General features: G+C 41.5%; 3 protein-coding genes and 1 pseudogene across 9 annotated transcripts; 2 read left to right on the plus strand and 2 right to left on the minus strand.

Annotated features, from left to right (window-relative positions):
• Nucleotides 1-4,602: 4,602 nt before the first annotated feature.
• Nucleotides 4,603-68,341, minus strand: CYLD (CYLD lysine 63 deubiquitinase). 6 transcript variants are annotated; one of them, XM_063109176.1, is made up of 18 exons: nucleotides 68,294-68,341; nucleotides 61,046-61,700; nucleotides 59,167-59,469; nucleotides 56,967-57,072; nucleotides 32,826-32,924; nucleotides 31,180-31,296; nucleotides 25,893-25,961; nucleotides 23,914-24,293; nucleotides 22,872-23,037; nucleotides 21,723-21,864; nucleotides 20,115-20,237; nucleotides 17,887-17,978; nucleotides 16,979-17,045; nucleotides 12,828-12,960; nucleotides 11,470-11,578; nucleotides 10,553-10,671; nucleotides 10,052-10,268; nucleotides 4,603-8,423 (listed from the first exon to the last, which is right to left on the minus strand). In XM_063109176.1, exons 2-18 carry the CDS (start codon nucleotides 61,547-61,549, stop codon nucleotides 8,239-8,241), a joined length of 2,931 nt encoding a protein of 976 aa, XP_062965246.1. In that variant the 5' UTR covers nucleotides 61,550-61,700; nucleotides 68,294-68,341; the 3' UTR covers nucleotides 4,603-8,238. The 6 variants fall into 6 exon arrangements, with proteins under 6 accessions (XP_062965246.1, XP_062965247.1, XP_062965244.1 ...); XM_063109177.1 differs by lacking the exon at nucleotides 68,294-68,341 and adding an exon at nucleotides 68,202-68,287 and having other exon boundaries at nucleotides 61,046-61,673; XM_063109174.1 differs by lacking the exon at nucleotides 68,294-68,341 and adding an exon at nucleotides 68,202-68,287.
• An 8,660-nt stretch (nucleotides 68,342-77,001) lies between these two features.
• Nucleotides 77,002-110,358, minus strand: NOD2 (nucleotide binding oligomerization domain containing 2). Its single transcript, XM_063111524.1, has 12 exons — nucleotides 110,344-110,358; nucleotides 103,446-103,912; nucleotides 96,777-96,882; nucleotides 92,381-94,196; nucleotides 88,255-88,338; nucleotides 87,950-88,033; nucleotides 85,707-85,790; nucleotides 83,685-83,768; nucleotides 83,112-83,195; nucleotides 80,929-81,012; nucleotides 78,568-78,651; nucleotides 77,002-77,103 (listed from the first exon to the last, which is right to left on the minus strand). The coding sequence occupies exons 2-12, from the start codon at nucleotides 103,902-103,904 to the stop codon at nucleotides 77,031-77,033; spliced, it is 3,042 nt and encodes a 1,013-aa protein (XP_062967594.1). The 5' UTR covers nucleotides 103,905-103,912; nucleotides 110,344-110,358; the 3' UTR covers nucleotides 77,002-77,030.
• Nucleotides 110,359-119,667: 9,309 nt separating this feature from the next.
• Nucleotides 119,668-120,216, plus strand: LOC134387455 (mitochondrial import inner membrane translocase subunit TIM16-like; annotated as a pseudogene).
• Nucleotides 120,217-130,113: 9,897 nt separating this feature from the next.
• SNX20 (sorting nexin 20) lies at nucleotides 130,114-138,103 on the plus strand. 2 transcript variants are annotated; one of them, XM_063113240.1, is made up of 3 exons: nucleotides 130,114-130,243; nucleotides 131,698-131,849; nucleotides 138,077-138,103. In XM_063113240.1, exons 1-3 carry the CDS (start codon nucleotides 130,114-130,116, stop codon nucleotides 138,101-138,103), a joined length of 309 nt encoding a protein of 102 aa, XP_062969310.1. The 2 variants fall into 2 exon arrangements, with proteins under 2 accessions (XP_062969310.1, XP_062969309.1); XM_063113239.1 differs by lacking the exon at nucleotides 138,077-138,103 and adding an exon at nucleotides 133,000-133,668.
• Nucleotides 138,104-144,179: the final 6,076 nt, after the last annotated feature.

Raw genomic sequence — 144,179 nt, forward strand, 5'->3', positions numbered from 1 at the left:
CACCTCTTTACATTTTATAATTACCTATACTGGGTAAGCAAACTTTTCCTGTAAAGAGCCAGGTAGTAATTATTTTAGGCTGTGTAAGCAATATAGTTTCTGTCACAACCACTCAACCCTGCCAATTGCAGTGCAAAAGCAGCCATAGACAATACTTATACGAATGGGCATGACTATGTTCCAATAAGATGCTATTTACAAAAACTGCTGGTGGGCTGGGTTTGGCACATGGGCCGCAGTTTGCCCACCCCCAGTCTGTGTTCAGGTATTTACGTATATCATACATTTGCAGTGGAATGCTGTGTACTTGTGTTATAATCCTACTATGCACCTCTTCCCTACTCCGTCTTCAGAGATCTCACTTTGGTAGCCTGTAATTGGCCATGGCGGGAGTATTGGCCAAAATCAGCAAAGCCTACAAATTAGGGCTTCCCGCACCTTACCATTTTAGTAGCACACACCGGCTAATGTGGTCTGTGAAAGCCTCTTTGAGGAGCTGACTTTGAACAGGAACCAGAAACTGCACTCAGTCTTTTAGTCCTGCAGTGGCCCATCCCGCCCACAATGGGCCACCTACAGGGCAGTTTGGAAATACATCAGAACAAAACAGTCTAAAATTTGCAAAGATGGCCAGAAACAGTAAAGCACATGTTTCTTTAAAATATATATATTCCAGTGTCATAAACCCACCACACAGCACCCATTGAGGGGCTTGCCTCTCTGTAGCCAATTGGAACACACAGCTAAGAAGCCACGCGTCATGGCCCAAGGCCTGACTGCATTTATTCTATAGGCTGATGATACCCCTGCTTGCCACCAAATAGAACCCACAAGGGTAGATCTCAAAGGTCACTTTCAGCGTCTCACAAAACCGGGTAGGGACGTAGGGCAGGGACTCAGGAAGACATCCCTAGCAAAGTCAATGTCCTCACCAACTCTGCAAACCCTAGTGCAACCTTAAACTACTTTCTTTGGAAAAGGCAATATTTAAAACAGATTTGGGTGTTTGTAAGGTGGTGATTTGACACATGAATTTAAGAGCTTTTATAAAATCCTAGAAAAGCAGTGGACACAACTTGCAAATTGCAGCTGTGCTTCTGTGGTAAGGGTCACTTTGCTGGGTGAACTGCCCTATTTTTATGATGTCCAGTTCAGTCTCTTCTCAATTAATTCCTCTAATTAGACCTCAGAAAAAAACCCTCTCCCCCATAAAATTCAGCACTGCACAACAGTCTCCTACAGTTGGCAACCCACACAGACCCAATTGTCCACAATTCAGTGCAAGGAGGGGCTTGAAAGGCTGCCAAAGCAGCAGCCCCTTCCCGAGAACTCTTCTACCTTCTTTCTTAATCAACCTGGTGGGTTTGTTTTCTTTAGGATGTCTAAAGTTTATACACACTTTGAAATATTTCCTGAGCAAAAGAACAGCAACTTCATCGTGCCCCTTTAAGGATATCTATAAAGCCAGACATGAGTGCACGCTGGACTAATGTAAAGAGCTTTGACAAGTGCCTGATCCCATGTTTAGGGATTCCAATGGGTCTGGAGTGGTCACAGGCACTGCATCTTTAAAGTCTCCCTATGTGAATTCAGTGTGCGGCGAGAGTTGAGAGCCACTGCTCTAGGCAGCACGTTCTTCAGGTTATGATGAGGGTCAGTGTGCCACAGCGAGTCAGGAAGAGTAGCAAGCCAGGCCCCAGGGAGGGCAGCTTAGGGGAGGGCCAGTGTGTCCCCTTTCAGCCAGGTCAGCTCTCATCCAACAAGGACTCGCTCCCACTTGGTTGTCCAGATCTGCAGATGGGCACAGTATGAGTACTATAACTGTCATAGTAGTATACCCCCAAAGAGTCAGGAAATCTGTAAAAAAGTACACCAACCCTTGAATCTGACAAGGAAAATCAGAGTGATGTTAAAATGGCACCGTTTTGATATCGGCATGCTCACTCGGCCATGGGTTTCTCAAACCCAAATGTTCATGAATGTATATGACCAGCTCAGACCATTATAGTTTTCCTACTTCGGCACAGTAAGTGACTCAAACTGCAAGTAAATTCTGAGCTACATTTACTGTATCTGTTACCTAAAAGATAAAAAGTAAAAATTCCAGGCCATATAGCATCATCTGACCCTTCCTCTGGATTTTAGAAAAATAAAGCATTTAATTTCCTTCTTGGCAGCCGAGGCCAACCAGAACACACTGCTCTATGGGACAGCTTCACGCCATGTTCATGGATGATAAAATGAAGCACAGGAGGAGAGCTTCTGGTTGAAGTGGCTTAGACACTGGAGAAACTGCGTTTTTATTAGGATCAGAGCTTGGAAACGCTAAGCCACACTGAGAAACCACACAGAATCATGATGCCACTGGCCCTTCTCCCAGAACATGGTGAGTGTGTGAGGTTTTCTAAACAATCGGAATGATGGCAGAGGCTTGACAAGGAACCAGCGATGTGCCCAGGTACGGCATTGTGCCAAAGGAGCCTCCTTTCCTGGTGCTACAATAAAAACTTACAAAGTTGTAGAGACCTGATTTCAGTTTTCCCATAACCCAAGACACTTCCCCAAAGAAATCAAGGGAAAAGAACCATAAAAATTTGATTTTAATGATACAGAAATAGTATATAGTACATTTCTTTCCACAGCAGCACTTCATTCATCTCTAAAAAATTTAACAAAATTAAGGCTAAATCAGAGCAATCTGATAGTAGAGGGATATTTTATGTGGTATTATTGTTAAAGAATGCTTTCATAAACATAGGACATTCTTCAGGCAAAAAAATGAAAAATGTTGAACAAGATAACAGAAAAGGGGAATGTAGTACAAAACGCACTCCTTTATACCACCTTAATAACCACAGCTTCCCTGGGAAGTTTCAAATGAGATTTTTTTTCTTTTAATCTACATAAATGTTTATAATATGATGCTAAGACTTTCTGGAGTTAAAATTCCACAGTACTGGGCCATTTTATAAAATAAAACCATGGACAATTGAGCTTTTCCTGTTATAACCCCTCTGGAATAAATAAAAAGTGAAAGTGGACAGTTTTAAAAGTACAAGAGAATTATATCTGAAGTCGTGGTGCTTGAAAGGATAATCTCCCTGTAACTGGCCCTTCTCCCTGACTTATGTTATAAAAAGAAGTGAAGCCTTTAAAATATGGTGACACGAAAATGTCATCACTGCCAAGACAAAGGACCAGGAAATCAAATGGGGTTCTTGAGAAACTTAGCTACAGATACTGATGTTTGCTATGATCGAGAAGGAAGAATATATTTCTTTCCTACTTATTCACTATCCATGGCCACATTTGCTGATTAATTTTTTACCACTGCTTTTGACTCAAGAGAAGCCCTTCAGCTGCTCCAGGAATTAGAATCAGATGAAGCGTCTTCTACCCACTTCCTGCTCTTCCCCGCAATAGGACACCTGAAAGGAGAACGCACACACGTCCAATGCTAATTCCCTGCAGGAAGGCTCATTCTCTAAATTCCTAGTCCCAGACAAGAGGGACAATGCCCTGAGGCCCATAGAAACCCTGCCTTCATGTGGCCCCACACACATCCGCGTTAAGGGGTTTTACCTTCTCTCCTCCTCCACCCCCTGGTTTGCACACTAGTTCCCACTTGAACATGCCCTTCTCCTACACCACCCGCTACTGCATTGAGGAATTCAAGTATTATTTTCACTGACAGAGAACTGTGAGAGAATTATATTATTCTTATCACCACCTCCTAGAAAAAGTGGTCTTATTTTTAATGACAGGCTTTATGTCCTGCCTACTTTGACAAGAACATCTTACTTTATGATAAGAAACAACTTGTTACCTGAGAAAACTCGGTACCCCAGAGAAAACTCTTCCCATGTAATTTTAAAATTTTCATCATAAGGTAGCAGATAGTAAGAAATAATTTAATATTTTTCTTTAGTTTTGCATGAGAATTTTGTTTTACTATTTCTTTAGCCACCAGAGCCTCAATTTCCCCTGGAACCAACCTAAATGTCCATTGATGGATGACTGGATAAGGGAACTGTGGTATATATACACTATGGAATACTACTCTGCCATAAAAAAGAATAAAATGCTCCCATTTGCAACAACATGGATGAGCCTGGAGAAACTTATGTTAAGTGAAACAAGCAAAGCACACAGGGATAAATACTGCATGTGCTCACTCATATGTGGGAGCTAAGAGAGAAAGAGTGAAGGAAAGAAAGACCACAGTGGTGTGCTGGACTTGCAGAGGGAGAGAACATACCTTGGGCTACAAAGTGGAGTCGGGGGGAAAGGAGGAGGGAGAGGGAGGTTGGGGGTAATTGGGTGGGAGACACAAGGTAAAAATGCAATTTGTGGTAATGGGTATGCTTACCAGTATGAATCTGGCCCTCACATCATGGGCACGAGGGGTGACAATCAGCTTATATTCATAACCAATAAAAAAAAAAAAGAAAATGTCCAGGTAAATACCATCAAATATTCTCTTAAGACTTGTGTTCCAAAGATTGCTAAAACATTTAGGAGACAGCTGGTTGAGGTACATAAACTAAAATGAATTATTTATATAAGTTCATATGTAAACAGAAGTAAACAACATAATAAACATCCAATTACCCCCATTTATGTAGAATAATTAATACAATAACATTATATGATCACATAATCACAAAAAGAGAAGGTACCATTGAGATATTCCAGTTCAGTGGATTTCAAACCTGGCTGGTCATCAGTTTCACCTACTAAGCTTTATACTAACAGACTACCTAGGCCCCCTTCATGAAGTCAGATACAGCATGTGTGGCCTGGAACCCAGGAATTTGTCATTTTTTTCCCTATAAAATTCAATAATCTAACCCCTTCATTATGCAGAGAAGGAACTAAAGCCCAAGAAGTCAAGATGTCTAAGATTACAGAGCAAGTGACAGAGAAAGGGCTAGAACCCAGGTCTCTTGTCCCCTGGTCCACTACTCTTCCTGTTACACCACACTGTTTCCCAAAGCTTCCCCAGACCTGTCACCCTCACACTTAAGCTAAGCAACCATTAATAGATATTCTGTTGTTAAGTTAGGTGGTAAGCTGTTTGAGGGCAGAGACCATATTTCATATTCCCTCTGACCTATGCACCTAATAAATGTCTGATAAATACTTCTTGGTTGGCAGTCACTCAGCTAAGGCCTAATACTGTATTCTCTACTCACATTACAGACTACAATCATCCAAGTAGACATAAATTATCTAGCTAGATATCAAGATCCAGCTGAAGAGGGTAGTAATTCCTGAATTTATAAAGATAACATGTTCAAACAACCAGGAATGTGGGTGACAACACAAGTGCCATAAGGTTAATTACTATGTCTTCCCCTTGCTCTTATGTGAAAAAATAAATGAATCCAAGGGATGGGAAGAACCTAGCCACTTACCCACAGTATTTGGCGAATGTGAATTATAAAAATTCTAAACTATTTTAAGGATAAAATCCTTAGCAACTTAACAACTATATTATACTAATTTTTGCTACTGTTTCTCTTGGTTTTCAGTGTGTTTTCCCAGTCTTATAAAACATTCTTTTATGGATGGAGTCAAACTCCTTTATAAAGCTGATAGTGAAGGACTAGACACATTTAGCCTTGATATTATAACATGGTTGCTCTTTCACTCTCTCTCTCTCCCTCTCTCTCTCCCCCTTTTCTTCTCCCCCATATATAAACACACACACACACACACACACACACATACACACACACACGTTAATGTGTATTTATTTGGGGGGGTGGGGGAGGGGGAATATGACTTCTTATATTTTGTATTTGTAGCTATGTATCATGAATCATGCTATAAATAAGATAATTCTACCATATTATTATCTTGATTGTAGATATGATAAGGAAAACGGGATAACCAAAACACTTAGAAAGCCAACAGGAGAACATTAAAAAAAATTTAAGGCTAAAAGTTAAATAAATCAACAGGCACATTGGCCACCTGCACCATATGGCCCAGCCCTGATTATGCCCCACTTGACAAACCAGGCTCTTCTGGAACAAGGAACAGGAAGGGACTACCCAGAGGGAACCAAAAGGGACAGGTAGGGGAAGAAGGCTTTCCGGCTGGCCTGCTAGAACTCAGGAATGAGGCAAGGACCCAGGCCTCCCCAAGAACCACCAGAGCCAGGCCCTGGCATCCCTTCACTGAGTGCTCCCTCCCCCAAGTAACATTAAAAAAACATAAAGCTCCACTTGAAGAAAACGGCATCAGAAATCATGGATGAGGCCCCGCCCACTCAAAAGAGCCTCCACACCCCAAGCTTTGAAACCATGCATGCATCTAAACAAGTCTTCTTCCAGTCTTCTACCATGAGAACCTGGGCAGCACAGATCCTTCTCAACTCCTACTTGGTTTTAATTTCTACAAAAAAGGAATTGCCTTCTTTTTCTTTTTTTTTCTTTTTTTTATTTTTAAACCAGTCTTACCTATATAGAGAGTCCTAATTATTCCTCCAGTTGATCTTTTAAAATCACATGACAATCTCATTCATCCATTTCTTCATTGAACACATAATTATTACATGGTAACTGGACTTGTGGATGGTCACAGCTAGAAGAGACCTTGGACGTCCTGCATCCCACATCCCTCATTTGACCCAAGGGTGATGGAGGCAGGGCCAGCCCTACAGCCCAGTGCTCCTCAGCCTCAACCTCTGATAGAGTAATCATCTTACCACCCCAACCTAAGCACTCAGCAGTACAAAACCTCATGAAAAATGGATGTACTTTTTCATTTTAAAAATGAAAAAATAATAAGACGAAAGAGTTTTTGTACCTTATTATCATTTATGATTTATAAAGCTAATAAATATTAGCAAAATGAAATGATAAAACCAAAAGGTAAAAGTGCCTTTAAAAAAAATAATTGTAGGGCTTGTAAAGATTCTTTCCACTTTTTTTCACATTAAAGTCATATGCTATATACATATGACACCTTTTCTGTCTTTCTGCATGGTTAGGAAGTCATTCCAGAATGACAACAATACCACAAAACAACACTCAGAGAATATACATTCCACGGCACTGACATTTATAATCTACGGTTCTAGTCTACAACATCCATGGTGGTCTCTACACATATGATGGATATTACCTAAGAAAACAGACATTTTCTACTTATTTAATCAGAAGGAGGATAAAGCTGCTATTAACATTTCGATAAAATATCTGATACATAACTGTCATTTCTCATGTGAAGTCAAACTAAATTTAGTGAGAATACCCACCTGATTGATCAAACTTAAGTTCTGGACAGTCTTACTTAAAATAATAGAGGTTTAAATGTCCAATTCATCTCTTCAGGGGAAGTTTAATGAGTAATTCTATATATCAAATTTATTTTTTTATGGGCTGTATATTTGTATAGGAATATATATTTATTTATAACTCCAATCGTTTCATAAAATTTACTAAGACCCATTCCATAAAATAGTTAGAGAGCCTTATTAAAAAAAAAAAAAACCTGTTAGTTGACAGTTACTACTATCAATGAAGAGCTTCAATTGCTGAATATCCTAATCCTCCAGAAAAGTTACATCAAAAATGGACACTTTATGACAGAATCACTCATTTATCTCAAAACCAGAACAAATAGAAAACAACACCATTAAATGAACTTAAGTATTTTTCTGACCACTATTGCAGAAACACAGAAACTCAGCAGATTGCAGACATGCAAGAATCAGCACTATATAGGAAAGAATTAACAAATCAAACTCAGTACACCTTTAACAATTGGATTGAAAGTAGACTTAATAAAACCAAATTACTTCTTCCTCCAGGCAACCGTTAGCTACAAAGGAAAAATGATTTCATATCGTTGGTCCATAAAGAAGACACATTTATTTACATTTTCAATGGACTAAATGAGGTTTTAAACTTTCACAATTAAAATTTTATGCTTCCAAAAATATCATATGATCAATGCACTTAACTTAAAGCTTCAGGTATTAATAACTTCATTTAGACTTCTTAAAAAACCAACACAAACATACTTTCTAGAGTGCAAAATGCTTCTTATTAAATACTTCAGTAACACAAAAGCAATTTGTTTTTAAACACAGGAATCTTTTTCTGAAGGGTCATCACCACAAAGACATCCATTGCCGGCAACGGATGGTGCACAAAACTGCCAGCTCGAGTAAAATGCAACATTAAAATTTTGCTTTCAGTATCTTCACCTCTCAGATGACCCCAGCTATTTGTACAAACTCATTGTTGGACTCTGGTACATGCACATATATGCATCACAGAGAAGTCTTCGTGCACAGCCTTGGATTCTTCTAGAGTCCAAGGAATGCAGGTCTTCCAAAGACATCTTCAAGTATTCTCCTACTTCCGGGCATGGGGTAACTTGAGGAATGTTGAAGCCATTCTGACCACCTATGAAAAAGGAGAAGAACTCTTTTTAGGGCAGTAAAGTTCTAAATCCTTTTGCTACCCTGCCCCACCAAAACAATTTTATGATCCAATAATTTAGTAAAGGCTAATTTCTAGGATCTGAAAGACTCATTTTACTTCTGATTACTAGAAGTTAAAGCCTTTTTAACTATCGACCATTTTCTCATTTCTTGGTTTCTGAAAGGATTTTGGGGCCAACTGTGAATAAAATTGGTAAAAGAACATATACCTTGAGGAAAGCCCAAAACCTACTCTCCAGGCTTCTCTCTGTACTCAATTAAGAAGTAATGTTATACACATTTGCACACAACATTCAGTTCTTCACATTTCTATATCCCCTCAAAGGCACAAGCACCCCAGTACACTTCACCATGAACATGACCAATTTAGAGCAGATATAGTAAAATGAACACTATTATATTTCCCTAAATTTGAAAAATGTTATTTGCACAACTCCAGCCCAGTTTGTTTTACATATCATCAGACTATGAATGAGGATGCTCTGGAGTGTGGTTTTAAAGATTCCAGGAAAGGCCTTTCTGGTTTAGCTCTCTCGATGGCTTTTCCAAATGTCTGAAATTCTTATGTTTTTGAGTTATGCTGTTATATGCAAATGTCAACTGGGTTAGAGCCACATTTACAGATGGGGCTGGGCTGCATCCAGCAAGTATCTGAGACCTGAAAAAGGTTGAGAACTCTTAGCCTAGAGCTTGGGCCTCTGGCCAAAAGGCTGCCACAGGGGGTGTCTCAGGAAGATGATGGAGACTAGAGCTTGAGAGAGTGGCTAACGGGAAAATGGGGTATAAGAAAAAAAGAGGAACATGGAAGTCATACCTCCCAACCTTGCCTAGGGCTGGTCCTCACCTGTACACTCCATATAGGTAAGAATGTAGCTTTTTTGATAACCATTTCATTCCCGAAACTTACTAGAGCCCAGGGCACTCATTATTTATAAATAAAGACTAAGTATCCTAGAAAATGGCCCAGAAAGTTTAATACATTCCCTATTCCAGGAAGAAACACATTAAATGCAGAATAGGCTTACTTTTCCAAACAGCACATTTAACTTCTGTTCTTAGCTTTGGTCATTTGGAAGACAACAGGGTTTAATATAAAATATATATATAACTAAAATCAGAAAGACTGAGATAAGTAAACTAAGGCACCTTAAACCTGAGCTTTAATAACAGAAAAATAGTAACAACTTCCATTTTGCAAGGATTTAGGTTAAATAACTTAACATACTCCCAGAGAGTCTGGCATTTAGGTACTCAATAAATAACTAGTACAGCTTATGTGAAAATGAGAGAAACCTGAAAATAAAAGACAATGAAGCTAAAAATAAAATCTCTCAGCATGAAAATAAGAATTTTAGGATTCTTCTTTTTAACAAAGAGCATACGCATGTCAAAATATCACAACAATATTATCCCTTAGGTTAGGTATCAGGATTGTTAATGCATTTCTAAATTTATGACTGTGTCACAAAGATATTTCTGAAATGATTTTCTCACAAAATATCTTATTACTCAGAGCAAACAATCCCCCTATGAACTATCCCACTACAAACTAAAACACTGCCACATGCAGAGGAAAAGATTTTAAAATACCATCCCGATCAGCCATGCTGTCAAAGAAGAGCCAGGCAGAGTCATCCTTCCCATACTTCACAAAAGCAACATAGTGGCTGGTTTCTATGCAGAGAACAGCAAATAACTCCATCTTCTGGCAGGGGATGCAGCCATGTCTCCAGTCCCAGTCAGGTAAATCTTTGGGAAGCGACACTGGGTTATATTTATGATTCAACCTCTTGGGATGAAGGTGAACCTAAAACAGAACATGAAGAGAATGACATTAATGAGCTAAACTCAATGTTTCAAGTGAATGGACTCCACTTACTGTTACTGAATACATCCCTTATAAATAACAAACGAGTCTTGCACACATGTCTATTAAGTAAATAGTCAGAAGAGGCATAAATAATACCCTTTTATTATGAATTTTTTAAAGTTAATTATGATTTTAAAGACTTCAAAACCTAAAATTTGTTTTCAGCTATGAATAACTTACTGTTCAACAAGAGATCATCCATTAAGTGAAGGCAAACTTACTTGAGTGTTGCAGGTTTTACAAAATTGCTTGATTTTTCCAGCTGAGATGTCCGGCTCATCGTAGCATTCTCTGCACTCATACATGGCAAGCCCTCCACATATCCGGCACTGCCTGGGAGCTGAAATGACGGGAGTGGAGATAAGGAGCCTTTAAAAAAATGCATTCTATCACTAAAAAGATTTTCTAAAAAGTTATTCTTAAAATAAGTCTACCCCTCTTCTATCCTCTTAAACTTTGGACTCAGAATATCTTTAAAGAGATTTTCTCTGACCAAACGACAATTATTTTAGATAACATATTCTCGGGTGTTTTCCACCCTGAATATAAAATGTCCATTGACGAAAATTCGAAAATACAAGAAAGTGTAAAGAAAAAAACTGAAAGCATCACAATTTCAGTTAGCAGGAAAGAAACAGTCAATAATATGAATTTTTTCTAATAATTTTCTATCTGTGTATGTGTGTGTATAACTGTGTGTATGTTCACATATATACATATATATATTAAGCTCCTCTTACAGAAAATATGTACTTTTCACTTAATATTACATCATAACCATTTTCATATACACTGGCCTTCAAAAATATGTATTTTAATGGCAGTAGTTTCATTGTACAGATACACAACTCATTTAACTAACTCCTCACCTGTTAACATTTAGGTTGTTCCTAACATCTTAATCAGATGACAATAAGCATATTGCATACAAAATATTTATTTTCACCTCTGATTATTTTCTCAGAATAAATTACTAGAACTAAAATTACTGGCTTTATATTTCAAGGCTTATCAGATAATGAATTGCCTTTTAGAAGTATGGTATACAGTTAGACCCTTGCTTGCAACTAATGAGAATGACTTGACACACTACTTCTTAAAAAAACAAATAAAACAAACTAAAAAACATTATACTTACTATCTTCAAGTAAATCTGTTATATTTAATTCCAGAGAAGGAAAAATTTTTTTAAATAGTTTAAAGTCTTTTCCAAATCGGGGCATCTGAATAATCAGACATGACGGTGCCTAATAAAAAGATATATATTTTTAAATCAAAGTGCTAAAACAAATTTTTCCCTATAAATTGAAATAGTCATGGCTGTCAAACCAAGCAGTGATTTCCTCTATAATGCTGGTGGCCTGTGAGACAGGATCCACCCGTGGTTGTGGAGTGTCAATGCAGGGCACCCACAAGCCACAAGTCCTCAAGTAGTCCATGATCGCATGCACACATCAATACCTAGAGGCCAGGTAGTTTAATAACCTTGGGTCTCAAATAATATAATGACTCTATAAAGTGGCATTCTCATTAGAGTTTATATTTCATAAAGGTTTTGGAGAAACTGTTTTTGCAAATATAATCAGAAACTGTCATCAAGGAAGGATACTATTCCTTATACTCATATTTCAACCATGGCTGTATTTTACCAAAGGTTTTATCAAAACATTCCTTCAGAAATGAAAACATTAAAAACAAACCACAAGTATGTACCACTAAAATCATCAAGATACGCAGTAAAAGAAAAACAATTTATATCACTTGTTCATTAGCAAACCAAGATGAAGGAATTTACAGTTAGCCCTCTGTATCCATGGGTTCTGTATCTGGGGATTAAACCTACCCCTGATCAAAAATTTTAAAAAAATAAAAATAAAAATAATAATGTGACACTAAAAAATAACATAAATTAAAAAACAATCTGTATAACAACTATTTACATAGTATTTATATTGTATTAGGTATTACAACTAATCTAAAGATGATTTTAGTACCCAGGAGGATGTGTGTATGTTATATGCAAATACTATGCCATTTTATATCAGCGACTTAAGCATCGCAGAATATTATCCACAGGGGATCCTGGAACCAATCTCCCATGGATATCGAGGGATAACTATATTGACATTTTGTCTCTTAATGAAGAAAGAAATGTAAACATTCTCTTTTTATATATTTGGATAATAATGTGTGGGTAAAATGACAATTTAAAAAAAACACAAGTCTTCCTTTTGCTTTAAACTACTTAAAAGTTTCAAGCTACAAATTAGCTTTGTGTTTTTCTTTGGCACCAAAAATCCAAAAAGTTCAATCTTAATCCTAAAGTATTTAAGTACAAAGTTGAAATACTGCATTTTTTTTTTAATTTGTGTTTTCTTAACAGTTTGTGTTTCAAACTGTTCTCAGCTGGTTAAAATCCATAGATATTGAACCTACTAGTAGTCTTAATAATCCTAAGAACTTTCATACAAAATATAATAAGTGAGTATCACTAACCTCTGCAAATTTCAGGTTACTGTTGATAAATGACCATTCTAACAACTGCTGAATTGTAGGTACTCCAACTTTCTCGTTTTTTTCCATAAAAATTTGATAGAAGTAACAATCCTGTACTTTTTGACCTGCTGATCTGAAGACATAGAGGGAAAAACACATATAACTTATTTATTAAATGCTTAAATCAAAATGTGAAGTTGTTCTAGCAGTAGTGAGAACAGAAAAACTATGAAATTGATGGTGCAGCTTTGGATAGTCAGAACAACAGGAAGAAAAGTCAATAATTTAGATGAAATAATTAAATGTTCTTACGTACAAGAACATATAAATGATTTCTTGTTTTAGTTTTTATATTGATAAGTTCTCTTAATGATCAGGAGAAAAATAATGGAATAATAGCCCCAGTCAAGAAGCACTATGTGAACAAAAACCAAAAGCTAAAATCACTAAGTTCAACTTCATCGTCCAAATCTGGAAAATGGCAAAAAATTTAATGCTTGAAACAGGAAGATAAATTCTTACATGCCTGAATGAGACAGACCCTTATTAGACCTTAGAGACCAAACTTTTCATTTCTACAATGAAGGCCCTGAGATGTAAGGAAGGACAATGACTTCTTAGCAAGTCAAAAGCAGAGCCAAGTACAGAAGCCAGGGGTCCGAACAACTGCTTAACTATTCTTTCTGCTAAAGTATGCTGTCTCCTTAGATGATCACTCATTTCTTCAATAAATACCAAGTATGCGCCTACTACATGCTAATCACAATGTTACCCTTCTTAATATTTTACTATTGAATGCCATTAATCTTTAAGACTAACTTTACCAAAAGGATTAATAATTTTTAAGTGTACTATTTACTTTTTAGCAGAATTTCTGGGTATAAAGTCATACTTTACATCATGACATATCTAGATTTCAAGATTTTTAGGGAAAAATATTAACATAGTTTTCATATGAAAATCTCAGCTATTCAGAATCCAGCCTGCAGAAATCCTTAGCTTCCCAAAGCAACTTATACCCCAAAATAAACAAAATGTACTATATGAAAAGTATCTAATTTTACAATATCTAATCTAATCTAACTGCAATTTAAATTGTAGTTTTCCACTATGGAAAATCTAAGGGCAAAAAGGTACAAATGTGTTAATGTTAAAAGAAAATGGACATCTACAGATAAGACAGAAACATTCATGGATCTGTATAATTGTGGTCAACCTCCGTGACACAGACCATAATAGGGAGCCACTAAAATTCTTTACGGATTGAGTTACCCAGCAGTATGAAATATAATACAGGTATGATATATCTATGTAATAAGAATACCCAGACCACATTCTATAATGAGAGGTACTCAGTAATACAATCTGAAACTTTCCCTGTATTTTTGCTGCTTTTGGGGGGGCAGCTAGCCAGTTCTGGCAACCGTAAATCCTTGACCTTGGTGTTAGAAGACTGCACTCTAATCAACTAAGCTAAATGACCAACCCTATTTCGCCTCTTTATTGCTGATGTTATTCATTATTTTTCTTGAAATACTTTGCCTCAAATCGCTATGCTCTCTTGTTAGTGGCAATGACATTAGTTTCACCTTATCTTTAACAGTGCACACACGATTAGATACTATTACCATCATTGTTACTGTTTTTTAAATGTGAAGACTTAATTTACCCACTTCTTTGTTGTTTGAGTCTTCTTTGTTTCTTGCATCCTATGCCTTTATTCTAAATTCATTTTTGTTTTACTCAAGTACATCCTATAATAAGTCTCGGAGTGATCATTTAGTCTTGGTTTTTCATACTCAGGAATTCTATACATCTTTTCTTCTTAGAATTTAAGTTTTTTTAAAATACTGAAAATTCTTCAATTATTTCCTATTGAAACATTGCTTCTTTTCTATTCTCAGTAGTGTCCCCTTCTGGAACTCCAATTAGAATCCACCCTCTATGTCTCTTATCCTTTCTTGCTTGTTTTCCAACTCTTTAACCCCCTGGGCTGTGATCAATTTTCTCTTCAGCTGTGCATTCCACAGCCAGTGAGGTGTCCCCTCCCACCCATGATACATTTTTCTGTTTCTGGAAATTCTGTTTTCATTTATTTGATTTTGTTTGTTATCAAATCTGTTTTTATCTTTCACTGGTATCTAGTCCTTCTTCTGCCTCATCAATCATTTGAGAATATCTTATAGTCTTTTTAGACTGTTTTGTTAGTTCAGATATTTAAGGTATTCAGCCTCCTATTTGTTTCATCAGCTGACTCTCCCTCCGTCAGAAGGAAAGGCTAGGAGTAGAGGGCAAGAATGACACCTGAAAAATGGACTAACTTAAAATATCTTTTTATAATCTTTAAACAGTCATGCTCTACATGGAGAGGTTACTTGGGGGCGGAGTGGACAGTGTACCCATCAGGGGTGTAAGAACTTTCCAGGGCTCTTTTCAAGCTCCACAAGGCCTTTAGACTGTGATGTATTCATGTATTTCAAGATGTGCCTGCTCCCTCTCTACCCCGTCTGAGCATCACTGCAGTATTCAACCTATGTTATTACTGGGAGTGTACTACATCCCTTATGCGTGTCAGGCAAGGAAAATAAAAAAGGATGAAAACAACTGTTTTAAGCATCTGGAATTTATTTCTTTAAAATGAGAAACAAAATTGACTTTTTTCTCCCAAACTGTCTGCTAGATTTCTACATCATGTATTAAGTATATCTTTCTTTCCCCATTCATGTTTGAAGGCTGACTTACAAGATACTAAAATACTACATTTAGTTAATTCTATTTCTGAGCTTTCTATTTAATTCTATTGATTCATATTTCTAATTATATACTATTATCACAAACTATTTTAATGTCTATTGCTTTGCCTTTATTGCTTAGAATAGAACTCCTTTTTTTAAGGAATTCTTCAGTATTTTCACCCACTTCATTTTGTAGATAACTCTAAAATCACTTTCCTGAGCTCCAAAAAAAATACATTAAGATCTTGCTCATGTGCAAATTATTCTGTAAAAACTTAACATCTTTAAGCTATTTAATCTCCCTACCAAGAATGCACTCTTTCTCACTATCAATCAAATCACCTTTTAGCTCTAAAAAATCTTTTTAAAAATCTATCTTTTCCAAAATGTATATCAATAAAATTGATTTCTTGGTATTTTACAAATTCATGAAGTATGAAATTATTCCTCTTTCATATTTGCTTAAAGAAATACAGAATTGCTATTGATTTTTCCATGGTTATTTTTTACATGGTTAAATTACAGATTCTTTTGTTAATTCTAATAGTTTCTAGACAATTATCTAGGCTTTTCTAGGTATACCTGTGACTACTGCCACCTTTGAATACATATGTACTCTTGATGTTCATACATTGTGCTCTGTTTCATTAGTTATAACTTCCCAGATAATATCCAACCATACTTGTGACACTGTCCACCCTTCCTGCCTTCTTCTCACCCATCAGTTCAACACTCGCACCAAACAACATCACCTGAGACACAGAGACGAGTAAAAGGACTTGTCTATGATTAGCTTTTAAGGAAGTGTACAGCACATTAGCAAAATTTTCAACAGAGAAACCCAGCCTACAATGTAAAAAGGTCCATTCTTGACAGTATGAACATTCAAGCCATTTGGAAAGTTCAGCCATTTAAAACATCTCGCTAAGGACGTTACTACATTAGATTCAAGTCTTTCATTCAACACGGAGGGAAAAAAAGACCAAGTTACAAAACTGAGAACAAGAGAGCTGACTGATTCATGTTTAAATTAATTCTTTGAGTGATGAGTAGTCAAAAACAGTGTTCTCACAGTGTTAGATTAGGTTAGAATAAGATTCTCTTAAAAGGTTCATTAATGTAAATTACAAAAATATTTACATACAGTTTCATAAGAAATGATTTCTAATGATATTTATTACTGGGGTTCAAATTAATAGTACAGATTTACATTGATTTATTCCTCAAGTTAAGTATGGCACTATGGAGAGGACAATGATCAAAATTAATTTTCATTTATAATCAACTAGCATATTAAGAGTCCTAAACAAACACAATATCAAGTTCTCATTAAGTAACCTATTATTTATACTGAATAATGACAGTGAATATAAGGATTGTCTATTTTTTCAATGCTTCTTAACAATTAAAAGTTACCTTATTTTTAACAATGGTTCTACTCTTAAAATATGATGAAACAGGATATTTAAGAATTCTTCAGGATCTAGGAGAAAATAAAAAATCAAATAAGTCACATGCAAAATGTTTAAACCATTTTTTATTTATGTCTTATTTCTATACTGAATTGAATTTTATTCATTCAATATTATTTAAATTAAAAGCACAGTTTTCATGTGTTCTTGACAAATTAAAAATACAAAGGATATTTAAAGATTATAATAAAGTATTATGTTTCAATTCTGTTATAACTTTATTGCTTTTGAAAGGATATAATAATTCAGTTACAGTGAAATAATTTTAATTTCTTTTGGGGGTGTTTAAAATAAGTGGAATAAAACCTGAAGTCTGCCCTGCTTTTTACTGGTAATTATCAAGCCTTTAAACATTACAGTTGGTTGCAGTATGCTGCTAACAAGTTCAAAGTCAGGAATTGAATCTTTGAGTAAATCCGGTAGCTATGAATGGATATAGATTAAAACACTGTTTTTGGACAATAAACTTAATACTAATCAGCTGTTTTGTAACTCCCTTTCATAACAAGGAAAACTAAGTGGGAAAATGCAGATGACTGAATGCAACCTTTCATCATGTAAAGAGAAACAACTCAGAATATCATTGCTGGAAAGAAAGGAAAGAATTTTCTATTTACTCATTTAATATACTAGAACCAGCCAGCTCCTTAAAAGGGTTTATTATTCCACATCATCATTCACTTTTAGAAAAGAGGAAGAATTTGCAAAAAGGGGAGAAAATACCACAACACAGAGAAAGAATTTAAAATAAAAACCCAAAACTACGCAGGCACACATTTCATCTAATAATTTAGCATATGAATATGTTTTCAAGTTGTTTTTAATATATATACTATAAATTAAGACAGTCACCTTTTTCTTCAGAGGTAAATCCTGATGCAGCCTCAACTTTTTCAAGTATTTTCCTCAGTTTCATAATTTTTGTGGCACACACATATCCATATCTATGTTAGTAGAAAACAATTGATGCTGGTATATACATTAAATTATATCACGCATCTTAATAATCACACATTTCTTATACAATTCCAACATGTCATAAGTCAATAGGCTAGACAATTCTTTTGAAGAACAATTATAGGCTTCTTCTTGAAATTTGAAACATAAAAGAATTATCCCAGACACTATTAACACTATTATACAACTACAAAATAACTGTCATATACTAATACAAGAAAAAATGTATTTTAAAAAGTTTGTGGTGACTGATATTTTAAAATAATATTTGCTTAAGAAATTAAAGCATTTACTTTATAAAACAGAATATACAATTTTGAAAGAGAAAGTCCTTCTAATACTAATGGGTGAAATAGCCACCAAAGGAAATGGGAAAGGAAATTGATAAGAAATTGAAAATCTAAAATCTGTAATCAAACTAATCAGCATAATTATGACACGTTCTCTCATCTTTTTCTGAATACAGGACGCGTTCAGTAAGTTTAATGTCAATCCCTGACAAAATTCTAAGTCTAAAAATGGCTCAGAAGACCTCAGTGGCCACCATGGCCTTAGTACGGGCCAGTCAGAACTAACTAATCTTAAATCTATGTTTAATACTGACTATTCATTCACTCATTAGCTGTCTGCAACCAACAGATACTGAGCATCTACCACTGACATAGTAATCTAACCTGTTAGCCACTGGGAATATAAGATGAGTAAGGTGGAAAAGACAGAGTCTCTGCCTTTGAGAAGCTTGCAATGAAGAAAGCAGAGGTTTCAGTACCAAATAAAACCAGTCAACTATAATACAGAGGGAAAGCTGCAGACACAGGTACTCTTGATCACATCAGGGCATCTGACAAGTTTCTTACTGCAGGCAAGGTGACAACGTGTGATTAACTATGATTCTTAACTGGTTGGACACATTATACAAAGAATGTTTATGAATGGACTTGTGATGTTCCGGAAGGAAGGAAGGAAGTGGTCACATGGCTTAGAGTTTTGGATTTGACCTCTTTTGTTCTAATATCAATCACTTGGGGAAAAAAAATTGGGAGTATGTTTAAAAATTCTTGTGACAAAATAATTGATGTGAAAATCAAGACTTAAAATTATCTTAAAGGGTAAGATAATTATAGAATTCATTATAGAGTTTGAGGAAAACAAAAGACGTAAGTACGGAAATTCATTCTAATTTACTTTCCTAGTAAATATAATAGGTCATTCAGAATGCTCATTATATTTCAGTATCCTGCTTTTATTGGTCAAAATCTTATATCAAACTATTTTTTATTTTAATTAAGAAAAGTATGTCACAAAATTTAAATTTATCGTAATATAAACTTTAAATTACATAGTTTGCTCTTCATATTCCTGAGTGAACAAATTTATTTTATGATGTATGCTCCTACTTCTTCATAGTTTAAATTTTATAATATGACATTATTATACATTACTACTACCACTTGTCGAAAGTTTTTACTAGATATCTCCTGTCACTTGTGCTTGTACCATTACAAATGGCTTCCTGTGGCCAAAAAAAAAGACATAGTTATAATTCCTAAACTAGGAAATGGAAGAAGAATCATATTTTTAAGGGAGGTGGAGGGAGGCCTAAATATATTGCTTAACCAAGAATGTGTTACTAAAACACATCTCCTCTGTTCCTAGTGCAAAAGTATTAAATACTATATACTGTATAAATAAAAAGTTTCCTTTGTTACTTTTCTTTCAGGGAAAATTAAGTTTAAGAAGCCAGACTATACCAATCTGACTAGTGAACATGATTATTGTTAGGGGTAGTGTTAGAATAAACTATTTCAAAAGATAAGAATCTCAAGTACCATACAAGAGTTTTTCTAAATCTACTGCAATTGCTAAATTGTAGTATACTCTACCCAAAATGGTTTAAATCATTTCATGGAATACACTATGTTCTGCACCTTGGCCAGATTTTAAAAATTAAAAAAGTAAAGGAAGCCCAGGGACCAAAGGTTAAAAAAATTAATACATCATCAAGATAACTAATCTTTGCTCATCTCTTATTATATGAGAACAGGGCATAAATTATTGTGCCAGGAAACAGCTTCTAATAAGACACCATCTAAAGGCAAAATAATTATATATCTCCTACTTACATTCTCAGAGGATTAACAATTTCTGTCCTCAGTAGCTCTTGAGTTTCACTGTAATATTCTACATCATTCTTTTCTTTGGGTCTAAGTAATACAGTGTCCAGAACAGAACTAAAAGCAAATAAGCTGCAAAATAAAAATAATATTTTTCCTCATGCTGTAAATATATCATTTTTTGAAAACAGATTCCAAAAAGAATCAGAAGAGGAAAAAAAGCAAAGTCTAGAGAACAAATAACACAAAAATTTCTGGTTTTCATTAACTCAGGTACCCAAGAGCCCTGTGAAGATTTCCATGGTTCAATCTCCTGGGCCCAGAGATCCGTCCAGGTTGAGAATAATAATAACGAGAAGGCAAACTATAGACTAACAGTGTTAAAAGGATAAAAATATGCCTACAATATATTAAGAAAGTAAACTTCTTTGCAAAAGTTGAAAGAGGGCCTACAATCTGAGCCAAATTCCAAATGAATAAAAGAGGAGGAAGTCTGAGAACTACTTTCCAAGGCAAGCACTACTCAATAACATACTTCTCTCTCCACATGCCCCTTTGCAAAGATTTACATTTCTTTAAATGCAAAAATCACTTGTTGAATGACTAACAGCAGAAACTTGCTGTTATCAAAGAAAAAGAAAATTTGGTTAATATAGATTTTTATCAGAAAATCTAAAAAATATCATATCAACTCTATTAGGCTTGTTTTTGTCAACACATCTGAGAGACCAGAAGTACTCTGCAAACAAAATGGCCTGCTTTTATTCTTCTCCCTACTATTATTAACTGCCTGATTCTCACGACATGGCTGCACAGAGCTGGCAGATTATACTCAGTTCCACTGGCAATGTACAATCCTCAGAGCCTAAAAATTCTTGGCTCAATCTTCCGTGCCTAAAGAATCTTGCCATGTTAAGTTATTCCAAATTGGAAAAACTACATACACAAGGGCAACAATTCTTCTACTGAAAATATTTTTTTTAAAAAAAAGTAGTTTTAGGGCCAGCCTCGTGGCTCACTTGGGAGAGTGTGGCGTTGGTAGCGCTGAGGCCACGGGTTCGTATCCCATATAGGGATGGCCGGTGCACTCACTGGCTGAGCGTGGTGCAGACTCCACCATGCCAAAGGTTGCGATCCCCTTACCGGTCAAATAAAAAAAAAAAGTAGTTTTATGATTGCCTCTACCTACTGAAACAAACACAGCACACATAAGCCAATGGCTCACTGCAAGTCATGTTATTTGATAAGTGCACAGAGAAACTGTACTGATCCTCTTCATTAATATGATTTCCTAGGTACCCTCAGTATATCTGTTCCACTTATAACACTATCACTCACTACTTATTCATTATTTACTGTATTACTTTTTATACTAATTTTTTCGATACAGGAACATAAGATAACACTCAATAGCTCCCAAAGAGTATATTATAAAAAGCAAATCTCCTTTTCCTCCCTGATCCCTAGCTACCCAGTCTCTCTACTCAGAGGCCGTTGGCAGTTTCTTTCATGTGTATACATAAACACATACACATACACACACACGTACTCAGACACACATATATGTCCCTGCCCCCATGGCACTATCTATACCTACTGCATTAATTTTAAACTTACCAGAATAAGGTCGAGTCTAAGTAACAAGAATTGTAATGACCCTGGATACCTTTCTTCTTTCCAATCATTATGTCCAAACCTTCTTTTTCCATTTTTGGTGGAGTATTTTCTTCTACTACTTCACTTAAGTAGCCTCCAAATGCTGAAAAGATAAAAAATTAAAATGAAAATAATCCTTTGAAACTATTACAATATGTATTCCCATATATATTTCTTCATTTTAAAATATATTCTGGTATTTTGATGCAAAATTTGTTTCTCAACTTTAAGTTAAAGGTAGGCTTTGGTTAACTGTTATTCGACTTGGCTTGTAAAAAATGCTATTGTTTAGGTCGGGTAAATGGCATAAAGAAAAATCATGATTTGTAATAATGAAAATGCTAATAATAAATAATAAAAAATTTTTTTAAATGCTATTGTTCATTTCCAATCTAACTTCCTCCACAATTTAAAAAACATTTTAGTGTATTAAGTGATGAATAAAAAGCATCTGTCAAGTAAAATATTGTTTCCCAAATACTTTATTATTTATCTGAAGATGCTTTATTTTCAAGTTTGAAAAGAAAACAAAAAATTCCAAAGTACTATTTCAATGAAAAATGCTTTTCATAAAGATGCCTTTCTTATTTACACCTGCTTAGCCCTCAAGATGCTTCACTACTAATATCCAAAACTGGAAAGAGAGGGCGTCAGGAAACTGCCACCTGCTACAAGTGATGAGAAAATCTGTTCTCCATCAATCAATCAAAAACTACTTCTTAGACTAATGCTGATTTCCTGATAAGATATGCTTACTTATAGACTTAAACAATACATGGAGAGTGAAGTCAGTGCCACAAAGGCCACATTTCAATTTCTTCCTCCTGTATTACTGGAAATTAAATTTCTATAACCAACACGAAGAGAAAACAAATCCCACTATTTTTCACTTTTTAAGTCACACTTTTGACTAATACTTTTTTTAAATGTTTCATCTTAGGATAACTATTTTCTTATACACCAAGGCACAATTTTTACAGATTTAAAAATTTGGTGAATATTGGCAAGAAAAATATTTAAAACATTGTCACTGTCACCTAATGCAAAATGGTATGAGATTAGAACTAGGGTCATTGAGATTAGAAAATAAATGAAAAAGCATCTAAATACCTAAAGAGTTGCAGCGTTCAATCTGATTGGAAACCGGCTGCAGTGATGCAAACCTGGAGTCGGGCCTGCAGCTCTTCAGTTTAACAAACAGCGCCTTCTTCAGGGCACAGGTGAAATACCGAGTGCCCCTAAAGGTTCCATCTGTACAGCCTGCACATTCATCCTCCTGAAAAAGAAATGCTTCCATATGTGTCATGCCGTGCCTTGCAAATACAGCACACAAAGAAGTGAGGTTTCTAAGACTTGTTTCTAGTTTACCTTTTCTCAGAATTCCCTCTCACACCTATAGTTTTGAGAAATATATCAAAAAAAAAGAGGCTGACTAATCAGTGCTTCAGCTCACAGCTAACAATTTAAGAAATTAATTCTTGAATCCAGCATGAAGTCCCCCTCAATGTATTTCCTTTGAGAATATTTGCTTAAACCTTCCCTGATTAATTGACTTTCCTGTACCATTTCCACAAGTATTAAAACCTGGCAGAACTCTCCCCTCCTCCCCAAAATAGTATTCACTAGCATAGAAACAAACATGTAGAAAAACAAGAAATATATTTAAATAAAAGCTAAATGTACTCAAATTCTCCTCTCCTGATAATCAAATGTCAAATAATATGTTTTCCTGATCTCCAAAGAGAAAATCTTTCCCTCTACCAAAGATCTCAAAAATCTCTAAAAATGGTGATTAATTTTAAAGCTAATTAACTACTAGAACTGATTGGGAGAAGAAGGCTGAGGAGGAAAAGAAAAGCTAATAACAGATTTGCTTTCCTTACTGCATTCTGTTTAACATAAGGAACCTAAATAAATTAGCCTAAAAGTCAATTTTCATTCATTAAACAGATAAACAAACATTGGAAACAAACGGGTCAGAAACCTAATGTGTGGCAAAGGAAAGTCAGGCAACAAGGTAATAAAATTTTTCTTATGATGGCTTTTTTGACAAATATAACATTTTGCCAAAAAATAACCCATATAACAGGGGAAAATCTGCACAAAACCCCGTATAGAAAAGAATTACAATTTTTAGGTAAAAATAAATTACCAGTTCCAGTCCAGCTAGTACTTCACTGACTCCTGGTGGCTGACCAATCCAACGGATTACCCCATAGAAAGGAGGATTCTCTTTAACTTCAGCCAGTGAGCCTACTTCTAGGCCATGTGAGTTACCAGAAGATATGGGCAAGGGTGGACTCTCCTGGACAGGTGCACTGTTTAGCTCTCCAATCACAGATTGAACTGACAGAGAAAGTGGACTGTGGCCAATACTTCCATTGGTATTGGGCATCTTTGTCAGACTAAATGGTAAAGAGTGAAATCTGTTCTCATTGGATAATGAATTCACAGGAGGAGGCTGCAGTGGTGGTGAAGAATGTCCAAAGTCTGGAGGTATCTCTGTAAGTGATTTTGCAGGGTCTTCTGCAACTATAAAAAATTATTCTTAATTAGAGAAATTTATTCAAGAATATATATATGTCTTACATCTCTAAGAATTAGTATACAGATCTAATCCAACTGCCTGCTTTACCTCTCTCCTAGTATTTTCATGGGCATCATGAACTTCATATCTCCAAAACAGTCTTCTTGCTTCTACTCCCCACCTCCAAATGTTTCTACCTCAGTAAATGGCACCCAAGTGTTCAAACCAAAAAAAAAATTTACTACTGATAGGTATCATATGGGATATATTCTTTATCCATAATACAATTAAATTAGAAATCAGTACAAAAAGATAGCAAAAGATTTTTTTTTCAGTTTCTAAATAACTTACAGATCAAAGAAGATATGATAATACAAATTTTAAAAATAAAAAGAGAGAGAGAAGGAGAGAGAGAGGGAAAAAAAGAACAAAAGAAAGAAATAATGCTTGTGGAACACAGATAAAGTAATACTTACAAAGGAAATGCATAAATTTAATAGTTTATTTTAGAAAAAAAGAAAAGCTAAATATTAATAAACTCAGTATGCAACTTAGGAAGTTAAAAGAACAGAATAGCCCCCAAAAAGTACAAAAATAAACAAAAGAACAGAAATTAATGAAAGAGAAAACAAACATAAACTAAAAAGGCTCAAAGCCAGAACACAAAAAAAGAAAACAATTTAAGAGAAAACAAACATGCAGTAAACAGAACCACAGTCAAAAGCTGTTTCCTTAAAATAACTAACAAGCTAAGAAGCAGGCTCTGCAGACAAGTGGGGAAAGGATGAATTTCTTACTAAATGGTGTTGAGAACATTGGTTATCCATATGTTTAAAAAAAATTAAACTGGAATCCTACTTATACTGTACACAAAAAACACTCCTAGATGGCATAAAAACAAATGAGACAGGCAAAACTATAAAGGCAATATAGAAGAATGTTCTTTATGACTTCAGGGTAGAGAGAAATTTATTAACTATAAGTACACAAATCATAAATAAACATGACCACATTAAAATTAAGAACTTGTTCATTAAAAGATATCATAGGAGAATGAAAATTTGAGCCACAAACAAGGAGGAAATATTTGCAATACATATAGTTGACAAAGGATTAGAACTTGAAAAAGGTCTATAAATCAGTAAGAAAAAGATAAGAAAACTAGAAAAAAATAGACAAAAGACTAGAAAAGGCAATTTACAAAAGAAGAAACCCCAATCACCAACAAATCAATGAAAAGTTTCTTACCCTCATTAGTAAATTGATAAATGAAAACCAAAATCACATGAGATATCATTTCGAAAGTGAAAGGTCTTAGAATATTAACTGTTGGTTGGTAAGAATGAGGAGCAGTTGATACCCTTACACAATGAATGCTACTAGGAGAGTGCTATACACTGCATGTCTGTGCCACACAAAATTCAGCTGTTGAAACCTAAACCCCAATGTGAGGGTATTTGGAGATAAGGCCTTTAAGAGGTGTTTAGGTCAGGAAGGCAGAACCCTCATGAATGGGATTAGTGCCCTTATAAAAGGGACCCCAGAGAACTCCCTTGCCCCCTCCACCATGAGAGGACACAGCAAAAAGATGGTCATCTACGAACCAGGAAGCAGGCCGTCACCAGACACCAAATCTGCAGGCTCCTTGATCTTGGACTTCCCAGCCTCCAGAACTGTGAGAAATAAGTTTCTGTTGTTTATAACCACCTGGTCTATGGTATTCTGTTATAGCACTTGAAATGGACTAAGACAGAGTGTAAATTGGTATAACTACTTTGGGAAACAGTTTGGCATTATTTAGTAAAGGAAAGATGTACCTATCCCATGATCTAATAATACCATTCCTAGCTAGACATATATGTGTAAGAATGTTAATAGCAGATCTGTTAACAATAGCAGGAAAAGAAAAACAATTCAAATGTCCATCAATGGTCAAGTGGTTAATTAAATTGTGGTATATTCATACCACGGAATACTATATACCAATGAAAATGAATAAATTACAATTACATACTGCAACTTGGATGAATCTTAGGAACATAATGTGAGGGGCAGGGAAGATTACGCAGCAATACATATTATCTGATTCCCTGTATATAAAGTTCAAAAAAATGAAGAACTAACAGCATACTATTTAGATATACACACTTAAGTGGCAAAACTATAATGAAAAGCAAGAGAATGATAAAACATTAAAGTAAAGATGATGGTAGCTCATAGGAGAGAGTAAAAAGAATGGGACTAGCAAGAGGCACCCAGGGACTTTCAAAGGTAATGATAATGGTCTTTTATTAAAGTGCATAGTGACAACATGGGTATTCATTGTCCTTTACACCTATTGTTCATTATACCTTAAACATTAATATTCTTCAGTATTAATACTTAATCTAAAATTTTAAAAAGGTATTCTTTTCTTTCCCAAACTCTCAACCCCCAGGCCCAACACCTGAATCTATAAAGCAAGTTCTGTTGGTTCTCTCTGAAATTCATCCATTTCTCTTAACCTCTACCATCATCTCCTTAATCCAAGCCACCATCATCTTTCACCCTGTAATCAGATTCTTACCAGGTCTCTCTGTTTCCCTTCTTGCCCTTCTACAATCTATTTGTCATACAACAACTAGTGAAATTTTTTTTTAATTTAAAGATCTTAGGTGATCACATGTCATTCCCCAGTTTAAAACCTTCCAAAGGCTTTCTAATATTCTTAGAATAAGTACTAAATTTCTTACCTACACCCACAAGGTCCTAGATGATCCAGCTCCTACCTGCCTTCCAAATTCATTTCATACAAACCTTTTCATTGCTTACTCTACTGCAGCCACTCTGGCCTCCTTCCTGTTTCTCAAATACGCTTTCTCACCTCTGGACCTTTGCCCTTACTATTTCCTCTGCCTGGAATGCTCTTGCCAAGTTCCTTCTCTGGCAGGTTCATTCTCAACGTCCATATCTCAACCCAAATATCCTTTCCTCAAAGAGTTCTCTCCAAACCACCCTACGGTAGCCAGCTTCCCACCAGCTGCTATCACCTCGTTCATTTCCTTAACTGCTCATGTTATGACTGACTACTACGTTGTTTGTTTATACACTTACTGTTCTATCACACAAACTTCAAAACCAGAACACAAGCTTTGTCAGAACAGCAATTTCATTAGTCTTTTTTATGGTTGAATCCACAGCACTTAGTATAGCCACTAACACAAGAAAATAAAATACTTGTAAAAAAAAAAGTGAGTAAATGAATCAAATGTTTAGGGAAAAGCTTTCTAAATGTGTAAGTAAAATTAACTACAGAAATAATGTTCTTTCTCAACTAAATTACTTCTTTTCTAATTTAAAGATGAAGGGCTACTCCATACAAATTTCATTACTTCATATGTTCCATAGAGTTTTTTAGGACTAATTTTATTTCATTAAAGTATTATACAACATTAGAACAGATTCTAGGAGAATCAAGAAGTTAAGAACATTCTTTTACAATACAGAATCTGAATAAAGGATAAGAGAGATAACATTATAGCATAAACTTGAAGAATTGATGTTATCTAGATTATGAAAAACCTATAGCTATACTAAGTTTCCTTTCCTTAGAAAGAAATCACCATATAGGAGAAGCATTAGTAAATCTGCCACTAACAACAGTGCAAGAAGGTGGGGCTGCCTCATAAACACCTGGACAGGCCCTGTACACATCTAGATGTCAGCAGGGCTGTGATTTACCAAAGAACTCTACCAGGCCCTTGGTGTTTTGGCACTTTCCAGTAGGTTTTTACAGAGTTGATAATTGCTCACATACAGGCCAAATCTTAACAAAAATACTCTATCAGGAGACAGGATCTCCTGGGGAAGCATCCTTTAAATAAGCCTCCTGCTCTGTGCCTAGGAAGATCTTGGGAATTAAAGGCCCTGATTGCCTATCTTCACAATACCCTACCCAGAGTAGGAATGAAGGCATGGAAAAGACATAATCAAAGATCGCTCACTCAGGTCATTTCCCATGTGAGTATCTAACCCCAATTTATGTAACAGCAGATTTATACTGTTACACTGGTGGATGTGTTTTAGCTTATGATACAACTGAATCCATATGATAGCTAAGAAGTCATTATAGAGTTCTAAGGTACTTTTACATTCTTATTTTTATTTAGTTTGCACATAGTTATTAAATCTAGTGGATGCCAAGTCCTGTTCCAAGCACTAGGAACTCACAGTCCGGGAGAGGAGATAGCCAAGTAAACAAAACCTTTATGATGGTATATAACCTAACCTAGGAGAAGCGGGAGAGGAAAGGAAAGGCATTCTGAATAAACGAGTAAGCTGAGATTTAAGAGATGAATAGAAGTAAACCAGACCATGAAAGTGAAGGAACAGGAAGAAGGATTTCCAGGCAGCAGGAGCAACATGCACACAGAAAAAGAAAACCTGGCACATCCCAAAAATGGCCCCAGTCCAGTATGGCTGGAGCAGGGGGTGCAGGGAAGTGACAGAGATGGGTAAGAGGTCACACCACAAAGAGTCCAACATGCCAAAGTAAGGGATCTGGATTTTTATCTTCAAGGGCCGGGGAAACATTAACAGATATTAAGGAAAAGAGAGAAATGAGTAGATATATCTTCAGAAAAACCATTCAGATAGAAATGTGAAGAGAAACATAGAATAATGATTAAAAGCATGAGTGCTAGTGTCAAACAGATCTGGGTTGGAATACTGGCTCCACTACTACTAGCTGTGTGGCCATCAGCAAGTTATTTAACCACGGTAACAAAGAGTATGCAAAAAATCTACCTCATAAAGTTAAGAGGATGAAATAAAATAATGTGTACAAAGTTTTTAGCACAACACCTGGCATGTAGTAAGTGGTCAAGAAATGTCAACTGCAGTGAAGATGAGAGTAACAAAGATGAAGATGATAATGATGGTTACTGCTGTTCAGAATTCATTTAAAAGGAACAAGAGTGAAGCAGGCAAAGCAATTAGAAGGCCACTATATTAATCAGGAGCAAAGAAAGAAAGAAAAATCCGAACTAAGGCTGTGGTTGCGGGAATGAAGAAGCGGGGAAAGATTCTAGTGATATTGAAGAGGAGAAAATCCAAAGGACTTGGTGACAACTGGATATGACTAATGAGACAGACAGAGGAAGTCTGTCCCAAACTTCTATTCTAGGCAACTGGACTCATATCTCCATTTCCTCACTCCACACCCTCGGCATACTCTGGCCTCTGATGAAATTCCTCCACAAAAACAAAACTCAATAAGGTCATCAATGACTTCTGGGTGGCTAAATCCAATGAGTGTTGTGTGGTCTTCATCTTACTTGCCCTCTCAAGAGCATGCATGCAATATGCTGTCCATTCGTTCGTTGGTTTCTTGACCCAACAGTCTCTTGGTTTTCCCCCACATCCCTCTGGCCACTTTTTCTGTCTCCTTTCATGACTTATCTTCCTCCCACCCCAACCATTAAGTTCCTCAGGTTCAGTCTTAACCCATGCCCTCCATCCCTACTCTATCCTTAGGTGATATTATTCATAGGAGTTTAATCACCACAATATGTGAAGCCCACCTACAAATTTATTTCTCCAGCTCTTTCCTCCCTTCTAAGCTCCAGACCTGTACATCCAACTGCCTACGTGACAAATCACCCCTAGGAAGTTTTAAAAGCCCCTCATACTCAACATATTCAAAATCAAATTCATCGCCTCCTCCATCACCATGTAAGTATACAAGCTAGAAAAACAGGAGTCTTGACATCTCTTTCTTCCTCAACTCTCATTTGCAATCTACTAGTAAGTTCCGTCAATTAACCTCCTAAATATTTCTTATATCTGTGCACTTCTCCCCATCTATTCCCCAAGTCTAGTCCCAGTTACTATGGCCAATTATTGGGACCTGCAACAGCCTTTAATGGTGTCCTTGCATTTACACAGTCCCTGCTTCAATTCACTGTCTGCCCTGCGGCCAGAATGATCTTTCCAAAAGGCAAACTTGGTCATGCCATCCCTTGCTGAAAATCCTCCAGTGACTCCCCATCTCATTTTAATAGGGCACAGCAGGCTCCACATGGCCTGGCCCTGTTTGCCATTCCATTCTCATCTCATAAATGTTATGCCTCTCTATATATATCCTAGTCCTTGGCAAACATCAGGATCCATTCTTCCATGAGGCCTTTACATAAGCTATTCCCTCTGCCTAAAAGGTGCTTCTGTCCTCTTTCCCTTAGTTATTTACCAGTCCTCTTGTAAACCTAAAAGGCACGTGTCACTTCCTCAGAGAAACATCACTGGGTCCCTAAGTAAAATCCTCTTTCATATACTCTCACAGCATCACGTGCCTTCACTGCACTCATAACCATTACAATTATTTGTCTGTTTCTGTGATTGTTTGATGAATTTCTATCTTAACAACTGAACTATCAATTCAAAAAGGGCTGAGCCCATGTCTACTTTTATCACCACTGTAACTTCGGTGCCTAGAAGAATGTCTGGCACATAATAAGCACTCAATAAATATTTGTTGAACAGATGAACAAAGAAAATAAACTGGAAGAAAACTATGTCCCAGAACCAAGGTGAGGTAGAGTTTTAAAAAGGAAATGCTTTAATGAAGTCAAGAAAGACCCAGAGAAAAAAATCTTTAAATGATTTGACTGATTCTAAAGATCTTCTACCCTAAACACATCAGTTAAGAGAACAAGCTACTAATACATTTTATAAATGTTTTATTAATCTTAACAGAGGTGCAGTTCAAATTATGTACAATACTTTAGCTCAGCAATATTAATACAGAATGATTTATTCATTCTGTTTCCAAAGAATATTGATGAAAAAGCCATTTGCCTCTGAGTTAAAAGGAGGGAGAGGATCATTATAAAGAACACTGAAATAATTGATTACCTTCATCAATGTACCATGTATTTTTTGATTTGGACTGTGGTTGTGAGTCAACAGAAGACCCATTTAAGGTATAAAATAATTCAGATCTGTTTCTGTTTCCAGGGTCTGAGGTAGATCCTATGGAACAAGAAAAGTTCCTTTTTAAAAAAAAAAAAGGTCAATATGGTGTCAAAGTTTTTTTTAATAAGAGAAATTAACATGAATATGGTGTTAACAACTGTTCACACAACCAAGAGACATAAACAAACACAATATACTTTATTACTGTCTTCAGCTTTTCAAAATTTGGTAACCATTTTGGCAATGCTAAAAGATTCTTCAGCACAGGAGTCAATATATAGGACGGGAACAGAGTTAAGTTAAAGCCCACTCATTTAAAAAAGAAAAAAAAAATCTATCTATTTTAAGAAATATAATCCAAATGTCAAAATCACCATTCCCCAATTTCACTGGATGAACCCGTTGGCTCACAAATTTAACCTATTATCTTAAGACAGTTCCTTTCAGAAGAAGGTAATCTTCAAATGCTGTATATAAACCAATGCACAAATTAGGTATAAAAAGATTCAAGGTTTAAATATACTGGAATTGGTGGTCATTGAATTTCTTGCTTAATTTCTTCATGCCTGAAAAAGTGAAGCACTATTATTTCTTATATATTAAATTTGCTAAATGTAAGAAAGAGTTAGTGTAGCTATGTAACAGACATTTCAAAACAGCCTCCTGCCCAGTATGAACTAAGAGGACATGCCGCAGTGGACAGCAGTGTGTCTCCAGAACCCATACAAAAACTGATTTATTTTTTTCAATTTAAAGCAGGTAAATACCTTTACCTTTAACTAAGATCTACCACAACACAATTAACATGCCATTTCTTTAAAAAATCTTAGGCTATTTATATTTAAGTGACAGTAGCAAGTTTGAGCAATCCTATATATAGATCTATAGGTTAACATAAAAAATACTATTACCTATATATCCTGCAATTAATTCTAAGTCTCCCAGAGCCTGATGTCACATGAAATATTTCTTAAAGTACACTTTCCTTTCAAATGAGCCAAAATAGTTCTGTTCACTAGATAATTGAGGGAAAAATATTCTTCTCCTAACCCACACCAGAGATAACAAAAATTCTTACAACTTTTTAAATGAGCTGTTTGGTTTGTATAACTACCACCCTATAAATCTATAAAGTTGTAGACGCTAATGAAAAAAGAGCTGTGAATCCCACATGTATTGTGAGGGAGGCTCTGGAAAAGAGACAAAATTTTTGCTTAGCAGTTTGGAATTTAATTTCTGCCATGTCTGGTTAGTAAAATCCACATAATTTCTAGTATACTTTATCCTATATAACATTATCCATATATGATTATTTTATGCAGTTTGAATTCTAAACTGTATATCCAAATGTTACAAGTAGGGGGTTCCAAAAACCAGCCAATTATGGGCCATCAAAATACATAGGACCTCAAGGGAAACTCTTGCTTAAGTAATAGCATCTACTATAAAATATTTAGTTTCCTAAAAATGTTTGAAAGAAGAAAGTCTACATATACGTTAAGGAGTAATAGCTTACAACCTTTTCAGTGCTAAGGCAAATCAGATATCATATAAATTACTAAAGATTGTATCTTATTAATCCATACCTGTAGCCTTTGGTTTGTTATGACTGGATGAGCCTTTGTCCCCAACGCCTCTTGACATAAAGGGAAGTTTGGGAGGCCTCCTTTCCTGTGTCATGCTATCTGAAACAGTAAACACATTTTTTTAAAGATAAAAGCAAATTCTTATAGAAGAGAAACAAGCAAACAATGACAATAACAACAAAAAAAACCCTCTTTCCAACAAAAAAGCAGAAGTTTTAAGTTTTACAATATTTTTTAAAGACCATTAAAAGTATTGAAAGCAATAGATAATACATGGGGAAAAAAATCAATGATGTACTTCAAAATGTAATTTCTAAACGAAAATACACTCCCAAAATACAATTCAGCTAAATACTCTTGAAAATTTAATCACTTGTAGTCAATTTTATTTGATGTACTAAAATACTACAAAGAAAACCTTGCACATAGTTTCTGCAGCATTCTCCAAATCATAGAACACCTCTGTGTATTATGAAGTGTTCTACACCCAAATATTTCTAGAAGATGCTCAGATAAAAAAAGATAAACAATTTCCTTACTGCATAAAACCAGAACTTTTAATATGCTAATGTGTATTATGAATCTCTCAAGGAGGGAAATATTAAACGTATCTGAGAACATTTTTTATGCTACTCCACTTAGTATCTCATATTAATATACGAAGGCACTTCAAAAAGTCTGTGGAAAAATACAATTAAAAAATAATATGAATCTTTCCATGAGCTGTTTGAAGTACCCTCATATTTCATGAAACACAGCTTGAAAAAGGACTGGTTAGGAATACGTATCATGGTTAGGAACATACTGTTTAGAAATATGTATAAGTTTTTAAAAACAAATGTGTTAAGAATAACACAGATGTGTATATAAACACTCATACATATAAACAGGAAAAACATAGAGAATTATAGACGTATTAATAATGCAGAAAGCCAGAGACATTCAACAATAATATTTTTGAAGTAAACACAACTTCTTTTTGAGATATAGGTGTAATAAATTTGGCAAACCTGTTTTTGATACAAAGACCACTCTAAACCTTAAAGCCCAGTCATGTTCATAAAATATTCATAAATACTGATGAAGTAAATGTAGAAGAATCAGTGTAGAAAGTTTTTCCCTTGAAAAGTTCAATGACACAGCCATGGAGTCCAACATGACACTTAGGAGTCATACCTGATAAAGCTGTGTATCAGCAAAAGCGATATCACCCACAGTGGATTTTTGAGGACAGAAAGAAAAAAATAGGAAAATTTTTACATTTTAAACACAAGGAAAAAGACCATTTTTTTAAAAAAAAGAAAATCATACTGAATTAATTATATGTAAATGATGCCTGGTAACTTTTTTCCATGGTTGGAAGAGAAGGGGAATGTATTATTAAACTATATTTTAAACATCTCAGAATATGACCATAGAAATAATGAAATATTATTTTAATTCAAAAATGATACTGATTAACCATGATTTTAACCAAATGGTATAGTTTTTTAAAAAGTTATTGAGTAATACTTGTATGATGTTACCATTCAGATACCTTTGTATATCACCTATGACAGCTTCTGTGGAAGGAAAATCTTCTTAGTCACTGGGAAAAGTTCCCAAATTACAACATATAAATTGGCTAAAGAAAAAAAAATTCCCACTATTAGCTGTAATTAACTGCATATAACTCCATTTTAAAAAGGATATCCACATATATACCATAATATATATACATTATATAATGCAGCAAATGGTCTTCCCATTGTTAGGCTGGGGCCAAATAAACGAGGTGGTGGTGACAGCTCTTCTGGTGACAGTTCTGCTGGTGATGCTAGGGGCAGGCTCCAAGGGTTAGGAGGGCACTGGAGTTAGAAACTGTGTTTATCTTCTGTCAAAGACTTTGTCTGACAGGGTGTCGAATATCAGCTTTGAGGAATAGGACATTCCAACAGAATTCAATGCAGATAAAGATAAATGTTAGATGTCTCACATACCACATCTAACTTGCCCTCCAGCAATTATATACCAAACATTTCTTGTTACTTTGTCACAACTATGTTCATGATCCAAAATCACTTGGGTCAGGAAGGAAAACCTTCTAACTTTAATGAATTTTAAGAAATTACTAACTCAGGAAAAGGTAAGTATGGGATAGTAAACAAAGTAAGGAATAAATTCAGCAGACAATTTTGTAAGATTAAAACAATCCTGATTAAAGATATTAAAGAGATAGCAAGATATGTCCACCAAACACCATGTACAAATGTACACAGCAGCCCTATTCATAATAACCAAAAGCTAGAAACAATCCATTCTACAGAAGAATGGATGAGCAAATTGTGGTCTATTCATACAATGGAATATGACATAGCAATAAAAAAGAATAAACTGCTAATATACACAGCAACATGGATACTGTGTTGAACAAAAGAAACCAGACCAAAAGTATCCGTTATATATACACAGTAGGAATGCATTCAAAATGATCAAATTAGCAGTTTATCCATCACTGTTACTGATGTCATCAAAGAAAGAAAAATCCCTTGGAGAATCTTGGGCCAGAAATTATAATAATAAACTAGCGAACAAGTTACTGTTCAAACCATAAGAAATGTCTGTGAATTTCAATGACCTTTTAAATTGAGAGAAATTGCTTAATTGATGTACTGCTTAACATCATCAGCCACAAGAGCATAATTCAGAGCCAAATGAGAATTTAACATTCACAGAGAAATCTTGTGAAGAAAATAAAGTTTACTTCAGTAAAATGAGGTACTATAAAACCTGATACCAAACATACATAAGCAACTATCCAAAAATCTTTATAAGGTTGGATTACTGATCAGAATACTTTCATTATATTTTGGATATCTGTATATAAAAAAATTGTTCAGGAAATGCTGGAAAGTCCCATATACACAATATCAGAGTTGCATACTGAGCTCCAGTGCTTCAAAATATCGTTCCCCAGGGCTCTAACTGTTTCACACGACCAGGAGTCCTGCCTATACAGACAACAGTCAGGGTGATTCAGACTGACAATCAATCTCTCTGTAAGGCTACTTATCATTATCCATTAAAATGTGAAATGCACAGACCCTTTGATGCAGCCATTCTATTCTTAGGAATTTATCTTTTAGCTGTTTTGGCACACATGCAAACTGATACATATCCAAGTATATAAAATTATTCACTGAAGCACTGTTTATAATAACAAAATATTGAAAAAACCCTAAATGCTCATCAATAGGGGACTGGTTAAAAATGTAAATAAACAAAAGATTAAGTATGCAATTTATGTACTAATATGAAATGATTTCTAACACCTATTGTTAACTTAAAAAGGAAGGTGAAACTTCCACCTCTGAGAAGATGAAGTAGACATGCTTTTCCCTATTCCTTCTGCTAAGTACAACTAAAAACTGTAAACATAATATATAAAACAAATATTAGAAGACTCTGAAAGGTAGAGAGGAGAAGATAGACCAGCTAGGGACCTCACAACCTACAAAATGACATAGTGGAGATTTCCCTAAGTTTTCTTCTTGCCTGATATATGCCATACTTAGAGCTGAAGAAACCAGCAACCCAAAAGTATCAATGGGCACAGACAAAAGAAAGCTCCAATAAAAGTCTGCTCTCTCTAGCCAAAGGACATCAATTCTCCCCCAAAGTTATATACAGGTTTAATGAAATTCGCATCAAAATCTCAACAAGATTTTGTGTAGATGTACTCAAGATTATTCTAAAATGCATACAGAGAGGCAAAAGATCTAAAATAGCTAAAATAATTTTGCAGAACAAGAATAAACTAGGAGGAATCAGTTTACCCAATTACTATAAGACTTACTATTTAGCCACAGTAATCAAGACTGAGTGGTATAGGCAGTGGGACAGACACACAAATCAACAGAATAGAATAGACAGCTAAGACATGGACCCACACAAATATGCCCAACTGATTTTTGACGAATGAGCAAAAGCAATTCAATGGAAAAAAGATAGCCTTTTTGAAAATGGTGCTGGAGCAATTAGATATCCATAGGTTTCTTTAAAAAAAGAAAAAAGAATGCCATTTAAGTCTCATACCATATAAAAAATTAACTCAAAATGGACCATGAACTTAAATGTAAAACTATAAAACTTTTGGGAAAAAAATAAGAGAACAAAAATGCAAAGAAATCAGAACCCTCATACATTGCTGGTGGGAAAGTAAAATAGTGCAGCCTCTTTGGAAAACAGTCTGGCAGTTCCACAAATGACTAAATAGAGTTATCATATGACCCAGCAATTCCACTCTATGTGTATACCCATGAAAACTAAAAACATGTCCACAGAAAAACTTGTGCATGAATATTCATAGCAGCATATTTTATAATAGTCAAAAACTAGAAACAATCCAAATGTCTATCTACTGATGAACTGATAAACAAAATATGGTATATCTATTCATAAAAATATTATTCAGCCACAAAAAATGGAGTTTGATTCATGCTACAACATAGACTAATCTTGAAAAGATTATGCTTAAGTGAAAGAAGCCAGACACAAAAGGCCACATTTTTAATGCCATTTATAACAAATGTCCAGAACAGGCAAATCCATAGAGACAGAAAGTAGATTAGTGGTTGCCAGGGGCAGGTGGCGGAGGCAATGGGGAGTGACTGCTTAACGAGTATAGGGTTTCCATTCGGGATGATAAAAAGTCCTGGAACTTGATAGTGATGATGGTTGCACATTATAAATGTACTTAATGTCACTGAATTGTACACTTTAAAGGAATAAATATAATAGTATGTGAATTATATTTCAATTTTTAAAAACTTAGAAATTCTTTATCTAGAGCTAGGTAAAAGTCATTGGACTTGACACCAAAATTGTAATCCATAAAAGGAAAATTTTATAAATCGGACTTTATAAAAATCAAATCGTTTGCTATATGAAAGATCCTGTTAAGAGGATGAAAAGACAATCTACAGACTAGGGAAAAAGATAGCAAGCCATATATCCAACAAAGAACTAGTATCTAGAATATATAAAGAATTCTCAAAAATCAACAGTAACAAAGCAAATGATCCAATTAGAACTCAGGCAAAAGAGATGAAGACTCATTTTACTTAAGAAGATATATAGATTGCAATAAGCACATGAAAAGATGTTCAACATCATTAGACATCAGGGAAACTCAAATTAAAACCACAATGAGGTATCACTGCACATCTCTCATAATGGCTAAAATTAAAAACAGTGACAACAAATGCTGGTGAAGATGTAGAGAAACTGGATCACTCATATACTGCCAGTGGTAATGTACAATAGTACATTCACTCTGGAAAACAGTTCAGCAGTTTCTTAAGAAACAAAACATGCAAATATCATATGACCATCAACTACACACCTGGACATCTATGTCAGATAAATGAAGATTTATGTTCACCAAAAACCTGTATACAAACATTTATAAAATCATTATTCGTATTAGCCCAAAACTGGAAACAAACCAGATGACCTCCAATGGGTAAATGGTTAAACAAATAGTGATACATCCATGACATGGAATATTACTCAGCAATGAAAAGAAACAAATCATTGATACACACGACAACATGGATGAATCACTAGAGAATTATACTGAGTGAAAAAAGCCGATCTCAAAAGGTTACAAACTGTATAATTACATTTATGTAACATTCTTGAAATGACAAAATTACAGAAATGAAGAACAGATTAGTGGTTGTCAGAGGTTAAAGGAGGAAAGTCCCATGGCAATAAAAGGGCAACATAAAGGATCCGGTGGTGATGGGAATGTTCTGTACCTTGAGCTATCAATGTCAATATCCAGATTGTGATACTGTATTACAGTTTTACAACATGGTATCATTGGGACAAACTGGCTAAAGGGCACATAGGATCTCTCTCTTATGTGAATCTATAATAACCTCAAATATTCACAGATCAAATATCTGATAAAGGGCTTGTATTCGGAATTTATAAATAATTCTCAAAACTCAATAATAAAAAAATTAAAAATTGACAGAAGATTTACACAGATACTACACTAAGGCAGATATACAAATGACAAGCACATGAAAAGATGTTTGACATCATTGGTCATCATAGAAATGCAAATTAAAACCACAATTAGAAGCCACTATACACCTATTACAATAGCTAAAATTTAAAAGATTGACCATACCAAGAGTTGGCAGGGACATGGAAGAAATGAAACTCTCATATACTGCTGCTGGGAATGTAATAAATATAGTGCAACTACTTTGGAAAGACAGCTTGGCAGGTTTGAGTTTTTTTAAGTTAAACTATCACCTACAATAATACCAGCCATTCCACATCTAGGTATGCACCCAAAAGAAATGAAACTGTAGGTTCATACAAAGATTTGTACACAAATTTTCATAGCAGAATTATTCATAATAGCTGCTATGGAAACTGGAAATAACCCAAATGTCCATCAACAAGTAAACAAATAAAGAAACTGGTATATCCATAGAATGGAATATGTCTCAGCAGTAAAAAGGATGATATGAATGAATCAAAAAATAACTACATTGAATGAAACAAAAACACATCCCAAGTTATTCCATTTACATAAAATTCTGGAAAATGTAAACAAATGTATAGTGACAGAAAGATCAGCAGTTGCCTGAATTTGCTGGATCACAGGAAGGGGGTTGGGGCAGGCAGAGGAGGGGATCCCAAAGGGCATACTTCAGGGTGATGGATATGGTCACTATCTTTATTGTAGTGATGGTCTCATAGGTGTACACATACGTCAAAACTTATCAAAGTGTACACTTTAAATATGTGCAGTTTATTACATGTCAGTCATATCTCAATAAAGCCATCAAAAATTTTTCAAAGAAGGTACATGAAGCATATAAGATATGCAAACAATGAATAACACAAAGAAAAAAACTGATCAAGAATGATACAAAAGGAAATTTGACAGTTGGGATCAGTGTTAGGAGAGAAAGTTCTCACTAGATACCTTTCATAAATTTTGTGTAAGTGAAGGTACTGCAGATTCTAGAAAAAAAAAAAAAAAGGAAAATAGCATTACACTCCTAACCCCCACCACTAGAAAAGAAGACACAGACTGAACTGGAAACGCAGAAATGTATAATTTAAGGGTGGCAATAATTGATATGCTTCCTCACAACAACTTCAAGAACCTAAACATAATGTCAAATTAGATATGTTAGCATTTTTAACCACTTGAAGCAGAAATGAAGAGAGGAAAAATTGTATAACAGGTTTAAGATTCCCTCATCTTTTAGTCAAAGGTATCCTTCAGAAGCCAGCGCTCATAAGCAGTCGACTGGGAAGAATTCATTCCTAATCTCAGCAGCTGTTCAACTGCTCCAAAAAGAATGCTTTTAAATGCTGGAAATATTAATTTTGTCCTACAAATGAAGGTAATTGGGCAAGAAAAAGAAACTAAGGAACTAAAGGAGACAGCATGACTCTTTTTTTCTTCTCAAGAAAAGAGTGTTAATGATGACATGAAATATAGATGAAGACTCATTCAAATAAACTAAATTAATTTTCATTTAAACAAATTTAGTTTTTAAAATCTATTTGCAAGCTTTATTTTGTTGGCAAATAAGTGTAATTTATGTATATAAAAGCTGATATCATTCTTAATTATCTCCTATTCAGGGTTTATGAAAATCAAGCTTTAAAAGAGAAAAAAATAGCATTCTTCTCCTTTGTCTTCACTGCTCTGAGCCAGCAATGATGACAGTAACTACTGATCTAGAAGATCAAAGTGCACCTGACAAGTGATTCCCAAGAGATTCATGTAACTAATTTTTACTATTTTAGTCCCACACCAATATTTAAATAAAATATAATTGTAAATTTTTTAAAGATAAATACTACTAAAGAAGAATTCCTTCTCGGGTTATATTCGATTCCATCACAGGAAAAACAGAAACGGTAGCTTTTTTTCATTTCTTTTTAAGTTCTACTGCAGGACCCAAGAAAATTTACATTTCAAACCAAATTGAGATGTGGAAAAAATATACAGAAGGAAATAAAGCTCTAGAGGGTGGAGGGGGGCGGGGGAAGCACTTCAAGTCTTTCTTCTACAGCAGACTGAGAAAAACACAATCAATTATACATAAGCCATATCATAACTATCAGATACCTAATAGTTCTGGTACCACTGTCTTTCTTAAATAATAATACTAAACTAATGATTTCCCTAGTCTCCCAACTTACTCAGTATAATGAATTATATTCCATTGTAAAATGTAAAATTCAAAGAAATGCAATTAAGGTAGGTGAAAAGGATAGCTACAATCAATCTAAAATACCATAAGGTTATGAGCTTCCAAAAGCTCTTTGAAAATTTTAAAAAAAAAAAAAAATTAGAAAGGAAACACACAAACATATTTGATTTAGTAAGACAAGTAAAATTACATTTATCCATATGATTTTGGAAAAACAATATTAGCACAGAATTGGTTACCCCTGCAAGAATATGTAAATAATGAAAGAAAATTTATGTTACAAGGGATTCCCCCTTATCCATCCAGCAAGTTATCATCATAATATTAGCCAAACTCCCAGAATTTGCTTAGAACAGGATGTCTCAACCTCAGCTCTACTGACATTTTGGGCCAGATAATTTTTGTTGCATGGGATTGCCCTGTACAGTGTAGGATATTTAGCAGCATCTCTGGCCTCTCTATCCACTAGATGCCAGTAGTATCCCCATCTCAGATGTGACAATCAAAATGTCCCCAACCATTGCCAAGTGTCCCCTGGGGGCAAAATCATCAAAGGTTGAGAACTACTGGCTTAGATCTAAAAGGACTTTTGTATGAAAGTTTTGTGCTAATGTTCAAAAAGAAAACATTACTTAAAAACTCAATAGTTACACAGTGAAGATAATACCATATTTCAACCAAAAAAAAACTGTAAAGATAAAATCTAATCATAAACACCATCATACCTCCTCAGGGAAATCCCTCCTTTTTCTTGAATAAATGTCTCTATATCCCAAATGTATATTTAAAAATAAGACCATTATAATGGAGTAAGTTCCTATCAGACCATTTCTCCTATAGACAACAGATATAAACTTTGACAAAAAACTATCAGCAGACACTGGAAAGTAAACAAACAAACAAAAAAAAAACAGGCAGATTATGAGGACACTCCAAATTTGGAAAAAGGGAACAGAACAAAGATACAATCCAAAATTTCTCAACATACCAAAAAAAAGGAAACTTTCCATTCTTAAAAGACAAAAAAAAAACGCAATGGATACCAATCCATAGATGATGCAGATGCTGGAATTAGCAGACAAGAATTTTAAAGCAGCAATTATAGCTATGTTCAAGAAAATAAATGAAAATATGCTGACAGTGAAGGAGAGAAAGGAAATCTCATCAGAGAAATAAAAACTATTTAATCAATCAAACCAACAAAAGACCCAGATAGAACATCTTTGAAAAACTTAAAATAAAATATCTGAAAAAATTATTCACTCAATGGACTACATAACACAATAAGGATAAAGAGGGAAAAGCCAATAAAACTGAAGATACAACAGTAAAAATTATCTGAAGAACAGAGAAAAAAAAAGTTTGAAAAAAATTAACAGAGCCTCAAGTACTTGAGGGACAACATCAAAAATTCTAAAATATATCTAATTGAAGTCACAAAATGAGAGAAGATTGAATGAGAAAGAAAAAGTATTTAAAGAAACAATGGTTAAAAATTTTCCAACTTTGTTAAAAGATATAAATTTACAAATCCAGAAAATTTAGCAAACTACAAGGAAGATAAATATGAAGAAAAATATGCTAGGCACATCATAGTTCAACTGTTATGAACAGAATATAAACAGAAAATCTTGAGGAGGTTTCAAGATGGCGGTGGCTGCAGCAGTTAGCACGGAGTAGCTGAGGTGGAAAAGGCGGCCACTGGGCCTCAGGCAGCTGGGAAACTTGTGGACCTTCCTCTCGCCATCTCTTAAGGAAGGACCACTGCTGGTGGCCGGACGTGGGGGCTGACCGCCACTTTGCCCTCGGCAGGAGAGGCTGCCTCATTTACAGGCAACAGCTTTGAAGTGTGGAGCAGGAGAAGAACTGTTTCGTAGCTGCAAAAGCGAGTCTCTAAACAGGGAACATGGCGCCAGGGCTGCTGTGGATGCAGACAGGATCCCGGAGGCCGGGGCCGCGCTGAAGGCGGCCAGCTGCCCTATTCATGATTTGAGGTTTCAGGCCGGCATAAAAGAAGATTCCTGGGAGTGCCCGAGCCACGCCGCGGGACCGAGCAAGCAGCCCGAGGCGGCGGGAACTGAGAACGGGGAAGGCGACAAACCAGAGGCAGAGAGTGAGCGCCCGACCTGGCACAGCCCTGTGAGTGACCCCTGGCCCAGCCCTGCTCAGGGGGCTGACGCTCACCCGGCTTCCGCCTGCATCACCAGGCCACTCACCGCCCCGGGGCTGCCTCCATTTTCTCAGGTGGTGGCAGCTCCGGCCTGGCTCGACTCCTCACTGAGCCTTCCCACTTGCTTGCCCCGGCGCGGGGCTTCCCAGGGCCTGCGGGCTGGCCTCCCCTCCCACTCCCTCCGCGGTTCTCTGGCGGGGCTGGTGGCGTGGGGCGTCCCCGGCCAGTGTCGGGAGGGCAAGGAAGTACGGGTGGGGCAGACTGCCACTCCACCACACCCTGGACTCCGGCCTCCAGTAAACTTCGTGTTACTGGGAGGCAGATACCATCTCTACGGCCACCAGTTCGGAAAAACGCCTAACCAATTTCTGGTTGGGAATAGTGTGGTAGGAGAGTTCCCAAGTCCGCTTAAACCTCCCGGAGAGCTGTCTGCAGGCGGGCACCGGACTCGTCCGGGCCGGGGGGATACAAAGGTGAACCGTGTGCTGCAGGCTCCTCCCCCGAGGAGCTCACACTCTGGTGTGGGAGATAAGACAAGTACACAAATAACCGCGATACCAGGAGGAAGGTGATAAGTCCCGAGAAAGATCTACACAGTGCTACAAAGGCACCCAGAGCGACCGGTTGTCTGTGCCTAGCAGAAACCAGGTAGACTTCCTGGATGAGACAGTGCTGAGCAGGGTCTTGAAGGCCCAGCTGATAGACGAGGGTTCCAGGAGACACGTCCCAGCCCAGCCCAGTGCGCACAGAGCGGGGAGACGTGTGGCCAGGGAGGCGGAGACTCGACAGAAACCACACACCCTGTTGGGTCACCACTGCACGATCCAACAGCCCAGGCCAGAGCACACGGAACAGGGAGAAGTCCTGCATGGGAAGTGAAAGCTCAACAGAGATCACACACCCTGTGGTACGTGATCCAGCAACCCAGCAGAGTCCAAGCTGACCAGAAAGGTGGCTCCCCGGAGAGGCCCAAGACCCAAGGCAACCATACACACAAGGCACTAAAGGCCAACTGAGCAGTCACGGAGGTAGCCATACCAAATTGGCAACCACAGCAACATCTTAGTTAGTCAATAGTCTCAAACCGGTGGACTGTGAAACCCCCTGCCACAATGAATAAACATCAAAAAAAAGATCTCAACAAGACTCTAGACCAATTGGAATTGGCAGATATCTACAGAACATTCCATCCAACAACCTCAGAATATTCATTCTTCTCATCAGCACATGGATCATTCTCCAGGATAGATCACATATTAGGTCACAAATCAAGTCTCAATAAATTCAAAAAAATTGGAATTATCCCATGTATCTTCTCAGACCACAATGAGAAATTAATAACAAATGAAACTCTGGAAACTATACAAACACATGGAAATTAAACAGCATTCTACTTAATGACATATGGGTCCAAGAAGAAATCAAGCAGGAAATCAAAAAATTTATTGAACCTAATGAAAACAATGATACATCATACCAAAACCTGTGGGATACTGCAAAAGCAGTATTAAGGGGGAAATTTATTGCATTAAATGCTCACCTCAGAAGAATGGAAAGATGGCAAGTGAACAACCTAACACTTCACCTTAAAGAACTAGAAAAACAAGAACAATCCAAACCTAAAGTTAGCAGACGGAAAGAAATCATTAAGATCAGAGCAGAACTGAATGAAACTGAAAACCAAAAAACAATTCAAAAGATCAACGAATCAAAAAGTTGGTGTTTTGAAAAGATAAATAAAATTGACAAACCATTAGCATGGCTAACAAAAAAAAGAAGAGAGAAGACTCAAATAACAAAAATTAGAAATGAAAAAGGCAATATTACAACTGAGTCATCTGAAATACAAGGAATCATTCGAGACTACTATAAACAACTATACGCCAATAAATTTGAAAATCTGGAGGACATGGATAAATTTCTGGACACACACAAGCTCCCAAAACTGAACCATGAAGACGTAGAAAATTTGAACAGACCAATAACAATAAAGGAGATTGAAGCTGTTATCAGAAGGCTCCCAACAAAGAAAAGCCCAGGACCAGATGGATTCACAGGAGAATTTTACCAAACATTCAAACAGGAATTGACACCGATTCTTTATTCCAAAAGATTGAAACAGACGCAAATCTCCCAAACTCATTCTAGGAAGCAAACATCATCCTGATACCAAAACCAGGTAAAGATATAACCAAAAAAGAAAACTACAGGCCGATATCCTTGATGAATATAGATGCAAAAATCCTCACTAAAATACTAGCAAACAGAATACAGCAACACATACGTAAAATTATTCACCATGATCAAGTGGGATTCATCCCAGGGATGCAAGGTTGGTTCAACATATGCAAATCAATAAATGTGATACACCATATTAATAAAATCAAACACAAGGACCATATGATCATCTCTATAGATGCTGAAAAAGCATTGGATAAAGTTCAGCACTCATTCATGACAAAGACCCTCTATAAGTTAGGTATAGAGGGAAAGTATCTCAACATAATTAAAGCCATATATGACAAACCCACTGCCAATATCATCCTGAATGGGGAAAAGATGAAAGCTTTTCCTTTAAGAACAGGAACTAGACAAGGATGCCCACTCTCACCACTCCTATTCAACATAGTGTTGGAAGTATTAGCCAGAGCAATCAGAGAAGAGAAGGAAATAAAGGGCATCCAGATTGGAAAAGATGAAGTCAAACTGTCCCTGTTTGCAGATGACATGATCCTATATATCGAACAGCCTAAAACCTCTACAAAAAAACTCTTGGAATTGATAAATGATCTCAGCACAGTAGCAGGATACAAAATCAACACACAAAAATCAGTAGCATTTCTTTTCTCCAATAGTGAACATGCAGAAGGAGAAATCAAGAAAGCCTGCCCATTTACAATAGCCACCAAAAAAATAAAATACTTAGGAATTGAGTTAACCAAGGAGGTGAAAAATCTCTATAATGAGAACTACAAACCACTGCTGAGAGAAATTAGAGAGGATACAAGAAGATGGAAAGATATTCCATGCTCTTGGATTGGAAGAATCAACATAGTGAAAATGTCCATACTACCCAAAGTGATATACAAATTCAATGCAATCCCCATCAAAATTCCAAAGACATTTTTCTCAGAAATGGAAAAAACTATCCAGACATTTATATGGAACAATAAAAGACCACACATAGCCAAAGCAATGCTGAGCAAAAAAAATAAAGCTGGAGGCATAACACTACCTGACTTTAAGCTATACTACAAAGCTATAATAACCAAAACTGTATGGTACTGGCATAAAAACAGACACACTGATCAATGGAATAGAATAGAGAATCCAGAAATCAACCCACACACTTACTGCCATCTGATCTTTGACAAAGGCACCAAGCTTATTCACTGGGGAAGGGACTGCCTCTTCAGCAAATGGTGCTGGGATAACTGGATATCCATATGCAGGAGAATGAAACTAGATCCATACCTCTCACCGTATACTAAAATCAACTCAAAATGGATTAAGGATTTAAATATACACCCTGAAACAATAAAACTTCTCAAAGAAACCATAGGAGAAACACTTCAGGAAATAGGACTGGGCACAGACTTCATGAATACGACCCCAAAAGCACGGGCAACCAAAGGAAAAATAAACAAATGGGATTATATCAAACTAAAAAGCTTCTGCACAGCAAAAGAAACAATTAACAGAGTTAAAAGACAACCAACAGAGTGGGAGAAAATATTTGCAAAATATACATCTGACAAAGGATTAATATCCAGAATATATAAGGAACTCAAACAACTTTACAAGAAGAAAACAAGCAACCCAATTAAAAAATGGGCAAAAGAGCTAAGTAGGCATTTCTCTAAGGAAGATATACAAATGGCCAACAGACATATGAAAAAATGCTCAACATCACTCAGCATCCAGGAAATGCAAATCAAAACCACACTGAGATACCATCTAACCCCAGTTAGGATGGCCAAAATCCAAAAGACTCTGAACGATAAATGCTGGCGAGGTTGCGGAGAAAAAGGAACTCTCATACATTGTTGATGGGACTGCAAAATGGTGCAGCCTCTATGGCAAATGGTATGGAGGTTCCTCAAACAATTGCAGATAGATCTACCATACGACCCAGCTATCCCACTGTTGGGAATATACCCAGAGGAATAGAAATTATCAAGTCGAAGGTATACCTGTTCCCCTATGTTCATCGCAGCACTCTTTACAATAGCCAAGAGTTGGAACCAGCCCAAATGTCCACCATCAGATGAGTGGATACGGAAAATGTGGTACATCTACACAATGGAATACTACTCAGCTATAAAAACGAATGAAATACTGCCATTTGCAACAACATGGATGGACCCTGAGAGAATTATATTAAGTGAAACAAGTCAGGCACAGAAAGAGAAATACCACATGTTCTCACTTATTGGTGGGAGCTAAAAATTAATATATAATTCACACACACACACACAAAAAAAAAAAAAACCGGGGGGGGGGAGAAGATATAACAACCACAATTACTTGAAGTTGATATGACAAGCAAACAGAAAGGACACTGTTGGGGGGTGGGGGGGAGGGAGGAGGGAGGGAGGTTTTGGTGATGGGCAACAATAATCAGCCACAATGTACATCGACATGATAAAATTTTTTTTAAAATAAAATAAATAAATAAATAAAACTGGATGATCAAGGAAAAAAAAAAAAAAAAACAGAAAATCGTCGGCACATCCCGAGAGAAACAATGTATTACATGACATTCAGGGGAAGGATGATTCAAATTCCTGCTGTCTTCTTATCAGAAACTGTGAAAGCCAGAAGATAGCAGAAAATCATCTTTAAAGCAGAAAGAAAAAAATTGCCAACCCTGAATTCAATATGCATTCAAAACATCCTTCAAATATGAAGACAAAATAAATACATTTTCAGATAAAAGAAAATTAAGAGAAACCCAATTAAGAAAAATTCATTTCTAGTAGTCCTGAACTTTTAAGAAAAGCCAAAAGAAGTTCTTCAGGATTAAAGAAAATAATCACAGGTGGATACTTGGATCTTTTAATTTCTTTTAAAAATAGGTATGACTATCTCAGCAAAAGATGTAACATTGTCTTACGGGTTTTTAATGTGCATGGATGTAATGAATATGGCAATTAACAACAAAAATAATAGAGAAGATGTATAAGGACCTATGGTTGCAAGGTTTCTACATTTTACATAAAGTGGTACAATATTAAACTAATTAGACTGAAATACGAAAGATATATATTGTAATCATTGGAGTAACCACTAATAACAACAGTACAATGAAATATAGTTTAAAAGCCAATAGATTAAAATATAATTCTTAAAAATTTTCAAATGATCTACAAAAATAGGCAAAAAAAGGAATATAAGAGAAATGAAAAACACAGGGACAAAGAAAAAACAGTAAAATGAAAGTTCTAAATCCAATAATACACGTAATTACAGTAAATGACACAATTAAAAGACAGAAATAATCAGAACTGATAAAAAAAAAATGCTGTCTAAAAATACCCAAGTGGAATAGATGAGTAAATGGAATGAGGAAAGTAGGAAAAGATATATATCAGTATGAAAATCACACTGGGGGTAGTGCAGAAAAAGTAGGACCGATAGAAAACACATAAGACGGTAGAAAGAAATCTAAATATCAGTAAAGATAAATATTAATAGATTTAAATCTTCAAAATACAAAAATTTTCAAAGTAGATTAAAAAAAAAAAAGAATTCCAGCTATACAAGGGAACTTCAAGTTCATGGAAATACTTGTATTAACTTTTAATTCTATTTTTCCACTTTTTGAAGTACCTTTGTATGCTACTATAAGAGCCATATCCAAACATAAATGATAAAAAAGAGATACGCCTATAAAATAATTACCAAAAGAAAATCTGTCTATATCATACAAAACAGAAATTAAGGCAAAAACAATTACTAGAGATGAAGATGGTCATTACATAATGATCAACAGTTCAAATGGAATTGTTATACCTGGAAGATATAACAATTCCAAATTCTAGATACCTAAAAATTCTAAACCTGTATGTAGCAAATAACAGTTTCAAAGTTAAAGCAAACATTTATAGAATTAAGAAGGTATTAATTAATATTAATAAATTAACAAATCTACCATCATAATGGGAAGTTTTAACATACCTTGTTCAGTAACTGATAGATCTAGCCATTGAAAAATCAGTAATCACATATGGAATTTGAACAGCATAATAAATTAGCTTGACCTAAGAAACAGTATACAAAATATGCATGCAATGCATGTAACTACGATTGGAGAAAACACATTCTTTTTAAGTATGCTTGAAACATTTCTGAAAATTAATCATTGTACAAGGCCATAAAGCTCGTTTCAACAAATTTCAAAGGATTGGTGTTGAGTAAATAATTAATGATGACAAAAACAAAAAAAATTAAAAGCACATCTTAAAATAACTCATTAAAAAAAATCATGAAGAAAATTAGAAAATACTTTAAATTTAATAGTAACAAAATAACTACATACCATGAAGATCTATCCAGGAATGAAAAGAAAAAGATAAGTACATAACAAATCTTGTGAATGCAACCAGGTGGGTATATAGAGACAAGCCTTTGATGCTTTACATTAGGGAAAAAAAGACTAAAACCTAATAAGCTAAACATCAAAACTTAAGGAGTCAGGGGGAAAAAAAAAACAGAATAAATACCCAAAAAGTCAAAGGAAAAAAATAATTTAAAAAACAGAAATTACTGAAACAGGAAACAAATACATCTACAAAGGATTAAGAAAGTCAACAATTGGTTCTTCAAAAGAATGAAAGTGAGAAATCTCTGGTAAGATTGACAAAGAGAATAGAAAGGACACAAACAATTAATATTTTACACAAAAATAGGAGCATAACTGCAGAAGCTGCTGAGATTAAACTGAAAATAAGAGGATTTTATGAACAATGTTATGCCCAAAACTTTGAAAACACAGAAATAGATAAATTCATAAAAAAATAAAACTTACAAAAGGCACTCGAAAATAAATAGAAACATTAAAGGACATTTAATCAGTAGTTAAATACTTCCACAAAGAGGAATATTTGAGGAACAGATAATGTCCAACTTACATTAACTCTTTCAAAGAACCAAAAGAAGAAATTTTTCCCATGCACTTTATAAGGCAAGCATAACCTTGATTCCAAAACCAGACAAGGTCAGAAGGGAAAAATACAGATTTCTTAAGAATCTAGATTAAAAAACAACATGCGAATACTAGCAAACTGGACTAAACAATGTATGAATCACAGTGAAGTTGGATTTATATCAGGAATGCTAAGGTTGATTTAAAATTTAAAAATCAGCAGATTGAAAGAAAAAAAAAAACATCAGATTATCTCAACAGAAAAAAAGAGTTAGATAAAATTCAACATCTATTCATGATAAAACTACTAGAAAACTAGGAACAGTAGGATACTCTTCTAACCTGATAAATGACATCAATAACAATAAAATCCTATGACAAAAATAATAATTAAGAGTGAAATGCTGAAAGCATTCCCTTTAAGATCAGAAACAAGACCAAGATGCCTATCACCACTTCTATCCAATATTGTATTTAGAGGTTCTAGCTAGGACAGTAAGAAATCATTTTTTAAAAATAAAAGATATGAGAAAAAATAAATAAATAAATAAAAGATATGAGGATTAGAAGGAAGAGGCAAAACATTTGCAGAATATACAACTGGTTACTAAAAAAAGTAACCCACAGATAAATCATGAATTAGAGATTTTAATAAGACTGTTATTACATATTATATATATAATATATATTTATATATATGTATCAAAAATCAGCACACAAAAGTCAATTGAGATACCACTTCACTCCCACTCAGATGTCTAGAATCAAAAAGTCAAATAATAACAAGTATTGACTAGGATATGAAGAAATCAGAACCCTTATACACTGTTAATGGGAATGTAAAATGGTGCAACCACTTTGGAAAACAGTCTGGCAGTTCCACAAATGATTAAACATAAAGTTATCATATAACCTAGCAATTTCACTCCTAGATATACACCCAAGAAAAACGAAAACATATGTCCTCACAAAAACTTGTATATAAATGTATATAGCAGCTTATTCATTATAACCAAAAGGTGAAAACAACCCAAGTGTCTATCAACTGATGAACAGATAAACAAAATGTGGTATATCCATGCAACGGAATATTATTTAGGCATAGAAAGTAACAAAGTACTGATATATGCTACAACATGGATGAGCTTGAAAATATGCTAAGTCTTAATTTAAATGAAATGTTCAGAATAGGAAAACACAGAGACAGAAAGTCGGTTAGTAGTTGCTTCAGACTAACCAGAATGAAGGGTTAAGGGAGTGAGAGCTAAAAGGTACAGGGATTCTTTTTGAGGTGATAAAAATTGACCATATTGATGATTGTGAACATCTGTAAATATACTAAAATACATTGAATTGTACACTTTAAAGGAGTAAATTGTAAAGTATGTGAATTAGATCTCAATAAAGATGTTTTTTAAAAAGTCAATTGTATTTCTTCTATGCATCAGCAAAACACTGTTAAAAAATATGCTTTAATTTATAATGTACCAAAATTCATGCAAGCTCTTCACAGGGAAAATTATAAAATTTTACTAAAAGGAAATTAAATAAATGAAAGGATATACAAACAATGTTCATGTATTAAACATTTTAGTATAATAAAAATAATTCTCAGATTGTTCTGCAGATTAACTGCAATTCCAATCAAAATCCTAATGTAACTCTCTTGTAATATTTGAGAAGCTTATAGTTAAACTTATAATGAAGAGCCAAGGGCCAACGACAGCTAAGACATTCATTAGAAAAAGAACAAGACAGGAAATGTACTCTCACAGCTATCATTCTAAAGCTATGATGATAGGGGCTGACCAGTTAGCTCAGCTGTTAGAGCACGCCTTGTAATACCAAGGTCGAGGGTTTGGAACCTCCCCAAAAAATTTTAAAAATAAAAAATAAATAAATCTGTGATGATGAAGGCCAATAGTTAGTGGAGGGAAAGAACAGAGCCCAGAAAGAGATCCATACATACATGTGTAGAAACTTGATTTATACACAGCAAACAGAGCAGATAAAATTGGGTACTCGTACCCATATCTCGTATCTTACCCAAAATCAAATCTATGTGGATTATAGACTTTAATGTGAAAGGCAAAGCTATCAAACTTTTAGAAGACAATGTAAAATAGAAAAATTCAGACGAACAATGAGAGGGGACTAGTGCTGTTAATATTAAAACATATCATAAAGAATCATTAAAAACAATTTGGTACTGAAACCTGAGTAGACAGAATAGAAAGTCCAAAAATATACCAAAGTACACACGGGAATTTAGTGTAATTAAGTGTCATTTCAAACCAGAAGATAGACTTTTAAATAAATGATATTGGGACAACTGGGTGCCTTTCTGGAGAAAAAAAAAAAAACTAAATTGGATCCATATTTTATACTGTTTACCACATTAAATAAAAATGGATCAAAGAAAGATATATACATAAAAAATAAAACCACAAGAGTATTAGAAGAAAACATAAAGAAATTCAAAATTGATAAATTCAATTGCATAAAAATTTTAAAATCCTGCACAGCAAAAACACCAAAAGCAAAGTCAAAAGACATTATGCTAAGTGAAATGTTACATACAAATGACAAATATTGTATGATTCCAGTTATATGAGGTTCCTAGAAAAGGCAAATTCATAAAGACAGAAAGAGAATAGAGATCAGAGGCTGAGGGGAGAGAGGAATGGGAAGTTAATTCTTAACGGGTATAGAGTTTCTGTATGGGATGATGAAAAAAGTCTGGAAATAGATTGTAGTGATGCTTGCACAACACTGTAAGTGTGCTGAATGCCACTGGATGTACACTTAAAAGTGGTTAAAATGTTAAATCTTGTTATGCATATTTTACCACCATAAAAAATGAGGGTGACCAGATAAACAATAAAAAAAAGACAATGGGGGTGGAGGAGTAGGGAACATTTGCACCTCATATCACAAAAAAAACTTTACCTCCCTAACACACGGGAAATAAATCAGTGAAAAAAAAGACCAATAAAAAATAGACAACAGATAGGAATAAATGTTAAAAAAAATTATTAAAATTTCTTAAATGGAGAACTCATCAATCAATAAACAAACTCAACAGAAAAACAGGCAAAAGACACAAATAGTTGTTTAATAAAAGAAGACGCAAATGTTCCAAAAACATGAAAAGCTCACCAAGCCTACTTGTAACCAGGGAACTACAAATTAAAACCACCTTGAGATACCATTTCTCAGCCATCAGATGGGCAGAAATTTTAATCAGTACCAAGTGTCGAAGAGGATGTGGAAATCACCCAAAACCCAAATGTCCAAATAAACTCAAATTAACATTACAATGGGTCACTAAATTGTGGGATATTTGCACAATGAAATATACTATGAAACAGAGAGAGTGAATAAACTATTAATACACAGAAAAGAATCTCGAAATACATTTCAAGTAAACTACACAAGCAATTAAAGAACAGTCAGTATAATTCAATCAATATTAAGTTCAAAAACAGGCTAAACTAAATAAAATATTGTTTAGATAGAGATAATAAAACCATAAAGAAAAGCAAGGAAGTAATTAACCAAAAAAAACCCAAAACAAAACAGAATAGTGGTTACCACTGGGGGGAGACTGCAATCATAATGAAAGAAAGCACACACACAGGTGGTTTCTAGGGTGCTTAAAATGTTCTATTTCTTAACCTGGATGGTAAGTTACATGAGCGTTCATTATGATTCTTAAGATATGTTTTTATATACCGTTTTGCAAATATATTCCACAACAAAGAGTTTTTTAAATATGAAAAATGTCAGCACTATCACCCATCTTTAAGGATTTAAAGAAGCATTCTTATAATATTAATGTAAACATTCAAATGAAATTGTTTAATAGGTATCTCAACGTTAACATATTCAAAACCAAAATCCTGACTTCCAACACACACACCTGCTCTTTCTGTTGTCTTTCTCACTTCAGTAAATAGCCTCCACAGCCTTCCAGTTGCTCAATTCAAACCATAGAGTCATCCTTGATTCCTCTGTCTCTTTCACTCAAACCCCAACCTAAACCATCTACAAATCTTGTTAGCTCTCTTTAAATTATACCCAAATCCATTCACTTTTCACCAACTTCATTGCACCAACCCAATCCACGCCACCATCATCTCTCACATGGATAACTGCAAGTCTCCTTTCTGGTCACCCTGTTACTGTCCTCTAGATTGTCAATTCCTAACATACAGCCAGAGTGATCATTTTAAGATGTAAATTAGGATAAGCTGTTCTTTACTCAAAATCCATCTGTAGCTACCCATCTCCTTCAAAGTAAAAGCAAGAATCCATATAACAGCCCACTTAGCCCTACCTATTCCAGCTCCCCCTGTTGCTCCTATCTCTCTCCCTTGCCCAGTCTGCTGAAGCCACAATGAACTCTTGACATTGCTCAAACTGGCCAAGCTGGCTGCAGCCTTGGGCTCCCCCTTGGAATCCATGTGCTTACTCCCAAATGTCCTTCATGTCAAGAGCTGAAATGTCACCTTATTAGAGAGATTCATTGGGACTACCCTATATGAAAGAGAAAAATCCCACCCTCCAACTCAACACTCCTTTCCCCCTTACCTTGTTTATCCTTCTCCATCTTAACCACCACCTAAGTCATCATATATTTTACTTACTTATTGTCTATCTCCACTCTCTAAAATGAAAGCTCCACTGAGAAGAATTTTTGTTTTGCTTCCTACTATATCCTCAGCATCTAAAAGAAGCCTAAATAAGGGCTTAATAATATCTGAATGAAGAAATGACCTTTCATAAGACTGCTTTTTAAACAAGAAGCATGTATTATAACATTAAAAAGTATCTCAGTACATAAAATCAAAAATTGTGTTATCTCCATAAACAGGCATGAAAAAGTAAATTAAATAGCGCTAAATAAAATATCAACCACATGTATGTCTTACCCTGAATGTAAACCATTTGTTTTCAAAGGGAAGTAAAGAAATAGCTACGAATCCAATTTGTAAGAAATTAAAAACCGATTTTAAAGAAATGAAGAAAAGCAAACTATGTCAGACTTTTACAAGACAAAACTGAAGTAAAGCTATCATTTGAATCCCATACCTCCAACTGAATTAATGGAATCTTGCTCTAAAGCTAAAAGCTAAAGTAGAAAGCATTTCCTAACTCTGAAAAACAAGCATTATTACTTGCCACACCAACAGCGAAACAGGAAGGGTAAACAGTGCAGGCTAGAAGGAACCTTAAGGATCATCTAGTATTAGACTCTCCATTTTTACAAAAAAAGGAACTGAAGGCCTGAAATCACCTGTGGGAAACTAAAAAGTGTTCTGTGTCAAAATTAGCAATAATGGAAAAACACTAGAAGCAAAAAAACAATTTAGTTTACCTATTCAGTTGTAATCCTTGCTACAGTAAAATTCAGCTTTCATAGAACTAGACAAAATACATCTCCATAGAAACAATATTCCCAAGTATACATGTGAGGCTGAGAAGTATGGTTTTCTATGCTGAGAAGTACGGTTTTCACATCCTAAGTGTATACATAGGATTTGGAGTGGAGAGGTAGAGAAGAGAAAACAGCTTTATAATCAGACAGGTCTGGATTTGAATTCTGGCTCTATCACTTAATTTGCTTTTAGGCAATCCCAGTCCCATCTGAGGCCCAATTTTTTCTTAGCAAAATGGGGATCATTAAGACTGCCTTCTAAGTTTGTCAAGAATGTAAAAAAATACAAGTCATCTAATTTCAGGGCCTGGTACATTTCTGGCTATTCTACCTTCAGGCTTTCTGACATTTTATTCACAGTTGCATAATGCTCAATAAGAATCACCATCTCTGAATGCCTCTGTAAGCTTAACTGCACTAGCCTATCACTGAGAATTCTAAGAGCAGGGAGATGCACTATCAATAGGAATTTGTAAATTACCTAACAGCAGCTATTAGGTGCTACTTGTTTGAGGCAAAATAAAAGGTTGCTTAAGAATTTTTTTTTTTTTTTTCTTTTTTTTTTGTATTTTTGGTGGCTGGCAGGTACGGGGATCCAAACCTTTGACCTTAATGTTCTCAGCACCACACTCTACCAACTGAGCTAACCGGCCAGCCCCTGAGTGATCTGTTTCTGACTACAGAGTCATGAAACCTGATCAATTATATAATCTCAAAACTGAAAGGGATCTCATAGGTCATGAAGCAAGAATTCTCTCCACAGTAGATTAGATTAAATTAGATGACCAATATCTGCTTAAAGGCTAGTTTAAACTAAGCTCTCACTCAAACAGGTAGCAATTTATTACATTTTCTGATCCTTCTAACTACCAGAAAGGGCTTTTTCTCCCCTGCTAAGAATGGATAGGTGATTTAAAAAAGAAAAAAGAAAAAAAAGTGAACGATAATGTATAAATGCCACCATACACAAATAAAAATTTTCACTGTTTTCATTAAGGGGTAAGAAAGTATATTGCATTTAATAACAATTCCACATATAAAAGTCAAGTTCAAAAAATGCATCTTGAAGCTTATATTTATATCCTCATAACAAAAAACAACTTAGAAACTCTGCCTTATAAATATATAAGACATAAAGAAAACATACCTGGGATGATATCACTGATGTGTAAAAGAATTGTACTTTCAACACTTGCAAAACTACAAAGCTGTATTCCATCAAATCTTCCATCCCAGTTGCCAATAGGGTTATCCTAGAAATTAAACAGTAGATTAAATTTTGAAACCCTCCTCAGTGTAAATATGAAAGCATTTTTCATAAAAGGATCCTCCAAAATATTTTACATTAGTAAATCTTAACTGTTTTCCCTAAAAGAAAGAAAGAATATATTAGGAATAATTGGCATAGTAATAAGGCTTTTTTGTTTGTTTATTTGTTTGTTTTTGTAAAAATGAGATCCAACAATAATTAAGTTATAGTAAATCCATGTATAAGCAAGGAATCAAAAGTGTTTTTCATACTTTACTGGACAATAAATACTAGCCTATAGAATAACATCTATCTGAGGTTTAAAAAGACATTGTATTGCATAGGTAGATTTGTTAATAACACATTATTTCACCCAGAAACCCACCCCTAATTAGCCCTGCTTGCTCTGATCACTCCTTTGTATTCCCCGAGTGTTTAAATAGTCCATTTAAACTCCTGTAGACCTCTCTGTACACAGAAAGTCAACTTTTTAATTGTTCTTTTGTCATTTTACGCATATGCAAGAATTTCCTCCAAAATGGAGATTTTTTATATTTAATTATTTTATATTCCAAATTAGCACCAATTAATACAGTGCTGTTCATGGGGCCAGATTAGGAGATGAGCCAGTTAGATAATTGCTCTGAGTGCAAATGTGTACAGCATGCTAAAATGTCCCTGGAAATAAAAAGAAATGAAGAAAATTGCATTTGCTAGAACTTTCCTTTCAAGGAGCACACTAGAAGTGTTTGGAACAAATGCTTGCACAAGCCAACGGGGGGATGGACAGAGGCAGGGAGAGAAGCTGGCAGGGCAAACCTTGAGGCAGCTTGCCCTGGGTAGAGAAGAGGATCCCTAGACTGCCACCTAAGGAGGGTAGGGCCTAAAGGGCTTTTGCCAAGTTGGGGGCCTGAGCCAAATGACTTGAAAAAGGGGAGACTAACCCCAATGACCAGTGGCCCTCTTTCTCCAATCTTCCTTCTACCCACCCAGCCCACAATTTCTCCTCTAAGTAAATTCTGAATCAATATTTAAAGAATATTGGTTAAAAGGTATCCTTATGTTTTACTTTGGCTCTAACTTTTCACATAGGAAGAGTACAGTAAATGTTTGTTTAGTAACTAACTAATGAGTATCAAATAGAATTTCTGAGAACATTCATACCCTATCAACCAAAAGGTACAGGTGAACAGATAAAAATTGTTACTAAAAACAGCCCCATCGTGAGTACAAGGGTCTACCTATACAACAGTCTACCTATTACTCATGTCCTCTCCTAACTCATTCTAGTGCTTTATAATTCTGTATGAACTTCCTTCTTTATAACTAGCAAATTTTTGCCCATATTTTCTATCTATGACAAAAATGTTCTCAGTCTTTTTCTTCTCATTCTCTTAATACCACAGGTATATTTGACTTGCTGTACTGGAATTATCCATTATTAATAAATACAATTGTAAGCTAATATTAAAAATGAGTGACACAAACAAAAGAACTAATATTGTATGATTCCACTTACATGAGATGCCTGGAACAGGCAAATTCACAGAGACAGAGGTGTGGTTAACAGAGGGTGGGAAGAGTGGACAGTTGTTTAATAGGTATAAAGTTTCAGTTGGGGATGATAAAAAAGTTCTGGAGATAGATAGCGGTGATGATACAAATATGTGAATATACTTAATGCCACTGAACTATACATTTGAAAATGGTTAAAATGGTAAATTTTAGGTTAAGTATATTACCACAACAAAAAAAGTTTTAAATGAGTGACATCCTAAATAAAAATAAAGCATCTTGTTTTTTGGGTTTTTTTTTTTTTTTTTGGTCTACTGGTCAGCTATCATAATAAGCCTGATAACATTATAAAAGACTGATAACAATATTCCAGTTTATTCAAATTGGAAAAAGTAAATGTAATTCTATACCTACACTACTGTCCCATTTCAATGTTCCATTACCAAAGATAAATTAGAACATGTTCTTTAAAGTATTTCAAATTAGTCCATTTTAAATACTCAAAGTGTTCAATTTGTAACTAAATCGGCCATAAAACTAATACATATGTTCACAAAGACAATATAATCTAAAATTTTCTTACCATGTCCACACCAACAAAATATCCTAAGCTTTCTTTTCCTGGTAAAACATCACAGAATATAACTGTTCCAGATTCTATAGTTTCTCCAACCTTCAAGGATACTCTGGAGTTGATTTCCAAAGGGGGGAGTTCAACCTGTATTGTGTCCACTGGACCTGCATAATCACTTTCCAATCCATTGTCATCATCTTCTATGATTTCTAGCTTGTCCAATGCAACAAACACTCCACAATCTTCATCACACTGAAAGAGCTGTTTCCCTTGATATACCCCATCAGTGAAACCTTGACCACGACCTTCTTCCTAGTTTTCAAGACAGAGAGAGAAAGAAAAATAGATGGATATAGAAAGGTGATCCACAGGAAAAAGAATCCACTCTGGGGATTTTGGAGAAATCACTTTGGAAAAATTCTAAATGATACATATAATAAGAAATATAATTATTAGCAGTTGCTGTTGGATTTAGGATGTTTTAAAAAATAAGAAGCTGTATCTGATGCTGAAATAAAATTACTTGATAATCTCAAACCATAATTCTATTATGAGAGAGCTGGGCTGCATTCTACATTGTGATTTTAACATTAATTTTGTCATAAAAGAATTATATTAAAATAACAGTGATGTTAGCTCCATTTATCAAGCACTTACCATATGCTAAATCTTGTATCAACGTATCACAAAAACATTTTAAGTCATGTACTATTATCACCATTTTACATATGAAGAAGCAGATTTAGAGAAGTTAAGTGGGTTGGTTAAGTAACCCAGCAATACAGCTAGTAAATGGCATAACTGGGACTCAAATCCCCAATTGTTTTACAATCACTGCTTAAAAAAAGTAAATCAGGACACAAGAAAGGCATGAAATTCTATTTGCAAGAATGTCAAAATGTAACTGACATTTAAGTTCTTGAGAATTAATATTAAATTTGGAAACACATCACAGAGTTCTCGGGTTTCTTTCCAGGAGAAATAAATTCCAAGATAACTTTTACATATATTATCTGGGACAGCTATAAGCAAGTTTAAATTGCTGCAGCTTATTAGAAAAATCTTATATCTAAGTCATCATTACTTAGCACACATTAAGAAGAACTGAGAAACCTATAGATGATAATGTCACAAGATAATTAATTTTTGAAGCAATTAAATTGGTAAAGCTCATTTTTAATAAAAGCAATGTTAAAATTTCTAAGAGTTGGTAAGTCTTCAATAACTATGTGATTTATTTGTATGTTCCTACTACAAGTATAGCAGATAGTTTTAAAGTTTTTAAGAATTTGTAGATTGTTTTGGGTAGTATGGACATTTTCACAACAATAATTCTTCCAATCCAGGAGGACAGGGTGCCTTTCAATCTTTTTGTGTCCTCATTCATTTCTTTCAGCAGTGTTTTGTAGTTCTCATTGTAGAGATATTTCACCTCCTCGGTTAAATTGATTCCTAGGTTTTTTGTGGGGGGTTGGGGGCAACTATTGTAAATGGGTTTGCTTTCTTGATTTCATTCTTTAGATCAACTCAATTCATCATTAAAAAGTAAATCCTGGGGGCCAGCCCTGTGGTTCACTCGGAAGAGTGTGGCGCTGGTAGCGCCGGGGCGGTGGGTTCGGATCCTATATAGGGATCCTATATAGGGATGGCCAGTGCGCTCACTGGCTGAGCATGGTGAGGACGACACCGTGCAGAGTGCAGAGGGTTGTGATCCCCCTACCGGTCAGAAAAAAAAAAAAAAAAGTAAATCCTAAGGACTATGTGTACTATACCTATAGAAGACTTCTGGGAAAACTTATTTTGTACTAAAGGGGGAAAAATGCATATGTGCATACAAATACACACAAACACACATGCACAGCCCACTAAAATGGTTTATCAAACTTACCAGCAATTCTACTCCAAAGAATATTCCCGACACCGTCCTCTCTGCTAATAAGGGTCCCCTGAAGCGCACAACTCCAGGAAATTTATCTTCCCCAGATCTCAGCTGTACTTTCACAGGGCAGCCCACATCTATTTGAAGGCCTTTACTTAGTCTGTTTCTGTTTTTAAACAGGCTGAACCTCTCCTCACAATTGGTAATTGCCAAAAGTAACTCTGTGAATTTTTCATTTATTTCTACAACATCCTTTTCATCAACAAAGAGAACCGCATGAGGTTGCTCTAGAATTTTTAATCCAATCTGATTTTTCTTGCCTTTTGCAGAAGGAATCCTCGAATGCCCCACCGAACGATCCTGGATATACTGTCCTATGCTCCCCTTTGGTACTTTCAGGAGTTTTTGCGTTTGCTTGTCTGTAACACTGCATTCTTGAAGAAGCAAATAAAAAATCCGCTCTTCCCAGTAGGATGAAGTAACTTTTTCTTGGCTCCATAAGCCTGAACTCATTGTGATAATAACGTCAAAATATTAACTCAAAAAAAAGGGAACTACCAATAAGTTTGTTGTAAAACCGCAAAAAATAAATTCACTGGCAGTCCCAAAGCATGTTTTTAGCCATTTGGTGTCCATACTGTAAAAAGACAGCAAATCGAAATGCCTGGTGAACAAGCAAAAATAAACTTTAGACTTCATTCTACATGACCTAAAATTAAGGTTAAAGACTCTTAAAAATATCATTTGACTAGTAAAAACACACACACACACACACACACACACACACACACGAAATATTTCCAAAAATATCTAAAAGGGCTAAAAGACATATATTACTTGTATCTACTGTAACTGTGCATATTTAATTAAGGAAATCCAATTGTAAAGTCCCTTCAAAGATAATATAATGTTTGTTTCCATCCAGACACTGCAATTTATGAAGTCAGATTCCAATAAAAATTTTAAAGGTTACCCTTATACACATATTCTGACATTTTTCAACTTTAAAAAGTAGCATTTTTAATGGATCCTGCCTAACTTAAGATAAGCTGTTGTATTTGAGCAAAACACACATAAATCTTACAAACCAAAAAGGCTATCATATCAATCAAAATATCATAAAGTCACATTCTGCAACTTTAACCACAATTCATTTATCTGTATACCATATTTTGATAATGGAACATTTTACAACTGACCCAATTTTATTTCCTTCATCTTGTACATTGTGTCCTTAGATAGGCAAATTTTAATCACATTAATCATAGCTATCATTTAATTTCTCACAATCATAAATATTAGATATTATAATCTTATTATGTTAAAGATATTTTAAAGGTCAATCCTGCAGCAGCAAAACTTGGACTGCATAACAAGGAGATATGCATAACAAGGTATAAAATGTTTTTATACCACAATTTTAACTATGTTTACAAGGAAGGAATACACAAAAGATTTCTTTTTCAGTTTCAAATATCTTGAAAAGTTTTCAGTTCATTTAAAGTTTTTACAGGAATAATAATCTTCTATAATTAAGTGGCCTGATTCTCAAAATCACACAATTTCATTAATTCAAATTGAGACTTTACTTCATTATTTTAAATAACTGTTTTGTTGAAAACAAAAGTTCCAATGTATTCCCTGTTACAAGAATGCAGCTATTTGTTTTCTAAATACAGTACTTATTTCATCCTTCAGTGAGACAAAGGTATCCATTTCCATTATTCTGGGTAATGGCAGCAACTGATAGAGCACTATCATATTTATCTATTTTATTCTTGCAATTAAAAAATGAATACTCCTAAAACAAAAGAACCAAATTTCATTTCTTCGTTTAACTTAACAATGAAACACTCTAGCAAATCTATTCACAGAGTAACATTTCTTTTAGAAAGAATTATTAATAAGACATTCCCTAATGGTGACATTTTTAAAAGTCTGTCCCTCTACGAGCCAGAATGAGAAGTGTGGGTTACCCAAAACAGGCTAAGAGTCTGGCACACTTCAAACCAACATTACTGAAATATCTGTGCAACATTTATTGAGGACAGAGGCATGAAGAAGAGCATGAAGTGGTTCTCTCTCTCTCTCTCTCTTTTTTTTTTTTTTTTCTTCTTTTTCTTTCCTTTTTTTCCTTCCTTTCTGCAATGTGTTTGTTTTAATTCCACTTGAGGGCACTGTCTACTTCAGCAGGAATGGGATCAATTTATACTCGCCACTTATATAAGACACCTGTGGATACGTCTATCTTGGCACCATACAAACGAAACTGCTTGGGCTACTCAAGCAGCCACAACGCCCCTTATTTGGCTCTATTCTTTTAAAGTACCAAAAAGAAGTGTTTGGCATTTTTTACTAAAATGCTTTTAAACTTTTCAACAAGGAAATGGCTTTTTTTTTCTTGATCATAGAATTATCACTGTGAATATAAATTATTGTGTGACTCTCAATAGGCAAGACTCTTTGTTACTTTGTTAAAAAGGCTTTACATTATGCTTTTTGAGCTCTCGTGTCTGCTTTCTATAGATCTACAGTCTACATTTTCCCCTGCAATCAGCCATTTTCTGTGGTTTCCTGCAGTATGCATTTGACTCCTTTTACGGCCTTGTTGCTTTCCAACTTACTGCCTCTAATCAGTTCTGAGAAGCCAGATGATGAAATATGTTAGTGTGTTAAAAAAACAAACAAAGCAACAATAACAAAAAAAGGAATATATAAATTCTCAAAGGATCTTTAGTAGTAAAGTGCATAGGCTTTATTGCACAGACATCATTCTGTTTGCTCTAAAAAACTGAGATAGTCAAAAAGCAACTTCCAATAAAGTGAACTATAGTTTTGGTTCTCTTTAAAATGTATTTCCATTTTTGATCCAAAAAATTTTTTAAAGGTAAAGCAATTCGATTTTGAAAAGAAATTCTTTTTAGAAGTTCCTAAGAACGATATTTTAAATATCAAAATCAGAAACTTACTCAAATCTTAATAATTGTTTACATGCCAACAACTCCTACTCTATTGGGTCTCTAGCTTAACAATTCATGTCAAAGTTAAAAACAAAAACCATTAGAGCTAATAAAATATTATCAATACAAAACTAAATTACTAGATGTAATGCATTAGGACACAATATTTTAAATGAATTTGATTACCAAATTGCATTTTGCAAATCATTTAAGGGAGACAGCCCACAGTAAAAATTGATATAACTACTTGATTTATAAAAAAGTTGAGGGCAATAAATAGTGATTTTCAATTATCATATTTTAAAGTGAACCACACAAGGAGCAGTAATTTTATTCTAATCTGAATTAGCAAAAGTGTGAATCAGCTTAGACTCAATAAAAGGATGGGTCATGTTAGACAACCAGAACAGCCAAAGCAAAAGTTATAAAATATTTAAAAAGCATTATCCAAAAATAAAAAGGATGTGGCCTTTCCTCTTTTAGAAAGAATACATTAAGAACAGATTTGAAACTATCATATTAAAAATTGATTCTCTTCATTGCCAGGGATAGAGAAAGTTGAATGGGGAGCTTTATGGCTCTAGTCTAGAGATATAAAAGATAATAAACTTATTATCATTAACATTCTCAAAATACTAGTATTACAATGGAAGTATGCTAACACATATTTCCTCCCACTGTAGAAATGAATATAATGCCAACATTCTTCTTTCACTGGGATATGCACAGTAGTTAAATAGTTAAAGTCTTAAAGACCCCAATCAGTAAAAGTGACTCAAGATAACATGAAGGGAATGATTTCAACCACATTGTAAATGAGTTCTTTATCAGTCAGGAAGGTTGGTCTATTGATTTAGTATTTTTATATACTCAATATAGTATTAGACACTGAAAAATACAGATTTAAGACATGACAGCTGCCTTCCACAAATCATCCGATATTCACTCAACTTCTGCCTTTAAGTAAAGATCATAGGAGCAGTAAGACAACACAAGGAAGCAGAAGCACAGCCAAATTCAAAATCAGGATAGGGCAGGTGCAGGGGGTAAGGAGAGGGCTGGTCACTGTGAAGGGAGAAATTTTCATTTATATATATTCTCTTACTACTTTGCAGGTTAAATTACCCTGAGGCTGAGTATATCACAAATGACTCATCTAAATACTATCCTACTTATTTCAAGCTGGGTAATTACTGTAAGTACTGAATGAAGATTATCAAAAAGTTGGAAACAGTAACATATTTAACCCTAAAACCATGTTGAACAGAGGTCTTTCTTTTGACAACACTGAAGATCAGGGAACAGTTCAGGATCACATAGATTTGAAAATGTATCTCGTTATCTGAGCTTGTTGACGGTCTGAATCATGAGTAAAGAGTAATTTAATTGTATTCAGACAGTCATTAAACCAAGATGAGAGTTGGAAGGCACAAATGTTTATCAGTTTCCCATGAATGCAATGGAAAGATGATCAAGAATGTTTCACCTGAAAATATTAAAGATCAGAATTACCATGTTCTAAAAGTACAAATGATCATTAATCATTAGCTACATAAAATCGACAACAGTTAACTTATCCAGGAGACACAATGTCATTTGATGCTCAAGTTATCAGATTATACTGTTCATAAAAACCTCACAAAGACACATGTAATTCAAGAACTTTTTGTATCTCCTAAGATATCCAGCTTGTTTTAAAACCCACAGGAGGCTATCTAAATCAGAATAAAAATAACACTAAAAAATTGACCTTAAGGGCCGAGCCCGTGGTGCACTCGGTAGAGTGCTGCGCTGGGAGCGCGGCGACGCTCCCGCCGCGGGTTCGGATCCTATATAGGAATGACCAGTGCACTCACTGGCTGAGTGCTGGTCACGAAAAAACGACAAAAAAAAAAAAAAAAAAAAAAATTGACCTTAAGTATAAATGGCAAGAAGGTAGGAAGGTCAGTGTGAACACCAAAGGAAGAAGACAAGTGGGTCTTTTTCCAAATGCTTCTAGATAGCTAGAATGATTTTAAGAAAGAACATCTCTCACTAAAAGAATAAGTCATTATATTCCTAAACAGCTAAATAGGAATGACCAGAAAGGAGACAGTCTGTCTTAATTTTCCTCATAGAGTAACTTGTGTGTCAAGTACACAGTCCCTAAAACAAGTGGGATTTACAAGGCTTAAAAAAAAAGTCTGGCTCCTTCATCTGCATGTCAATGTCAGAAGAAGGAACATAACGTTTCACTAAAGTTAAACCTAGCCACTACTCTAACAAAGTGTAAATTCCCAAGTCCTTCATCTTTATATTTCCAGTGCCCAAAACCAGTGCCTGACATAGGGTAGGTATTCAGTACGTGAGAAAGGAATGAAGGGCTTGCTTATCACTCAAACGATAACAGTAAAAGCCAAAATCCCATTTTCTCACCCTGTTTAAGTGATTAGTTTCTTTCAGGTTAAAAAGAGAGAGAGAGAGAGGGGGAGAGAGAAAGGAAAAAGACTCAAGTGTTGGGAGTATTTAATCACTTTTGCCTAAAAATTCACTAATTCTCTGGATGAATGAAGTCATGGTCAATTTTTATACCACTTTGTTACACATATAAGCTGAAACAAATAAGGAAAATTTCACAATTATGAAACCAAATTATTTTGAGGTTCATTTGAAACCAGCTTCCTAGAGCCTAACACCAAGTATGATGCTTAAACTGTATAATTGATCTAAAAAACCAAAAACCTCGACAAATCTAAGATCATAGTGTGAAAATCAGGAACAAAATACTAATAGTTTGATAAATAAAATAATTATTCCTTTCTTCTTGCATTAAAGACTTACTTAAATCAAACAAAACCACAGTTTAGGCATACCAGACCACAAAAATCATTGCTGCTTAAGTCTGTTTCTGTTTTACGTAACAAGTATCCTGGCCTTATTAGCTCCTCACAAAAGTTACCACCCAGGGGAAGGCATCTTTACAAGAATACCTATTTTGCTGCAGAACATTAGAGAATATTCTGGGTTTTATCAACATTCATAGTACATGAACTTTAAAAAATTTTCCAGCATATTATTTTCTCCTAATACTGTTCTAGTTCAAATCCACCCACTACCCAGTAGGGAATGACAGGCTAAATTCTTAAGGCCATTCAATCTACTTGAGGCATGAGGGGGTGTACAGAAAGCAAACACTTGAATGAACACCCTCTCAAGGCCTGGGTTTTTCTCTGGGAGCCAATGATTGCAAAATGAACAATCTTATTAAGATTCCTAATTAGACTGAATTCAAAAGCAAGGTAGGAATGTTCCTTAGCTGAGCTAAGGACACAACTTTCCAGGGAAAACTGGGGAGAGGAAGGTAGCAGGGATGATGGGGGTTGGGAGACTGCAAGGCCACAGGCTTGGTGGCTGGAAAATGACAACCATCCTAAAACATGCAAATGCCAAGGGGTGGAATAGAAAAGATGCCAAGTACATGAATAACCAGGCAGCTGACCCAGCTGGGCCCCAAACTCAAGAACACCATCTTCCTTCAAGATTTCACGATTTCCCTTCATATCGTTAATATAATAAAGAAAAACAGAAAGAAAGAATATCTGTCTCAACAGGGCGCACCTTCCAACTAAAGAACTCCAGATTATTGTGTAACACCATTCTCACCCTGGAAATGGGGAAACTGAAAGGAAAAGCAGAACACGCCATTAACGAGGCCAGAATCCCGACTGCTCCTCCTGGACGGGAGCCACAAACACCCCAAAACCGATCAGTCCATTCGCCCCACAGCACAGACGTGAAACGTTACAACCCGGGCCTCTTAATGCCAACTGGGGCAGTTAAGAGCCAATCAGCAACCCGTACCTCAGTTTCCCCATCTTTAACTGGGGGGGGGCGGAGAAGAGGGAGACTGCGTCCTACGCTGCTCCCACACCAAGCTCTCTCTCCTCCCGGGGGTCCCGGCGGCGGCCACCACGCTACCACGATACGGGAGCCCTCCCGGGAATGCTGGAGGAGTGGGAAGCCCCGGGGGTGGGGAAGCCCGGCTGACGTCGGCAGGCTCTGCACCTCCCGGGCCCGGCCGGCTTGGGCCGGGGAAATTAACGGGCCGGCACCCAGGGCCCGGCGGTCGCCGCGACGGTTACAGGCGTCCCGAGGCCGGAGAGGGGCGCCCGAGGGCATCGGGCCGCCCGCTGCTCGGCCGGCCGCTCGCTTGCTCGCTCACTCACCTCGGGCGGCGGGGCGTCACTCCTTGCCCAGCCTCCCTAGCCCGTGTCCCGGGCCGGCCCCGGCGCCCCACATCCACCGCCCTAGTATTTACCTCCGACGCGCGGCCCCCGCGCAACCGAACCTGCTACCTGGGCCCGCCCCCACCTGCCCCGCCTCCGAGCCGCTCACGGGGGAGGGAGGGAACGGGGGCGAGGGGAGCAACCGCCTCACCAACCAATCGCAGCCAGAGATGCGTTTCTGCTCGCGCCCTGGTTGGGTCTCCCTGTGACAGACCTTCCTCCAATGACTGCAGGTCCGGCGCCAGCTGAAGGGACTTTCCGCTCCGTCAAGCTCGGTGGAGCCAAAAGGAAAGCGGACGGGAGGGGCGGAGAAGAGTGGGATAGGGGCGGGAAGCTCCGGCTGATTGGACGGAAGCCTGTGGGTGCCGCGTTATCATTGGCTGACACTGGAGCCGGGGCAGGGCGCTGTGCTTCTCCCAGTTCCACCTCTGCTCCTCTGCTCTTGGCTTTTGCCTTAGCTGTCAAAACTGAAGACTCTTTAAGAGTTTGGGACTGGGATGGGGAGCAGTCCAGACGAGAGCTGCGAATAGGATGCCAGGATTCCATAAAAGAGCAAAGCCTTAGAATCAGACCTAAGTTTGACTCCTTTGCGCTTTCAGTTAGTCGCCGCGTGAAATGGGGAACTCACAACCACACTGAGCCTCAATTTCCTCATCTGTAAAATGGAAATAATAGTCTCACCTGTCTCACAGGATTGTTGCGAAATACCATATTAAAGTTCCTGACGCGCTGTAGGAGCTTAGTGAAGGGTAAATCTCTTGCTCCCCTTCAGATTCGGCCTGGGACCCCTGCTGTTTCTGACCTCTGTTGCCACCTATCCCGGTTTGGAGGAAGGTCTCCTAAGGGTGGTGAGGAAGGGATTTCCACACGCCGCCTCACTCAGCCCTGCACCCTGGCCACCAGCCAGGACTTTGGGGTGTAGTTAAGGATCTTTCAATTAGAGGGAGGTTTCTGATTCCCAAAAGTGCTCATAATATTTAAGGAAGTGCTTTTTATAATCAGTCCCAGAGCCTTGCAACGTGCCTTGCTGCTCTGGATACTCCTGTTAATTAATTCCTTCTCCTTTGACATCTAAAGTACTAATTATGGGAAAAGGTGATTAATACTGAGAAAGGAGAAGGGGTGTGTGTGTGTGTGTGTGTTTAATCATGACACAAATTTCCCCAGTGGAAAGTGACGTTTCTGAAGATCTGGGGGATTTAAACCAATGAGTACATAAAAGTAGTCACAAGACTGATTACTTTCAGTAGTAGTAAACAGGACACCCCTTTCCTTGACACAATCACCCAGAATAAAATGAACATCTTTCAAAAACCTAAGCCTCGACGCACTCCTGTTCTTCCTTAGTCCGTCCTTGTCCTGTTTCCCAGGCTTCATGACCTCACTGCAGTAGGAAGCAACATGATGGGAATCAACAGGACTGGCTTTCAGTGTGAGCTTAGGCAACATTCGTCCCCTCTAGATCTAGATTCTCCAATAAAGCTGGTAGGAATCAGAGATCACAGGAGAAATTTTCAGCCAAAAGACTGTGTTTGCTTGACTCATACAGTAAGGAAGAGGAAGGAGAAGAGGAGTAGAAGGGATATTTTAAGTCCTTTTAGACAAAATAAGCACTCCCATTTCTCTAGTTTGCCACACTCCTCACCATTCCCTACTTTATCCCCCTGGTCCACTTCTCTCATTTGCAATATCCACTGGCCCCTGACAACCACCCCTGAGCTAGAACGTCTTTGTGTCCTTTCTGATGATGGTGTTTGGTGCCACTGAGCTCTCTGTTTCAGTAGAGCTTTCTTCCCCACCAGCAGTGGTCAGATACCTCGCTCAGTCCTCCTGTCACACGTTCACTGAATCAGACAGTGCCAGGGCCTGACGTCATCCAACATATCTTCATCCAAGCCAAGCCCAACAAACAGGGCTTATCTCAATTACCATCTCCTATCAATTGTTAATGGCTGCCTAGAACATTGTGTTGAAGACAATACCGAAGCTGTATTCAGGCTCCCAGGAAAGAGAGATGCTTGCCAGGGGAAGAAATAGAGGAATAGTGTCATGGTGCTAATATTTGTAATTCTTGATAAACCAGCCTCTCGTTTAACAGATGGGAGATCTGTAAAGGTCCAGAGAGGGAAAATAACTTGCCCCCAGTCACCCAGAAGATGGGCTGAGATTCTGACTTTCCTCATTCCAAGCCAGGGCTCTTTCCACCTCTGTTTAAATGAATTCTGCAACAGAAATGCCTGTCCTCTCTGCCTTCCAAATCTTCCCCTCTGTAAGACCCAAAGTCTAGCCTCTTCCAGGGATCTTTGGAGATGGCTCCAGCCCCCACTGATAACTTCTGTCTATCCATCACTCCACAGCCTGCTTCACCCAACCTGGCCCTGGGCTCATGCTGCTGGTGCTTGGGTTACTGAGCAGGTAACAGGAAACACAGCAATGTACAAGGAAAATGTTACCCCTGCCTGTGGCAAGGAAGGCAAACTTCAAAGGACTAATTAGATGATCCCTTAATTGCAGTTATGGCAAGCTTCAGAAGGAGACTTTCTCTAAACATGCATTAAAGGTGGCTGGGTGAAAAGGGAAGTCTTGTTTGAGGAAGTCACCTTTAAGACGAGATAGGAAAGATAACTAGCAGTCAGAAGTGAGGGGAGGAGGAGCACTCCAGACAAAGAGAACAGGAAAGTGCGTGACACGCTGAAGGAACTGAAAATGGCAGAACACAGACAGTGTGAGCACAAAAAGTCCTGTCAGAAAGGGCCAGGGGTTGGTCTTCATCCCAAGAGTAGTGGGAAACCTCTGAAGGGTTTTAAGCAGGGTAGTTAACTGTGGTTCTAAACAGTCTTGCACAGTTCCCTGATTACATACAGCAGAAACTCAATGAAAAGTCATTGAACTGAAGGGTGCTCTGTCCCTCCCCAGGAGGTGATATATTCCAGGTAGCCTGGGAGGGTCCTAAGACACAGTAACACAGTCAGGACTCAGGAAACCTCAGTAGCTCTGGTCATGGTTATTGATTAGATCCTGCCCGTTCTTCCCAATGGCTACCATAGGCTACCTCCTACTTCCAGCCTCACCAAATTCAGTGTTTATTTTATATCCTAAAGCCTATTCAGTATCAACACTAACACAGTCAAAATGAAATCTGATATTCCCCAGTGCTGCTGCAATCCTTCTGCTTTCCCTATCTCAGTCAATGGCGTCTTCCGGTTGTTCATCCAGCTTCCCATGGTTCCGGCCATTTTCCCAGAAATCCTATGTCTATGGGCATTCAGAATGAGCTCTAAGCCAAGGGGCCAACTGGGCCAAGTGTTCCCACAAGCTGGGATGCTATATGGGTGCTTTCTCTATCATAGCCCAGCACAAGGTTTTGATCAGTGCATGAGGAGTTGAGAGCCCTCCATCTCAGACATGTGCTTATGTCTTAGGGAAGGGAAACTCTATGTTCAACTGAACATTAGGTCTGGGGGATTTTAATCTGGTCATCTAAAAGCTCTTTCGGTATGATATAAGGGATCACTTTGATCATCTTCAAACTAATCCAACTGAACTATAAATCCATGCTCTCCTGTTTGAACTATTTGCTATTATCAATGACAAATGATTCCTATGTTTGATTTTAAAACACACACACATAGAGTAAAGAGTTTAATGCTCTTCATTGGGACTTTGTGCTATATCTGAAATCCCATTTGGGGCAGTTGATGTGTTAGGACTTGTCCCATGTCCCAGAAAACCTTCCTCCCTTAGGACCAAGACACTAACAATGTCAGGACAGAGGCAATTCATTCTTATAATCTGCCCCAACTTCTATTTTTTGCCCTGTTTAAGTAGAGGGGATTCTTCATTCCTTCAAAAAATATTTACTGAGCACCTACTATGTGGTAGATACCTTACTAGACTCTGAAGACACTGCAGTTAGTATGGTCCCAGTTCTCATGGACATTCTAGAAGAAGGAAAAAACAAATGTGTATCAGGTGGTGAATACCAAGAACACAATATTAAGCAGGGTAAGGGTGAAAGGAGTGGCTGGGGACTGCTATTTTAGGTAGATTGTTCAGAGAAGAACTCCCTTGATGAGATGGCATTAGAACAACAAGCTGAAAGAAATGAGGAAGCAAGCCACACCACCGTCTAGGAAAAGAGTGTTTCCATAGGAGGGAACAGGCAAGTGCAAAGGTTTGGAAGCGGCAACATGCTAGGCATTGTCCAGGAACAGCGAAGAAGCTGGTGTAGCTGAAGCACAGAGAATGGATCCTGAATAGCAAAGGTGTAGCCAGAGAGGACACAGGGGTGGTCCAGGTCAGCATGGGACCTTAATTTTTCCCCTGCACCAGACAGGAAGTCCTGGAGGGTTTAGTTTAGAGCAGAGGCTGATCTGACTTACATTTTAATAGGCTCACTCCCTGGGTCAAGGGCAGAAACAGGGAGACAATCAGGAGACTGATGCAGGAATCCAGGTGAGAGTGGGTCCCAAGAGGGCCCCTTTTATCTTGGGGGTGGAGGCAGAACAGGTAAGAAGGAAGAGTGTAGGGGAGCACGAAGCTGAAGATGTCAAGAAAGAAGTTGCTCCAATTAAAAAGACATGTAGCACTCCTGAGAGGAAGGGTTTTCATGGAGAGTGATATGGGGAGGGATAATGCTTAGAGGGTCAGATTTGTGGACTGTTCAGGAAGTGATGATAGCTTGGGATTAAATTTGGAGCAAAAAAAGGGGTATCTTGGGGAAGGACAAACTGAAGATCTTGGACTGCTGATATGCACAGCGGGAGTCTCTGCACGTAATTCTCCAAGGAAAGTGGCTCAGGCTGTGTACTTCATCCATTGGGCTGGACCAATCACTTGAGTTGGAAGGAGGCTTGAAGGTATATTGCTACGATAATGGGATGAAGCTCAGGTCTTAACTCAGCCTGCCTGGAATACGACTCCACATCTCACATTTCTGTAGGGTGTATTCATTTCAGCATCTTGTTTTGGTGCTATGGGAGTTGGGGGGAAGGACACGCTGACATGTTTTTTCTTCCAGAATGATGGTAAATATGATTAAAGTCTGAAAATTCCCCTGATTTAATACCTTGTTTTTGTTTGCATAAGAATTATGTATTCTTAGCCACAAATCTGGAATGTGTCTGTTCCTGGATAAGCCGCAGGCCATGAACACATACCTTTCAGGTGACCTTCCTACCACAGAACCTTAAGATTAAGAATCCTAGTTCACTAGTTACCTGCACAGGCCTAGAATGCTTTTAGTGGTATCTGCTGGGCTTTTGAAAGTTATGAAATTTCCCCTACTCTGAACTCTGCCAGTAATCCCATATCAAGATCTCAATACCACCCTTACCTGGGCCTTTTGAATCTCTTCTTTGTCCATAATCTCTCCTAGGATTATGTCACCCAAGCCCAGGGATTTCATTCTCACTTTGATGCTGAGGACACCCATGCTGTAATCTCTGGCCATGACCTCTCCCACAGGTTCCAGACTCATATCATAACTTGACGTCTCCACTTGACTTCTCCATCTGGGTATCTCGAACTTGACAGTACAAAACAAAAATCTCTCCCTTCCACTTCCAAATTTGGTTCCTACCCCATTCCCCAAGTTACTCAAGTCAGAAATCTATGAGTCATCCTTGATTCTTCCCTTTCCTTCATCCCTCTCATCCAGTCCACTTTTAAACCCATCCTCTTTTCTCCACCTCCAGTGCTAATACCTTAGGCTGCCAACTGCCTCTCATCTGTAATAGCTCCTAGGCAGTCTCCCCACTTCCTCTTCCACCCATCCCCACTGCTATGCATTCCAGTCCCATCTCCACCTAGGAGCAAGAGATCTTTAAACATACATTGGGTCACATGCCCCCTGCTTAGAACACTGCAATGACCTGCCCTTATTCTAAGATCAAGATTGAGCTCTTGGCCATGGCCAATAAGATGCTTCATGAACTGGCCCTACCTGCCCCTGCAAACCCATCTAATGACACCCTCCCCTTTGCTTGCTTCAAACATACTGTATTAGTTTCCTATGGCTGCTACCAGGAACTTGGTAGCTTGAAACGACAGTATTCTCTTACACTTCTGGAGGCCAGAAGTCCAAAATGGGCTGGAACTAAGGCAAGCAAGAAAGGCTACGATCCCTCCAGATATTCTAGGAAAGAATCTGTTTCCTTGCCTTTTCCAGCTTCTAGAAATGCATTCCTTGGTCATGGCCCCTCTGTCACCTTCAAAGCCAGTAGCGTAGCCTCTTACTTCGGTGGTCACCTTGCATTCTTCTCCTCTGTCAAATCTTCCTTTGTCTTACTCTTGTAAGGATGCTTGTGATTGCATTTAGGGCCTACCCAGGTAATCCAGGATAAGCTCCCTATCTCAAGATCCTTAACTTAATCATATCTGCAAAGTCCCTTTTACCATGTAAGGTAACATTCACAGGTCCCAGGGATTAGGACCTGCATATCTTTGGGCGTCATTATTCAGCCTGCCATACACACCAAGCTCTTTCCCACCATAGGGGTCTTTGTACACCTCGTTCCCTGTGACCAGAATGCTCCCTGCTTCCCCCTAGCTCTTCACATGGCCAGTCTCTTCTCATTCATGGGGACACAGTTTACCTGGCACCTCCTCAGATAACCTGTTTCAGTCCAACCCCTCAACAGTTTGAAGAAGGTTCCCTCTATCTTGTACCTTTGTTTATTTCATTCTTAGTACTTACTGCCATGGACTTTATTTTCTATATTTTTCACTTTACTTGTTTTCTCCCTGCCATCTCCTTCTACCCTCACCTAAGTGCCTTGAGGATAGGGCGCATGTCTGTTTTGTACATCCATGGATCGTCCTATCATAATTGGTTCATAAATCATTACTGAATGAACTTAAGGAAAATGAATTTACAACCCAACATGGTGCTATGCAAATGGGGTGCTGCATTTACTCCTCAGAGAAAGCAAACCCATCTCCACCTTCCTCCTAATCTTCTAGAGCAGAAACAATGTTCTGGGCAGAACAGAGCATCAGCAACAGAGACCCCACAGGCCAGCTAACACGCAGGAGCCCTGGGAGATGCCACAGCACTTAGCGAGCCAGACACACACAAAACCTTCCCAGCAAGTGGGATGTCACCTTGGTGAGCAGCCACCTGAGCCCTTGCTCATTAGATGCAACTAAGAATTATTTCAACACAGGTCCTGCATGGGAAGCTATGCACAAAGGAGAGCTGCATGCAAATCTTCTCCAACCTTCTCCTGTTAAAGACTCTGGAGCCACTTTGAGAGAACTGAAGGAGGCCCAGGGGCCTTTTCACATTTGCTGCAGCCTTTCAGCCTGGGCACCATGAGGCTCCTGCACAGCTTAAAACTTCACGCTGGGTTAGACTTTTGTAAGCCAAAGCCAATGTGTTTTGATGGCCAGGCTATTTCTAAAAATTGCTTTTGCCTTATGCAATAAATTATCTGGTTAAAAACATCATTTCCCCCCTTTCAAATAGAAAAATGTGCTCTAAAATTTGACAAGTTTTAAAAATATTTAAAAATGTTTAGTCACAATGAAGATAGCCTTGGTGACTCAATAGTTTTCTCCTCTGTGATTATTTACAGCATAAAGTTCATGGTCATGTTTTCTATAAAAGTATAAACTTGGGAGACTAACACAAAGTAGTTTATAAATATTAACCAATTTTCACACATAACAATGTTTAAAATAATAACATTTGCACAGCATCTGACAATTTACAAAGGCTTCAACATGCATCATTTTGAAAAATCCAGGAAGACTTTTCTTAGAAGGAAGGGCCTGATTTTGCCCCTGTAAACTTTCAGTCCATAACTATATATCCTAAAGCATTCTGGCACAAATAAAATGAAACTATCTCTTATGGATATATTTCAGAAGTCTGTTGTCAGAGTTCAATTCACAGGCATAAACCTGAAGCCTAGTGGGGCCGTTTGAAATTCTGGCCCAGATTAATTTTAAAAAGCTGCATTTGGAGCTTTTTTTAAGTGAACTGTTTCCAAAGGCTTGACTGAATAGTAACTGATTTCACCAGAAATAAAAGTCCACGTGTGATCCCAGCTGGAGTGTGGTCATACTTTTCTTGCAAATCTAGAATGTCTTGGGGAACAAACAACTGTCACGTGTCCCCTCCCAACAATGTCTTAAGCACCAGAAAGGAGAGCAGAGTCAATAGTAGCCCTTTCCACCCTAGGTGCTGGGGTTGGGAGTGCTATAAGTGAAGTATCGAAGCTGAGAACACTCATATTTCACATCTCAACCTCAGAGGAAGTACCATGTGCAGGGTCCAGGGTGAGTGGAGAAACCTGAGGTGGGGAATGGTCTGGAGGGATGACTTGTGAGTTGAGACATGGTGGAAAGTTGCTTCTTGAATACTCCTCTTCATGAGAGGAGGGGGAGGGGTCTTCCATGTAGGTCCAGGTCTCTACACCAACAGACACTCGGTGAACATCCCACTGACCCACATCAGAACCCTGGAGGATCAGCTGGAGGCCAGCCCCATACTATGGAGGAGGGGCTGCCCCTCTTGTGGGTCCCATGGATTGAATCTGGGAAGAAGTCATGGCAAAATAGCTTGGGAAAAGTCTACTCTGCAAGGCACTGATGCTCCTTCCTCTGCCAGAATGAAGGGGATCTATTGTACTCCCAGAAAATGAATTCAGCCCTGTGCAGGACAGAGCTCAAACTGAATAGGCTGCTGCCAGATGAAATTCAGCTTCTGGGGTCCAAACCCACAACTTGCTCACAAACAAACAGATGAACGTCAGCCCGGATACATCAAAGCAAGAGTCTGGTATCCCTCTGGCTGAGCTTCTCGATCTCCTCTAGAGAGAAAGTGTTCCCTCGGAGCCTAAGGGAGATAAAGTGAAGAGAGATCTGAGTGAGACAAAATTAGAGCCGTGCTTTCCAATGGAAGCTGCCACTTTTTAAACCCCTGCCTGTGACGGGATGACCCTATGGCTCAGCTGTGGGGCTCACTCCCAGGAGGAAAGTCTGTGCTGTTTTTACCCTCTGTCATCCAGGGAAGCTCATGAATCATTCTGCCTGATGAACAAGCCTCCATGACTCTGCAGAGAGAGAGCCCACAACACTGGACCCAGCCAGCCACATGCTCCCTAAGGCCGAGAATTCTTTTTAAAGCAACAACAGAATCTGTTAAGAACGCAATGAGCAAGTCCTAATGCCTTCTCAAGCTCCATCAACAGGCAGCAAATAACATCAGAACCCTTAAAATATCAACCTGATGCTGGCTTGCTCCCCAGACACAGAATGTGACATTTCTTAGGACTGTGCAATGGTTTCAAACAGAAACGAAAACCCACACCCTATACAAGCCCTGATGATCTCACAGGCTACTGGAATTACACAGTCATACAGAAAGAAAAATCTCTCCATCACAGGACAATTTTCAGAAGTTTTCGTTCTTAAATTCAGCATTTGATATCTATATTTGCTGCTGCCTTGGCATTCTTCTGAGAGAGAGACAAGGTCTGCATATTAAAAGTGGGGTCAAGCTTACAGGGATGAGGAGTTAAAGGTGCCTGGTCTAAGACAATGGGCTTGGAGGGTCTGCACTCAGCCAACGTGGGTTTGCCCATCTGAGAAGGGTCAGCCCTTCCTCTCTTCAGGTTAATTACTGGCATTGTGAATGAGGTCCAGGGTTGCCAGCTCTTTTAAAATATAAAAATATAAGTTTTTATAGGAAATCTCCTAGTTTTTAAATATTGGTATCTAGCCCAATGCCTGAAACACATATAGTAACACTCACTCATAGCATGTTAGACCAGGGGAAACCTTTCTACTTATTATCTGAGTGAGAAATAGATCCCTGGAAACAGGGACAAATCTTTGAAGTTGTGGCTTGATGCCTTTTTCAAATACATGAACAACTACAGCTTTGAATTATATAGATTCAGATATGCTGTGCAACAGTTCCCACCTGTATAACATCCATCCACAACTGCAGAGGGTCTGATACAACATCCTTGACCTGTGAAGGTGGATGTAATGCCCAGGAAGGCAGGAGCTGAGTCCTTTTCTCTTGTTTTCATACTTCAACCATACCTCCCATTCCTACCCTATTGCTTAGAATGGAGATGTTTCTGAATAAATAGTCATGATTTAAAAATGAAAGCATCAGTCTCTGCTTAGGTGAAATCCTCTTGGCCAGAGAACTAGATCCAATGCAGAATGACACAATGTCAGAGTCAGAAGGGATCTTCAAAATTCTTTTGTTCCTCTCTCCCCTCACCCCATTTTACAGATAGGAAAACTGAGGCTCAGAGAGGTAAATAGGCCCGCCCACAGGCCTTACCAGACTTCCAGGATGGTGTCATTCCTTTCAAGGGCCTGCAGGAGGGCTTCTGCCCCCAGGTAGGTGACGCAGTTGTTGGACAGCCTGGAGAAGAAGACGGAAGGGTGAGCTTCAAGGATGCTTGGTGTTCCTCTTAAGCCTGTCCAGTTAAAGCCAGCTCACTGACAGTCACCTGCCCTGTAGATATGTCGCTTTCCTGAGATTCCCAATGAGCTCATCAACAAAGCCCCAGTGCCTTATGTGATATGCACCCCTCTCTGTTCCATTCACCGATTAGTTTATCTAGTTAAGCAGTGCCATCTAATAAGGCTGGTGACAAGGGAGCATGGGACAACCTCCATCATCATTGCCTGTCATCTGTTGGGGTCAAGTGGGATAAGTCTGTGACAATGAGGGAAGAACAAATGGCCACACCCACATCTGGTCAATAAGGGACTAGATATTGCCAAAGGCCCCCCCGTGTACAAAGCTGGCATTCAGCTGGGACAAATCCAAGCTTCACCCTGGCCACCCAGCCCACTTCTAGCCAAGTGATGAGTGAAAGTGTTTTCCCCAAGCATTTGGTAACTTCCTAGCCTCTGCAAAGCAACACAAACAAACATCACCAGAGTAGATAGAAGTCTGGCCACAAAGCTGACACTATCACAGAGGCAAGCTGTCTGCCTGTCTCCACCACATTTGCCAGGGCAGATGCCACCTTTCTCTAGCAAAAGGAGCCAACTGATGGTGCCCTGAAGCTCTATGAAATGAGACCATTGGCACCAGCTTCGGAGAGCACCAACACAAGTCTGTGATGGTTGCTAGGTGGGCTCCTGCTCACATCCACCACCTCTCTCCTTGTACAAGTCCCTGGCCACTGAGTCCACCACCAGAGGAAGCCACAGACACCCCCACCCCCATCACCTCTGCACCCTCTGCTGCTGCCCAGTTCTCCAGTTGCTACACTGGCAGGATCTTTCACCAGGAGTCTCTGCTGCCCTCAGCCTAATCCAAGCCCCCTCCAACTCCTCCCTGGAGGACTGCAAGAGCCTCCTGACTGGTCTCCCTGCCTCCGTCTTACCCCTCTTCCATCCCTTCTGCACAAAGCAGCAAGAATGATCCTTTCATCACGTAGATCAGATCACATTACGGCCCTGATCAAAATGCTCCACAGTCTTCCCAAAGCCCCTAGAGTAAAACCCCAAATCTTTCCCATGGCTCTGAGGCCTGTGTGGCCTGCTTCCCCACCCCTTCCCCACCCCACTCCTCCTGCACATTCCAACTGCACAGTTCTGTTCTCAACACCACCAAACCCAGTCCTGCCTTAGGGCCTTTGCACTTGTCATTCCTCCCCCTGGAATGTGCTTCCCTGAGACCTCAGCATGGAAGGCGCCTTCTTGTTGGTCAGGTTTCAACTCAAATGCCACCTTCTCAGAGAGGCTTTGCCCAAGCAGCAGCAACTCCACCCTCTCCCTGTCACATCTTCCTCATGGACCAGAAATGATCCATTTGTTTGTTTGTTTGCTCATGATCTGTCTACCCCCGTGGAAATAAGCTCTGGGGACAGGGGCTGCTCGGTTCTTTCTACCACTCTATCCTCAGTGCCTCGAATAGTGCCTGGCACAGAGTGGGTGCGCGAGAAATATTTCCTGTATGAATACACACAACGGTGAAGTATGCATAAATGAATCTGTGACAACATGCCAAATGAATGAATGCATGCACACATGAATAAATGCAAGCACGCATGGCCGCCTAACACAAGAGAAACCACTGGAGGTGACCATCCAAATAGCCATACTTCTTGGGCCAAGGATGTCCCTGGAGAGGGGAGGGACATTTCCTGTAATCCACATAGCAGATGCTGTTGGCAACCTGCCCATCCATGCTCCCTTGGCTTTCACCTCCAACTCTGAGGGCTGCTTGCTAGAAAGACCTGCCACTCTCTGCCTGGGTTCTCCTGACCCCAAGAATGTGTTCAGCCATGTGGGAGAAGCTAGAAGTGCAGGAGAATTAATCTCCCCACAAGCATACCTAAACATATGAAGGACAGGCAGGTGATGGATGAAATCCCCTTCCTTGTCCCCTGGTTGGGTAGGTGACCAAGTGTGTTCTACACTGGCTCCTGAAGTGCCCTGCAGTATTGAGCTCCTTCCCTTCCCTTCACCATCTCACTTCACTACTCTCTCCCCAGTGTGTGCTGGGATCACCTCCCAAGTAAACACCTTGCACTGGAATCCTTCTCTATCCAGACCAACATGAGCTACGAGGCTGCCTCGTGTGAGTGACCCAGGCTGGGAAGCTGCCCAGATCTGTGATTTAGAAACGCCCTTTCCCATGGCCAGTCATTATTGTCCAGGCTCCTGCATATGGGTTCCTTACTTGAGGACTTTCAGACTTGAATTTCTCTTCAGTCCTTTCGCAAGAGAACACACACCTTCATCCTGCAGATGGTTCTCCTCCAAGCTGGCAAGAACAAGAGAGAAAATCCAGCTGATATGATGACATTTATTACGGGAGATGATGTCAATAAAGATTAACCCATATGTCCCTCATTTAGAAAATCCAGCATCTGGAACTCCAAATTTATGGATAAAGTAAGAATAGGCAAAGTAGGGAATGAGGACTCTCAATTCCAGGAACAGCCTTCCAAGAGATTTCACTGCAAGGCTCTTCTACATAGTAAGTTCCCTCATGCCCCAGCTACCCAGGACCCACTTTCCCTTTCTTCCTTATTAATGGAAGCCTCATTTTGTTTGGGGCAGCCTTGTGCTTGGTTAAAAAAACTACACTTCCCACTCTCTACTGCAGCCAGTTTGTCATGTGACACACACTTGGCCCTTGATACATAAGAGGAGGTTGACAGGTGGGGCTTCCTGGAATGCTTTTTAAAGGGGAGAGACCCAGATGGCCTGTGCCTTTCACCCCTGGGGTGCACAGACTGAACCCTGGAATGCAGAAGAGTGCTGTAGGAGGAGCAGCCATCTTGTGACCATGAGGCAACAGGAGGACGAAGCCACAGGTTGAGGATGATGGAACAGAAATAGAAAGAGACAGGGTGGAGACCCCTGCTGGCCTCTGGTAGCCACTGCACCAGCCCTACCTGCCTACCTCCAGACTGCCTGTACATGAAAAAACAAACCCTTTACTGGGTTAAGCCTCTGTAGATGGAGGTTTTCCATCACTTACAGCCTAAGGTAGTGTTATATTAAACTAAATTTGGCCTAAAGCTGCCTCAGTACCCTATGTAGCAGACTGCAACCTAACTTACTATGTAAACAAACTGCAACCTAACAAGGAATATATTCTTGTAACAAATAGCTGAACCTCAGCCAATCACAGCAGCCAGGCTTCAGCCAATCACAGGCTGCCAACTGATCAGACCAGGTCAATATAAGACAAATGCATCATTATGCCATGCCCTATTGGGCACGTTTAGCCTTATTTAGGCAAAACACCCAGCTGTAACCAATCAGGCTGTTTCTGTATTCCCTCTTTCTACAAATACTGCCTCCCCAGTTGCTGGGTAGAGTTCTCTGAATCTCTTCGGGTTCTGACTGCTGCCCTATTCATGAATCATTCTTTGCTCAAATAAAGTCTTCTAAATTTAATGTCTAAAGTACTTTTTTAACAGTAGCCATAACTGATACACTCAAAGTGAGGTGCTCCTTTGTACGGAGAAGTTCCAAGTGACAAAATCCAATCAGGATATAATCAATGGTGCTTTGGCAGAGCTAGTGAGCACTGCCAGCAGCCAACGCCCATCCACGATATCTGTTTTTTGGCAATACCCATATGTTTCAGTGCCATTCTGCTTCCTGGAAAAATTAAACATTCAGCATTTTATCTCCCTAATATAATCTGATACAGCCCAGAACATGACAGAAGACTATACTAGTGACATCTAAAGAATGGAAAACTTGGAATCAGCTTCAGGTCAACAGTATAAGCACAATTCATGGTTCATCTCTCAACTACCCCAAACTGACTCTAATACCCAGTGTTCTTAGGAACTCAAATTCATTTGCAATAACAAAATGTTATTAGTAATTGTAGTCACAGTACTAGTAGCAGCTGTAGTAGTAGAAGCAGCAGCAGCAACAGCAGTAGTGACCCAGCTATCATTATAATTTAAGATTTTTGGAGTGCTTACACATATGCCAAGCACTATATTAAGCTCTTCACAGGAATTACCTTATTTAATTCTTACAAAAATCTTTTATAGTTGGAAGCATTCTTACCCTCACTCTGTGGGTGAGAAACCTGAAATTCAGAGATTGTTATTTAACTTGCCTGGGATCAACAGCCTGCTTGATTCCACAGTCTATGCTCTTAACCATTATGCCACACGGAGGCAATAAACAAACCAGAAAACCAATGACTATAACTAAACAAAAAGAACTAGCACCTATATACCAGGCTCTATAAGCTTCATACCACTCAGTACATGTAAAGACAGACACGATCAATCATCTACCTTTGTCTTATCTAAGCAGCTATTCCCAATGAGGCCAGGGAAAAGGCCATTATCTGCCTCCCCAGAGCAGGGAGTCCCCCAAACTCACCAAAGTTCTTCTAGTGTCACGTTCTTTTCCAACATCAGTGCTAAGGCTTGGGCACCCACACTGCCAATGTTGTTCCCCACCAGGCTGGACAGAATCATAGAACAAAAACGTGTCAAAGCAGGAAAGGACCTCAGAGATAAGCCAACCTATGAAGGGCAAAATGCATGGCACACATAGCCCAACTCTCCTAATCTGCTCCTTTTCAGACATCACTAATTGATTATAGAGTTCTTTAAGCCCAGGAGCAGCCTTAGAATCTTTCCCAACATGTTGCACTGGGAAGAAACCACCAATGGATTGGAGTTGGTCCTTAAGAAAAAATGGTACCCGATCCAGCCCAAGATCTTTGATTTACAGATAGAGAATCAACTCCAAGAAGGTAAGGGACATCTTCAAAGTCACCTAGAAAGACTCAAGTGCTCTGACTCCAAATACAATGGTCTTTCCTTCTCACCCTACTGCCTAAAATAGGGGTAGAAATGAAGTTCAAAGACCTTCAAAAACTGGCCCAAGCTCCTCTATATTCACCTGGCTTCCCCCCATGACAACTTCAGAACAGACGTTGAAGCTTACCTGAGCCACTTCAAGCTCTGGTGATCACCCAAGGCTTCTGCCAGGGCCTGGGCCCCCTTGTCACCCACTCTGTTGCCCCAGAACCTACAAAGGCCAACAGAATCAACAGATAGTGAGTACTTGCTATGTGTTGTAGACATGTGCTGACAGTGCTCCTCTCCACGGCCCCAGAGGGGCAGGACCACCCAATTCCAGAGAGGTCTCATTGGGGCACCTCAATCCCAGAAAAGTGGGACTGCCTCCATCTTTTTGGTGGGATAACCAAACCAAGCCATTTTTCAGTGGCTCTAAATTACACACTTAAAGAATAGCACAGATGCACCCAGCCCATACCATCAGGGATGAGGGAACTCACTCTCAATAGCAATTCACATGGTTGTGACATTTTTCCTGACATTTAGTTCAGATCTGCTTCCAGGTAACTAACTACCACCCACAGTCTGTAACTGTCCTCTGGGACCATCCAGAACAAAACCAACTCTTCTTCCACAAGCCAGATCTTTATCTCTTGTTCCTTGTTAACATTCCCAATTCCTTCATGGTATCTAACTCTTTCACCTTCTGTGGTCTCCTCTGATTCACTGTAGTTTAAAAACATCCCTTTACAAAAGGTGGAGCCCAGCTCATACCTTCTGACCTGACTATTGTTCATATGGGGACTTTCCCTGGACATGTATGTGCACAAGTGAGCAAAGATAGCTGAACTAGGATGCTCTCTGCACTTTCATTTATTAGGTAAATATTTATTGAGCTCTGACCATGTGCCAACACTGCTTTGTGCTTGAGGATATGGCACTGTATTAGCAAAAAAAAAAAAAAACCCTGGAAACAACCTAAGTGTGCATAAACAGGTGAACAGTTAGATTATATACACCCATGCATTGAAATACTATGCAGCTCTTCTTTAAAAAATGAGGTCATAGTGATCTGAAAAGATGCCTATAATATATAGTGAAGCAAAAAAAAAAAATGCAGCTTACAAAACAGTTTATATTATACAGTAGTGTTTGGGGGTTTTAGTACAGAAGGTGCCTTAATAAATATATGTTGAAAGGGAACTAAACACCCCCAGATGTGGCAGATGTGACCTCAAGCAGAAGAAAGCTCAGTGGGGCTGTGATCTCCTTTGTTCTAGACTCTGTTGCTACTAATGCAACTTGAAAATGGTGCTGATTTCTGGAGCAACATAGTCCCATTCCTGGCTCAAACTGAGCTTGCGAGCAACTTATCTATCTGTGTAATGGGTTAGAACACCAGGGCCCTGGGGTTAATTCTCTGTTCCTAGAGTCCTGGGTTCTAAAACCCCAGTTATTGTCAAGTGGACCCCAGTTCACACCAGTGCATGACAGGACAGAAAAGGGACTGCGGGGGATGGATGCAACCCTGGGGGACAGTTGCTGTGCCCAGCAAACAGAGAAAGCCCCCTCTGGGGCCGTGTGGTCTGGGGCTGTGTGGTCTATGGGACTCCTCTCCTCTCCTCCCCTGTCATGGCCCTACAGTAAACAAGAGCCCTGAAGGACCTGGGACAGCCTCTCCCATCCTGGGTCCATTCTCACTCTCCCCATTTTTTCTCTTTCCTAGGTCAGGGGCTCTCACTCCTGGCTGCATGTCCCTGGGGAGCTTTTTTAAATTACTGCTACCTGGGCCCCACACCTAGATATTTTCATTTCATTAGTGTGAGATGGGGCCCAGGCAATGGTGTTCTTTAGAAGTTCCCAAGTGGTTTCAATGTGCAGTCAAAGCACAGCTCTAAGCACCCCAAGAACTAGCCCGAAGCTTCCTGTCACCAGCTTGAGGTCACTGTCCTCCCCCAACCCTGACATCCTTAACTTCCTGTTTACCAGGTAAGAGAGCAAACTCAGGAGGCAGCCAAGGGCCACCCACTCTCTCCCTGACTCGCCCTCCCCACTGGAGCCTGGGCTACCTCTGGAGCCTTCTGGCTGAAGAGTTTCACCTGCCCCCAAATTCTCAAAAGCCCCGAACCTGTCCATGCAGGGCCCTGTGCCCTGGAATCCAACCTACCCCAAGAACTGCAGGGAGGTATTGCCTCGGAGCCCCTGGGCAAGCACCTGGGCTCCCACCGCGGTGATGTGGTTATTCCCCAGCCTGGAAGGGAAGACAGAGGAGGCTGAGAGAGCACAGCAGAGGGCAGGGGACTGTCAGCACCACTGGGCAGGGAAGAAAGCTTTGAGGACCCCTCCCAGGGTGGAGCAGCTGCAGTATATGCTGTTCTTGCTGGGTCAAACTTACTCAATGGCTATGGCAACTTCATTTTCCACCAGCAAAGAGGGGAGGGGGGCTGTTTTGCAAAGCTGTGTGACAGGTAGGGAAGGAGCCACAATAGGCAGCTGTCCTGGGAGGTGGTTTCCCCAGGGGAGCGAGGGTGACTCACTGTCACACATTTCCCTCAGCCTCAGCCACCCTCTAGACCTTCCCAGCACAGCTACCTGCTGCAGCTAGCAGTCACCTGTTCTACAGAACCTGGGGCAGGCCCAGGCAGCTGGGAGAGAGGAGGGAATGCCACTGAGTCTTGGAGGTGGGGGTTGAGGGGCCCCAAGGCTTGCGGGAAAGAGGGAGGGTCCCAGCAAGGAAAGGCTCTAGCACCAGCCAAATCCAGACACTGCAGAGAATTTCAGAAAAGTCCCCAGAACTCTCACCCACAACCCCAGGTTTCCTGGAATAATAATATGCTTTTGTCTTTTCAAAGAACTTTAAGGTACTCCAGTTCATGACAATCCTGAAGGGCAGGTATTATTATCCCCTTCGAGAGGGGTGTGGTGGCCATAAAAATGCACCTCTCAGATCTCCAACCTCACCTCCCTGTAGTTAACTAAGGGACTCAGCTGCTGTGCTCCAAAATCTAATGTCATGGTGTCTGCACCAAGTTCCACTTCCCACAGGAATACCCAGCCAGTGACAGAGACATGAGACACCCCTGCTAGGCGAATTTGGTTCAAGGACTCCCCAGAGCCTTGCTGAAATCTCTGAGAACTGCACAGAAGTCCAAGGTGCTTCCTCCCCACCTTCCTTCCTTCCCTCTCTCCTTCACTCAGGGCCAGCCCCCAGCTCCTTTTCCCATTTCCCTTCATATGCATTTTCCTTAATAAATTCTTGCCTGTCTAATCCCCTCTTGGAGGACTAGACTAACATAAGGATAATCTTATGTGATTTACCATGATCTTTTGGCTACTGAGTTACTACATAAAGCACTTACTATGCTGTGCCAGCTCTTTATTTACATTGACTCAATCATCACAGCAACCTATGAGGCACATATTATCCCCATTTTACAGAAGGCACAGAGACGTTGGCTGGCCCAAAGTCACACAGCTAATCAGGACTCAAATCTCAGGATTCCTAGATTCAAACCTGGGCAGTCTGTATCCAGAGCCATCTGCTCTCAACAACAATGATGTACTGGCTGCAAACCCAGGCCTCCGATTCTGAGTCTGGCACCCTTCTGCTACCCACAACCCTTCCTGGGGAGATGGGCCAGCCCAGGTCTGGCCACAGCCTCTTCAGGTTTGTGAGTCTGGGGGAGAAAGTGGTGGTAGCAGAGTCCTTTGTACAAACTGGCACTTGTAGCCTTGGTTTCAGCATCCCTGGCTGAGACTGAGCTTCGTGGCCAACAATTTTAAAATGGCAGCTCCCATCACCAAACGCAGCTCAGCAGGTAGAAAGAATGAATAGAAGCAGTTCTTCACTTTGTCTTCTTTTACTGCCTGGCAAATTACAAGAGGCAAGAATATCTGAGAGAAAGAGAGAGAGAGAGAGAGAGAGGGAGGGAGGGAGGAAAGCCAGGCCAATGCAGGGACCAGCTGGAGAGGCAATTTAATGGTGTCAGGTAGGAGAGAGACTCCGGTTGGGTCTGGGACGCTCTGGAGCAACAGAAATGCAAACTTCCCAGATGGGAATGAAAACCTTACACATGCTGAGCAGTGAAAGGACCTTTTGGGAGACTGGGCAACTGGCCGCCATAGCTGGGTGGTAAGTGACTCCCCCAGCAGGACATGCTCAATGTGCATAGGGAACTCTGTAACGCCAGAGGAGCTTGTGACACTCTTAGACACAGGGAAGGAAAAGAACCTGGAAACACTTCTTCGCCCTAAGGGCTAAAGGTCAAAATGGGACACTGTCCCTGTATTCATCAGGAGGTCATGAGCCCAGTGTGGGCCAGGCCAGGGCAGAGACCAGACCAGACTAGACTGATTCAGCTAAGGGGGGAAAAAAACAGTTTCCAGGGAATAGAGAAGCGCCAGGCTCACCTCAATGCCAAGAAGTTCTGCTTGCATGCAAGGAGCTTGGCCATCGAGTATGCACAGCCGTCGGTCAATTTGTTGTTGAAAAGACTAAGTTCCGGAAGAGAGGAGACAGGGCAAGAAGACATAGTGGACAGTGAGCACCAAGCCCAGGGCTGCCCATTCCCTCCTGACAGGAGTTACCTGCACCCTCCAGTCATGCAAACATCCCCCGCCCCAGCCGCTCATTCACTCACAGCTGCCGAGGCGGGCCAGCCTGGTGGGAGACTGGAGGACCCAGGACCCAGCATCCACAGCCCAGCCTGACTTACGCTAATTTCTGCAGCTGCTCACAGTGAAGAGCATGTTCAATAAGCTTGCAGATGCCTCGGTCTGAGATGTTGTTATCTCGCAAGCTAAAAAAGACAAAATCAATAAATCTGAAAATGGAGCTGATAAGAGAAGAAAATATGTGCAAAACTCCAAAAGAGACTTTCATTCATCCCTAAAGTGCCAGCATCTGTGCTTCTGGGAAAGGATAGAGCACCCTAGCAAAGTGGAGACCCCCACCTTCTCTAGCCGGGGAGCTGAGGCGGTACACTATGGTGGGAACAGCCCAAGAAGTGGGGACCCAGAGCCCCTACTAAAGAACACTGGAATTCTTGGGAAGTCACAGATCTAATTTGAAGCACTGTTTGCATTTCTGTAAAAGGAAAATGATTATCACAGCAGCCTCACAGAAGGGTCCAACATGGAAAGGAGCTGATACACGGAAAGTTGCAACCGGAACTAGACAGGCCACCTCTGGAGGTGATTATGGTTACCACCATCAAAGTGAGCAGATGGTAGACCAGATGGATGAGAGCATCAAAAGCTTTGGAAACATGTACACAGGTTGTGGTTAGTGAGGCCTGTTCACCAGTCCTTAACCCCAGTGCCACCACTCCTACAAGCTAGACCCTGCCTAGCAAGTGCCCTCTGACACTCCTCTTGGGGCACTGTTCTCAAAAGTCACCTGATCACAAGATCATCCAAAAGCTTCCCTAAAATACAGATTCTTGGGCCCCTACCCTAGAGCTGAGGATTCCATATGTGTGAGGTGGGGCCGAAGCATCTGTATATTTGAACAACTGTGCACATGATTCTTTATCTTCAGGCAAACTTGGGAGGCCCTGACCCAATGGTTAACAGATCAGGCTGTGGTGTGCCTCAGCTGGAAGTTCTGATCCTGATCAGCCACTTACTAGCTATTTGCTGGTCCCTTCATCCATGAAAAGGAACAATAGTATTACCAACCTCACTGGGCTGTGCACATACAGCCCTATGAGCACCTGGCACATGGTAAAAGTCACCTGTAATCAAGGTTGCTAGCATTCACGGAGCATTTTAACTGCCTGGCATTGTCCTAAGCTCTTCCAATAGTAACGTTAATCCTCACAACAAGTCCATGAAGTAGATACTATTATTATATCCATTAGAGAGAAAGAAACTGAGGAACAGACAAGTGAAATGGCTTTGCCAAGGTTGCACAGCCATAAAGGATTTGAGCCTAGGCAGTCTGGCTGCAAGTCCCACCCCTAACCAACCACAACATTATACAGTTTTCTTGAGCAGCATTTGTAAAACTGAAATAGACCAGAACAGAAGAAGAGAGCAAAGTGTAGCAGAGTTAAGGGAAAGTCATTTCAGGGAGCTTTTGTTTCTATTTTACATGCTGGTGTGCCTACTCTCTCTCTCTCTCTTTGCCTCTCATTGTGGGTCATGGTTAAAAAATTTTTGAAAGCCATCATCACCCTAGGGTCAGAGAGAGAAGGGATCTAAAGAGACCTATATAGGGACACTTTGTATATGCGGTTTCATAGATGCTGAGGACTTCAGTTGGCATGGAAACACTTCAAGTGGGAGAGATACAGCTTGGTACTGTGGGAGAGACGCCTGTACGCCACCCCCCCTCCTTTGTCTTTCCCTCCCCCTCTGTTTCTCTGTCTCTGTCTCTCTGTCTCTCTCTCTGACACACACACACACACACACACACACACAGACACACACACAGACACACACACACACAGACACACACACACAGACACACACACACACTCTCTCTCTCTCTCTCTCTCTCTTTCATACAGAGGAAATGCCCACATAGCAACTTCGTGGTTGTTTCTTCCTCCACCATAGTGTTGGCAGTTTTAGTGTGTGTAGGGTAAAGAACCAACTTGGTCAAGGACTTTCGTTGCTAGTGGAAAATCAAGCTGGTTGCTGCAGACCAGTAGTTCTCACAGTGTGAGATCACGTCTATCAGAATTATCAGGGACGTTTGTTTAAAAATGTAGATTTCCTGGACCCCCAGCCCAGACTTACTGAATGGGAATTACTAGGGGAAGGCCCAGGAATCTGCATTTCAACAATCGCCTTTACACACTACAGTCTGAGCTCCATGAGCTAGACCCACACCACCCTCACCTTTCACTGAAAATAGAGACAGACCTACAGCCTCCACCTAGCCGTGCTGCACACCACAGGGCTCATGGGGACATCAGGAGAGAGGATCTATTCGAGAATTCTAGGGATGGGCTGGTCTATGAGGATCATCTAGGAGTTCCGGGACCCTTTGAGAACCTGGTAAAAACTATGGGTTCTCTACCCAGGAAAATGCCCTTGCATATTTCTATCAGGAAAATAGCTTCAACAGACCAGTCTTCAGATCCCCCAGTCAAAATATCAAGATTCTTCCTTCCTAGGGAAATAGAGTATTGTACAGGCCATCTCCCATTTATCTGGCCATATCCACTCTCCCCCTTTTCTACCGGTCTCTTGGTCCTGAGAGGCTGATGCCCATGGACTACATCAGTAGGCAGCCTGCTTTGCGTTCCTGTTGGGCTCAGCCTGTGGAAGGCATGGGCAGGAGGCAAGAGTCAGAAGAGAATAAGGGTCCAGCCTTCTTCTTCCAGATCCACGCTTCCAGGTTGCCAAAGCCAGGCAGCCTTCTGCATACCTTCCTCCCTGCTAACAAGTACTCCCTCCCCCTGCCCCTTTAGGCCTACCCCTGAACTACTACTAATACCCCCCAATTGTTACCACCCCCCAACTTCACTAACCCCCACCAACTGTCACTGACCCCAGTGCCTTGCACCATCCCTCTCTGCTCTTCCTAACTCCTGTCCACATCCTTGTAAACAGTCCCTTTATTAGACTCTCCTCAAAATACCCATTTTCAGTGTGGCCTCTGTTTCTCCCAAGACCCTGACATTATATTCACATTTATAGTTGTATTATATATTAATCGTACATAACATACATGTTACATACTAGCTATATATAACATATTATATATTATCTATCATTATGTTATAAACTTATGACCAGGGTCTCTATGTAAGAGTTAACAAAAGTAGCTGCAGTTTCTAGCAGATATCCATGTGTTCGTTCCATGAAGAAAACAGTCTTGCTGCTCTGCCTCAGAGAAGATAGGCCATCCTAACATATTCAAGGAGAGGCTTGTCCCTTGCTTGGGGTTAATGAAGGTCATCTGGGGTAACCCAAAAGCCACAAGAGGCTGTGAATAGATTTTAACATTGATCTACAACTTCTGCTTTCCCATAGGTTCCAAAGGGGGAGCAGGAATCCCCTTTCAAGGCTGGAGAGAAGTTGGGGAGCCTGTGGCATGCTGCTTGTCAGGCCTATGCACACCACCTGTCCTCGCCTGCCCCGATATGTGCAAAGAGGCACAGGGGTTCAGGGGCATAGACATTCCAAAGGTCAAAACCCCACATCTTCAGCCAGTGGCTGAAAGCAGTAGAGGGAATGCCAAGATCCTGCTTGGACATTGGGCAACCTAAGGAATAAAAGACTAGGTGAAACTCTGTAGCCACTTTCTAACTCCTGGGCCCTGAAATTCCCATCTTGTTGGGATTTTAAAGTCTCTGGTGGGGCACAAGTCATCTCTGATTTAGGGTAGTTCCTAATACAGACACGTATGACACAAAACTTTACATGTGACCTCAAGCTTTTCATGAAGCCTCTGAGGCATATCCACAGATGGATTACTTGTAGGGAGCAGAAAACTTGCAACCAGAAAGATGTGATTTGTGAAACCCAGCACTGCCATTTCTTGTGTTGACCTGGACAAGTTACTTCACTTGTCTAAGCCTCAAATCAAGGATATTGGGGATAATAATGTCCCTGTCTATAGCTCAGGGGGGTTGTAGAGATTAGATGAGCTAATTCTGGGAAGTGTTGCACAGTGGCTGGCACACAGGACATTCGATAAAGTATGGCTATGGTTATCATATATGGAAACTAAAGCCCAGAATGGGGAAAGGATCTGGCCAGGATTGCACAGAAAGGTCAGAGCTGGGGCTGGGCCCAGACTTCTAGATCTCAGCTCGGTGCTTCCACACCCAACCTAGATGGTGGCATATCCCCGCTGCCTGACCAGCAATGCCCAGCAACACTCACTAAAGAGCCTTGCAGATGCTGAGGCAAGGCAGCAGCTGCTCCACGCCAATGTCACCTACAGAGTTGTAGTCCAGCTGCAGGGCCACAGGCTGCCGGAGGTGCCTCAGCACGAAAGCCAGGGCAGCACACTCAGCAGGGCCCACATTGCAAAATGTCAACTTGAGGTGCCCGACATTCAGCCCATGTGCAGCCTCCCTTGCCAGCCGCTCCTCCTGCATCTCGTACAGGCTCCGGATGAGCCAGATGAACCCGGGCATGGCGTGCATGCTCTTGGCCTCACCTGGCACGGCTGGCGGGATGGAGTGGAAGTGCTTGCGCAGGCTGCGAGCCAGACACCAGCGGGCACAGGCCCGGCGCCGGAGCAGGACCTTCTCTGACACCTGGCAATCGGCCAGCAGGGCCTGGTGCTCCCGTGACAATAGCCCCACCAGGAAGGTCGCAGTGATCTGAAGGTTATGCAGCTCAGCCTTCTGCAGCAAAGCTGACACACTGTCCTCCTTGTATCCCAAGCCCGGGATGCATAGCATGGGCAACAACTTGGCCAGTGGTGAACGGCCCAGCCTGTGACAATTGAACAGGTATCTGAGTGAGGCTGGTGGCAGGTCTGCACTGAGCACCAGGAAGAACGCAGCAAAGAAGCACTGGAAAGTGATGTGCAGGAATTCCAGGGGGGCCAAATTCCCTGGCACAACATTTTTGGCATGTACCAAGAAGCCGAGAGAAACATCTTCAGGATCAACCTGTGCTGCCTGGAGCTGCTGGGCTGAGAACACATAGGAGCACGTGCCCAGGCCCCAGAGGGCCAGCTGGCCAAGGTGCAGGAGGGTGGGGAGACTGCCTCGAAGGAGGCCAGGTCCCAGGCTGTGGGAGGCTGAGTCTGGGGTGGAGGCATGCAGCAGAAAATGCTGCAGGATCAGCAGGTACATATCCGTGGTGGTCTTTGGGGATGCTCCATCCTGCAGCAACAGTTCCTGGTAGCATTTGGACACCATCCATGAGAAGACAGGAAGGTGACACAGACCATGCAGAGCTGAGGTCCCTTGGAGCAGGCGGATGAGGCGGTCTGCCACCCCAGGCTCACGATGGCACTTCCTCAGATATAGCTGGATGCCCTCTTCAGAGAAGCCCTTGAGGTTAAACTCTGTGCGGATGTACTTCCTGAGGAACGCCGACACTGCATCTGGACGGCTGGTCAATACCTTGCGGGCATTCTTCAGCAGATTGCCCTGCAGAAGATTGAACAGCAGATTCTGGACAGATGTGGGGTCAGTTGGCGAGCAGTGACGCTCACGATCTGTGAACCGGAACCTGAACTCATCAAAGCCGTCAAAGGTTAACAGAATGCGTTCAGGGTGGTCAAGGAGGAACTGTAAGATATCCTGTTGGCCAATGTCAGGCCAACAGCAGTACTCAAAGAGCAGTGTCCGGACAGACAATGGTTTGGCCACACACTGCAGCTGCCTGCAACTGAATGGGAAGACGAAGAGAAATTCCTGGAAGTCCCGCCCTGTGGCCCACAGCAAATGCAGCCGCTGCAGGAGCGTGCTTTTGCCGCTGCCTGCTTCACCCACCACCAGCACGGTGTCCGCATCTTCGTTGAGGTGGCCATGGGTGCTGAAGAGCTCCTCCAGGACCAGGGTGGCAGGGCTCTTCTGTGGGGGTCCAGCCATGCCCGCCTCTGTCCGGACCTCCAGGATATTCTCCGTGTATATGTCCTCTAGGCAAAGATTCTCTGCCCCATCATAGGTACTGAGGAAGCGTGACTGAGCAGATACTGTGGTCCTCAGCTTGGACATGTACTTCTTACATGCGGCATCTGGAAGACAGCAGAGGCAAATGAGGTTGGGACATGGTGAACTTGGGACCTGACCAGAAAGCAGGCTGCATGGGGGAGTACAATGTTATTGATGGGAGAGTATAGCCCATCCTGGCTCCTCCACTCACAAGCTGTGGACTTTGAGGGCAGTCACAGAAACTTCCTAAGACTCAGTTTCCTCCCCTGTAAAGTGGGACAAACGGTGGTCACTACTTTATAGTTTTTACATGGATCAACTAAGACAATGCATGTCAGGTGTTTAGTACAGGGTTCAACACAAAGTAAGTGCTCAAAAGACATTAGCTACCCCCTATTATGGTGACTGACATCAGGAAGAGATGTCGAAGATTAGAAGGGGCTAGGGTCAGAAGACCTGCGTTCTGATGCCTGTCCTGCCATATTGGCTGGGGGGCCTTAGACAAGTCCCGTCACCCCTCAGCCTCAGCTGCCTCTTTCCAGAGGGAAATAGAAGGTGTAAGGGCTCAGGAGCCCAGTTTCTGAAGTCAGACACACCTGTGTTTGAAACCTTCTCCACCATTAACTCGGACAAGTCACTTGACCTTCCGGGCTTCAGTTTTCTTATTTGTAAAAGTGGGGACAACCCACACCTTGAAGGATTCTTTCAGGAGGCAATTAGATAAATTAGAGTTTAGACGATTTATCATTATTATTAATGGGTATGGTAGACACAACAATGGTCCCCCAAAGATGTCCATGTCCTGATCCCTAGAACCTGTGAATATGTGACCTCACATGGCAGAAGGGACTCAGCAGATGTGATGAAGTTAGAGACCTTGAGATGGGGAGATGAGCCTGCATTACCTGGTGGGCCTAGCACTGGAAGATCACCAGGATGCCTGGGCCAATCCTGCCTCCACCTCCCCCTCCTCCTCACGCACCCCCTGAAGGAAGAGTTCCCATGCACGGGTGTGTCCAGACGGCTGCCACTCTTCCTTCATCATTCTGATACCAACGTGAGCAAACCACTTCTTGCATCAGAGTTTAGTTCTCCTTTCATGAAATGGGGAAGTGCTGGCCCAGAGTCCCAGGCTGGCAGGACATCAGCACAGTTCACCCCATCACAGCCTCATGCCCCCAACCAAGTACTGCCCATTTGTTCTTAACCCAAAGGCTAATGAGTCATTTCCACGGAGCTCTTAGTTCACTGCAGAGTATCTGTAGAGTCATAAGGGGTGGCCTGTGTTTGTGCCCTATGTATGCATCTCCTCTTTTGTTCCCAGAGCTGATGATTGCTGTCACTCTTTCTGACCTCTGGATATACCAAGAGCACTGAACAGAGACCACAGGATAGCCGTCTTCCTCTCCAATATCCTGATTTCCAATAATGGTTTTCTAGTCATCACCAATGATATCGAAATTCTCAAAAATAAAAATAAAAAGTGTCTCTCATTTTAAAAAGAAATATGAAGGTACTTCAGAAAGTTCACAGAAAGTTTCATGTTATACTTTAGTTTTTTTTTTTCCCTGACCTTTTTAAAGTATCCTTATAAACATGTCAATTGTCACCTGTAGAAGCATGAGGAATCTTACACCATGTCACTGTGTTACAAAGCCTGAATAGCCAGCTATACTTGATGATGTCAACAACAAGCATGAACCCAGGGCCAAGTCGGGCACCCTGCTCAGGCTGTGCATCCCCTGTCATGCACCAATATCTATATCCTGTTCTTAGATGGGATGGTACACATCCACATGCCCAGCACGGGCTTCCAGACACCTCTCCCACAGGCACACTCACTGCACAGAGGGCAGGGCCCAGGATTATAAACCCATCTGCCAGCACTATGCACAGCTTGGGGGCCTTTACTGCCATGGAACTTTCCTGATGGTGATGCGGGAGCAAGACTCAGAGAGTTCTAGGCTTGCATCCTCTCTTTACAACTGATGATTTCTTCTCCCAAGAAAAGAGAAAATGTAGGTGGGGACAGTTTACAACAGACCGATCTTCTACTGAATCACTTAACTTCCTTGCTCAGTTTCCACATCTGTAATGTAGAGAAAACACCTACTTCTCCAGATTGTTGCAAAGAGCAGGTATTGTCCGTAAAGCACCTGGCAGGATGCCTAGTATGTTCAGGCTGTGCTGTCCAAGCCTCTCCCATTCCAGGGTTTGGTTGGTGACCATGGGCACTGAGGGATACCACATTACCTAAATCCAATTGGTTCTTGAGTTTCTGATCATCAGTAGCTAAATTTCAGAGATCAAGAGATACGAGCCCTATCTCAAAAAGCATATCCACATTTTTTTTTGGTACAGATAATAAGAGTGTGGATAGCAAGGAACACCTATAGTTAGCCCTCAATAAGTAAATTCTTGCTCCAATTATCATTATGCAGTGTGGGAAGTAATAAAAACTAATAGCTAATATTACACACTTTCATCCCTCTAATCTTCCTAATAGCCCATTGAGGCAGTGTTAGCCTTAAAATGAGGAAACTGAGTTTTAAGGAGGCTTATGCAGCCAGTTTGTGGGATGTTAACTGACGTGTGTTTGCTCTTAACCATGAATCTGCACTGACTTCCTTTCCCTTTCCGACTAACTGAGAACATACACGTACCTTCAAAAGGCAGGGCTAATGTGACTGGTAATTCCTGGACATGTTGTAGAAGGAAGGCAGCCAATCCATTCGACTTCACTGTGGCAAGATCAAGCAGCCTTCTTGCCTATGGGAAAAGCAAAAGTCCTTATTTTTCCATAAAGGCTGACAGAGCAGTGTGGCAAGGCTTCTACGGAGCAGTACAATTTCATAGGCATCACTCTTCCACCACAATCAAAGGCCAGAAAAACAAACAAACAACCATATGAGTTTAAAGAAGTTAATACAGTATTGGATGGTGAATTGAACACACACATCCAATCTGGCTCCCTCTAAAAGAGGTAATAACTAAAAAAATAAACAAAATAAAAAAGATATAAGCCTACAAGCCTACAAAGACAGGGAAAGTGATTCTGGAAGTTGTAAATCATTCGGAAGAGAAGTGATTTCATCAAGCTTCATGGCTTGAATGCATGAATACAACCTGTGATCATGACTTCCAGATTTTCGTCTCTAGCCTGAACTGTCCCCTTGAACCTTGGACTTCCACATCCAACTGCCCATTTTCCATCTCCACTTAAATGTTTCAGAAACACCTCCAGTATCACATGTTCAGAACTAAACTCCTCATCTACTTACACACATGCCAAACCTATAGCTGCCTTCATCTCAGAGTATGTCAATTCCATCCTTCCAGTTGTTCAGCTCCAAAGTTTTGGAGTCACCCTTGAAGCCTCTCTGCAATCCATCAGCAAATCCTGTTGGCTCCACCTTCAAAGTATATCCAGAACAGCACTATCCAGTAGAAATATAATGCAAGATACAAATGCAAGCTACCTGTGTAATTTCAAATCTTCTAACAGCCACATTGTAAAAAGTAAAAAGAAATAGATGAAATAAATTTTAATCATACATTCTATTTAACCCCCCAAGATATCCAAATTATTACCATTTCAACAGGCAATCAATATAAAAAATCAGCAAGATATGTTCCATTCTTTCTTTTGTATTAAGTCTTCAAAATCTGATGTGCATTGTGCACTTACAGGATCTCCATGGGAACTCGCACGTTTCAAGGGCTCAATAGCCATAAGTGGCCAGTGTATACACATTGGACACATAGCCACACTGGTCTCCCTTCTTCTGTTTCTGTTCCCACAGTCTATTTTCGAAACCACAGCCAAAGTATAATCCTTTATAAATAAAAGTCAGATCATACCACTCCTGTTTACAAAAGTCCCAACGGCTTCCCCAGTTTCTCAGAGTCAAAGCCCAAGTCCAACAGTCAGCCTCAAGGACCTCCTCTGACCTCACCTGTTCTCCTTCCCCTCGCTCACTCCACTTAGCTCACTGGCCTCCTGATTCCTAAGAATACTAGGCATGCTCCTACCTCTGAGCCTTTGCCCCAGCTGTCCCCTATGTCCAAATGTCCTTCTCCCAGCTATTCACATGGCTAATTCCCTCACCTCCTTCAAGTCTTTGCTCAAATTTCATCTTCTCATTGAGAACTCTCTGGCTATTCTATTTAAAATTGAAGTCACTTTTTCTCCACCCCGCCCCAAGACTTCAACTTCCAAACCCACTTTACTTACTTTCTACAGCCGTTATTACCTTCTAACATACTCTGTAATTTGCTTCCTTTTGCTTATTGTCTATCTCTCCCCACAGGACTGTGAGAAGCTCCGGGATAAGGATTTTTGTCCGTTTTGTTCACTGAGGTGTCCCCAGCACCTGGAAGACTGCCTGGCTTAGACAAGGGGCTCAAGGACTTGCTGAATGAATTAATGGTAATGAACTTAGAAGACTCCTGAAAGCCAAATCCTAAGCCAAAAAATGGAGGAATTGAAAACCACACAATGTATATCCTGGAATCTGGAAAGAGTTCTGAACTATCAGCATCAGGTACCTTTCGAACTGAAGGAAATGACTAAAACAAGAAGAACCAAGTCAAAGTGGTTTATGAAACAGATCTCCGGTTTCCCTTACCCACTCCAAATTACTAATAACCATTCCTGCCCACCATGGCAAACTCTGAAGATTTATATTCTGGAAAGGGCAAAAGAGAGGGTCCTTGGACTATGAGATACCGGGCACAATTACAGAAGTGGATGTCATATCTCAGAGGGTTTAAATGACCTAAGGCAAAATGAATGCTGAGTGCTGAGAATTTTCCTTACCACCTAGCCCTCTTAACCACTGGGCTCCCAGAATTCCAGCAGTCAGGCTTTACCCCCAGGTATAAGGTCTGTGGTCTACCCAGGGAACTTGGTTAGCCCAGGAGGAAAGACCTAAAGATATAAACACCGCCATTTCTCCAAATGTCTACAGTGAAATTCATGGTAGACAAGTTTCACCTTCATGCTCAGTAAGTTCTAAAGTCCTCTATTTCAATCATTAGAAAGACAACCACGGATTATCATATACCAAATAAAGGCATCTAATGTGGAAGATAGAAGCCAAACAAGTGGGAGAAAGGGAAAGTAACTTGTAGGATAGAAAGTTTATGCAGGATAACAAACAAACAAACAAAAACCCAACTATCGTTACAATCCCTAAGTAAAAGAAGATATTGCATTCATAAAACAAGAGCAAGATGCTATAATAAAGGAACAGCTCTTGCAAATTAAAAGTATGATAGCAAAAATGAAAAATTCAGAAGTTTAAAGATAAAGTTGAGAATATCATACAAAAAGTAGAACAAAACACACAGAGATGGAAAATAGAAGAATTAAAGGATCAGTCAAGGAATTCTAACATTCAAATAATAATAGTTGCATAAAGAGAGGCAAGAGAAAATAGAGAGGAAATCATCGATAAAAAATCAAGAAAGTTTTCCAGAACATAAAGATATGAGTTTCCAGAAACAAAATGCCTCTTGGGTGGTAAGCACAATAGAAGAATACCAAGGCACATAAATGCAAAATTTCAGAATGTTGGGGAGTAAAAGAAAATTTTACAAGCTTCCAGAAAGAGTTATAAAATGGTTTTGGAATTCCTAGCAGCAGCACTGAGAAGATAATGAAATGATGCTGTCAAAATTCTGAAGGAAAATTTTGGCCAATCCAGAATTTTGTACCTAGCTAAACTACCAGTCAAGTGTGAGAGAACTTTTAGACATGTAAGAGCTCAGAAATTTTAACACCCATATACTCATTCTAAAGAATTGAATGGAGGATATGATCCATCAAAATGGAGTAAACCAGGAGAGATGAAGACATAGTATTCATGATACAGAAGACCCAACACAGGAGGACTATGAAGGGAAATCTCAGGATAATGGCTGAGTACTACAAGTAGAGGGCCACCAGCTCAGACAGAATGGAGCAGTGACTCAAGACTGAGACATGTTGAGGGCAGTTATCTCCTAGATGTGCTAGCATGCCTGGCCCTAATCCTTATCTATTTGGCTGGTCTTCACCGTGGAATAATTATCATTCCTTCTCTCAGTTCCTGCTACCTGAGTCTGCTGATGACATTTATTTCACCCCACAGAAGCGTTTTGCTTTGACCTATTCCTTGGAGCTAGAATAGCCTTTGACAAGCTTACAACTGAACATATAGAACAACCCACTTCCTCTGACAATATTCCTGCTAGACACCCAGTTCCTGACTCACAGTGGCCCCATGAGGTCCTCCAGCTGTAATGAGCCCTATGTTTCCCCAGACTCATTCATGACCTTGTCCCCCAACTTCCCAGAAGGGGCTCTTATAAACTCCCATGGAAGGTGAAGCCAGAATATGTTCCTGAGACCCTGGTCCGCTGCCCTGACCTGGGAGCCTTCCTCTAAGAAAGGTCAATATTATCCTTTCCTTACACAGCTATGTTTGGCTTGCTACTCAGTTTTTCAAAATAAAACAATATATTGTTTGGAGATTTATCTTAAAAGATGCTAAAACTATAATGAAAAGCAAAGGAATGGTTAACACAAAAGTCAGGCTAGTGGTTACATCTAGTAGGTGCAATTGAAGAAGGGCCCAGGTACTGGTAGCATTCTATTTCTTAACCTGGTGATGGGAACATGTTTATACCACACATAAAAAATTTATACACTCTTCTGTAGGCATGCTGCGTTTTTCAATTAAAAAACATTTAAATTAATATTATGATAGGAGCCAAGCAATTCAGAGTTCAGTCTGATATCTCAGCCCTATCATCTTTAGCAGCTGCATGAGTCAGACAGACAGTCGGTATTACAGCTGGTGTTACCAGCCTTGTTTCTCAACAACTGTTATGCCCAATTGAGCAAGTTTACCACATCATGCCCGTACGTTTTATGACAAGGAGAGAAGAGCACGAGCTTGGAAGAAAACAGGCCTGAACTCAAATTCTAGCTCAGCCACTTCCCAGAGGGGTGATTTGGGCAGTTTCTTCATTGTTAGGAAACAGTGTAGTCACACTATACACTTGGAAGGATGTAGTGAGGCTTAAATGAGATAATACAGAAAAGGGGCTGAGTATAGTGCCTGGCAAACAGGCACTCACTCGGTAAACAGGAGCAATGGGTATTTTAGAGATTTAATTCTTTAACCTGAATTTTGTTTCATTCTGCAGCATTTTTCAGTCCCCAACCTGTAATAAATGACAACCACTTCTTTGTAGAAAATTAAAAGATCAATTGGAGGGACATGTTAATTGGATATACCACAAGTGCCCCCCGACACTGAATCAGAAATTCAGCCACTGAAGGCTACCAAATCAGAGAATCATAAAATTCAGAGCTCAAGGAAGATTCAGAGAGGGCTGGATTCTGAAAACTCAAACCTCAGGCAGTGCAGTCCCTTTGTAATCTCCTACAATCCTCAGATCTGCTGTCCACCATCCCTTCCACCCACTCAGCTCAGTCCCAGCCCTCAATGTGTGCTTTTGCTGTCTACTTAGCCCTTTCTTAACATGGATTCTTAGATCATTAAAATTCAGCTTATCTTTTTTCCTAATCTAAGCATTTAAAGTTATAAATTTCCCTCTATGCTCTGCTTTAGCTGCATCCCATAGATCTTGATAAATAATATTCTCATTATTGTTTGGTTCTAAATGTTTTCTGATTTCCATTATGATTTCTTCTTTGATCCATTAGTTATCCCACTTTCTCTTATTCACCAATCCAAATACTTCCTCTATTCATGCCCTGTCTCCTCTGGGCCCTAGGGATCTAGGCTACCTTCTCCAAAACCCTCAGAGCATCCAGACCAGACCACACTGCTGAATGCTTGATCCAAGATGACAAAACACAATCTTGTAACTTCTCGGGTGGGTTGATTTGCTCTCCTCAACAGATCATAAGAGACACCAAAGTAGGTATAATAACTAATATGTCTTCTATAAATCCCTTGGAGCCAGGCTCAAGGAGGTGGTGCTCAGGGTATAATTGGAGGTTTCATGTGCACTTATTAGAAGGGACTACACCATGCCTGCTCTGTAAATACTTTGCTACCTTGAGCCATCTTTAGATCAGCCTTGAAGACAAATTAGTTTATTTCATCAATCTCAACCTAGGCTTACCTACACTCACTTGGACACCAAATTTATTTTTTAAAAATAGACAAAAATAAAAACTAGAAATTCCCCCAAACTAGCCCATCCTAACACTGCAATACAATTCTGGTTTATTCATTCATTTAATAATTAATTTATTTCATCAACAAGTATTTATCAAGTATCTACTATATGCAAAACACTCTGAACATAACAGATTTTAAGACAGAGCCTGGCACGTAGTGAACATCTAATAGATTCTGCAGAATAAATTAATGAATAAATTAATGATGAATGAATGAGTGAAGGCCGTAGGTCCGGCACTGACTAGTTAGTGTGGACCAAACCACTTTCCTGGGCCTCAATTTCCCGATCTATAAAGAGGGATGTTAATAACTATTCCATCTGCCTCAACTGGAGGCCTGAGGATCACGGTTGGGAAGAAAATAAAACAAAGAGTTTCAAAAATACCCAATAGACACTTTTCTGTCCTTGTGTTCTCTGTTGAATCATTGCATTTTCAGGGGCAGTTATATTCCAACTCTGAACATCTGTGATGTAATGCAATTTCATATAAGAAAGCCTAGGTGGACATTTAAACTATATTAGTATGTAGTATTAGTATATTAGTATGTAGCTACATTAGTTATTAAATACAGATTTAATATAATAAAGTGTTATGATCTATTGAGCTGTTCATTTAAAACAGACAGCAATAAAAATATATAAATGTGTATAAATACAGGATATCACTCATAACAGAAATAACAGCAGCCAGTGATAACATTAATGGGTACTTAATATGTGCCAGACACCATTCTAAGCATTACACAAATTGACTCACTGAATTCTCCCAAGAACCTTGTAGGATAGGTACTATACAACTATTATCAATGTTTTATAGATGTGGAAACTGAGACAGGAGGGACTAAGGATGGAAAGTTCCATAGAGAAGCCTGAAGTCACATGGAGCTGACCTTGAATCTGCCTCATTCCGGCTTCAGAATCCAAGTCTTGGCCACTACACAACACTTCCCCTGAGCAGAAGTGGTATATTGCCAATAATGAAGTACAATCTTTACCTGCTTGGCTACCTTTATGGGGAAAATCCCACAGACCAAGTTACCCCATACGGCTGACTTCACAAGGACAAATCAGTCGTGGTGACTAAGCACCCTTTTCTTGTGAATTCTGTTGACCCAGCACGAGTGCCTTACCCTCTGGGATGACGTGAAGATCGGCAACCTGATTTCATCACTTTCATACTGGTTGAGAAAGCCCCGCTCCTGTGCCAGGTCCAGCACGCCCTCCACATGGCTGTAGAGTCTCCTGACAATGGCTGGCCGGTGACTCTGCAGGTCCTGGGCTGGGTGGAGTGAGTGGGGGTCCCAGTGGCCATGCAGCTCGGGGAACTGGCTATCAGCCTGGGCCTCCTGGACAGCTGCAATGAGCTTCTGACAGCCCCAAGCACCCTTCTTCCAGACAGTGTCCAGGAGGCGCCTAGCCAAGTGGGAGAGAGGCTGGCCCAGGAGGCTGAGGCCCTCATAGTCCTCCCAGGAGAGGACTTCCCAGGACAGCAACCAGTCCAGGATGCTCTCGAAGCCCTCCAGGGACCCCGAGACCAGCAGCCCCACCAGCTGGCTCCTCTGTGCCTGAAAAGCCTCCTGGGAGCACATTTCACAACCTGGGGAGGAGAGCAAAGTCAGTACAGGACTTCTCCCGAAGCCAGGCAGGTCAGCCCCTCCCCAGGTCCAAGTCAGCCACAGTTCTGCCCTCAGACATTATCCAATCCAAGCTCTGCATGGTACAGATGTGCAAACTGAGGCCCGGAGAAAGCAAGAAACCAGCTCACAGCCCCACAGAGAGCTTGAAGCAGCCAAGAAATAAATCATCCTAACCCTTCCTGTCCTCTCCTCCTCCCCTCCCCCAACCCCACTCTTGGCTCCTCTGCTTGAATGTGGGCACAGGGAGAACTGCTTGGCCAAGGAGAACTATTTTAGTTCCCGATTTACAGCAGCCTCCACTGTGGAGATGCCCTCCCTCCCAAGCTGCCAGACATAAAGGTAACCTTGCTACCTCAGTTTCCCCATCTGGTCAGCACATATCTATGCTTCATCCCTGGCTTAAGAAGTTTTAAAAGGCTTAAGCTAATATTAAGAGCACCTGTCTCCCAAGGGATCAAGGAATTCAATCTCTTCGAGGCAGGGTGAGAGGGCTCTTCCATGCTGGCTAGATTCAGGCCACAGCAGCTTCAGTAATAGCTACTGTTTATTAAGCACTTACTACCTGCCAGGCACCATTCTAAGTGCTTTCCTGTATGAATTCACTTAACCCTCCCAACCACTCTGAAGTAAGCACTACAATCAGCCTCATATTACAGATGAAGAAACTGAGGTACAGAGAGGCTAAGTGATTTATACAACTGTCACAGCTAGACAAAGTGGAGCTAGAATTTGAACCCAAGGACTACAACCCCAGAAAGCAAGCCTTTTACTCCCTTATATTTATAACATTCACCATAGGGGCCCAGGCCCATCCCTGTGCATATAATCCACGGCTACCTCAACGGGTAGACCCACAACATTGCCATAAAGATCGCAATCAAGGTGAAGTGAAAAATCACAGTGCAAACTAAGTTGGTTCAAAGCTTACTAGTGCATTGTCCCTGTCAACACGCTCCCCGCGCACTTGCCCTTAGGCCCCCACCTCTGTCCCAGCCCTCACCACCACGCATTACAGCTGCCGCTGTTGTTCAATGACTTACTATGGGCTCACCCTGCAGACTCTGGGTTCTGGGCACTTGAGGGGAAGTGGCCTCCAGGAGCTTCTAGGCCTGGGAAGGTTCCTGAGCAGCAGAGAAAATCTCTCAATTTGGTCAGTTCTATAATTGTCACAGGGTCCAGACACAAAGGCTGGTGAACTGCCCAGAGAAAATGAAAGTGAAAGGGCGTAGCCATGGAAAAAGAAGAGGAAAGCCTGCTCCTTTTTATAAATCAGGGACATTCCGAGTCACACAAGGGAGCAGTCGCCAAGAAGCCTGGGGATTTTGCATCTTTCTTGTTGACTGTTTTAATGTCTCACTCCCTGCTTGGCCCATGTTAGAGCCTGAGTCTCGCTCATCCTGGCATCCCTAATCTTGGCCCAGCGCTGGGCACAGCGGTGGCACCATGGGAGCGTTCATGAATCAAAAATCCACTGAGGGAGGGGAGAGGCTGGAACACTCTGTGTCCATCCTCATACGGCAGCCAAGGTAAACAAAAGGAGAAATCTCCAACTCAGAAAGCCGCCAATACACAGACTGGAGGCCTTGTGCTGGTCAGATGGGGAAACTGAGGCAGTGAGGTTACCTTTGTGTCTAGCATCTTGGAAGGGAGGGCTTCTGTCTCCATGGCAGAAGCTGCTGTAAACCAGGAACTGAAGTAGTTCTCCCTGGCCAAGCAGGTCTCCTCCTGTCTGTGCCCGCATCAAAGCAGACCAGCCAAGGGCCAGGGGGTGGGGGGGAAGGGAAGGCGGAGGAGGAGAGGACAGGAAGGGGGTAGGATGAGCTCTGGGCTTGACCCTGGAGTGGTTCTCAGCTGTGGAAATGCCAGCCAAGAATACAACAGCAGCCCCCACAGCCACCCTTGTCCAGATCCTGGGGAAAATAACTAACAATTCACCCTCCTCAGAGAACAGCCCAGAAATGGGTTAGCACTTTCCCTCTGACCCCAGGACTGGCAAGTATATGCACAGCCAGGAATTAAAGAAGGCTGAAAGTTAAGCTGCAATAGGACAATGCCTGCTCCATTTACCCAGAGGCTACCTGAGGAGGGACACCTGCTCCTTTCTTCTCATCAGGAGAGCCTAGACACAAACACACATGCACACAAACCACTCGCCAAAGCTCATCAGGCTTGGGGCAGCAGGCATGGCAAAGCCATCTGTGGGCAAGTCTTGAGCAGGAAGACAAGAGCCCAGCGGCACAGGACTGGCAGGTCTAGATCTGTCCACAGACCTCACCTCCAGGGAAAATCCCAAAAGGATGGAACGGAAGCAAGAGTTGGCCAACCAGGCCACCAGAGCCAGGTAATTCTCAGCAGTTCTGGCACAAAGCCTGGTGAATCCACCATGACCTCACTGAAAGACCCCACTGGGGACATGAGACACACCAACAGATGTGCTCGCCCACAAGGGGACAAGCTGCAGGTAAGTGAGGCAGCCTGACAGTTGCTTAAGTCATACACACCAGCTAGTGACACTAGGGTTCTGTGGACACCAAGAGGGAAAGGCAGGCCCAAGCCACAAGGCTTGGCACTCTGTCCTCACACCAGCAGCTGGAAAGTCCCATCTCTTCCCGGGCCTTCTTCCAGAAACCTCAGAGCAGGGAGACTCCCCAAGGACCAATTCAGCCATCCCCCTGTCTTTGAGTAGGCATTGCCCTGTCTCAGCTTAAACATCTGGGAAGAAGGACCTGGCTTTGGTGCTGTCCTGACTAACCAGCTCAGGAAGTTCACCAGTTCAGGAAGTTCCTCATTATATCTAGCTTAAGTTTCTCCTGCTTCAGTTTAAATTGGTAGAGAGACAGAAAACACAGAGATGTTCATTCATCACCTATTTCATAAAACTGTCCCTAAAATCCTACCTCTTGCCCCTTTATTGCCTGGTCAGACCTCCCCTCTTCAGACTAAATACATCAATCTATCTCCATTTCTATTTCTTCTCTACTTCAATTACTACAACTTCAGAGTCACTATTGCCCTCTCCAAGGGGAGGCTCATACAGAGAAAGGGGCACTGCCTTGCTAAATCAGAGGGTCAAGGGGTAACCCACATGGGCCCTCCCTTATCCCCAAGCCCAGGCCTGAGCCCTGACACCTCCTTCCTTCCTGAGACCATAGCCAGCCTGCTTTCTCTGGGGCCAAGAGCCAGTTGCTTTGCTTAGGTGCTGGAATCTCAGCCGACTGGCCCCCTACAGACAGGAGACGGAGGCCCAGGAAAGCCCAATTTCTGAACTGTCCTGGGTCCCAGGTGGGGCCAAGCCTCCCCTACGGCACTGGATCCATCCCCTTCCCTTCCCCCAACCATCCTCCATTCTCTTTCCCCTTCACTGAGCTTCTCTCTCTAAGAGAACAGTTCTCACTAGTGCACAAACATACTGTAATTTCTCCATCACAAGTAAAAGCAAAGCCCTCTCTTGACCCCCCTCCCCTTATGGCTCCAATCCATTTTTTTTTTTTTTTTTTTTTTTTTTTTTACCAGTAAAGGGATCGCAACCCTCAGCACGGTGTGGTCCGCACCAAGCTCAGCCAGTGAGCGAACCAGCCATCCCTGTATAGGATTCGAACCCGTGGCCATGGCGCCACCAGCGCCGCACTCTTCCGAGTGAGCCACAGGGCCGGCCCTCCAATCCTATTTCTCAGCCCCCTTTACAGCAGGTCTCCTTGTCTGTTGCCTGTACTGCTGCTCCAAGTTCTCCCCTGCCATCCCCTCCAATAGGGTCCTCTCCCCCAGACTGCTTTGTCAAGGCCACCAGCGGACCTCCCTCGTGTTACTCAGCTCTCAGTTCCCAGCCCACATGGCGATTGCTCTGCCAAAGGCATTGGTCCTAATTGCTCTCTCCTCCTCCTTGAAGCGCTTTCCTCACCACCATCCAGAACACCCGGACTCTTTTTCTTCCCACCTCACTGGCTGTTTCTCTGTCTCCTTTGCTGGTTCCTAATGCTGGGGGCCCCAGAACTTGATGGTTGGACTTCTCTTCTCCCTATCACTTGCTCTCTAGGCGGGCCCACCTGCTCTTACGGCTCTAAATAACAGCTATTTTGTGATGCCCAACATTCTACTGCCAGGTCCAACTTCTCCATTAAATTCTTACCAAGTGCCTACTCAACATCACTTGGATGCCTAATGGGCATCTCAAACTTGACAAGCACAAAAGCAAACTCCTGAACCTCCCCCTAAATGGCTCCCATCTCAGCTGACGGCAGCTCCAAACTTCCAGATGCTCAGTCCAAAAACCTGAGTCATCCTTGACTCCACCTTTCTCTTGCATCCCAAATCCTATCAACCCAACCTGCAAAATATCTCCAATCTGAAAATCACAGATTTTTTTTTACCATCTCCATGCCGTGGTGCAAGTTCCTATGACCTCTCCCCAGAATGACAGCAGTGGTCCCCACACTGGTCCCTCCTTCTGCCCTCACCCCACTACAGTCCATTCTCCACCCCACAGCTAAATGAACCGGCTATATCCTAAGTCAGAGCAAGTGACTCTTCTGCTCAAAGCCCTCCAGCAGCTCCCACAGCACTCAATGAAAACCAAAGCCTTCACAGTGACCTTCAAGGCCCTATGTGACAGACCCCCACTTCCCCACCCCTTACCACTCTGCATTCATTTTTTCCTAATCCCCCACCCACTCCTCACCCATCCTGCTCCAGCCATACTGGCCTCCTCCTGGCTCCTAGAACAAGCCAGGCCTGCTTCTGCCTGTGATGTTTCTGCCTCAGGGCCTTTGCACGAGCTCTTCTCTTCCTTCTGCGACTACCCTTCTGTCCCCCAGATATTAACATGGCTCCCCCATCACCTCCTAAGACTTTGCTCAGTTGTCACTGTCTCAGAGAGGCCTTCCCTGACTATGTTATATAAAACCGCAATACCCAACCCCACCACCCCATCCCCTGCTATTTTTGCCCATAGCACTTCTCACCACCTGACATGCTGTGAACTTATTTATCTCATTGCTTTTCTTTCCAGAATGTGCACTCCATGAGGGCAGGTAGTTTTGTCAGATTTTTTTCCATTGCTATATCCCCAGTGTCTCATCCAGTGCATCAATGAAGATTGCTTGAATGCATGGAAAAATGGATTTATTTACTCCCTATAGCTCCAGGAGGCAGATTTGGAACCAACAGGTGGAATCTGCCAGCCAGGGATTTTAGCTAAATGAAACAAGAGCTGCAGGACACCGAACAGCTGCCTCGTAAGTAACAAGCTCCCTATCACTGGGCATATGCAGCAGAGAAATTCTGCACTGGAGGGAGGGAGGTAGGCTAGATGGGGCTGCTTCCTGCCTCAGATCCTAGTGTACAGAGAGGCAAAGGGGCCTTGAGTAACCAAAAAAGTCAGTGGCTACAGCAGACACACAGCAGAGTGATAGGAACAGGAGAGCAGAGGCAGTGGGGACATCACTTTGGACTTCTTCACCAAGAGGTGACAGGAGAGGTTTTTCTCCTCTGTGGAACAAGGAGGCCTCCTTGGAGGAAGCCAGGTCACAGCACATGGGGAAACTGAGGCCATAGGCAGGGAGCCTAACAGCTCAGAAAGAGCAAGAGAGGTCAGAACAAACTTGGAGCCAGGGGTCCAGACTACAGCTCTCACCGAGCTGCAGAAGACCCTCCCTGAGGGGATTTGAGGGAAGGGTGGCTTTTTAGTTTGCTGGAATTCAGGTAGGAGCAGGTGGCTGTCCACTGACTTGAGAAGCGAAGGGGAGGGGAAACAGCCTGAAGGGTGGGCTCTGGGCAGGCCCTGCTGTGGGCCTGTCCCCACAGCAATGGGGTTTGAATGGGGGTCTCACACCCACCCAGGGGGAAGGAGGAGGCAGGAGACTCCCCTATGGGGTACACAGCAGCAGGGAGGGTTAGAGATCATCCAGGCAGATTCTCTCACTTACACCCACCCACTCACCGGCATGGGGAAACTGAGGCCCACAGACAGAGAGGAACTCGGAAAGGAGAGCCCCTCCCGCCCCCCGCTGAGACCTGAAGCTGGGTCTCCTCATTCCCCAGCTAGGACTTATTCTGCAGGTTCCCCCTCCACAGCCCTTGCAACCCCCAAGTCACAGCCTCTCCTCAGACCTCAAAGGCTCATGGGTGCCTGGAAGTTCTGCCCAAGCCCCCAAGACTCCCCATCCTCTGTAGTCACAGCCCGCCAGAGGGTCCCCAACCTCGAGATGCCCCCTTTCCTTCTACTGCCCATCTAAACCTCAGGACTCCCCCAGGGGAAACCGAGTCAGCCCCTCCCCAAGCCAAGGGGCAAGGACGGCTCCAAGCCAGGTGTCCGAGTCCCCACGGTCGGGACCCTCGGTGCCCACGGCCTCCCCGTCCCCCAGGCACAAGCCGCGCACCTGGAGAGAGCACTTACCGCCGAGCCGCCGGCTTCGCCACTGCCGGGGTGAGAGCCACGATTCCAGGCTGCTGCTCCGGCTCCGGCTCCCGCTGGGCGGTGCTGGCTCTTGGCCCCGCCCCCGCTCCCTGCCCACCCCCCGCCTGCTCTGCCAAGGCCGCCGCACCCGGTCCTGTCCTGGCGTGCAGGGCCAGCCTCTCTGGTTGGCAAGGACTCATCTGGGACCGGGGGGGGGGGGGGGGGGGGGGGCGGGGCAGCTGGCCAGAAAGAGGCCGGGGCTGCCTGCAGACCTAGACTGCCGTGGGCAAGCGTGTTCCCCTTTCTGGGACACATTGCCTCCACACCCACCCAACACACACACACACACACACACACACACACACACACACACTCCCTCACTCACTCACTCACTCACCATATCCTGTGAAATGAAAAGCTAGGAAGGCTGTTGGTGCTTCGGATGTCTAGGGACTTAACTGATCTGGACACACCTTTGAGAGATCAGTTAAGTCCATAGATATCCAAAGCCTTATATTGTGAGGTTCCCAGAATAGTGTTTTCCAGAATGTGAAGAGTTACATATTAGGTGAGAGTGGACAGCGCATTTAAAGTTCCTCTTTTTTCATTTTTTTCTCAATCCTGTTTAAGTGAAGGAGAGAGGTCTCAGTTTCGTACTAATAGGACTTGAACACCTCTCTAACACTGCCTAGTCTAGTTGGCTCTGAAACAATATCTAACTAGAACTTAATAGCATTGTTTTGTTTCCACTGAATTTATTTTATTTTGCAATTTCCTATTCTCCCAAGCAAGTGACACTGGTTCTCCTTTTAAGGTATTAACATATGTTCCGTTTAAAACACTTGTATTTGGGTTTTTTAAAAATATGAAATGAATTTAAGGAAAAATAATGAAAATAACTGATATTTACGTGGTGCTTACTGTGTGCTAGGCTTTACATACATTAACTCAGTTAATTCCTCCTACAGGGTATTGGCTATTATTATCCCTAACTTATAGATGAAGAAACTGAGGCACAGAAAAGTTAATTAACCTGCCCGAATGGGACAGCAGAGCTGGGATTTGTCCCAGGCCTCTGGCACCAAAGGTCATACTCGAACCACTACCCCACACTGCTTCCAGGTGAATATCTGTACTAGTGGTGCACAGTCTGCTGAGGCTGGGAAATGCTGCATTAGAAGGACTGCATCTACCCAGGGAAATCATTCCAGGTGGTGTACAGATCTAGAAAAGCTAGAAACCTCCCAAATGCCAAATGGTAGATTACTTAAGAAAACTGACAGAGCATCAGAACCTGCAAGACAACCAACCTGTCTTCTCTCATACTCCACATTCAACCCAGGAGCCAGTTTTCAGCTTGACCTTCAAAATATTTCGGAATGCAGCCACTTCTCACCATATCTACCATACCCAACACCATCTGGATCCAAATCGCTGGCATCTCTGGATTGTGGCAGGAGCTCCTAGCCATTCTCCATGATTACAACTACAGTCTTCAATATAGCATCCAGGGTGATTCTGTTAAAAAAAAAAAGAAGAAGAAGAAGAAGTTACATTATGTCCTTCCTCTGCTGAAAGCCTTCCAATGGTTCCCATCTCACTCAGAGAAAAAGCCAGCATCCTTACAACTGCTATCTGGCCCCTAACACCCTCTCCGACCCCGCTTCTCACACTCTCCTCTCATTCCCTCTGTTGCAGCCACACTGATCTCCTAGCTGCTCCAGGAATATGCCAAGCCTGCTGCCATCTCCAGGCCTTTGCATTTGCCGTCCCCTCTGCCTGGAATGCTCTTCCTTTAGAAATCTACATGGCTCCCTCCTTCACTTCTTTCAGGTCCTTGCTTACATGTGACTGTCTTTGTGAGGGCTTCCCTGACCATTCTGTATATAACTGCAATACACACCCCCATCTCTTTGTCTGCTTTATTTTGTATTTTTCTCCATAGCACTTATCTCGACACAACACACTATGCATTCTTACTTACTGTCTTTGCTGTCAATCTCTCACCCAAGAGAACATGAGCTCCATGAGAACAAGAACTTCTGCCTTGTTCCCTGCCTTATCCCAAGGCCTAGAACAGGGCCTGGCATGCAATACATATTTATTAAGTGAATGTACTGAAAATCATGCTCTAATTCTAATAACCAATGCAAATGAATTAACTATTGCAGTCCACAACAACTGCAGCCTCATAGACATAATGTTGGGTGAAAGAAGCCAGATGCAAAAGCATACATAGTGTATGATAGCATTTATATACACAGGCAAAACCAAATTACAGTGGTAGGAGCCAGGATAGAGATTACCACTGGGGAGGAGTTTGGAGGTAAAGACCAGCAGAGAGGAGGAAGGAGACTTTCAGGGTGCTAGTAATGTCTTATTTTTGTTCTGAAAGGTGGTTGCATGGATGCAAAAACTTTCTGAAAACTGATCAAGTTAAACACTTATGGTATTTGCATTTTCCTTTATGTTTGTTATATTTGAATAGAAATTTATTTTTAGAAGATGCTATAGATGTATGTTTATTAGCACAGAAAGATGCCCATAATATAAGGCTAAATTTAAAGAGTATGTTGCTTTTTTTTTTAAATTTATTTATTTTTTTTAATTTTATTTTGTCGATATACATTGTGGCTGATTATTGCTCCCCATCACCAAACCCTCCCTCCCTCCTCCCTCCCCCTCCCCCCCAACAATGTCCTTTCTGTTTGCTTGTTGTATCAACTTCAAGTAATTGTGGTTGTTATATCTTCTCCCCGCCCCCCCGGGTTTTTTGTGTGTGTGTGTGCGTGTGTGTGTGTGTGTGTGTGTGTGTGTGTGTGTGTGTGTGTGTGTGTGTGTGTGTGAATTTATATGTTAATTTTTAGCTCCCACCAATAAGTGAGAACATGTGGTATTTCTCTTTCTGTGCCTGACTTGTTTCACTTAATATAATTCTCTCAAGGTCCATCCATGTTGTTGCAAATGGCAGTATTTCATTCGTTTTTATAGCTGAGTAGTATTCCATTGTGTAGATGTACCACATTTTCCGTATCCACTCATCTGATGATGGACATTTGGGCTGGTTCCAACTCTTGGCTATTGTAAAGAGTGCTGCGATGAACATTGGGGAACAGGTATACCTTCGACTTGATGATTTCCATTCCTCTGGGTATATTCCCAACAGTGGGATAGCTGGGTCGTATGGTAGATCTATCTGCAATTGTTTGAGGAACCTCCATACCATTTTCCATAGAGGCTGCACCATTTTGCAGTCCCACCAACAATGTATGAGAGTTCCTTTTTCTCTGCAACCTCACCAGCATTTATCGTTCAGGGTCTTTTGGATTTTAGCCATCCTAACTGGGGTTAGATGGTATCTCAGTGTGGTTTTGATTTGCATTTCCTGGATACTGAGTGATGTTCAGCATTTTTTCATATGTCTGTTGGCCATTTGTATATCTTCCTTAGAGAAATGCCTACTTAGCTCTTTTGCCCATTTTTGAATTGGGTTGCTTGTTTTCTTCTTGTAAAGTTTTTTGAGTTCCTTATATATTCTGGATATTAATCCTTTGTCAGATGTATATTTTGCAAATATTTTCTCCCACTCTGTTGGTTGTCTTTTAACTCTGTTAATTGTTTCTTTTGCTGTGCAGAAGCTTTTTAGTTTGATATAATCCCATTTGTTTATTTTTCCTTTGGTTGCCCGTGCTTCTGGGGTCGTATTCATGAAGTCTGTGCCCAGTCCTATTTCCTGAAGTGTTTCTCCTATGTTTTCTTTAAGAAGTTTTATTGTTTCAGGGTGTATATTTAAATCTTTAATCCATTTTGAGTTGATTTTAGTATACGGTGAGAGGTATGGATCTAGTTTCATTCTCCTGCATATGGATATCCAGTTATCCCAGCACCATTTGCTGAAGAGGCAGTCCCTACCCCAGTGAATAAGCTTGGTGCCTTTGTCAAAGATCAGATGGCAGTAAGTGTGTGGGTTGATTTCTGGATTCTCTATTCTATTCCATTGATCAGTGTGTCTGTTTTTATGCAAGTACCATACTGTTTTGGTTATTATAGCTTTGTAGTATAGCTTAAAGTCAGGTAGTGTTATGCCTCCAGTTTTATTTTTTTTGCTCAGCATTGCTTTGGCTATGCGTGGTCTTTTATTGTTCCATATAAATGTCTGGATAGTTTTTTCCATTTCTGAGAAAAATGTCTTTGGAATTTTGATGGGGATTGCATTGAATTTGTATATCACTTTGGGTAGTATGGACATTTTCACTATGTTGATTCTTCCAATCCAAGAGCATGGGATATCTTTCCATCTTCTTGTATCCTCTCTAATTTCTCTCACAGTGGTTTGTAGTTCTCATTATAGAGATTTATCACCTCCTTGGTTAACTCAATTCCTAAGTATTTTATTTTTTTGGTGGCTATTGTAAATGGGCAGGCTTTCTTGATTTCTCCTTCTGCATGTTCACTATTGGAGAAAAGAAATGCTACTGATTTTTGTGTGTTGATTTTGTATCCTGCTACTGTGCTGAAATCATTTATCAATTCCAGCAGTTTTTTTGTAGAGGTTTTAGGCTGTTCGATATATAGGATCATGTCATCTGCAAACAGGGACAGTTTGACTTCATCTTTTCCAATCTGGATGCCCTTTATTTCCTTCTCTTCTCTGATTGCTCTGGCTAGTACTTCCAACACTATGTTGAATAGGAGTGGTGAGAGTGGGCATCCTTGTCTAGTTCCTGTTCTTAAAGGAAAAGCTTTCAGCTTTTCCCCATTCAGGATGATATTGGCAGTGGGTTTGTCATATATGGCTTTAATTATGTTGAGATACTTTCCCTCTATACCTAACTTATACAGGGTCTTTGTCATGAATGAGTGCTGAATTTTATCAAATGCTTTTTCAGCATCTATAGAGATGATCATATGGTCCTTGTGTTTGATTTTATTAATATAGTGTATCACATTTATTGATTTGCATATGTTGAACCAACCTTGCATCCCTGGGATGAATCCCACTTGATCGTGGTGAATAATTTTACATATGTGTTGCTGTATTCTATTTGCTAGTATTTTAGTGAGGATTTTTGCATCTATATTCATCAAGGATATCGGCCTGTAGTTTTCTTTTTTGGTTATATCTTTACCTGACCTGGTTTTGATATCAGGATGATGTTTGCTTCATAGAATGAGTTTGGGAGATTTGCATCTGTTTCAATCTTTTGGAATAGTTTGTAAAGAATCAGTGTCAATTCCTGTTTGAATGTTTGGTAAAATTCTGCTGTGAATCCATCTGGTCCTGGGCTTTTCTTGGTTGGGAGTCTTCTGATAACAGCTTCAATCTCCTTTATTGTTATTGGTCTGTTCAAATTTTCTACGTCTTCATGGTTCAGTTTTGCGAGCTTGTGTGTGTCCAGAAATTTATCCATTTCCTCCAGATTTTCAAATTTGTTGGCGTATAGTTGTTTATAGTAGTCTCGAATGATTCCTTGTATTTCAGATGAATCAGTTGTAATATCGCCTTTTTCATTTATAATTTTTGTTATTTGAGTCTTCTCTCTTCTTTTTTTTGTTAGCCATGCTAATGGTTTGTCAATTTTATTTATCTTTTCAAAAAACCAACTTTTTGATTCGTTGATCTTTTGAATTGTTTTTTGGTTTTCAGTTTCATTCAGTTCTGCTCTGATCTTAATGATTTCTTTCCGTCTGCTAACTTTAGGTTTGGATTGTTCTTGTTTTTCTAGTTCTTTAAGGTGAAGTGTTAGGTTGTTCACTTGCCATCTTTCCATTCTTCTGAAGTGAGCATTTAATGCAATAAATTTCCCCCTTAATACTGCTTTTGCAGTATCCCACAGGTTTTGGTATGATGTATCATTGCTTTCATTAGTTTCAATAAATTTTTTGATTTCCTGCTTGATTTCTTCTTGGACCCATATGTCATTAAGTAGAATGCTGTTTAATTTCCATGTGTTTGTATAGTTTCCAGAGTTTCGTTTGTTATTCATTTCTCATTGTGGTCTGAGAAAATACATGGGATAATTCCAATTTTTTTGAATTTATTGAGACTTGATTTGTGACCTAATATGTGATCTATCCTGGAGAATGATCCATGTGCTGATGAGAAGAATGAATATTCTGAGGTTGTTGGGTGGAATGTTCTGTAGATATCTGCCAATTCCAATTGGTCTAGAGTCTTGTTTAGATCTTGTGTTTCTCTACTGATTCTTTGCCTAGATGATCTGTCTAATATTGACAGTGGGGTGTTCAGGTCCCCTGCTATTATGGTATTAGTGTCTATTTCCTTCTTTAGGTCTAATAGAGTTTGTTTTATAAATCTGGCTGCTCCAACATTGGGTGTGTACATATTTATGATTGTTGTGTCTTCTTGATGGATCAGTCCTTTTATCACTAAATAGTGTCCCTCATTGTCTCTTTTTATGGTTTTTAGTTTAAAGTCTATTTTGTCAGATATAAGAATAGCTACTCCAGCTCATTTTTCTTTTCTGTTTGCATGGTAAATCTTTTTTCATCCTTTCACTCTTAGTCTATGTGAATCTTTATGGGTGAGGTGGGTCTCTTGTAGGCAGCATATAGTTGGGTCCTGCTTTTTGATCCAGTCGGCCAGTCTGTGTCTTTTGATTGGGGAATTTAAGCCTTTTACATTAAGAGTTGTTATTGAAAGGTGTTGATTTATTCCTAGCATTTTATTGGTTGTTTGGTTGTCTTAGGTGTCTTTTGTTCCTTGCTTTCTGATTTACTGTTTGTTTTCTGTGTTTGTTGGTTCCTTAGGTTGTAGATAGCGTTTTTGTTTGCTTTTTTTCTCTTCATGAATGCCATTTTTATTATACTAGTGGGTTTTGATTTTTCTTGGGTTTTTATGGCGATGGTAGTTATTTTTCAGGAACCAAACCCTGTACTCCCTTGAGTATTTCTTGTAAGGGTGGTCGTGTGGTAGTGAACTCCCGCACTTTTTGTTTGTCTGAGAAATATACTATTTGCCCTTCATTTCGGAAGAATAGCCTTGCAGGGTAAAGTATTCTTGGCTGGCAATCTTTGTCTTTTAGTATTTTGAATATATCATCCCATTCCTTTCTAGTTTTTAGGGTTTGTGATGAAAAGTCTGATGTTAGCCTGACTGGGGCTCCCTTATAGGTTATTTGATGCTTCTCTCTTGCAGCTTTTAAGATTCTCTCTTTGTCTCTGAGTTTTGCCAATTTGACTATAACATGTCTTGGAGAAGGCCTTTTTGGGTTGAATACGTTTGGAGATCGTTGAGCTTCCTGGATCTGAAGATCTGTGATTTTTCCTATACCTGGGAAGTTTTCTGCCACTATTTTGTTGAATATGTTTTCAATGGAATCTCCATTTTCCTCCCCTTCTGGAATACCCATGACTCGGATATTTGAGCGCTTAAGGTTGTCTGATATCTCTCTCAGATTTTCTTCAATGCCTTTGATTCTTTTTTCTTTCTTTTTGTCTGCTTGTGTTATTTCAAACATCCCATCTTCAAGTTCAGAGGTTCTCTCTTCAACTTCGACAAGCCTGCTGGTTAAGCTCTCCGTTGTGTTTTTTATTTCGCTGAATAACTTCTTCAGTTCAGCAAGTTCTGCTACATTTTTTTTCAGGACATTGATTTCCTTGTACATTTCCTCTTTCAGATCCTGTATACTTTTCCTCATTTCATCATGATGTCTAGCTGAGTTTTCTTGTATCTCATTCAATTTCCTTAGAATTATCACTCGAAATTCCTTGTCAGTCATTTCAAGGGCTTCTTGTTCTATAGGATCTAGAGTTTGAGATTTATTAACTTTTGTTGGTGTACTTTCTTGATTTTTTGTATTTCTGGTATCTTTTTTTTTATGTTTATTCATTGTGACAGGGGGTTTCACAGTCCACCGGTTTGAGACTAATGACTAACTAAGATGTTGCTGTGGTTGCCAATTTCGTATGGCTACCTCCGTGACTGCTCAGTTGGCCTCTAGTGCCTTGTGTGTATGGTTGCCTCGGGTCTTGGGCCTCTCCAGGGAGCCACCTTTCTGGTCAGCTTGGACTCTGCTGGGCTGGTGGATCACATACCACAGGGTGTGTGATCTCTGTTGAGCTTTCACTTCCCGTGCAGGACTTCTCCCTGTTCTGTGTGCTCTGGCCCAGGCTGTTGGATCGTGCAGTGGCCACCCCACAGGGTGTGTGGTTTCTGTCAAGTCTCCGCCTCCCTGGCCGCACGTCTCCCCACTCTGTGCGCACTGTGCTGGGCTGGGACATGTCTTCTGCAACCCTCGTCTATCAGCTGGGCCTTCAAGACCCTGCTCAGCACTGCCTCATCCAGGAAGTCTACCAGGTTTCTGCTAGGCACAGACGACCGGTCACTCTGGGTGCCTTTGTAGCACCGTGTAGATCTTTCTCGGGACTTGTTCACCTTTGTATCTCCCCGGCATGGACCGAGTCTAGCGCCCGCCTGCAGCCAGCTCTCCGGCAGGTTCAAGCGGACCTGGGAACTCTCCTACCACACTATTCCCAACCAGAAATTGGTTAGGCGTTTTTCCAAACTGGTGGTCGCAGAGATGGTATCTGCCTCCCAGTAACAGGAAGTTTACCGGGGGCCGGAGTCCAGGGTGTAGTGGAGTGACAGTCGGCCCCGCCCGTACTTCCTTGCCCTCCCGACACTGGCCAGGGACACCCCACGCGACCAGCCCCGCCAGAGAACCATGGAGGGAGTGGGAGGGGAAGCTGGCCCGCAGGCCCCGGAAAGCCCCGTGCCGGGGCAAGCAAGTGGGAAGGCTCTGTGAGGAGCCGAGCCAAGTGGGGCCAGAGCTGCCAGCACCTGGGAAAATGGAGGCAGCCCCGGGGTGGTGAGTGGCCTGGTGATGCAGGCGGAAGCTGGTGGGCGTCAGCCCCCTGAGCAGGGCTTGGCCAGGGGTCACTCACAGGGCTATGCCAGGTCGGGCGCTCACTCTCTGCCTCTGGTTTGTCGCCTTCCCTGTTCTCAGCCGCTGCCGCCTTGGGCTGTTCAGTCGGTCCCGCAGCGTGGCTCAGGTGCTCCCAGGAATCTTCTTTTATGCCGGCCTGAAACCTCAAATCCTGAATAGGGCTGCTGGCCGCCTTCAGTGCGGCCCCGGCCTCCGGGATCCTGTCTGCATCCACAGCAGCCCTGGCACCGTGTTCCCTGTTTAGAGGAGTATGTTGCTTTTTAACAAAGACACCAAGATAATCCAAAGGGAAAGAATAGTCTTTTCAACAAATGATGCCAGGAAAACTGGATATCCACACGCAAAAGAATGAATTTGGGAGCTGGTGCTGTGGGGCCGGGAAGCCAGTCAGCAGTGCCAAAGCAGAGCAGCCACCATGGCCAAGTACCTGGCCCAGGTCATTGTGATAGGGATACAGGTGGAGGGCAGAGCTTTCACTGGGACTTGCAGTAGGAGTTTGCAGCCAGCCAGGGAGCAACTGACACCAGGGACACGCCAGACACCAGTCTACAACTACTTCCAGCCTCTCCAGCTTCAGCCTGCAGGAGGCACAGCAGATTCTGTTTTTTCATTTTGTTTTGTATTGTCTATGGCTGTGTTGCGGTAAAACTTTTTTTTTTATTGTAACATAGTTGATTGTACATATCTATGGGGTACAGAGTTAAATATCATTACCTGTGTGCAATATATGAGGCTTAAATCAGGATAATTATTATATTCAACATTATACAATGTAATCAATGCTTCCAAGCAGAGCACCAAGGAGGTCCAAAAAAAATACAAACACTTATGTAAGGTGAATGATAAATTCATGGGGGGTTTCTTCCACCTACAGTGAAAAGTGGTCTATGAAATTGTCCTGGGTGAGGAACTCAGAATCCTGGCCCAGCAGGACAGAGAGAAAATGTGGACATCCAAAATGTGACTGCTTAGCTCCTCTCCCCCTACCCTGCCACCTCTAATTTGTAGTTCACAGTGAAGTCAAGTCCAGATGATACCTGCGGACAGGTGCACCAACAGCAGGGGGAGTCCGTCAGGCCTTGCTCTCCGCCCTTTCTAGGGGTGTCTCACAGCCTTCCACACCCATGGATCTGTCAGGCACCTACCCATGCCCCTTCTCGTCTTCAGCCTTGCCACCATCGAAGCCAGTAAGGAAGGAGACCACAGACAGGACCAGTCCACCAGTCCCAAAGGGCAAGAGCAGCAGAGGTTCTTGGACAAATTGAGGGGCAGGACGGGGCCTGGAGCCAAGGGCTCATGACCCCCCACAGGTGTAAATCTTTGTGACCTTGGATGAAGCAATGATTTCTCAGATTTGACAACTAAAGCACAAACAATGTCAAAACTAGATAAATTGGACTCTATCAAAATTACAAGCATTTGTACTTCAAAAGACACTATCAAGAAAGTGGAAAGACAACCAACAGAATGGGAGAAAATATTTGCAAATCATAACCAGAATACATAAAGGACTCCTAAAAGTCAATAATAAAAAGACTAATGCATATTTTTAAATGAGTAAAGGATTTGAATAGATATTACTCCAAAGAAGATATACAAGTGGCCAGCAAGCTCATGAAAAGATGCTCAACACCACTAGTCATTAGGGAAATGCAACTCAAACCACAGTGAGATACCACAAGGGTGGCTATAGTCCAAAGGATGTAAAAGGCTAAACAGAAGTGACTCCATTTTGGTAAACTTCTTAATTAAAAAGTTTGTTTTCTTACTCTTGTAACCTGAACCACATAGCTTGCAGCTGGACACTAGATTACAATGATTCTTGTTCACGTTATTGCTAGAACATAATGGCTTTTGCTCACACTGCACACAGAATAATTATAGAAGACATTACTAACGCAGGTGGTCATTCTTTACTAGCTTACTAACTAGATCTTTTGGAGGTTAACAGGAACTGAATCTGTGCCTTGACTTCATGGATGATGGTCACCATGAATCAGCTCCCGCTTGAGAAGTTCTTTGATGTTTATCTGCAACTTTCCTGCACGTCTCTGCTTAGGTCACCATGAATCAGCCCCTCACCACCTGTCCCTATGAAACCCTTTGGCAAGTCTGGGAAAAGCAGAGATGGTTGTTGAGACATGAGTCCACCATTTCCCCAGGCTGCCGGCTTCCTGATTAAAGGCTACCTTTCCTTACACCAACATTTGTCTCTCAATTATTGGCTACTGAGCTGTGAGCAAACGGACCTTTGGGGTTTCGGTAACAAGGAGAGAAAATAAGAAGTGTTGGAAAAAATGTGAAGAAATTGGCACACTCACATCTTGGTGGTGGGAATGTAAAATAGTGAAGCCACTGTGACAAACAGCTTTGTCATTCTTCAAAAAGCTAAACATAGTTACTATATGATCCAGCAGTTCTACTCCTATGTATATACTCAAGAGATCTGAAAACATACATGCACACAAAAACTTGTACACAAATGTCCACAGCAGCATTATTCATAATAGCCAAAAAGTGGAAACAGCCCATCTATTAGTTAATGGTGAATGGGTAAACAAAATGTTGCATATTCATATAATGGAATATTATTCAGCCATAAAAAGGAACGAAGTACTGATACATGCTAGAACATAGATGAACCTCAAAAACATCATGCTAAGTGAAAAAAGCCAGACACAAAATATTACATACTATATGAGTCCATTTATACGAAATGTCCAGAATAGGCAAATCCATAGAGACAAAAAGTAGATTTGTGGTTGCCAAGGACTGGGAGGAGGGAGGACTGGGGAGTAACTGCTACTGGGTACTAGGTTTCTTTTTGGCATGCTGAAAACATTCTAAAATTAAATAATGGTGATGGTTACACAACCTTGTGAATGTACCAAAAACCACTGAATTGTATACCTTAAAAATGTGAATTTTGTGCTATGTGGATTATATTAATAAAAAACAATTAGGTTGAAAAATTTTTTGTGTAGTATGCTCCTATTATATAATAAAAATCTATGAATATATACATTGAAAAATCTAAGAGACTATCCTTCATATTTTATGGTTGGATTGTAAGTGAATTTTTAAAACTCTTTTGTTAACCTGTATTTCCTAATAAGCATATATTACTTGCATAATAATACTTTTTTAAAACTTTTCTATGAGTTAAGGAGCATCTAATAGAAACTTCCTGTATGCAGGGCCCTGTGCCAGGGACAGGCAGTTGGGACCCCCTGGTGATGTTTCTGTCCCCAAGTGCTCTGACCCACGCACCAGACCAACAGTGCTCACAAGGGGCAGGGGGACAAGCCATGAGGAACCCCCAGGTTTGGGCTGGGAGAAACCCTCTGGGCTGGGTCATGTAAAATTCTCCCAAGTGGGGAGGCTGATGGAGGAACAGGTTTGCACATTGGATCAGGCAGCTTTCTACAGAGCTGCCTCAAACCTGGGAAGCCTGATATGTCTGAGTCTCTTGAGCAAACTCTGCTGTTGCTCCAGGCCCACCTCAGGACCAGACCCAGTATTTTGCCTCTTCCCCCACCTCATATCCAAACTCAACTCCAAGCTCATCAGCGAATTGGTCAGCAAACATAATCTAGCTCCCCTGTCCCAAGCCACCTCCACAGACCCCTTGCTGTGTGCCCTCTCTCTTCTTCCCTTCCCCTATATTGCTTCTAGAATCATCTTTGTTTTTTTCAAACCCTTCCCTTCTAGCCCCAAGCTTATAAATCCCACTTCAACAAAATAAAATGTTCCATCAGCTGAACCTACTGTCCTTTGAATTCTAGAAGAGGCAACCAGAGATCTGGAATGCCAGCATTTCCCCTTTCAGACTCCCCAGTGCCCCTCAGCGCCCCTTCCTTACCATCTGGCTTCAGTACTGCATGGGGGATGTCCACTCCTGCGGACCCTGTCTGCCTGTTATGGACTAAATACAGCCCCCAAAATTCATACATTGAAATCCTAACACCCAGTGAGGTGGGGGCTTTGGGAGGTGATTAGGTCATGAGGGTGGAGCCCCATGAATGGGTTAGTGCCTTTATTAAAGAGACCCCAAGAGCTCTTTAGCCCTCTTTCTACCACATAAGAATACAAGAAGATGGCCATCTGTAAACCAGGAATCGAGCCTTCACCAGACACTGAATCTGCAAGCAACTTGATGTGTAAGAAGTAAATGTTTGTTGTTTAAGCCCCCAAGTCTATGGGATTCTGTTAAAGCAGCCCAAACTGGCTAAGACCTTGCCTGTTCTCCTGTACCATGCGGAGCTGTGCTGCAGAGAAAATCCAACACCCGGCACGTGACCAAGCACAGCATCTTCAGGTCCCTCTGGTCTGGCTGGGCCCTTCCTATGCAGTCCAGACACCCCTCCACATCAGGGGGGTTCCAAAGAACGTCTCCCATCCAGAAGAGGAAGTAGTGGCTACCACACACTGTGGTTGCTGATTGCTAGGTGAGAGGCTCATAGGGCTACAGAGAGGGGCTCAGATTCTGCCCAGGCATCTCATAGATTCCAGTCCTAGGCAGAGAGAGGGCAAGGAAACTGGAAAGCTGCAAGATACAACCCAGGGAGAGAAGGGGAGAGGGTGTTCCAGCCTCACTCTCCATGAACTCTGTCTCCATGCCATGCCAGGCCCCCTCCCAGGCGATGGGAGGCAGAGATGAACGAGATATGGCTCCAGCACTCGAGGGGTCCCTGGCTAGCAAGCCAGAGGCATACCATTCACGATAGTTTTCTTGCGCTCTGCCCATACACAGATCCTTACATATGGGGATACTCTTTTTATGATGGCGATTGCACTACAGGGAAGAGGGACTGGATGGCCATTTCAATAAACAAGGCCAATAGATAAACAGGTACATTATAGAGCCCAAAATGAGAAAGTCAAACTATAAAGGTTTTAGAATAACAAGAATTGCTACCACTTACACAGCACAGAACAACATCGTTCTAAATGGTGTGCACATCTTAACTCATCTTAAGCCTCACAATGGCCTATGAGGTTGTTGCAGAAGCAAATAAAGGACAACTCTCCATGACCTCAAAGTATGACACTGGCTATGTGTGACATTAGGATATTTATATTTTGGTTTTCATCCACATCTTGTTCTAACCTTCTCCCACCTTTCTGTCTTAGAGCCGGCCATAAAGAAAATCCCTGACCTACCTTATCTGATTACAGGTCATAAGACCCCCATTTCAGGAGAGGTCTTGCCCCATACCTAGGAGGAAGGAATGCTGCACAGAGAGGCCAAGAAGAATCTCAACAGACGGATGTTGCTTAGTGTTACATCAAACCCTTTTTGTCCAATCACATTTCTACATGGTTCTCCATGCTTCAGTCATGCCTACATGATGAAGCTTCCATGAAAATCCAAGAGCACAAGGTTTAGGAAGCTTCTGGATAGCTGAACACATGGGGAGGTTCCTAGAGGGTGGTGCAGCCAAGGAGGTGGTGCACCCATCCCCATATCTCGCCCTATGCATATATTCATCTGTATCCTTTGTGATGTCCTTTATAATAAACCAGTAAACATAAGTACACATTTCCCTGAGTTCTATGAGCCACTCAGCAAATCAGTCGAATCCAAGGAGGGGGTTATAGGAACCCCAGTGTGTAGCCAGTCAGAAGCACAGATAAGACAAACTGTAGCTCGCAATTAGGATGGGGGGGGCAGTCTTGGGGACTGAGCCCTCACTCAACTTGTGGGATCTGACACTATCTCCAGACAGATAGTGTTAGAATTGAATTAGAGGACACCCAGCTGGTGTCTGCTGAGAAACTGCCTGCTTGCTTGCTGGTGGGGAGAAATCCCCACACATCTGGTCACAGAAGTCTGTCTTTTGTGTTGATTGCTGCTGAGTAAGAGTACAGGAAAAACATTCACTTTGTGTTTTCTCATATATACTATAAAAGGAAAGGCTGACGTGGTTAAATACTTCAAAGTTGGCAAATTCTATTCATCACAAGACCCTATTAAGAGAGTGCAAACGCAAACCACAGGATGGAAAAGGGTATTGAGAAGCACATATATCCAAATGAATACATGGAGAACACCTACGACCCATTAAAAACTAATCTGATAAAAAATGGGCAATAGACTTGAACAGACACTTCCATGCAGAAGATATAAGGATGGCAAATAAGCCCTTGAAAAATGCTCAACATCATTAGTCTTTAGGGAAATGCAACTTCAAACTACGGTGAGATACCACTGCACACCCATCAGAATAGCTACAATAAAAAATACTGACAATATCAAGCGTAGGTGAGACTGTGGAGCACTGGAACTCTCAAACACTGCTGAGGGAATACGAAACGGCACAGCCACTCTGGAAAACAGTTTGGCACAATCGAGGACAGTTGAAGCTGTCCATACTCTAAGGCCCAGCAACTTCACCTCGGATAAACACATGGACTTAGAAAAATGTGTAAGAATACACACTCTTAGCCATCCTAGAAACAACCCAAATGTGCATCAACAGACAAAAAAAAAAGAATAAATGGTGACATATTTAAGTAATGTAGCAACCCAACAATACAAATTTCAAAACTCCAGCTACATAAAAGAAATTGGTGGATTATACACACATAAATGTTAAATGAAAGAAGCAGGACACAAAATAATACAAATAATATCTATGCCTTAATGTACATAAAATTCAAAAATGAGTAAAAATGAAACTCTATTGTTTTGAGATCTATTCACAGGTGGTAAATTTATACAGAAAAGCAAGGAATCAGAATCAGGCCCGTGACTACCTCTAACAAGGAGGACTTTGAGGGAGCCAGCAAAATTCTGTTTTTTGTCCTGTCCCAGCCTCTTGCCCTCAGAGCCACAAATACTGGTAGCCATAAATCACATTACTGCTCAGGGGCTTAGCTTCCCTGGAGTACGTTCTGTCCATAGCATTGGACGTGGCTTTGCCCAGAGAACAGGCATCAGATGGAACTGTGTGTCTACTCCACTGCCCTTCCATGTCAGCCACTGGCTCTGCCTCCCACCAGCTTTGGGCTCCAAGCCTCAGTTTCCTCATCTGTTAATGGGGCATGATGGTCCCATCATGCCTAACTCATAGGGTAAGATAATGAATGTTGAAGGGTTCTGGGAGCTAAAGTCTGATTGCCAGAGACTGATCAGGACTCTAAAGGACAGCCAGGCTGCTGCGAGGCTGCAGGAAAGTGAGGCCGAGCTAGACCCCTCAGGGCTGGCACTGTTCCTCCCCGCCCAGCCTCAAGGGATGCAGAAGGAGAAATGGGTGGCTGCAACAGGCTGTCTGTCATTGGGGTTCACTATACCATGTTTCGCCAGCTAATGGGCTGGGCCAATCAGGAGCAATTCACACAGCCTATTTCCTGTTTTCAAACCAGGAACTGAGCAGAGCAGCGGCTGCACTCAACAGCTCCCAGCGCTTAGAACAGAGAGCCGAGGGGGCTATGTGACACCCCTCCCAGACCCCTGGACACGCACAGGGCCCAGAGACCTCAGGTCAGTGTTCGATCCCAAGCTCAGTTGGCCTCTACCCACGGTGGCCTGAGTCCCTTCCTCCTGTGACGGTCTCACCGGGTACCCACTTGGGGCAGGGTGGGACGGAGAAGGGTTAGTGATGGCCTCTGCATGTGGGGCTCTCCTTAGCACACTGGGTCAGAGCAGAGAACAGCTCCCCAACCCTCCATCATCTCAATTCCTTTTGAAATGCCAGACACTTGTACAGCCCCTCTTGGGCCTACAGGATAAGTCACCAGCTGTATGTTTCTCAAAAAGTGGTGCCAGGGAACCCCTGTATCAGCAAAGCCCTGGTGGACTTGTGCAAAAAGCAGAGTCCAGGGCCCACCTTCAGACCTGTTAAATGGGATTCCCTGGTGTTGAGAGCCAGGAAATCTGCTTTTCAGTGAGCCCCCAGAACTCCCACTTTTTCCCATTAGGGGATTCTGATGCACACTCACATTTGGGAGCCCCTGCCCTTAGCAAGGTTTCTCAGGTGAGAACAGAGGTGTCCAATGGTGCCCAATGTCCCGGGACCTTTTGTTTCCCAGGGTGGGCCAGGGTGCTTTCTTTCATTCTGCTGGAAGCTCATCCCTGATGAAAAGTAACTTTCTGCCGCCCCCTCAGAAAGGTAGTGTGGGCTCTGCAGGTAGCCCTGTGTGCCCATCAGAAGACTGGACATAACAGGCAGCCTTCAGAGAGAGGGATGGTCAGGGCACCTGGAGGAAAGGAGGAGGGGAATGACTGTCTGCGCACACGGGGCTGGATGGTGGAGGGGGCTGGGAGGCTGCTCTTTCCCAAACCAACAGCACCAACACTTGCAGTATTTTGTTGTAAAGTGTAGAAATCATTGCAAGGGTCTGGAGAGGGGACGGAAGGGCCCACAGGACCCCCCTGTGTGAATGTCCCCTTACAGCTTTTAGAATGATAGGATTGCTTTCCCATTTTACAGATGAGGAGACTGAGGCCTGGAGAGGGATAGAAAGCTGCCAAAGACCCCATGGATGCACTAATGCACAACTCTTTTCTTTCCACTCCTCTTCAAATGGGTGACCCCCAACCAATCCCATATGAGAAAACGTAAGGAACTGGCTTTGGCTGCTGTACTTGATTTTTATTCTAAGCCCTGGTTTTCTGATCAACTTTCTCAGGTCTTTACTGGAGTGTGCAGCCAAGGCATCATTTCTGTAGTCTTACAGGGTCTCTGGGAAAATAGTGCCCTGCTTCTGACCTGATGCTACCTGCCTGATCACCAAAGCACAGCTGGAAGGGCCAGGGAACACTGAGGTCAATGCCACTCACCATCACCCATTTTACAGATAAGCTAACTGAAGCAGGTGTATAGCGGTGTCCACAGGAAACACTGGGCCCCCGAGAATCCCAGTCACCAAGAGTCCATTAGATAAGTGAGCATGTGGACACCGCTGTCTTGCTTGGGCACCTACCAGAACATAGGAAACCCATCCCTAGCCGACCATCAACTTATTAGCAGGACAGGACTTGTGGCCACATTTTTCACATACGGAAACTGAGGCCTAGGGATATTAAATAACTTGCCAGGACCCATGGTTGGTCAGGATAGAAGGCTATGTCTCATGATTCTTCGAGGGGGACAAGAGATAAATGAGGTGTGCACGCTATAGTGTGCTCATGCATGTGCAGCCCTGGGTCAGCCATGTCTCTTCTCTGTGCCTCAGTTTGCCTATCTGTAAAAGGTGAGGTTAGATCCAGGGTCCCTAAGGGCCACCCATTGGACAACTGCATGGAGCCACCTGAAGAATGCCCCAGGGTTCCCTTCACCTGACACAGCAAGAGCTGCCCCCTGAAGCATGGGCTCCTGGCCCCGGCTGACCTCACCCTTCCCCAGGGCAACCGGCTCCAGGAGACTCGCACTCGTGGAGCAGGGGACCGGCTCTGGCCACACCCAGGGACACAGCAGAAGGTGTTCAGGCAGCAGTGGCTCTAGGTCTCAGTCAGCCTAGGGGTTCAGCCCCAGAGCCTGCAATCCAGCAGACCAGAGTTCAAGTCCCAGCTCTGCCCTCAAGTTTCACTGACAGCTCCCTCAGGTCCTGGTAAGAAGGAGGTGAAGTCACTTGCACCCTCGTTTTGAGTTTCTGTGCCTAAATGGTGCCCCAGCTACTCACTCCCTCTGAGCTAATGTTTTAAGTGTAACTTTTTAAAATTTGCCTTAGACATTTTAAATTCTATTACAGTTTACATGTTAATTTAGAGTCATTTATTTCACAACTATTTCTAGAAGCATCTAGCACATGCCAGATACTCATAACAGGGACTATTATACAGTGCCTGGTATGTGCAGAGCCCTGCACTGATGCTTTACACATCTGCCTGACTTAATCCTCACCAGCCTCGTGAAGGTGGATTCGGTTCTTATGCCTGTTGTATAGGAAACTGAGGCACAGAGAAGTTGAGTAACTTGCCGGCCACCAAATCATCTTGTTCACTTATCTGGGTCACACACAGAGTTCCTGCACAAACTGGATGCCCATTTCCTGCTGCCCACCCTCCCTACTCACCCTGGGTCAGGTGGAAAGGTTTCTGAGGTCAAGCTAGCCTGGGTTTATGTCCTGCCCACCATTGACTTGCTCTTGATCTTGCGCAACTGAGTCTCAGTTCCTTCGTCATCAGATGGAGATAAAAACTGTACCTACCACAGATGGTGGTCAGATTGAGAGAGTGCATGGTGAGTGCACAGTACACAGCCAGCAGGTCACAGGCATTTGAGACAAATTCAGCTTTATTCATTGGGCACACTCAGCAGCTGCATGACCTTGGACTAGACCTCAGTTTCCTCATCTGTTATTTGGTAGATTTTTATGGGTGTTCAATTAGATAGGGGGTGTAAAGAACCTAGGTGGGTATAAAGCGGGTATAATAAGCTATCAGTAAAGAGTAAAGATAGATGATAGATAGATAAAAAGATACATACCAGTATCCACCTGCTCTGAACACTGAAATTTCATTTGCACACAGAATATATAATTGAGGATCAAGAGACATTATATGGACAAGCCAGTATCCTTCTTTCAAGTAATCACTAAAGCCATTACCTCTGCTTCAAATCACTTCATTTAAAATTCAGAGCAACTCGATGCTATAAGAATCATATCAATAAGAGAAGGATCTGCTCTGTGTTGGCGTGATCTGTCCAGCAAAGGGGCAGACCCAGGCTTGGGATCCGGCAGCTGAGCAGACAGCTATACAGGCAGCAGAGGGCTCAGTAGTGGAGCCATTGTTATTCCCTCTGCCTGCTGGCAGGGACTATGGCATGGATCCTAGACACCCCAGAAACCACTGCGAACCCCAACATGAGAGGGCACTCACTGTTCTCTCTTGTGCCCCTGGCAGCTTTGGAGCATGGCAAGTCCCGAGCACCCTGGGAGCCCTGGCTGGACAAGACCCCTAATCCAGAGCACGGCAAGGACCAAGCAGGAAGCACCAGCCACTGTCGCAGAACTCTCATGTCCAGGGCCTGAGAGGCACTTAGGTGGGCTTGAGGCTTGGGGCCTGACTGGGGGGATGGAGGTTCAAAGTACAAATGTGGGTCACTTCAATGGATGCAACGAGAGCCTCGCAGCTCTCCTAACTTGGGTTATCCCAAAGTAAACACTGAGGCAAGGATGTGCTGCAAGTTGCTTATCTGGGAGATGATCCTAGGGGACATGGCAGGGGAGTGGGAAAGCTAGGAAGGGAAGGCAGGAAGCCAGCATAGGGTATCAAGGAGCAGATGACTGCTGCAGGTAACAGGGGCTCAGTCCCAACGTGGGTCCTCTGGGAGACTGAATAGAACATATTCAGAGTTGTTCCAGCTGAGGGGCAAGGAAGTCAGGCTATTATCAACCATTCCTGTCCTGCATCAGCTGAGGGGTGCTCCTGAGCATGCTGCTATAGCCCGAGAGAGCCTTCAGGAGGAGGGTCATAGTTGTTTCTAGTGTTCCAGAACAGTGCAAAGGACGTGGCCCTGCACTGACAGTGTCTGCTACAGTGCCAGTTGCTGGAACAAATTTCTTTTCAACCATTCAAGATGCACCTACTGAATGCCAGCTCTGTTCCAGGCCCTATGCAGGGCACTGGGGAAACAGGAACAAATCAAACATTGTGCTGGCACTCAAGTTTGGTATGGAAACAGATCGGTGAAAAATAATTAGAAATGTCACAAAAACAGTTATAGAAACAAGATGGGACAAGATCTGACTGTGATGCCAAGGGGCTGTTGAAGTGACATGTGGGGTGGGTCGTGAAGGACACAGTGGAGAAGGGCTTCTGGGACCCAGACCCCTTGCAATAAAATGCACAATTATTTGCACAGTTTTGGTGGGGAAGGATTCTAAGCTTTCTTAAGATTCTCAGAGGGGCACAGGGCTTAAGTGAGGTTTAAGAAGCACCGTGTTCATTTTTCAGGCAGGGAAATAGGAGGGTCAGATTCAAGGCAGAAGAGTGGTGTGTTTGAGAAAAAGCACAAGTGGGAAATGGAACAAAGGGGTTTGGGGCCAGCCAGGCTGAGGCTTGTAGCTCCCTCCATCACACTAACGTGTGCTCAAGGAGTCCCCAGGATAACCACGGAGTCGGTGTCACAGGGGATGCAGAAATAGACAAGCCACAGTCTCCGCTTGTCAGGATAGTACGGTTTCACAATGGACAATCTGCAGGCTGGAAGCAGCTGATACAACATGCCCACACTGCATTTCACAACCAAGAAACCACTTGTGCATGAAGGGCTATTTGAGGTTGTCAGTGGGTGGGGTGGATTTAGCTAGGCTGGGCATAGTGGTCTGGTTGACACCTCGATTGGGCCTATAAATGTTGGGGTGGGAGGAGGGGGACATTCACCACTCTTCCAGAATTCTGATGTCCCATCCCAGAAAAACCCAGCCATCCCCCCAAGCCCTTGCCTCTAAAGCGCACTGATCTGGTGCAAATCCTTGAGTGTTGTCCTTCCAGACGCTCACAACGGCCTGAGCTCCAACTCCAGCATGACTACACGGGAGCTGCAGGAGTACTGGAAGAACGAGAAATGCCACTGGAAGCATGTCAAACTGCTCTTTGAGATCGCCTCCGCCCGCATCGAGGAAAGGAAAGTCTCCAAGTTTGTGGTAAGCCAAAATCCGGAAATGACAGAGCCCCTTTCACTGCCTCCTTCCTGGCCTTGGGCAAGTCTTGTGGAGCCTCCAGCTTTCCCAGTCAAATGAATCCCAATGAAATGGGTTGACACACTCTAACTCATAGAGTTCTTCTGAAGAAAATGTCCAAAGAGCAAGATTTCATGCTCAACATCTTGCTAGGGCCCCATGTTACCAGGTGTTAGTCATCTCTCTCTCTCCCTCACCAATTTTGCCATATCCTTGTGTCATTTATTATTTTTCTTTTAATTAGATCACCTTTTTAAAATAGTAAATACATTTATTTCAAAGAGAAATACTTTAAATGGAAAGCCAATATCACATGGCATAAAGAAAAAGTAATTATAAAGGTAAATACAAGGAGAGCTAAATGCTGTTATTAAATTCTAGCTGTTTACTGTGGCTGGTAGAAAGCTCTGTGTTTGGGGCCTGCTCTCTTTGTTAGATTAGAATTTTGGCCTGTGTTAGGGAGATGTTAAAGAGCCACCTTTCATTGAGACCAGGGTATTAACCACAGCCACCACTGAGTACCCACTGCATGGTGGGTACAGTTCCAAGTGGTTTCAGTGCATTAACTCATTTAATCCTCACCCAGTGAGGTAAATACTATTCCTATCTTCGTTTTATGGAGGAGAAACTGAGGCTCAAAGAGGTTAAATTACCAATCTAAGACCACACTGCTAGACCACGGTGGGGCCAGAATTAAAACCCAGGCAGTCTGGCTCCCCAGTCTACGCCCTTAGTTAGTATTCTCTTGAAAGAGAACTGAAAAGGAATAATTTTCTTGGTATCCAACATCATTGCCCATATATAAATGATTTTATATAGTACCTAAAACCAACTTCCAAGTGTTCCACAGTTGAAAAACCAAGCATCCCAGTCCAGAAAACCGAGGCCCAGGCTTGACAAGGTAAATTCAAAAGGGACCCCAGGTCCCCTGTGGGGCAGGTTCCCGTGCCCTTTCTCCTCCGAGATGCCTCCATGTCGCCGATGACAATTCAAAACAGAATTGCGTAGAAGGACAACCCATTTTCAGGGTCTGCTATAAATGACTGTCCCCCTTATGTTACTGGCCGGCGCCCCTTCAGGATGGAGTCAAAGGCTCGCTCTCTTTGCGCCCTAGATGTACCAAATCGTCGTCATCCAGACTGGGAGCTTTGACAGCGACAAAGCCATCCTGGAACGGCGCTACTCGGACTTCGAGAAGCTCCAGAAGACCCTCCTGAAGACTTTCCGAGAAGAGATGGAGGACGTGGTCTTCCCCAGGAAGCACCTGACGGGGAACTTCTCGGAGGCGATGATCTGCGAGCGCAAGCTGGCGCTCAGGGAGTACCTGGGGCTGCTGTACGCCATCCGCGCCGTGCGCCGCTCGCGCCCGTTCATCGACTTCCTCACGCGGCCCGAGCTGGCCGAGGCCTTCGGCTGCCTGCGCGCCGGCAAGTACCGCGAGGCCCTGGACATCCTGGTGCGCGTGGTGCCCCTGCAGGAGAAGCTCACGGCGCACTGCCCCCTGGCGGTGGTCCCGGCCCTCTGCGCCATGCTGGTGTGCCACCGTGACCTGGAGCGCCCTGCCGAGGCCTTCGCGGCCGGCGAGAGGGCCCTGCGGTGCCTGCAGGCCCGGGAGAGCCACCGCTACTACGCCCCTCTGCTGGATGCCATGATCGGCCTGGCCTACGCGCTGGGCAAGGACTTTGTGTCGCTGCAGGAGAGACTGGAGGCGAGCCAGCTCCGGAAGCCCACCCACCGGGGGTTCACCCTGAAGGAACTCGCTGTCCGAGAATATCTGTACTGAGCCAGCCTGGTACCCTCACGGGGCAGCTGGAGATATGGGGTCGCTGTTGCTTGGTGGGCTGTTTGGGGTTGATTTTTAATGGGAAGAGCCATTTGGAGCTCTCACTTGCTGGGTGACTCTGGACAAGCCCCTCCTCTGGTCCTCTGTTGCCCCATCTGTATTGAACAGAGATGTTGCTGGAACTCCTTGGAAGCCTCTGTTTGTGTCCTGTGTGCCTCAATGCCAGGCACACTTCATCTCAAAACCGCAAACCCAGTGACCAAAACTTTGAGGATAACATTGATCTTACCAATGCTTTTTGTGGGAAGCCTGAGGAGAGGTTTCCACTGCCCATGATGGACAAAGCTTAGTCCATTTCCTCTAAGACGGCTCCCTCCAGATGCCCTGGGTCTTTTTTTCTCTGCTCTCCCCCACACTCAGCATTGCTTACAAATATTCCCACTCATTATCATAACGTTCTAGCTCTTCGCCCTTAGCATGTAGACCCACCTCAGCGAAACAAAAGCTTGCCTGTTGTCCCTCAACTACAGCCTCTCCTCTCCCCTTTCCCTGGGTAGGGACTGAATGTTACTCTTTGAAGGGTGGCAGGATACCGGGTTAGGAAGCAATAATGTCATAAGATTCTATGATACAAGCCATTTTTAGCGAGGGAAGTTGCCAACAATTTCCCTCACTAGGATGATACAATGTGTGAAGTAGATATTCATTTATAAGGCAGCTCTGGGTTATGTAGACATAGCCCTATAGGGAGGTACTTCATGGGGCCTTTGGGTAGAAAACAGATTGAATCCTAATCACCTCCCGTTTTGAGGGTCAGTGTTCTGGGACCCCTCCGATGGATTGGGATGCTGTTGATTAAGGTCTGCTGTCAGGAAAGGACACCACAGGCCCCGGAGAGAAGAGGAGTCTGGACCAATGACCTAGATTCCACACAGGGCCTGGAGTTGATTGGTACAGGCTGGTTTTGGCCCAATATGTGTTTGAGACTGGAAGCCCCTGAAGACCTAACCATCTGGATGAGCTTATCAGGGTGAGCTAAAGAGGCTGCAACTTGGGGACACTAATATGGGACACCACTTAATGGCAGAGATTTGGCCCAGCAAGGCTGTAGACAGGCATTCACTAAACTGCACCAGAATCTGTTCAATAGCAACACCTTTTGGCAACCACTATACGGGCCTGATCAGGCTCTGTCCTGGAGGTCAGAAACAGACTGACATCTTCAGACAAAGATACTCCTCAAGTCTCTCAATGTACCCCAGGAGAACTTCAAGTGGGAGATACTGGACTTCTTGAAGAGCTGGACATATGGAAAATTAAAGTGTTCAGTGGAAAAATAAAAGCTGTGACTCTATTTGTAATGGTGAAGAAGATCTTACTGATTTTACAGGTTTTTAAATCAAATCTAAAATGTTCTCAACTGTAAGGTGCACCAAGTATTCACTAAGAAAAAATTCCCAACATGGGAAGTTTAATAGGATATTCCAGCAAAAATCTGGGAAACCAAAGAGTTAGATGTCCAATGTAAGGGTCAACACCCAATAAACCTACTATGCACACAGGGACACTGAGAAAATTTGCATGAATCAAATTTGGCACTGGTAGAGGGTGGGGAATCTCCTCTGAGAATTTGGACTGCAAGCTGGTACTTACCCATGTTTGGGGGCTTGAATACACACAGCTTGGTCCAAAATACCTAAAGCAGAGAGGTCATGTTAAAGCAGTCTCAGACAGAGGTGTTCCGGGTACCTGCCACTACAAATGCAAATTCTCTCTCAAAGAAGTCAATACCGATGCAGGCCAATAAGGAATGTAAGCTACCATTGAGTACAGAGGTTCTAAAATGTGAAAAAATATATACATTTCAAAATCACATATATATATGGTGTGCATGTGTGTGTGTATGATGTGCACCGACAAAGAGAATACCTATATAGGGTAGAAGGGACCTACAAAATCACATGGGGCAGTCCCCTATCATTACACCTGAAGACGGACTTATTCTGGCTTCCAGTAAAGGGACTGGCCACAAAGGGCAGCTTCAGGACTCCCATCTTGCCTCTTCCTGATGTCACTCAATGCAGCCCTCCCCAATTCTTCCAGTGGCCTTTGCCTGTGGGTCCACTGCTGTTTCTTCTAGCCATGCACACTGTGTCTTCTTCCACTGCAGGTTGTCCGATGGCCTGGGATGACCTGCCATGGCCATCTCCTCCTGGCATCTCCCATTTGCTGCAGAAGTCACAGACCCACTCATTTCCTGGGTTTCTAGAACAAGTCCTTGAATTCCTCAAGTCTCCTTCACCAGGAAGCTTTCCTGGGGGCCCACTATGACCACACCAGGGCACCCCATGTCCCTGTTTTCCTGGGCCCCCTCCCACTGAACTTGTATTACTTAATCCTTGTTTCCAGGGGACTTTGGGGTGGTGGCAGCTGGGACTGGACCCTCTTATCCTGACTCTCAAAAGCTAGGCCCACAGGAGAGGTGAGGAGGACCTGCCCTGGATACTCAGGATGGGTCCAGGGACCAGCAGCACAGGCATCACCTGGAGCTTGTTAGAAATGCAGCATTTCAGGTCCCGCCCCAGACCTGCTGAATTAGCATCAGCACAGCATTTTAACAAGATCACCCTCAGGCACCTTCTCCCTCCCTCCAAACCCCCCCAACCCACAGGTGATTTCTACCTGTGTACCTTAAACTTTGAGAAGGCCTATGTTGGACTGGCTTGAAGGTGCCTTGATAAAATCATCCACAGAACCCAGGCAGTCTGTCTTCCTGGAATCCTCCCCACCCCAGTCTCTCCCCACTGAGCGTGGGGAGCTCCATGTGGGAGCACCATACCAGCCTCCTGGCCACACCCACAAACCTGCTCTGGGCACTTGCTTCAGAGCCTGAGGGGGCTCCTTCTAATGAATCCCTGCTCCATAGCTGCTCCCTCCCGCTGGCGGTGACCCAGAGTTTAGAGGTCTCCCCTTTGGATGGGATCAGGCGTCCCTGTGAGACCCTATGCCCTGGGATGCAGGCAGGGCTCTAACGTGCCAAGCCCATCCGTGATTGAAAAAAGGCATGCAAGCAGCTGCCTGTGTGGCAAAAACCAGGACACCCAGAACCTTCCAAGCCCTGCTGTGTGACCAGGCTTCCCTCACAGCACTGCCAGCCCAGGTCTGCTTGGGATGTGTTCTCATCTCATTTTACAGATGCCAGCACAGACTCCTTGAGTGGTTAAGTGTCGGAAGTGCTGAAGGAGAGGGGAGGGACATGTCCCTCATCCTCTCACCCATAAGGGGCCTTAAAAGTCATTTCACTCTTCTCTGTTTACAGATGGGGAAATTAAGGCCTGGAGGGGTGAGATGGGGACAGCACAAGGACCAGACCTGGGACATCCACATCAGAGGGCTGTGCTCTGGATAGGCAGGGCAAACAGAATAATTCTGGGTCCAAATTCCAGGAAGCCCTTGGGGGGTCACCCAGCCAGACCTGAGGTGCGAGGCTAGTGTTGAGGCCCAGGTAGGGGCCGCTAGCCTGGCTTCTGGGCTTCCACCGGGAGACACAGTGCAGGGTGGGCTCGGTGGGCTCTGGCCCCCAGGCCTAGCATGCCCTCAGCTCAGCTCCCTAACCAGACGCCCCTCCCCGCAGCTGTAACTCTCCTCTGGAGTAGTAAAACCAGTTCCAGTTCCACCTGCTGGTAAGGGTGGCTGGGCTCCCAACACGTTCCCAGGGTGCCTCTGTGAATGTTTCCGCCTCCCGCCCCCCCCTCCCCGGTCACAGCAGCTGCAGAAAGCTGCCTTTCCAGAATCTTCCCGCATAGTCCTGCACCCATTCCCTTGGGGTCCCAGCAATGCTTCTCGCAGTCTCCTCTTACTTATGTAAATTTATTTGAAAAAGAAACTTCCTGTTACTACCTGAAATGGAAAATCAGAATCACTTGGTACAATTAGAAAGTAGCTATAAAAATAAACACAGTGAAACCTATCGCCGTCATCAACCCCGAACAGGACTTTGCCTGAGACAGGCCCTGAGTTTGAAGCTTCTGGTGGTCCTTTGTTGAAAGAGAGACAGACAGAGACAAAAAAAACAGAGAAACAAGTGTTAGAGATCTGTTATCACTAAGCTGAGACTTCCCTTTGATTTACTCAGAAGGATTGGAAAATACTGCAAAAGGAAGTAAGTGTCTGACCATGTGATCCCAATCATCAGTGTGGTCAGGGCATCCTCCCAGGACACCTGGGATCTCACCCAGGCACACTGGAGATATTGCTCCCTGCCTCTTGTCCCCACAGCCCTGGTGTCCTGGTCCCCAAGCTCTGTACTCAGCCTTGCTAGCTCTCTAGCTCCTAAGTCATGGGCCTGGTCTGGCCTCTGATTGCCCATCCTCTGCTTTCAGCATGCTGTGTGGGAGGGCATACACAGGCTCCAGCTCCTGACTTCACACCCTAATACCGAGTAAGACCCTCAAATGGAGGGAGTGTTCTGGACTGGTCACAGCCTGTACCTGCAGCATGTCTTCTGGGGAGTGTCACAACCCATCTAGCTGTGCCCGCTGCCATAAGAGCAAAAAAATACCCTCCCCCAAAGAAACCCCATGCTGAGCCACCCCTCAAGTCAGCACCCAAAATAGATCCTCTCACTAGCTATCCAGATCTACTCATTTTCTTGGTAAACAAAAATTGATGGCCTCTGGCTATGTCCCAAACCTTGTGAAGAGCTGGGGATACAGCAGTGACCAAGACAGACCCACACCCCGCACTTACAGGGTGACATGTCACAAGGCTGCTCACAGAGCAGGTGGAAGCTGGGACAGAACGATGCCCCTCAGCCAGGTGGTCAGACAGGATTCTCAGAAGAGGAGCTGATCAAAGGAGTCGCAGCGGATACAAAGGAGCCAGCCATGGTGGCAGCAGTGTGGAAAAGAGAGAATTTCAGGCAGAGGGAAAGCACAGGAACAAAGCCAAGGCAGCAAGCTCTTCTGTCCCTCGGGATCCGCAGTTTGGGTTTGCACCCCAAAAGTGGGCAGGCCCAGGATCCACCTGCCCTGATGTGTCACCCTGGCCATGCCAGCTGGGAGAATGGATTCTAGAGGCTGACAGAAAGAGTGCATTGGCCATCTACAGGGACTGGCTCATCACAAGGGGAATGATCTGGAAGAGCTTGTGTGTGGCGCATACGAACCCTCTGAGTTACAAGCAATACCCCAAGTTAACCTGACGAGGAAGGAATTCATTATCTGAAAATCCCAGGAGTAGACTAGCTTCTAGACTGGTTGTATCCAAGCACTCAAACTGTCATTGGGCCTGTCTCATGCTTTCGCTTTCTCTCTCGGTTCTGCTTTCCTCTGCTTTGACTTCTCTCTCAACAAGCTCTGTCCTCATGGTGACAAGATGGCTGCTGCAGCCCCAGGAACACATGCTCCTTTCTTAGCAACACCAGAGGATGCTCCGGTCTAGGGTTCTCATGAGACCCTCATCTGTGGGATGGTAGGACATCCACATGTCCTCACCTGAGGAGCCCAGGGAGGGCAGCCCCCGCTCCCACAGTGCAGCAACCAAGATTAGCTCACCCATCAGAGCAGAACAGAAATCACATTTTAGCATATGGTTCTGTCATCTGCTTTTTAAATTGTAACTACAAAGTTGTTTGAGTTCCTTATATATTCTGGATATTAATCCTTTGTCCGATGTATATTTTGCAAATATTTTCTCCCACTCTGTTGGTTGTCTTTTAACTCTGTTAATTGTTTCTTTTGCTGTGCAGAAGCTTTTTAGTTTGATATAATCCCATTTGTTTATTTTTTCTTTGGTTGCCCGTGCTTTTGGGGTCGTATTCATGAAGTCTGTGCCCAGTCCTATTTCCTGAAGTGTTTCTCCTATTTACAAGAAGAAAACAAACAACCCAATTAAAAAATGGGCAAAAGAGTTAAGTAGGTATTTCTCTAAGGAAGATATACAAATGGCCAACAGACATATGAAAAAATGCTCAACATCACTCAGCATCCGGGAAATGCAAATCAAAACCACATTGAGATACCATCTAACCCCAGTTAGGATGGCTAAAATCCAAAAGACTATGAACGATAAATGCTGGCGAGGTTGCGGAGAAAAAGGAACTCTCATACATTGTTGGTGGGACTGCAAAATGGTGCAGCTTCTATGGAAAATGGTATGGAGGTTCCTCAAACAATTGCAGATAGATCTACCATACAACCCAGCTATCCCACTGTTGGGAATATACCCAGAGGAATGGAAATCATCAAGTCGAAGGTATACCTGTTCCCCAATGTTCATCGCAGCACTCTTTACAATAGCCAAGAGTTGGAACCAGCCCAAATGTCCATCATCAGATGAGTGGATACGGAAAATGTGGTGCATCTACACAATGGAATATTACTGAGCTATAAAAACGAATGAAATATTGCCATTTGCAACAACATGGATGGACCTTGAGAGAATTATATTAAGTGAAACAAGTCAGGCACAGAAAGAGAAATACCACGTTCTCACTTATTGGGGGGAGCTAAAAATTAATATATAAATTCACGCGCGCGCGCGCGCGCGCGCGCACACACACACACACACACACACACACACACACACACAAAACGGGGGGGGGGGGAGAAGATATAACAACCACAATTACTTGAAGTTGATAGGACAAGCAAACAGAAAGGACTTTGTTGGGGGGGAGAGGGGGAGGGAGAAGGGAGGGAGGTTTTGGTGATGGGGAGCAATAATCAGCCACAATGTATATCGACAAAATAAAATTAAAAAAATAAATAAATAAATAAATTGTAACTACACATCATGAGCATTTCCCTGTAATATATAATATTCTTCCATGTGATCTTTAGTGGTTTTAGTGAATTCTAGTGCATATGCCATAGTTAACTTCCCTTCCTGTAATGTTGCAAATTTTCCTTATTTGGGGCAACACTGCCACAAACATCTTGATCCACGTGTCTTTTTTTGTATTTGTGCACTCTTACGGCAATTCCCAACAGTGGCTTTTGCAAATCATAAACACTTTTTTAACTCTTTAAATTTTTATTTTATTTTCTAATTTACAAAAATTGTACATATTTATGAATCATGACTTAATTTCTCTCCATCCAGAAAGGCTGTACTAATTCACTCCTCCACCAGCTAAGTATAAGAGATGGCCGCTTCCTTGAACCTTCCATAACAAAAGCTGTTAGTACTTTGAACCATTTTTAATAGTTTAATCTTTTTCCCTTTCCACGCCACACTTCCGGAGGGAGAAGAGACCAGGGGAGGCTCTAATCCCGCCATTTAACAATCAGCCAGCAGATGGCGCTGCCGCCCCGGCGGCTCCGAACGCTGCGAACTGCGGAGGAAAGAAATGAAAGATGGAAACGGGGCATTTCTCCAGGAAGAAAAAACACGACTTTGAAAGCCTTAGAAGGTGTTTGAAGTCAAGCTAGGAAGAAAGAGCTTTGGGGAAAGTGCTGGTGTCTCGCTGCCTCCGTCACCGCCCCCGCCCCCCGGCAGCGTTGGTTGGGGGGCCTCCCCTTCCCCTTTCTGCCCTCCATCCTCTTCCCGCAGCCCAGAGGCCGCCGCCCGTCCCCCTCCTGCAAGTGGAACCCGCGACGCTAAACAAAACAGGGCTCAGGAAGACAACCTGCGGCGGCGTGGGAGCCTCCAGGAGCAGGACCGGCCCAGGACGCTCCCCTGCTGGTGGGACGTTTGACCCGCGGCTCCTGGAGGAGGGGGCTGGAGTAAGCCTCTCTCAACCTGGGGGGAGGGGCCCTTCCCCAATACGGGGGGCCGTGGACACCCCCAGAGACCCTGCCACATCGCTTTCCAGGAAGGAGCGATTGGATGCCAGGCTCCTCCCCAGACCCCACCCTCTACATTTGGGGGAGGGGGGAAGCTTCCACCCATCTGCCCACCAAATTGGGGGAGGGAAGAGGACTCCCAGGGGACGCCTGACGTCTTTTTAAGTCACCAGTAGATACCCAGGACCCAGTCTGCAGACTGCCGGTAGATGGTGAGTTGAATGAAAAAGTAAACAGAAGGAAAGAGAAGAGAAATATATCTTGCTTGTGAGTGTAAATTGGTACAACCACTAGGAAAACCATTTGGCACCATCGCCTAAAGCTGAATATAAACTGCCCTATGAGGACCCAACACTTCCACTCTTAGAAATGTCCCCTATAGATAGATAGGCAAGCATGTTCACCAAAAGACATGTACTAGAATTTCAGAGCAGGACTGTTCCTAAAAATGTTCTCCAACTGGAAACAACCCAAATGTCCATCAACAGTAAAACGGCTACATAAATTGTGATATATCCATTGTTGGAATATTACACAGCCCTGAAAACAAACACTTGCGCACAATGAAGTGGATGAGTCTCGCAAGCATGATTGAGTGAAAGAAGCCAGGCACAAGATAGTACAGCACGTTATGATTCTGTTTAATGAAGTTCAAGAACAGGTCAAAGTAAACCATAGTGTTTAAGGATGCTTCCTTAGTTCACAAAACTCCTTTCTTAGTCAGGATTCTCCAGAAAGAAACCGCACCAATAGGATATATATCTAAGGAGGGAGATAGATGAATGAATATCTAGAAAGATGTTTATTATAAGATGTTGTCTTACATGATTATGAAGGCTGAGCTGGAGACCCATGAAAGCCAGTGGTATGGCTTGAAGGTCTGAGACCAGACAGCTGATAGTATAGACTCCAGTCTGGATCTGAAGGCCCAAGAACCAGGAACAGAGGGCATGAGAAGGTGGATGTTCCAGCTCAGCATCAGCCAGAGGAAGGTGAATCCAACCTTCTCCACTTTTTGTTCTATCAGGCCCTGGAGAGATTCTAAACAGGACAAAGTGCATTGTTCTGATGGAGAATCTTGAAATATTTGGGTTGGAGGGAACTACAGAGGTAATCCAGTACACACTTCGAGGGGGGTTTTTTTTTTAAGCCACAGAATCTTTTCTTCAAATAAAGTTTGGTAACAAACCCAACATGTAAGAGAGACCAAGCCACGTTTTACTGGCTTCGAAGCCAGGGTACTCTTCCTTAGGCCTATCTGCGGTGCCCCTGTATCTCCATGGAGCACATTTGGGAATCACTGTGGTAACCCAGTGTGGTCATTTTGTTAATGGGAAATGAGTCTCAAGGTCATAGAAGGCATGAGTAGAAGAGCCAAGACTTGAATTCAGATCTACTCCTCTGGGCTCATTCTTCTGTTCCAAGTGTTTAGGAACAAAACCATGCATTCTATAAGAAAGGCATAAACAAAGTTTTGTTTCTGTTTTTGTTTTTTAAGCATCCATTTTTCAAATTGGTGTGTTTGGATTCTCATCTAGTCAATAGGATAGAATTTTTAAGTCATCAAATTTCAGGGCCCTGTTTATACCACTGCCATGTTTAGCATGGGGTCCACTGAGACCCTAGGTCCTTTTCCTCGGGGTCATGTCTCTTGACTCCTCTCCCTTCGTCTCACTGTACAGCCCTTGTGTAGCTGGCTCCCCGCACAGCAGCCACCTCCGAGAGCAGCTTTTCCCTGGTGTCTTAACAACCTCCTTTACCTCCTGGGGTGATGAGCAGACTGCAGGGGTCTACAGATGTATTAAGATGCTCCAGAGCATTCCCCAGGTCAGTGAGGAGCCAGCGAGGCCAGGGAAGGAGCCCTGGACTGGGAGTCCTGCATTGGGTGTTTCTGGGTTTTGCCTGCCTAGTTCTTTCTGGAAGTAGCATCTGGTTATTCTCCTGTGGGAAGCCACCCTTCTCTGACTCTCATTCCACGTAGTTTGGGTGGGCTGCAGCACTGGCTGTCCTTGGGTCAGCCCCTCCACTTATTGGGCCTCAGTTTCTCTGTTTGTAGGTTGTATTAGTTTCCTGACGCTGCTGTAACAAATTACCACAAACTGGGAGGCTTTAAACAAGTTCTGGAGGTTGGAAGTCTGATATCTCAGCATTGGCAGGGCCATGCTCCCTCTGAAGTTTTAGGGAAGAATCTCCCATGCCTCTCACCTAGCTTCTGGTAGCTCCCAACAATCCTTAGCACTCCTGGACTTGTAGATGCATCACTCCAATCTCTGCCTCTATCTGCACATGGTCTTCTCCCTTCTGTGTGTCTGTGTCGAAATTTCTCCCTTCTTATCAGGACACCAGTCATTGGATTAGGGCCCAGTCCAATCGAGTATAACTACATCTTAACGTGATCACATCTGCAAAGACCCTATTTCCAAATAAGGTCACGTTCACAGGTACGGGGGTTAGAACTTGTCCATATATTTTCAGGAAACACAATTTAACTCACGACATAAGTGAAGGGGTTTCCTAGGTAGTTTGCAAGGGTCTCTGCCCACCTGACATCCTGGGATTTTGTGGAATAAATGACACATCAAGGACTGAGCCAAATGGGAGTTTATCCAGCACTGTCTGCATGGATCAAGTTCTCCCCCTACCCCAAGGGGCCCACAGCACTATGTCTGGGCCGCCCTTACAGCACAGATCCCTTTCTACACCCTTTCCTCTATCAGATGGTAG

The sequence above is a fragment of the Cynocephalus volans genome, chromosome 10 (genome assembly GCF_027409185.1).
Source record: "Cynocephalus volans isolate mCynVol1 chromosome 10, mCynVol1.pri, whole genome shotgun sequence".
In the NCBI taxonomy this organism is placed as follows: Eukaryota; Metazoa; Chordata; class Mammalia; order Dermoptera; family Cynocephalidae; genus Cynocephalus; species Cynocephalus volans.

Coding starts and splice junctions, on each gene's coding strand:
- CYLD (XM_063109176.1), bottom strand. CDS start 61,549: ATGAGTTCAGGCTTATGGAGCCAAGAAAAAGTTACTTCATCCTACTGG. Junction 11,579..12,827: donor GTAACCTGAAATTTGCAGAG/GTTAGTGATACT, acceptor TCTTTTTATTAG/GCACCGTCATGTCTGATTAT. Junction 10,269..10,552: donor GTAAAACCTGCAACACTCAA/GTAAGTTTGCCT, acceptor GTTCTGTTTTAG/GTTCACCTTCATCCCAAGAG.
- SNX20 (XM_063113239.1), top strand. CDS start 130,114: ATGGCAAGTCCCGAGCACCCTGGGAGCCCTGGCTGGACAAGACCCCTA. Junction 130,244..131,697: donor AGGGCCTGAGAGGCACTTAG/GTGGGCTTGAGG, acceptor TTGTCCTTCCAG/ACGCTCACAACGGCCTGAGC. Junction 131,850..132,999: donor GGAAAGTCTCCAAGTTTGTG/GTAAGCCAAAAT, acceptor TTTGCGCCCTAG/ATGTACCAAATCGTCGTCAT.
- NOD2 (XM_063111524.1), bottom strand. CDS start 103,904: ATGTGCTCCCAGGAGGCTTTTCAGGCACAGAGGAGCCAGCTGGTGGGG. Junction 85,791..87,949: donor CAGAACTTCTTGGCATTGAG/GTGAGCCTGGCG, acceptor CTTCCCTTCCAG/GCTGGGGAATAACCACATCA. Junction 83,196..83,684: donor CAGAGCTTGAAGTGGCTCAG/GTAAGCTTCAAC, acceptor GATTCTGTCCAG/CCTGGTGGGGAACAACATTG.